At 38.7% G+C, this 144,179-nt stretch overlaps 2 protein-coding genes across 2 annotated transcripts; both read right to left on the bottom strand.

The window, feature by feature from the left end:
- Positions 1-33,267: 33,267 nt before the first annotated feature.
- On the bottom strand, positions 33,268-95,748 carry LOC306768009 (TBC1 domain family member 12; the record flags this gene model as incomplete). Its single annotated transcript, XM_079256206.1, has 14 exons — positions 33,268-33,368; positions 36,823-36,862; positions 42,290-42,459; positions 78,117-78,229; positions 80,916-81,014; positions 82,691-82,808; positions 83,400-83,514; positions 86,785-86,854; positions 87,841-87,964; positions 90,388-90,513; positions 90,847-91,039; positions 94,710-94,817; positions 94,918-95,005; positions 95,606-95,748. 14 exons carry the CDS (start codon positions 95,746-95,748, stop codon positions 33,268-33,270), a joined length of 1,608 nt encoding a protein of 535 aa, XP_079112332.1.
- A 1,054-nt stretch (positions 95,749-96,802) lies between these two features.
- Positions 96,803-106,524, bottom strand: olfml1 (olfactomedin-like 1). Its single transcript, XM_079254411.1, has 8 exons — positions 106,105-106,524; positions 104,043-104,146; positions 103,760-103,950; positions 103,547-103,650; positions 101,289-101,480; positions 99,284-99,464; positions 97,445-97,604; positions 96,803-97,324 (listed from the first exon to the last, which is right to left on the bottom strand). Exons 1-8 carry the CDS (start codon positions 106,228-106,230, stop codon positions 97,168-97,170), a joined length of 1,215 nt encoding a protein of 404 aa, XP_079110537.1. The 5' UTR covers positions 106,231-106,524; the 3' UTR covers positions 96,803-97,167.
- Between the last annotated feature and the right edge of the window lie 37,655 nt (positions 106,525-144,179).

Genomic DNA, 144,179 nt, shown 5'->3' with positions numbered 1-144,179 from the left:
GATTGAAATGAGAAGTTTAAACATCAGCAGCAGAACTTATTAGATCTGATGAGTTGTTTAAAAGCAGCTGACGCAGCAGTCATGACGCTGTTCCTGTACCCTGCATTTCTTCCAGGATTAATGTTTTCATTCATCTTCCTGCTTCCTTTTGCTTCAGGAACATCAGTGGGGGGAGTTTCTATCATTCAGCCACAGTTAAAATTATACAGCCTGATGAGTCGTGATGAAAATGAGCCAACAGGCAGAATTTTGGTATAAAAAGTGCCAAATTGTTTTTTTAATTTAATAATATAACTAAAAGGTTAAATATTAAAAGGTTAATATTCAAAAGATTTGGAAAGTTTTACTTGGGTCATTTCTTCTGCTTATGTGTTTGTATTTATTACATTGACTGGTATAAACAACACTTTTAATGCTGTTTTAACAAAGTTGTAGTGTGTCATAAGGTCTTATTGTCTGCAAATCCTATAAAAAGTCTAAAAATAATTCTAATTTTAATAGGGACCTCTGCTCCGTTAAGAAGCTTGTATCCTATTGAACAAACAAATCTTTTAATTCGAACTGAAATGAAAATATTTCTCCAAAGAAATTTATTTATAGACACTTATATTATAAGAGTTTAAAAAAACCCACCTTTGGTTAAGTTAAAAAAAGATCTTATGTAGGAAAATATAAGAGAATAAACTTTGGTCTTCAAGGGCCAGTGTCCTGTGGACATCAGGTGTTTTTCTGCTCCAACACATATGATTCAAATTAAATGGATCCAAAAGTTTTCACAAGTTCTGCACAAAGATCCATTAACTGGAATAAGATGACGCAGAAGCAGAGAAACATGTAAAACCTGCAGGACGGTGTCCCTGGAGGAGCAAAGTTTGAGATCCCTGGTGTAGTAAGTTATTTGTTCTCAGCAACCATTTTAGGAACATCTGTGCAAAAGTCCTTCATTCTTTATATCTGCTCTGAGCAGTCAAACCCTGTAGGTCATACAGGCATATTTTGTCCTGTCAGGTACAACTTCTATCTAATATTTGGTCACTATTTTAGTTTATACCCTATATGTGATAATATTTGTTATAAAGTGTTTCCCTTTCAGTTTTTCTTAAAGATGAACTGGACACCTGGAACACATTTACAGCCATTTGCATCATTAGAGAACGATAAAATCCTCATCCAACAGCTGCAGTTAAAATCTTTTAGATTGCTATTTTCACTACTTTTGTTCTCAGTGATGTGGTATAATTAAACGGGCATTTAAGGGGTTAAATTATTTTATTAATTACACATCCTCCCGTGGGCTCACCATCTGCGGGAGGAGCCGTAGGGGTCGGGTGCAGTGTGAGCTGGGCGGCAGCAAGGGGCGGGGACCCTGGTGGTCCGATCCCCGGCTGCAGAAGCTGGCTCTAGGGATGTGGAACGTCACCTCTCTGGTGGGACTCACCTCGACGCATGGCTTGGGCTCTGGAACCAGTTTCCTAGAGAGGGGCCGGACCTTCTTCCACTCTGGAGTTGCTCATGGTGAGAGGCGCTGAGCAGGTGTGGGCATTCTCATCAGCCCCCAGCTTGGTGCCTGCACGTTGGGGTTTACCCCGGTGGATGAAAGGGTAGTTTCCCTCCACCTTCAGGTGGGGGGACGGGTCCTGACTGTTGTCTGTGCTTATGCACCAAACAGCAGTTCAGAGTACCCACCCTTTCTGGAGTCCTTGGAGGGAGTGTTGGAGGGTGCTGCTTATGGGGACTCCATTGTTCTGCTGGGGGACTTCGATGCTCAGGTGGGCAATGACAGTGACACCTGGAGGGGAGTGATTGGGAGGCATGGTCATGGTACCCAATTGCAAGTTGATGCTGAGATTTATTAAATCCATCTGTCTGGTGTGGAACTGGCAAATATTAGAAAATAATGTTTTATATACAAAGGCCAATCATTATCAAACAATGCTCTCAATACAAATGAACAGGTTACATGAATTTTAATATAAAGTTAATATAAAAACATTTACAAGTTTTATTTAAAAAAAAAAAAAAAAAAAAAGGTGAACTTGAGGCATTGGGTTTGGAAAGAGTTGCTTTCCGGACAAACTTTTTTTTGTGATTAAAAAATGTGTTAAGGTAGGTAGTGAAACTACGACCCCTTACAATATTACAATTACTTAAGTATGGTTAAAAAACTGCAATGTAATGTTAAAACTCATTTATAATGTACAAAATTTCAGATAAAATGGGGCATATTGGTGCATCACCTGTTGGAAAAATGAGATAAAAGCATGTTGGAAAACTGGCAGCACACATCAGAGCAGTTTGTTTGGTGTTGCCACATCAGTCACAGCAAGGACATCCGCTCATCTATTTTAGTCATTAGTTTTCCAGCTGGGCAGGGCAGGTCAGAGTGGAACAGACTGGAACACCATCAGACCAAGACAGAAACAGATCCGTGATGTAAAACATAATCCCATAAAGCTACAGCTATAAACCAGTATTTCTGTGTCCTTTTTGGTGACTTTCTGTCCTTTAGGTCTATACGGCCTGGAAGTTTCAGTACTGCATGCTAAGTTTAGAGGTATCTGTCTTTTAACCAGCTTATATGTTGTCTGTGGGTCATCAAGCATAATTATCCACTATGTGACACCAGAGTTGGGCTAGAATTAGAGGTGTCCGATATTAACAGTTGTTATCGACATTAAAATGCAAAATGAGAAATTGTTAGTATCAGTTTTTACCTTTTTAATGACATAACTTTTACACAACATGCACATATTGTATATCAAACCCTTCAGCTATGTCTCCTCTAACTCTAAATGATAAAATAGAAGAAATATCATGTATATTTTTCTAGATATTTTTGTTTGTTTGGCACAACTCACTCCAAAAATATCAGTATCGATTGATACTGGTATCGGAAAAATTTAGAGTTGGACAAAATCGGTATATCAGATATCGGTAATAGAGCCAGTACTGAACATCTCCAGTTAGAATACAGATAAAAGTTGCAACAATTAATGGCATAAGCAGGTTTACAATAATTTCACCTATTAGCATATTTTAAAACCTTTGAGCAAAAGAAAAATAGTGTAAAAGAAAATAACAAAAGAGTAACAAACAAAACTGAAGTGTAAGGGCTGTATCTTTACAAACTCTGATATTATGCACATTGTTTATGGATATGAATATGTAAATGTATATATATATATATATATATATATATATATATATATATATATATATATATATATATATATTGAGCTTCTGGGATCACTGGGTCATGCAAACCTCTCCACTTTGAAAGAAAGGGAGTAGAACAGAAAACACTTTACCTTCTCTCACATACACACTACGCACTATAGGTTAGGTATGTTCAGCTGATACACTCATATTATATCACGAATTCAATTCAATTCAATTCGACTTTATTTGTTTAGCACCACTTCACGACAATGTTGTCACAGGGTACTTTACATACACGAATCAACATACACATCAATTCGAGCCAATTCATACATATCCTATAATAGAAACCAACTGATTGCATCGAGTCATGACTTCAGTCCAATCCCCCATCCTGAGCTGCACGAGGCGACAGTGGGAAGGAAACAGGAAGAAAACCTCCGGCAGAACCCGGCTCAGGGAGGGCAGCCATCTGCCTCGACTGGTTGGGGTGGAGACGGCAGGAAAGACAGATCAACATGTACAACTGCACTTATTCAGGAAGACCTGTGGAGTAATAAGTTAGAGACGGCAATATTGCCATATATTTATACATTAATACATTAGAGAAATAGAGCGAGGTACTTCTCAGTGCATCAGGTAACATCCCCATTGCTACATAAGTAATGGTTGGCTAGACTACCCATAATTATAAGAGCAATGAGCATAACCTGGAATGAAGGGTAATTCCCCCCTTTATCTAACAGTGCTGGCTTACCGCAACATAAAATATCAACTCATCAATAACTTGCCATGTTAGGTTTCACCGTAAGCAACCTATAGTGAAATAACGGCCAGTAATGTCACCATTTTTGCTATTTTAAATGAAATAAAACCAATAATTTAATGGCTTACCAATAATACAGATTCTTTTTTAAGCCTATAATGTAATCATTGAGCTGTACAAATTTGATAAATTATTAACTATTGACAAATTGTTATCTTTTGGCATAATAATTAGCCTTTTTACATTTATAATGGTGAAATGTTATGTCAGTGGCAGGTATTACATGATAAGTTGCTACAGTTGTTTTGATCTGATGACATCCAGCCATGAACAGTACGATGAAGAGGACTGCTTAAATAAAAGCTGAACCAGAATACTTTGTGGTCTTTTTGTTTTGTTCAAACACTTTTAAGATAGAATATCTTTAACTTTTCGTGTGTAGTGCATTTATTTATTTAATTTTTAAGTTTGCCAGTTAACAGCAACAAAAGCAGATATATTCTACGGAAATAAGACAATTTCACAACTTTTCACAGTAAACAAGCTTTGCATGCAGCTTTAAAACAAACTTTTATTATCTCCTGTTCAGCTGGTCTCTTACTGGTCAGTTCTGTGGTTTGTAATAAAACAACTGTTTTCCCAGTGAAGAGCTTCATGAACCAGTGATACGGTTATCGCTGATGAAAGATTAAAACAACTGCTGATTCCATCTATATTTGGATGTTTAGGAGGATGTTCCTGCTGTCCTGGTCAGGGTTCAGGGTCAGTGCTCCACCCGAGAGAAATGTAAACTCTGGGTTAAACAACAGCTAGGAGTCAACACACATCCACAGCCTCGAGCCAGCTTGACCTCAGGTTTCTCATCGCCGGCATTCCTTAAATAAACCTGCCAATGTCCATTTTTTGAATGAGATTTACCATCTACGCGCGTGAGAGTGAGAAAAGAGAGCGAGGCTTGTAGGGAAATCCAGCTGAGTCATTTTCTCAGCAGAATTTTAAACCCTCCCAGGAGGAAAACAGCTGACAGGTTGCAGCACTGCATGAGTCTGTAAATGTGTGTGAACGCTAAAAAGGAGCTCCCATAGGCGAGAGGAATCTGAGCCGAGTGCCAGTAACATGTCAATCATCTTCCACTGGAACTTGAGACAAATCATGTTTCAATTCTTCACATTCAATCATCCGGTTACGTCACGTTCTCCTTGTACCTGGAGCACCAGCAACGGTACTTTTCTCAAAGTAAAAATGGGGCGGAAAACTAAAATATACCACGGAAAATACGAACAAAACTTCTGTTCCATAAAACTTCAGACACGGGAAATAGTTTGAACCAGTTCTAATGACAGAGAAGACCAAGTCCGGTCTGGACCGTCTTCTCATTCAAATGGGTGTTTCCAAACTTTGTGCTGTTTTTGCTCAACTCAACTCAACTCAGATTTATTTATATAGCACATTTAAAACAGCCCCTGCTGACCAAAGTGCTTCACAAAACAAAAAACACAGATAAAATCGTTACAAGTATGATAAAAAACATAGAAAAATAAAACTTATGATTAAATGATAAAACCTACTAAGAAGATAAAATAAAATGCAAGTAAAAATAGTAAAAAATACAAAATATGAAACAGTAAAAAGCAGTTAAAAAAAGCCAAGGTGCACCCCAAAAGGTTAGTTTAAAATAAAAAAGATGAGTTTCCAGTCTGGATTGGGCTACAGACTGAGAGGACCCCCCCGAACAGTCAACAAGAGCTGTTGCAGTAGTAAGGTTGCAGTAGATCAGTAAGACATGCTGGTCCCATGGAGTTTAAGCTCTTTAAGACAATCAGTCAAACCTTAAAATTTGCTGGAAAGGCAACGGGAAGCCAATGGAGGGCGAGGAGTACTGGGGGGATGGACTCATGTCTTTGTTTTAATTAGGATACGAGCTGCAGCATTTTTGTGACTTTGTCTTTTTGTTCAATTGTGAGTCTTGTAAGAAGTTTAGGAAGAACAGGACTTTAACTCGTATCATTTGGAGAATCTGAAGAGTAAATCTAAAGGAACTTAACGCAGATTTGAAACATACGTTCTACACGTTTGGTTCATCTAGAAAAGTTACTGAACATTTATCTGGAGGACATGATGGAGATCATTTTATCCTAATATACCTAACTTTAAACATTTCAGATGTATTTTAAAATCATAAAAACAGAAGAATGTGCTTGCTTTTGCTCTGGAGGCAGTGTCTTGTGCTTTTGTCGTCTTTGGCTTGAAGCCGATCGGCGTTTTCTGGTTTTCATACAAAGCTGATCTGAGCTGGATTCAAGGCAGCAGCTTTGTTATTTCTGGACAAACATAGTGGTGAGAGAAAGAGACAACGTTCAGGATAAAATAAAACGCTGAGCTTTTCCTTTGGCTAGCGTTCTCTTTCTGGCTCAGGAATATCTGGCACTTTTCAGAAGCCGCTATCATTTCAAATGAAGCAGACAGAAATGGGAAGATGTCTCGAGGGGGGAATGACGCAAAGCATGAGTGACTTTACAGATGATGTTAAATGGAGGGGTTGCACATCTGGCCAGGAATCCTGTGTATACGACACAGAGGCCGAGTGGCAGTCAGGATTTTCACTCGGTCTGCACAACCATCATCATCCTCACAAACAGATGAATAGGAGGAAACAGATGCTGACTTTCTACTTCCTGACTGTACAGTACGTGTATATCGGAGCCGAGTTCAACACTTTTTAAACTTTCCTTCTTTGTGGGGGTGAAGAAATAAAGATGTTTTTGCTTCAGTTTGATGCTTTTTAGCTCTATTGTGGTTTTTTTTTTTTTTTTGGTTAAGAATAAAGAAATATCAATCAATCACAAAATGGCCAAAGTCGTCTGGATCCGGCCCAAATGTGGTTTCTAATTTATTCAGTGGGACAGATTCTACTCTTAAATTTAATCGCATCCCTGGTGTTTAAATGCAAAAGAAGGAATATTGTGGTGGTAAGCAAATGGTGTAATAAAAAAAAAAACAATCGATGTGAGCAGACAAACCTGATCAGAAAAGCTTCAGAAGAAAAAAATTAGGTACTGTCTTTCAAAAAATATTTTTTTTCTCCTGCAGAAATGAGGAAGATACACGAGTGTTAGCGCCATTTAGTTAACATTGTTGGTAAAATATTCCGTTGTTTAATTGTGAGATAGGTTTGGACTTTAACAAGCTCAATTGAGGACAATTAAGGCCGCTCTGAGCTCCGGTTTCTGATTGGTTCTGGCTTAACAAGCCATCCATGAAGCTTAAGTTTCCCCTCTTTCTGTTAATTGTTGAGAGCACACTCATCTTTGATCATGTCTAAGCTTATTTACTCATAAGGAGTCCCTTTATTTTTTGTATATCCTTTTCCTGTCACGCTGAAAAGATTTAGTAAAGAACATAAAAACAAGCCGTGGACTTTCAGTGGTTTTTGGAAGCACTATATGCTCGGTCTCTACAGTCGGCAGAGGGCGTTTATAGTCAGTCCCCTTCTTACAACGAGCAGCTCCAGACCGGCCTGGTTTAAAAAACCTTTACGTTAATCGCTGTAGCATGAAAGCTTAATGTTAGCATGTATTTTAGCAACAAGCCTGCGTTGTTTCTGCCTTTGCTCTAAAATGTTAACGGCATCAGTTTGTCTACGCTGAATGTACTCAGAAGAGTCAAACACTTACAGTTTGCGTGTAAAAACAAATTTAGTTTGCCTTCTTTTATTGTGTTTGTTGTTATTTGATGGTGAAGCATTTTCTTTCTTCTCTTGATAAACAACTAGATGTAACATTTTTTATCCTGGTTGGGAAAACTGCTTGCAGGTACTGGGCCAGTTTCGACAGACTCTGCTATGCTTCAGGGTTGTAAAATATTGACCAGGTGCATTTTTCAGATTTTGTAAATACGAAAAACATAGTTTATGTTTTGGGTTCTGATGTATTTACCAACAAAGATCTTAATGGATTGATGAGCTGCACACTCAAAAATAGAGGTACCAGCTTGTACCTAAAAAGGTACAAATGCTTGTCGCTGGGGGTGTACTCTTTTGAGAGACATTTCTGTACCCTTCAGTACTGGTCTATTTTTGTACCTTATCAAGTTTTGTTTTTTATGTTTTTCACAGCATTAGGCCTGGTCCATTCCACTTAGCAATATTATCTTATCTTTAATCTAGAAATAATCTTCAAAAACTCAAAATACTGACATTGTGGGCTACAGCGTCTAAACCGGTCTTAACAATACATTTCTTTTAAGGCGACTTTTAAAAAATTTTTCAAAATAAAATCATCAAATATCAGTTGTAATATGTGGTGAAGTCGTAGGAGGGTATACTGATTGCTGAAGAAAAGCTGGTAAAAGTCCCATTATGCACTATACGCTGTAAAAAATAGTCCCGGTACGCAAAAGGATGGAATTTAAAAGTGCCGGTACTGTGTACCGCTGCATACTGGCCCACTTAAAGCACTGCTGCTAACAATAGTTTTTTATCACGACAAACATTTTTCAATGCCTTATGGTTAAAATGGTACAAATTTGTACTTTAGCTCACTTTGAACCCTTTTTCGTACTCTGAAGGTGTGCTTCTGGTCTCTTAAAGACCAGTATTGTACTTTTGAGAGAACATTTCTTTAAAATGTACCTATAGGTACAGAAATGTCCTTATCTTGTACCTCCATTTTTGAGAGTGTGGCTGCTGATTAATTCACTGGAAGTGTCACATAGTTCACCTCATAAGACCTTGCTCCACATCACGCTGATCTTCTCGCTCTGCAGCCTTCATCACAGCCTTATGCAACTGTATTTGTCTGGTTTTGCCAACATTTGAACAAATTACGTAAACAGATTTAAGGTGTTTACATAATTAGCTGTTTATGCTGTTATCAGTGCAGTTGTGAAGCTGTAGAAGTGTCAAGCCAGATATCTCTACAATCAGACAACACTATGGAATAAAATGTCTGTTTAGAATAAAAAAGGTAACGGGGGGGGGCTTGCATGGCATGTGTGAAAGACATTATGTGGTGTGTTTTTAAATTAATACTTGGTGCGTGAAGTCTTTATGTTAATAAGCAGAAATTGTTTTTATATGTAAAGCACCTTGAAATGCTGGTTGCATGAAAAGTGCTTTATAAATAAAGTTTGATTTGGTTTAGATGAACATGTCAGTCGTGGTGCAGGGATGCCAGGTCCAGAGGGACACTCCTGGAATGAAGGAATGCGATTGTAGATTAGCTCCAACAGGAGGACGCTGGGAAACAGGTGGAAATGATTAACCTTCAGTTCCTGCTCGGCTACGGGTTTAAACTATCTGACATTTCCCCGCCTACTTAATCCTCCTCAGCTCTTCTTCATGCAAGATCTGTAATGTTTATCCTATTTCCTTTCATAACTATTCCCTTTAATCAAAACTTTGGACACACTTCCTGTTGAATTTAAAAACAAGAGTGTCCAAATGGTTGACATGTGTTGTGCATGCAATTACAATACAGCTAATAAAGCTATTTATTCAACTTTAAAGCCAAATTTGAACTCATAGGGCTGCACAAGACATTTGGAATACCACTGAAATATACAGTCTAATACATAACATATAATATAATAATAATATAATATATAAATATATAACATCTCAACAACTTTGCATGAATTTGTGTCAGAAAACCGCTGCAATTAACTGATGTTTGCATTTATTATCCCAAATGTATGCATATGGCCAATATTTCGTTACCCCATAACAACATACAGTAGATGCTGTCAAAACTAACACATTAACCCGCAAACAGCCTTGAACGGAGGTTTTAGATGCTCAGTTCAAGGCTGCAACACATGAAAAAAGCTTCACATGAACAAATATACAACACTATATCAATTATTTCAGCAAACTATCTGAAATATGCATGCAGTTTACAGTGTATATAAAGGATATCAGGAAGAATTGAAACTAAAACTACATGATACACCAGAGCCACCAGCAACCTTAGCCGTGATGAGCGACAGAATTGTTATTTTCTACAAGCAGGAAGGCATTTCACACCTATTCCTCCAGCTCCGTTAGACTGCTCAGTTACAATAAACTGCTGTTATTTTCTCTAAAAGCTGGTCATAATTTCTAAAACCACAAATAGATAATTAAGAGATACAAAGCGAACAAAACCTCAGCCTCCACAGTGGTGGTGGTAATGACATGTTATGTGTCCGACACCCTTCATCTCCCCAGATATCACAAACAGCAATTTTCTGCCTGGATTGCTCACCTGAAGCATGGAAAAGTCGGGACATTTTTCCTTCTGAAGCAGGAATAAAATGCACAATAATGTCACTTATTATGCTTTACGACTAATTAAATACTACAAGTATGAGTCTGAGTGTGTGTTTAGTGTTCTTTTGAAGTTTAAGCAGTTTCTAAAGCAATGACAAATGTGTTCTCCAACAGCTAACAAAGTGAGAGAAATATCAGCATTAATGATTGATATTTGAAGTGTTTTGTTTCACTTAAACCTGAACTATAAAAATGGAAATTTTCCCAAAAACTCAGAGACAAAGCAGCCAATGCAACAAACGGAAATCTCCTAGTAGCTTAATGTGTTTCACATGCCGAGTGCTGATTACACAATGACGTACTGAAACTGTGCCGTCTAAGTGAGCCCAGGTATGCGATTCCTGAGAGTCCACCCCCTCGTTTCAGCTCCGCTCTGATCCTCACTTACTGGCTCAAACCATTACAAGGTCAGAGGCTCCACTCTGCACATTCCACAGCTGTTAATAGGTCACTAGAAAGAAAAAGACATGATTTGAGCAGAACTGTAAATCATGAAGAAAAGAAAGCTGCATGAGGAGGAGGGTTAAAGATTAGAAACTGACGAGCTCTACAACGCCAGAGTCTGCTTGTTTCAGCCTAAAACCTTCCTCCAACACAACCTGGTTAAATGTGTTTTACTCCCTGGCATGACTGATTAACACTCACACTAAATCAAGCTTTTTTCTTTTTTAAACTTTTCCATGAATTGTAAAAGCAACTAATTTGATTTCCAGGTAAATACAGCCAGAGGAAGCGCCGTGAAACAGAGCAATCCATCACCAGCAATGACAGCATTTTATCTGAAGTAGAATCATCATCTATGTGTCATGATAATGATGACAACAAAGACGAGCATGTTATGTAACAAGCTGTCATTTCCACTTAATGGTACAACAGTGTGACTGGAACGATTTCTAGAACGATCCGTGATGCCTCTGAAGGTGCGTTCAGACAGAACATTAAGAAGATGCACCATTAAACACATGACAGTTACTGATGGAAACTTGGCTCACATCTGAACTGTTTGTACACATGTATACATTTTATACACATTACTGAGAAATATCTGCACAGTGAAATGAGTGATTCAGCCGTAGAGAAATGATAGAATTTATTGGCGCAGTGTTCAGTGACTTCATGGAGTCACTGAACACTGTGCCAAATAGTCTCCAAAGCCACACCCTGTTCCTGGACTAATATACATAAATTACACATAAATTCAGGAGAATTTATGTTGGGGAGTTGGGAATTGGGGAGTTGTTGGAATGGCGTTAGACCATTTTAGTTACCGTCCGGCAGGTTTCAGCAGTGTGAATCTCTTGTCTGAGGTGCAAAGTTTACCAACAAAATGATCTGTTTTATGACTTTTCTGGTGTTTGAGCTTCAAAACATCTTTCATCCAGTGGCATTGATCCAATTATGACTAACTGTGGATGTTGAGTTTCCAGCTTATCTGCCATAATGACAGAGTAGATCTCTATTTGGCCTCCAAACCCACAGTTATATCATGGAATCACTTTTAGTGTGGGTTGGAGTGTCTTCCATTAGCTAAGTCACAGAACGTGGGACTGGAGATGAAAATCACAAAAAGCTCTTTAAGACTCAGATGACAATGCCAGGACTGGTTGTGAAAGAGTGGTTCAGGGGGCAGGACACTCAATTTTCACACATGGACTGGCCACCACAGAGTCCAGACCTGAACCGCAGTGAAAATCTTTGGGACGAGGTGGCTTTGTGTAGAGGGGAGCAGGAGTGTGTGTAACTCTAGACAATAATAAATATGATACTGTAATTTGGTGGAGCTGTATCTCTTAATTTGTTCTTATGTGGTTTGCTGTGAGACTGTGTGCGTGGTGAACCAGGTGCTTTCAGTCTGTTAAGAGTAGCACGACTCTATTTAAGAAACAGGCACACAACACTCTGTGGTGATCTGTGGCATGGTGAACTGTGTCCAGGTGTGTGGAGGGAGACCTGCAGGCTTTGCCCAGGAGGAAGAACAGCAGAGGTCTGAGTCAGTGGTCCACGGTGAACAAGTCCCTGAGATATTTAAACTCCTCCACTTGATACAGGACCTCACTCCCGACCCGGAGAGGGCAATACACCCTATTCCTGCTGAGGACCATGGTCTCAGACTTGGAGGCGCTGATTCTCATTCCAGCCATTTTACCCTCGGCTGCAAATCGCTCAAGTGAGAGCTGGAGATCACGGCCGGATGAAGCCAACAGGACCACGTCATCCGCAAAAACCAGAGACCCAATCCTGAGGCCACCAAACCAGATCCCCTCAACACCTCGGCTGTGCCATATAAGTTACGAACAGAATTGGTGATAAAGGGCAGCCTTGGTGGGGTCCAACCCCCACTGAAACAAGTCCAACTTACTGCCGGCAACGGAGACCAAGCTCTGACACCTGTTGTACAGGGACTGGACAGCTCGTACAAGGGGGTCCGGCACCCCATACTGCTTCTCAATATGGCTATCCGACAGACCCTCTACTCCAGGACCCCTGAATAGGCCTTACTGGGGAAGCTGAGTAAAGTGATTCCCCTGTAATTGGAACACACCCTCCAGTCCCCCTTCTTGAAAAGGGGGACCACCACCCCAGTCTGCCAGTCCAGAGGCATTATCCCCGATGTCCACGCGATGCTGCATAGGCGTGTAAGCCAGGATAGCCCCACAACATCCAGAGCCCTGAAGAACCCCAGGCAGATCTCATCCACCCCCGGGGCCTTGCCACCAAGGAGCTTTTTAACCACCTCAGTGATTTCAGCCACAGAGATAGGAGAGTCCACCCCCAAGTTCCCCAGCTCTGATTACTCATCAGAAGACGTGTTGGCAGGATTGAGGAGGTCTTTGAAGTATTCCTTCCACCGACCCACAATGACCTGAGTTGAGGTCAGCAGCTCCCCATCTCCACTCTACGCAGTATTAGACAGAGCACTGCTTCTCCCTCCCAAGTCACCGGATAGTAGACCAGAATCGCCTCGAAGCAGTCCAGAAGTCTTTCTCCACGGCCTCATCAAACTCCTACCATGCCCGAGTTTTTGCCAAAGCCGCACGCCGCTTAGTCTGTTGGTACCTACCAGCTGCCTCCAGAGTCCCACAGGCCAAGAAGGCCCAATATGACCTCTTCAGCTTGACAGCATCCCCCACTGCTGGTGTCCACCAACGAGTTTTGGGATTACAGCTCACTTGGACTCAATGTCCCCTGCCTCACTCGGGACATGGTTGAAGCTCTGCTGAAGGTAGGAGTTGCAGCTCGCTTTGACGGGGGACTCTGCCAGACGTTCCCAGCAGACCTTCACAACATGTTTGGGCCTGTCAGATCTGACCGGCTTCCTCCCCCACCATCTGAGCCAACTCACCACCAGGTGGTGATCAGTTGACAGCGCCCCCAGGACCTGGCCCCCCACCCGAAGGCGAAGGGAAACTACCCTTTTGTCCATCCGGGTAAACCCTAACGTACAGGCACTAAGTCGGGGGGCTAATGAGAATGCCCACACCTCTTCGGTGCCTCTCAACATGAGCAACTCCAGAGTGGAAGAAGGTCCAGCCCCTCTCAAGGGTACTGGTTCCAGAGCCAAAACCAAGCGTCGAGGTGAGTCCAACTATATCTAGCGGAACAGTTAAACCTTGCGCACAAGCTCAGGCTCCTTCCCCACCAGAGAGGTTCCACGTCCCCAGAGCCAGTTTCTGCAGCAGAGGATCGGACCGCCAGGGTCCCCACCTCTTGCTGTTGCCCAGCTCACATTGCACCCAATCCCTACGGCTCCTCCTGCAGATGGTGAGTCCACGGGAGGTGGGGCCCCATGTAACCCTTTCGGGCTGAGCCCGAATGGACCCAACGGGCAAAGGCCCAGCCACCTGATGCTCGCTCTCATGCCCCAGCCCTGGCTCCAGAGGTGGTCCCCGGCGACCGGTGCCAGAGCAAGGGAACATTTCTGTCCATGGTTGTTGTCATCATAGGGGTCTTTAAGCTGCACTTAGTCTGGTCCCTCCCTTAGACACCTGTTTGCCATGGGTGATCCTACCTGACAACATAGCTGCTTGGATCTTCAGGATACACAAACCCCTCCACCACGATAAGGTGGTGGCTCAGGGAGGTTTCAGTGTTTTTTTTCCCCCCGGGAACTTTGTATGTGAATTCCTCCATGCTACATCAACATTTTATTACATTTTGTTATTAAAAATGTGTAAATTATGTTAGCGGACCTCCATATTGAGGTTGGTTGTAAATAGTGATGACTTCCTGACAGTCTCTTGACCAATAAGATGGTCAAATTTCTTCTTGTTTTGTTTTTATGACAGTGACATCCAATCCCAGTCAATCCAATCCCAGCCAAAGATCAGCGTGAGTTGTACTTTTACTGGTAGGTGCCCAGCATCTGAAAAACACATTTAAATCCATCCAGAAAAATTCCCAGAACCGAAGTGATCAGGTGTCATTACATCAGTGCTAAATGTTTGTCATTCCAGATGGGAACCATGGTCACACACTGCACATTCAACTATCTGCCCTGAACATGTATGTTACAGCGCTACAACATCCTGCTACATCTCTACTTGAAAGCAAGTTGAGTCAGTCGAAAAGGCAAGATGCTGTGGTCATCCCAAACATCTGAAGAAGCTACTGGTTTTATGTTGGAAGCCAATGGCTCCCAGACCAAACCCAACTGACCCAATTACACAAACATTTTCTCTGAACACAAACACAGCAGCGTGACGACTGACAGCGCTGCATTCCAGCTGCAAATAACTTGTCGTGATTAAAGATAATTACACGGTATGAGTCATTTAAGTCACAACACACACTTATACACACATATTTCACTCACTGCACAGACAGTCTAAGTCTACAGTAGGCCTGGAAAAAGGTACAAACACTCTGCTAAATTAATAACACAGTAATTTGTAAAAATCTGGTTTATTTGTAGAAAATATTTAAGATAACAAACCATTGCTGAGGCTTTATTGGTTAGCTGGAAAAATGAAAAACCCCAGGAGGCAAAAACAGCACATAAAAACTAAAAAAAAAAAAAAAAAAAAAAAAAAAAAAAAAAAAAAAAAAAAAAAAGAGTAGAAAACTTTTTAAAAAATCACAGTAGTTTCACACATTAGCTTTACAGCTTAACATAATTTCATAAAGCAGGTTCACCGCCATCCTATGCAAGTCAGGCTAGTTAGATCAGCTTCGACTCTCTGGCATTCCTGAAAGGCACAAAGGTTTGATGTCTGGATGACAGTTCTCTGAGAAGAAAAAATAACAGGAAAATGTGAGGAGAATGCAAAACATCAGGAAAAAAAACACACCTAAGGTATGACTAATCAAGTCCTCTACAACATTATTTAAGTATTAAAAGCTACATCCATCCTGCAGGCAAAAGTGCTTCAAATCTGACTTTTCTCTGACCAAAACCTGTTCTGTTATGATAACCTGAACTGCACAAATCTGATTTTTTTCACACGTGGTTGGTTCGAAAAACAAACATATTTGATCTTTTTCAAAACAAGCTCAGTCTGAATGATTGAGCTAGGATCAATCCATTTATTTTTCTAAAATACGACTGGGAAGCTGGAGCCTTTCCCAGCAATTAGCAGGTGAGAGACAGGTACACCCTGGACATGTCGCAAGTCCATCAAAGAGCTAACAGAAAGAGACTAACAGGTGTAGTGGTCCTTTCAAGGAGTGGGCATACTGCTGTTTTTTAAAACAGAAAAAAAGCGCAGAAAAACACTGTTTCAGAAAAAGTGACATGTAAGACTACTCTGTTTACTTTACCCCAAAACTCCATCAGTATATTTGCTAATTGTCACATAATTTCTGCTCTTCTTTTCAGGAAGGAAAAGTAATGAAATAACTTAACCAATACTGGCACACAGACTACTGAGAGACAGGCTCATTTGTATTATGTCTATGTTCAGGCTAAAGTTAACGCAGCTGATGGCTAACTGCAACAGTGTAGCATAGCTAACCTTAGCTGAGCTACTAGGCCATGTAGGTACATGTGTAGGGAACCAAGCGGCAACCTCCGGCAGTTAAAAGTGAAGCCTATGCGGAAGTGCATAAAACTGCAGTTCCCCCTTCATCCGCTAGGGGCTCCAAAACAGAGCAAATCCCCACAGACTCCCATGTTAAAAAGGCCAACTTCACGGCAGAAATAAACATGTTTACAGCCTGGTTCAAAAATCCATTTTCAGTTTATAGGTCAGGTTTACCTTCATGACATGGGAGTGAATTTTTTTCTAACTCGCCCGTTTTAAAGTAATTTAATCTCGAAGTTCGGCAAATTTAGGGGCGTGTCCTTTTGATTGACAAGTACCAATCTCTGGCTTCAAGTAAGAAGAACGTAGAACAACCGCGGTTTTTAGCCGGTTACACTTGTGACTTGGCTTTAGCCTGCTAACCTTGTGTCAGATTAAGTTAGCTGGGTAGCTCAGTTATCTCAGGGTTAGTTTGATTAGTTTTTAGCTACAGAAAGCTCGGAGTTCACTCAATGTCAATCATCCGCCATGACCCTCACGGCTGCCCTCTCAGCTCCACCTCTTTGCCCATATTTGTATTTTCCGGGCGAGACGACGTGCATGACACTGCCAACATGGCGACAGTAGGAACCACCCATCGAGCTTCAATTGAGCTCTTCAGAAACCTATGGGTGACGTTACGGAGGCTCCGTCCATCACTTTATATACAGTCTATGGTAGGGAGGTTTGTTACTGTAAAAGCAGCATCACAAGCAGTTTAAAAATGGATATGCGGAGTATACCCATTTCTAAACTGCTGGATGAAACAACTGCAAACAACCATCAACACACACTCAATCCTACTGACAATTTAGAGTGATCAATTCAACTAACATGCATGTCTTTTGGACAGTTGAAGGAAACTGGAGTACCTTGAGAGATTCCACGGAAAACAGCATGCAAACTCCACACACAAATACCACTGGTCAGTCTGAGCAGATAGGAATGGAAACAACCACTGACACAAATTGCATCTCAGTAAAATCCTGGATTGAGCCATAAGAGTGATAGTATTAAAGCGGTGAAAAATAAAACGTAAAACATTTCCAAAGACTAAAGAGGACAAGAAAGCCAATGGCATGATGACATGGTGTAATTAAAGTAGAACAAAGTAACGTAACTTCATGTCATATCCCTTTCTGTGTAAGATCCCCTTTTACTCTTCAGAGTGTATCTGGACACAGACTGGTCACATCTTCCTGGATTTGCTTCAGATAATAATCCCATTCAAACTTCACCACAGTGTTGCACCAAAACTCACATAATCAGAAGCTTAAATGACATTTAGCTGCTCTGCCAAGGCCAACTCGAGTTCTCACGTCCAAACCAGCCACAAACAATTGCGTACACACCCTAAAACTAACCATCAGTAAGAAAACATTAGTATGTGAGGGACTCACACAGAAGAATATTTCAGAGACCACCTGTGTTGCTTTTATTTATATAATTTTTTCCTCTGCATGTTTCCTTTGCCTAGACTGACACAAACCTCCTTTCTTTTTTTTGGAGGTGGGGGTCTGTCTGTTAACAGCTCATAAACCAGCCTCTACTCCACATCTGATGAAAAGGACTTCTGTTTCTTGGATTAACATATCAGGAGTGGGGGGGAGGACCTGGGACTGCCATGTTGGGATTGTCTGTGCAGATATGATTTCCTTGACTGTGTGTTTTAAAGAGCTATTGTGTGTGTTAGTCAGTGTGTGAGGGGTGAGTAGCCTGAGCACATCAGCCATGGTGGCTTTAGCTACATGTGGTTGGAGACAGATTTGACCTGATGCCAGTTGAAGCAGCCAGTCTTGGTCCAGAGTTCCAGAGATTATTCAGTTGAGGAGTCATGGTCAGTCATGTAAATGCCCCACCAGGCAACCAGTGAAGAGGGTCTCACAAGCCCAACAGAACACTGCTGCTAGGTATCCTGACTAGTGTGGAAATACAAACATATCACATCCATTTTTCACTGGCTTCCCATTTCCCTCTGGATTGGATATAATGTCTCCCTTTTCAATCAGATGTGCCTTTATGGAAACACTCCTCCCACAAACCACGATACACTCCCTCTGATCCTCTCACTTAAACTGTCTTTTGATTCCCAGGAGGAGGCTGAGCACCATGGGAGATATGGCTTTCTGCGCCGTCGCCTCACATCTGTGGAACGCCCTTCCTGGCGCTCGGATTTAATGATTCTTAAACTCCTTTCCATTTGTGTTTTATTTCCTTTGCTTTGTTTTCCACCTCGTCAGTCTGCAACACTGAGGTTTCTAAATGTAAAGTGCATTTTAAATAAAATGTACTATTATTGATATTATCAAATAAAAACTGGAAATAATACACCCTCTCATTGAACTTAACAGTAATAGAAATAATACACCGAACAAAACGCTACTCAAAGAAGACTAAACATACTCCTGTACCTTCACTAACCCTGTTTGATAGTGACCTCTACAGTGTGAGTGTTGGTTCATACATAGACTATCGGCTTGATTGTGAACATTTCTTCAACCCTGAACGGGACCCATTGATAAAAACTGTGTTCAGGACTGTATCAGTGTGTCCAACTGCAGGCTAATGTTATAGTCGGACTGCATAGCGTTGTTTAAAGCTGCCATGGCAACTGTCTTCTGCTGATTTTGCCCTGCAATCACCTCGTCAGTCTTTCCTTCAACCGGCAGTGTGAAAAGGGCTTAAACCTGAATACCTTCAACTTGCTCAAAATTTGTCACCAATTTAGAGATCAGTTTAGCCCCAGTTTACCCCTGCAGTGACTGGATAACAGGTACACGAGGCTTTGCCTCACACACACCTGTACGTTCATTCATGTAACGTCTACAGTGTGTGTGGTTAAAACAGCAGTGCTACCAGGTGAACTATGCCTAGGTGGCTTGTGTTTCTAAGAGGCTGTTTGACAGAATTTAGACCTGCAAGTAGGTTATGATCAAATTAAAAGGTACGCGTGCAGCAAACATTATACAGAATGTAACATTTGGATTTCAACTCGCAAAGACAAAAGCAACACGTTGGCTGAAACCTAAACAGATTATTACCGTCCTGCTCTAGCAGACACACTCTGAATAATTTATGTTTAATGATACTTTTAAGGGATTAAGGAAACAGGAGAGTCAGAAAGAAAGACACACACACACACACACACACCCCCCAACAGCGGTAATGTGCAGCACCAGTAAAATCATTTTCTTTGCTGTGACTCAGCGAGATGCACCAGCTACGCTCAGTTATTCAGCTCTTTCCGTCTTCGCTGATCTCTCAGGAAAGAGATGCATCAGTGACACCCAACACCAGGTGATAATTCACCTCAGAGTCGGTGTTTAAAAGCAGCGTGGGACTCTCGCAGGAGGCTTGAGCCTTTACATGCCATAACTAACATCTTTCATTAATGGTTCAGCAGCAAACTAAGTAACTTATTCTTTCATACAGTAAAACTTCCAAGAGAATTGTAGTATACCAAATACTATGTAACAGACTGTTGGCGTTGATATACAGCTGGTAATGCTGAAACAAAGTGAGCCACATCTAACTGAACCTAATAGGTCATTTCTTGCAGCAGACAATAAAATCAGAAGCTGACTTTACTCAAAACTACAGCCAAACATGAGACAATGGCTCAGGGTGGGGGCTGAACTCAGACAAGGGTGGCAGGAGGAAGGAAGATGAAGATAAGGGAAGTGCAGAGCAAGTGCTATGAGGTTTGGCTTAAACAACCTACTGATGGAACAGAGAGTGAGAAGAACACCTCGCTGAGGCTACAGATTTCTGATGGTTTGTTAAAACCCTCTTCTCGTTGCCTGTGGGCTTATTTACCCAACGTATGCCCATCTGACAGCTCAGTGACAAATTCTGCCTTTTACAAGCGGAGACAAAGCACTCAGTCATTCACCACCGACCTTTACGGCCCCATCTCCCCCATCCTGTCCTCAGCAGGTGTTCATGGTAAGATAGCAGGTATCTGATACAATCTGAGATATGGGCTATAGGAAGTTGTGGGAAGTTACTAAAGAACTCCAGCATGACAGTTTATTTTAAACAAGAGTAGATCAGGGTGAGTACAGACCCAGTGGATATCTATAACAACATCTGATGTTCTCTCTGGGGGGGTACTTTGATTTCTTACTACAGCTTTAAATGTAACAATTAATTATTAACAACCACAATCCTAAACAAGTGTGTTTTCTACCATCTGAAACTTAACCTTCATCACACTGCATAAAAAAAGACGTTTTTCCTTTAAAACTGCATTCTTTTTCACAAACAGGAAAAAAAAACATGCCTACCTGTTTCAAAAGCACATATTTTTTATTGTTTATTGCTGTAAGAAAGAATGATAAAAGATGTTCATAGTGTCTTTTTCATTGTCTTTTATATATATTGCTTGAAAAAACAAAACACACAAAAAAATTTGTTTCCAGTTTTTCTTTTTACTGGTGAAGATCAGGGGTGCATTCTACCTTGAAATTCAAAGTGAGCAACTCGACTCGATCGTCCTGCTCTGTCCCCCTTTGTATCTTTGACTTGGTTCACGTACCCATTAGTCTCGCAGACGAACAGAGCGATGATCTGTTCATTGAAGAATAGCTCAAACAGTTCCCCTTCAGACACATCATTGTCTTCTAAATGTGGCCCTGCAAGTTCACCAACAGTGGACTGTGTTACTGTATATTGGCGCATAAATGCGTCGGCAGTGTGTTGAAGGTTAATCCTACCTAATGCAACCAAACAGGCATTATTCTCATCATAGCTAACGCTCCTCTCTTCCCCCTTCTTCTCTATATTAAGACATCGTTCAGAAAAAAAGATTTACAATGGACGCCTAACAGGTTTTACTTCTCACTCTTGCTCACTACATTCATTCATTCATTTTCTTAACTGCTTAGTCCAATTAAGGCTCGTAGGGAAGCTGGAGTGTATCACAGCAGTCACTGGGCGAGCAGCAGAGTACATCCTGGACAGGTCGCCAGTCCATCACAGCACTGCTCTCTGCATATAAATCTCTGTTTATATTAGGAATAAGGCAAATTTATAACCAGCTTGAAGCATCATAAGTCCCAAAACAATTCAGTTTACTGAAATGGAAATGTATGTTTTTATTAGAGGCAGTAGAGACACAATAGACACAACATTATATGTTTAGACAAAGTAAATAAAAGCTTTTTTTTATTTAAAGTATAAAAAGATATCTTTATGTTTCACTCTTAATGGTAGTGATTACTATAAAACAACACAATAAGTAAATGTTAAAAGTAATCAGACAATGCCAAGCTGCAGTGAATTATATCTTGGGCTGCAGGGTTATGTTACAGACATGCCCCAGATTACCAGTCTATAAGCCAAAAAACTTCTGTTTGTGGTGAAACTTTCTGCTGAACTATGATAAAGATAAAGACAAAGCTGAAGATGTTTCAGAAACAGAATTTTACCACCTTTACGATGTACATGAACATGTATCCTATGATTCTACATTAAATCTCTACTTTAACCTTGTATAACATGCAACAACTTGGTCAGGTTTCAACAGGCTGCATACCCTGCCTGAGTCTTATGATGGTGCCTGAATAAGAAAGCAAAAGAGTAATTTTTTTTAAATCACTGCTAGTTGACAGGGTCATGAAATTACACAAATAGAAAAAAAACAGAAGTGAGAAACGTGATTCTGTAATAAATACATCCATCATTCCTAAATAAAAGTTTAAGCACAAAACACCCTCATTCCCTTTGCACCAGAGGGCTTAGTGTGTATTGTCCAGGCTTTATCTAGGCTCCATTTCCCCTAATATTTATAACCTCGAAGGTGTTCGCATGACAGTCATTAACTTTGACCTTTTCCATTCACTGCGGTAACTTGCATTCAAACCAAACGCTTTCATTATGATTGAGGATGGCCAACAAACTTCGACAGGTTTCTACGCCATATCTCACAGCATTTCTTCCACTTTCCAACGAGGAATGACAGATTCTTTGTTGCATAGAAAGAAAAATGACAAGTCTTCCTCATGGAGCATTTTATGCTCCATCTATCCACTTTATTTCCTCTCGTCACCACAGGATTGGGGAGGTAACCCTCTCCTTTCAGCTCTCAAAAAGAGCGGGGTGTGGTCCATTCCTATTTACAGTTCATACCTGTTAGCTTTTGTTCACCTTTCTAGATTAATAGCAAAACCTACAGTATTCTGTACTGCTGCCTTGAGGTAGACTTCCCCCCCCCTTGTATATGTATAAGTTTAACAACAATTAAGTGAAGAAATTAATGGATTTCCACAGCACTTAGATTTAGATTTAAGGAAAAAAAGTTTCATAATGGTCAAATTTACTCATATATAAACCCCACAGTGCTTCCTTCCACTCATGCAAACAACTACACAAACAGAAACATCACACACACATAGTAACACACGGCCAGCACAGAGGTTTCTTCACAGTTAGCGGAGACCAAGTTTACAACCTGTAAACCCTGTGAGGTGAAAATAAACCACAATGGAACATCGCCAAGACTTTAGGAAAAAAAAGACCTTAATCAGCCTGCTGAACAAACCCGGTTTGAAGAGGCTTACAAAACTAAAATGATCAGCAAGAACACAAAGGGAAGCTGCAAACCAGCAGGAATACACTGCAGTTCGCTTCCAGATGAGCTTAAACTTCCGTCTACAAATATGGAGCACCTTAAAGTTCATCAAAGTGAGGGGAGTTGAAGAAAAAAAATAAAGATCCAATACATTTTGTTTGCAAAGCTGCAAAACTGTGTTTGTGAAAAGGTTTAGCATGCCAAAATGGGCTTTTAAAGATACAAGTTAGTTGGACAAAATTACAAAGGGAATGTTTCTAACAAAACACTGAAACTGTGCATGGATACAACTAACTTTTTATTTTGTTTAAAACTTCTTGTTTTACTTCAAACAGCAGCTGCGTTTAGAACAAACTAGAGAAAGTCATAGTTAAACAGGTTACCTCACCGTCGCCACTGCATTTCTCTTGTAAACACTGAGGCTTGGATCTGTTTCTGTGTGTGTTCCCAAAAGGCTCGAGGCAGAGTCTTTGATCAAGCAAACATCGAGGTGTGGAATATCAGTGCCATTCTTTTCTTCTCACACATTCGTGACCTCAGAACGTGATCATTCAACGTGGCTAAAACCTGCCGGAGATCAAGCCAGCTAATAACACACCAACCAACAGCTGGGAGTCGCTGGGAACCTGGACTGATGTCATGAATCATTAAAACAAAGTGGTGAGTGCATCAAGGGAATAGCAATCATCACAAAGTGGAGAAGATGCCGGCACATTTGATCAAATCCTTCTATTAAACAAAGTGGAGCTATAATGATGTGCTGTTTACACGATTATTAAATAAATCTCATCTCAGTAAAGTGTGATATCATCACAGTTTGTTAAAGATGTTTGAAATGATGACTTTTTAAACTAACTTTTTACTGTTTAATATGCTAATGAAATGGAAATGATTACACCCATGTTTAAATGAAAACACAAATGAAAAAAAGAAGCCATAATAAATCATAGTTAGCCTTTGCAGTTAATGACTCATGCTAACTGGGCAGCTATAGGAACTATACTGATCCAAATATAAATCAACACATTTTGTTTTACATTTTGTGATGCTTTTTCATGATATACAAAGGAAATGTCTTTCAAATCATTAAATAAACCTAAACTATGACAGATAATTTGTACAAAATAAAAACTGATAGATGACAATCTGTGCAGAAGAACATGTAGCATATTAGATGGCTAAAATAAGCAGCTGGCTTGGTTAACAAGCAGATTTCCCCAAAGGTTCAGAAGATCCCAAAGGAGCTTCTGTCTCTTCTTTCTGTGGTTTCAGAGACAGCCGTGAAACTACTGATGACTAAATCTGCATTTTAGTCAGAAGCTTTATAAAGGTTGGACTCAATACCATGTGGTAGGAAATGCTGTGAAACAATGGATTGTTTGTGCAACAAACCGAATAAAAAAAAAAAAAAAAACAGAATAAAAACATATTCAGTAGCTGTCGTTGCCTTAAAAATATTACAACCTTTTTGTACAATTTCACAGTAGTACAGAAAAATCAGCTCCTGAACTTTGTTCAGAAAGACTGTAGAAGTAGTATCGATATTCTACAGAAAAAAGCAGGACTAGACAGACGCAGTACAGGTTAGAACGTGTTGTCTAAATCAATTTGGATGTTTTTATGTTTATGCATTTACGCTACTTTTGCTGTGACATGCTTGAGACTCGAGGGACTCATCTTACCCTTATCCAAAATACAAGAGGCAGGCTACACATAAAACAAAACTTTTCATTCAGTTGTATTTTAAATAACTTTTTTTCAGACATTTGTGTCGTGCTTGAGTTGTCTGATTTATACGAAGTGGTCAAACGTTAAAAGGTGTCATGTAGTTGCCAGAAGCATCAAATGTTGCAGTAATGCCTCCGATGTCCCTTTGTTTCTTTAAATAGGCTGAGTTGTAAGTGTGTGTGTGTGTTTGATCACTCATCCATCCTGTATCTTCACAGCCCTGTTATATAACACCACACTACACCTGCATTCATGCAATTCCCTTAACAAAAGCAAAGGTGGTGTGTATGTGTACATACGGCCGCCATGTTTGCCGTTTCATGAATATGAAAACCTGGGTTTTTCTTTGCATCATAGATGAAGCACAATCAACTCAAAAGCGCACGTTTATTAGCGTGCACATGGACATAAAACATGTGTACACAAACAGATTTCCCAGTGGGACCAGATGAGAGGTGAGTACAGGATGTGAGAGTGGCTCCCACACTGCTGAGCGTACAACCAACAACACTGTCGGATCAGATGACAAGCTTCAGCCCACACAAACACACACAGATGAACATACACAAGTTTAAAGAGCATGCACACACTCAAATCTCTCCCCCCCCCCCCCTCCCTGAGCATGGACCCTTCTGGCAGGCTGCAGAGTCCCATATGCTCTGCTGTTACAATGCACAAAAAACTACAGCTCTAATTGGAGGAACCTTTGCACTTCAGTCGTTGTCCTCATAAACACAAGATCATTCCCGGCATGGACACACTCTTCACTTAAATAAAATATAATTACAGCTCTGACTATTTAACCTTACACCATCTGACACTCAGGTACACAAACCCAACCTTGAATGGCAGCAGGACTCTGCTCATCATAAACCAATCACATCTGTCTTTTTAGAAATAAATCCTTCACCATACTGTGAGAGGTAAAACACATAACAGTTTTAATTGTGGATCTTCACATGGCATCTGTGTGTCGTCGTGTCTGCTCAAAGCAAATCAATTACAAATTCATGATTTTAATATACTGACAGGGACCATCTGAGGAACTGATAACATATGTTCCTGAAGCCAAACACAACTTGCATAACAACATGATGTGCTCAAAGTGTGGAACAGAGTGTTCGAGTCAAACTGCCAGAATACAGGTTCAACTAGTTACTTGGCACCTTGTCAGTCTTAATAAGATAAGTGAGTCCTGTCTGGAAAACATGTTTTCTTTCCTGCCAATCTGTCAGACGCCACGCTGTTAACACGTTCACAGTTGACAAATGCCTGTCTGGTCTGCATTTACTGTCACACTATACAGATCAAATATCGCTTTCAGGTAAAGGGGACGATTTCAGAGGGATTTGATGAATATCCTCACCCTCTTAAATATATGACCCAAGTTTTTTTTTCTTTCTTATTTTTTTTCCAAAAACACAAAAAACTGAACCAAAGCCATCCAGTTTAAAAAAAAAAAAAAACACAAACAAACAGAACTCATTCTGATGGCACTGGTGACATTCATCGTGCACATTTCTGGAACCATTACTGCTGGCGGTGAACCAGCCTGGAACATCCCATCACAGCTGTGTCAGATCCCACAAAGAAACACAAGAGAAGATTATTGGAAGAAAAGAGAGAGAAATGGGATAGTGTGAGAGAAAAGACGAGTAAACACTGGACTGACTTTTAGTCAGGCTAAAAGAGAGCTCATAGTAGTATGATATGCTTTTGTCCTGATTCAATTCCGTTTTTTTTGGGTGCTGATTCAATTTAAATTGCAATTTTCACGATTTTTTTAATATTGCTGATTTTTCTAGACTAAAAACAAAACAAAAAAAAAATATACAAAACTTTTTTTACTCGTCATTTTTCTTGATGTATAATAAGGAATAAAACAGCACCGTAGCCAGACCATCATTCTGCTGCTTTAATGCCCAAGAAGACAAGTAAAAAGATCAATAAAAAACAATAAAAATGACAAAAATCTGATAATGGATTATTTCTATTTGAAAAAATAAAATCTATTTTAAAATTGTGAAGCAAAAAAAAAAATTCAATTTTTCGATTTGATTCCCCCCCTCCCTAACAGATAGGATGCGAGATGGAGGTGTATTGTTATGGATCTGCAGACTAATCTTTGCCACTGCGTCTTTAAATGAGTAAAATATGGAAAACATTAGATCTCCTTATTTAGCCTCCTGCACGTGGGAAGTCAAAGAGAGTGGATGTATAATTTCAGACCAGGAGCTTTGGGTGCAGAGGGCGATGACTGACAAAGTCAAGACAGGGCAGCTTAGCTCATCTTCCTGCATGTCATTTCCTTTTTCCTCACACACAGAAGGAACAACTGTCCATCACTAACTCTGTCACATACAGATCTAATAATAGAATTTTGTTGTAAAATCATAAAGACATATGACATCACTGGGACCTGTCGATGCGTTTACCTCCCATGAGATTACTGGGAAGGACAATGTTCATAAGGTACGTTACCCACTGAGCAGGAAACGTCTAGGCTATTTTAGTGATTTGCTGTCCCCACCCAGCTGTACTGTGAAATACTATGGAAACTCTATAGGAGGCGTTATCTCTTACTGCAAGTCTGTCACACACACACACACACACACACACACACACACACACACACACACACACACACACACACACACACACACAATCACACACAATCACACTAATTTCACATCAGAAATACCAAGTTTTACGCTGTGATTCTTCCAGGAATGTCTGGGTGGGACGCAGCAGTCTAAAGAAACTTCTGTTATTTATCAATAACAAATGTTGACCAGAGAAAAGTATTTTCACTACAGAAACATAACAGGTTAAATAACCTCTACTAATAATAATAATCTCATTTTTCTCCAAGTGTTTCTTAAAGCACATCAGAAAAGATCCTGTTTCCCCAGAAATATTAAAGGCTGAGAAGAAAACAGTCTGAAAAGATTTTTAATGTGGATTGTCTGTGAAATAAAACGCGTCCTTAATTCCAGTCCTTAAATTAGGTCAATACAAGATTGTTTGATTTGTGTGATTTGATTGTGTGCAACCTGACATGCTGTGTGATGTGGATTGTTGTGTTGACTTTACATCCAGACGCAGCTTTCTACTATATTCGTCATCTGCCAATAAAAAGGCTTACTTGGCAATCTGGTTAATAACCAGTAGGATTCTCCCAACTTCCTCCATACTGTGCCAGTTTGGGTAATCAACAACAATGCTAATGCTAATGAAACAAATGTTCTTTGTTTTTTTTAAATGTTCAACCAAAAAAGCAAAAATCCTTTTCAGAAGGAAAGAAAAAGTAAGATTTGTGACTGATTATTCAGAGAGTAAATCTTTGTAAATGTTTAGTGTTTGTGTGTTGTGATATAACTAGAAGAAACTTATGATTGTTGCTGCCTAACAATCAGATCCCCTCCCACATGTCCCCCATATGATAAAATCCCAATTTATCTGGTCAGGCTTTAAGATGAAAGCAAACGCAGGTGAGGTCAGATCGCAGTCAGTAGGGTGTGTGTTGAGTTTATTATTTAGGACTTTATTAAACCAGAGCAACACATGTAAGCAGTGCTGCTGTACATTCATCTAAGCTGCACATAAGATGAATAATTCAGTCCCAGTGGGAGGAGGTTTAATAGCTAAATCAAATTAATATTTGAATCAAATTAAAAATTGATGTCCTCAGGCTGGGAAGTACAGAGTACGCCGTTCACTATGAAGGAACATCATATTCTAGACTCTAAATCTGTGTTATAAAATGACTTTTTCCTCCAGGGAATGATGTTTAGCCAGTTCATTTTAAGAGAGCTGTGAGAATGAGATGAGGATGTTATAAATGATGTGGTTATTTATTTTCCCGGCAAACCTTTGTACTCCACTTCAGTGACAGAAAAACCAACGGAAATGTTGAGCTGAACTGGATGCAGATTTTCCTCACTTAGAAATCTGCTTCTGCAGCTTCAATCTGAGCGGCAGGTTGCCTGATTCACATGGGAGTCTTACCTGATGAGAGCTGTGTGAGGCGTGTCACGTTGCTCTTCACTTCTAGAAGCTCTGGTGGACTGAGGACTCGACGATGGGATGGATGAAGATGGAGGAAAGGTAGAGGACCGAAGAGATGCAGGGAGAACAGAGGAAGAGGGAGGCTGGTTTGGTGGGCCCTTGCCATTTCGAAGAAGATGGAGGGACTTGGATCTGACATGATGAATGATGCTCTGGTTGCTATGACGATGATCGACTTTGCCGAAAGGTCCTGCACCCGATCTCTTCAAGGTTTGTTCACACCTGGGAGGCAAAAAGAGGCATTAAAGAGCAAAAACAAATTTAAATGATTTCCCAAAGTTTGTACATTGATTTTGAATCATCATCACTTGTTAGCAAAGAAGTTCACACCATCCAGTAGTAAATGTAATCGTGCTCACATCCACACAACTGATGGCAAATCAAACAAATAAAACTCTTGATAAAGCATAACACTTAAAACTCATTTAAACTTACCAAATATTCTTTTACAATATCATTAAATTAAACTTGTGTTAAAGCCATAAAGCACAGTCCAGTCAGGCCAGTTAGTCTGTTTTTTCCCTCTTAATGCCTTATTTAGTCTGTCCTGTTAAATACATTTGAGAAGATGAAGGAGAAAGGTTAAAAAAAAAAGCCAGAAAAAGTGTTAAGTTCTATTACTTGAAGACATAAAAATACTGGTAAAGTTTGTTTGTGGGGACGAAACAATGCCACAAAGGACTCATGGTAGATTCAGGGTCCTGACCTGCAGATAAACAGTATCAAATGCCAAACAGTGAGTGTTCAAGGTGCATATAAACTTGCTGAGACAAGTAGGAGAGCCGGGGGAACTCTGAGTGACAAATGCCACAAAGGAAAACAGAGCATTCCTACTTTTGTAAGATGGTTCTTGTCCTGTACTTTCTTTAATGTTTAGTCTACCACTAAACCCAACATGTCTGGCAATTCTTATACCTCTAAGATAAAAAAAAAGAACAAAAGCTGAGTTAAGATGCTTGGATCTAAACTCATCTCAGTGAGCGTGACATATTTTACAAGGTCATGGTTTCGTGTTCAAGCATCAGTAGAAACAAAAATTTTTATATGCATAGATATTATCAAAAGTAAAATTTACAGTATTTCATATGTATTCTGTAAACAATTAGTCCCACATCCAATTCAATAAAAGAAAAGGAGAAAAGTTAAACACTTAAGCTGGGGATCAGAATATACAGCCACATTAAATCTGGGGTAGGTAATGTTGGGGAGCTAGCATGATGTGAAAGTGGCGCCCTGTCTTGACTCCTCCCCCTCTGGTTTTGCTCCTTGTGTGATCCAAGACTTTTTTATTCGTAGCTTTTTCCACCAAAAATTTTATTCTTCTCAGCTGTTTAGCAGGAGGAGGCAAATAAACCAAGCCGGGTCGGGAAATCCTTCCTGCATGTTCTCAGCCATGTTTGCCTTCCTAGTTTCATCTTCACTACTTTGTATTTTCATCCTAACACGCTGTTTATATGGAGGGTGTGGCTATCAGGTATGTGCTGCTGGAGGGGGAGGAGGGGAGCCGGGAGAAGAAACTTACGAATATAAGAAATGATCAACTTCAATTCGGTCCGAACGTTTTGATTGGTCAGTTTTTACAGATTTACAGTAAACTGAGGGGTCTAACTATATTTCCTATTGTTCATGATTACATAATATATAGACTATTATCAGGACGAGGAACCACTTCACCCAGAGTAATAAAAAATATGAGCAACATTACTTCCCCCAGCTTTAAGCCTATCTGCTTGTATGCAGCTTATTCAGAAGACTGGTGTGTGTGTTGATCCAGTTCTGGTTCATTTTGCCTTTTACAAAAAATATAGATACCAAAATCATCTGTGAAATCCAGAATCAAGCTCAAGGTGAAGAAATCTGAAAGTAAACTCAGCAACATACTTGTGATGTGTAGCTTAGAGCAGTAAATAGCAAGTGCAGAATGGAACAAGAGGATACTAAACCACACACTGTAACCATCCCAGCAGCACTGCTGCACAAGAGCAGAGTCCAGCTGCTGAAAACACAAAACATCTGAAATATCATCAAAACTCCAGCAATGAGGGTTCAGGACTGCTGAGCAGCCAGAATCCTGCATCAGATGTGACAACATTCTTCTCATAAAACTCCCCAACTGGTCTCCTCACCTCCCAGATGTTTTCACACAGTTGTTAAAACAGGATGAGATGCTACGAAACATCGTGCTGTTCAACATTTTGGGGATGTGTTGCTGCCGTCAAATTAAAAATATTTCCCATAAAAATGTCTCTGATATGTTGTTTATATTCTACTGTACAGAAATGTGAGTTCATGAGATTTACAGATTGTTGTGTTTTTTGCAAAGCCTTCCAACTTTATGGGACCCAGGGTTATATTTTTATGTGTGTGAGTTTGTGTATTAATATGTAAAAAGTGATGCTTTTATTGTGCAAAGCTTCTTACGTATGAGATAAATAAAATTTGAACTGGATTTGAAACCATTTGGCTGTTTTGATTCCAGTTTAAGCGAACTTAAATAAGTTTTGATAAACAAACTTTGTACTTGTGTCTTGTTAAAACTGGCATCAACCAGTTCAGTCAATAATTGTCTTCTGTCTTCTGAACTCATATTTGTCCTGTCTCTCCCTCTAATGGCACATGTATCACTTGACTTTTCCTCATGGCCTCTGTAAAAAATCTCACTCCGGTGAGGATAAATAAAGTTTTAAAGACCTGACACAAAAGATTGTCCAGTTTTATCCTCGACAATTAATCTTCCTTCCCAATTACAAAAATCCCTCTGCGACTCCAAACAACCTTTGGTGACCTGCAACTTGGTTCAAACAGCTTAAACCACTTGACACGAAGAGCAAAGCTGTGAGGAATGACAAGTATGCTTGAAACATACGCACAAACACGTGCATGCATACACACGGAGGAGAGTGCACACACGAACACACAAACCACTAACACGGGAGTGACAGGCTTTTGTCATGAGCAGTGTGCCGGCTGGAGGAAGAAAACAACATTACAATGACAGGATTAGAAGACTATTGTGAAATTCTAAATGCTGCTGGAAAATGAGCTGGTTTTTATCACCAACAAACAAAAGCTGAAGACTTTGTGCAACAGGAGAAGTTTATAGCGTGTAGCAACAGAACCGGGTCTCAGAGAAGATCCAGATGGCGCACAGCGTGTTAAACGCTCCAGTGCATGTCCGCTTGTGTGTGTGAGATGACTGCTGGTCACGCTAACAGCGACAGGGGAACCGAACTGTATGTAAGAACAGGGCAACATTAAAGAAAATAGATTTCCTCTCTGCAGAAAATCACATTAACTGGAAAAATGACAGCAACATAAGATCCGGGCTGTGATAAACCGATTTCATTCATTCATTACATTTAGCCATTTATGATTAATCTAATATGATAAATCTTATTTTTTTTTCCTCTTTTATGCACACTGCAAACATTCTCCTTGGGTCTCCGTAGTTGGCAGCGGGCTCAGGCCTTAGCCTGGCAAACACCCAAAGCAAAGGTTAGCGCAGCAGCTAGCAAGGATGAGCCGGTTCAGACAGAAAGCACGGTGTTTCAGGGATTTGGAGATGGTTTGGTTTTTTGTGATCTCAGACTAACGATGTTACGCTGTTTATACAAAAGATGTCAGAACAGCCGATTTAAGTCAACGGACATGCTGCCAAGACGGAGAAATTACTGTCAGCTGAGCTGACATGAAATTTTCTCTGTTCATTCAGGAAAACTGTCGCTTATAATGCAACCTGGCAACTTTATAATCAACTTTCATGCCCAGATCTCCAAGATTTTTGGTTGAGTTGTGAGAAGTGAAGTCATCCCTCTTTCTCCTGGTTAAACTGGCCAGTTTCCCACAGGGCACACAGGGTGTGAGACTCCAGGACTAAACTGGAACCAGTGTTTACTGGTACTGGACAAACAGCCCTATCAGATATACGGTTAAGTGAGCCGATCCTTCATGACTGGAATTTAGAAAGAAAGGATTTCTCATTGCTTTGCAGTTACATCAGTCACTTTAGGAGTTGATATTAAAATATACAAGCAGTCTGTATGTTATGTTGAATTCTCGAATGTGCTGCTTATAAGAAAAGCTGCAGAAATTACTCGGCTGATTTAACATTAAGCCATGAAAATCAATTCTTTTCTGACAGCAGGATAGAAGATCAGCTGACCGACAAACGCTCCAAGGACAGATCAGAATGACTTTGTGACTGAATAACCAACAAAGGACAACTTATAACTCAAATAGCTGCAGGGGGACTGAATTGTGAAAATCAAAGACCCAATTACTTCACTGATCATAGAAGAAAAGGTCAGGATGAAGAGAGAGACTATCATATGAATTACTGTAACTGTCTGCAAAGAAGACGAAAAATGAAGAGAAGATGAATGAAATAAATACATTTTCTTCCACCTTCGAAAAAGTTTAACACCTTTTTCTTGTATTGTTATTATTATTATTATTATCATTGTTATTATTATTATTATCATGGTGCCCGCTATCAAGGTGGGAAATGAGCAGACTGGTGCCTGGATCTGCACCGTGGGGCCTGCAATGAGCCATCTATCTGCTGTTTAAATCCTGACTCCTGTGTAAATGAGACTTCTAGAGAGTTGTGGTGTTAATGTTTGCATGTTTGTCATGTTTTGCTAACAGTGTTTTTCTCTGTCCTCACCTCTCAGTTGTCCCACAGCCAGAAGCTTCTCTGCCAGCGACAGTCCCCGGTACTATGGGTTGGGGAGCGCCACCGTTCTCCTGGCCCCGCCTCTTTGACCTCACCTGATAAAAAGAAACAAGGGAAAATTAATGGAAGTGAAAAAAGAGGAGAGTCTGAGGTGGATGCAGATGAATGAGTGCTCCATCCTGAAGAAGAGACAGGACCTGATTTGTTCCATCAGACTGTGTGATTAAACAGCATCAACACGCTGATAAAAGGATTTAATCTATTCATAGTGGGCTCTGGGAGTCCTTGTTAATAATCTCTAACAATTTACTTTCTTTTTTTTAATGAAAAAATTATCCTTAAACTCCACAGAGAAGAAAAATTATAATATATATATATATATATATATATATATATATATATATATATATACACACACACACACACACACACTATTCACAAAAAGTTAGGGATATTCAGCTTTTGGGTGAAATTTCACAACAAGCCTAAAATGCATTCAAACCTGTACAGGTGAACTTAATGTGATCTTCTCTAAGCTTTTAAATGCACATGTCCAACTGTTAGATGTTTCAATAAATTTTGCACAAGTTGCTGTTCTCTAACAAGGAGCTTAACGGCAAATATAATGTAATCACGGCAGGTGTGTGATCCTTGAATTGACCAATAAATGTCCTGGTTCAATTAGAGCTGGTGTTTAAACAGTTGTCCTCATCATGCTGTTCACATTTTGACATCATGAGACCAAGACGACACCTAACAATGGAACAACAGTCCCTTGCCATTGCGATGCTTCAAACAGGACGTTCTCAGACAGAAGTGGCCACTGAGCTTGGAGTGTCACAGAGTGTCATCAGCACGTTGCAACAGAGATATGGAGAGACTGGAAGAGTCACAGAAAGGCCTAGAAGTGGACGTCCTTTGGCCACATCCCGTGCTGATGACCGCTACATTGTGAACACTGCCCTGAGAAACCGGATGATGAATGCCACTCAACTCCAGGCACGTTTAAGAGAGGTGAGAGGCACCCAAGTGTCACGTCAGACCATTCGAAACCATTTCCATCAGCGTGGTCTGCGTGCTAGACGACCTGCACGGGTACCTGACCACACCACCAGGCACAGGCATCATCGTCTTGCATGGGCCAGGGAGCATTTACGCTGGACGAGGAACCAGTGGGCCTCAGTGCTGTTCTCTGATGAAAGTCGATTCACACTGAGCAGAAATGATGGCCGGCAACGATGTTGGAGACGTCAGGGAGAGCGCTATGCATCAGCCACTGTTGTCACCAGGCCAGCTTTTGGTGGTGGCGGTGTTACAGTGTGGGCAGGGGTGTCCACTTGGCACAGAACTGCCCTACACTTTGTGAATGGTACAGTGACAAGCCCATACTACCTGAATAACATCATTAATCCAGTGATTGTGCCCCTACATGAACAGCACAGGCCTAATTTCATCTTCATGGACGACAATGCTCCTGCTCATCGAGGCCGCATCATCAGGGAACGGCTGTTGGAGACTGGTGTACCTCAAATGGAATGGCCTGCACTCTCTCCAGACCTGAATCCCATTGAAAACCTGTGGGATCAGCTGAGCCGTCGTGTAGAGGCTCGAAACCCTGCACCCCAGAACCTCAATGACCTGAGGGCTGCCCTTCAAGAAGAGTGGGATGCCATGCCTCAGCAGGCAATAAGTTGCCTTGTGAACAGCATGAGACGTCGTTGTCAAGCTGTAATTGATGCTCAAGGGCACATGACGAGATATTGAGACGTTCACATTTTTTGTTGTGGTGTAACTACCATTGTTGTTACCTTTTGTGTTGAATGAATTTTTTGAGATGAGGAAATCAGTAGTGCATCCTTCTACTTAAATGTCTTACTTTTATGATATTATATCACTGTAGCATGAACATATTGCATTTTCCATCAATTTCACCTGAAAGCCAAATATCCCTAACTTTTTGTGAGTAGTGTATATAACTCTGAGAAATGTGATCGGTAGCTTAGGTTGGGAGCGTGGCTGGTACGGATCTCCTTATGAGCTCAAACTGTGTTGATATCAGTAATTATGTAATCATCAATTATGTTGTACAGAGAAAACAAAGCCATATCCCAACAGTATTAGTGACGGTGAACGGTTAGGTGTGTCAGTTCTGTCAAAAGTAGCAGATTGTAAAGTTTAACTGGTTAAGTTCAACAAGCTGCTACAGCTGTGTGATGCTGACATGGGCCAACAAGCAGAAGAGAAAAAAAAACATAATGGTGAAAAATAAGTCTGTATCAAAGCTATTTTCTTCTTTTTTTTTTTTTTTTTTAATAAATTAAAACAACTCCATTCATTACTTCCCCCAAGAATGTTATGTTTCTGCCTACTTTTATCTGCTTCTGTAATCAACTGTATGCTAAAAGTACTGGACAGACTTGTGATTTTTTAGTCTGAGAATAAGTCTTAATCTAACTTAGATTTTGTTCATTTAAGATTGATCTGGAAGGAAATATGGACACAGGAAGGACTCTTCACAATAAGGGTGGAAATATTAGTGGAGGTCTGCACTCTAGTACTAACTGCAGGACTGACCTCTGGTTGTACAATAATGTTTGTAAACAATAAACCTCAGTCAGAAGATCTTCACCAGACTGTCTGTCTGAGGTCTTCAGACAAATAAAAAAAAAGATCCAAAAATCTTTGGTAAATGGAGGACAAAGCCTCAGCAAACACAACTGTGGCAGCCACCAATTAAATAACAAACATGTGAAAAACATGACTATTAACAATAGCTTCTCCCTTTTTTAAAGGTGTCTCCAACATGGAAGAGATCCTATGGAGGACCCTAGGATCTCCTCCAAGCTTAGGAACACTTCAGGAGGATCTGGAGACCATCTGGGCTTCCCTCCTATCCCAACCAGTTGCCTCCATGACCTGACCTCAGTATAGTGGGAGAAAATACATGAATGGATGGATCAACACAGAGATAATTGCTGCTGTAATTTTTCCTGCTACATCTTCCAGCTTTGCTACAAATGCCTTCAAAAATCAAGACGTCTATGGCAATTTCAGACACTTCCAAAGCAGAGGCAATGCCGGACATTTCCAGCAGGCAATCTCAGCGGCAGACTGGAGGCGTGTAACACACACTGGTCACATGAAACCCTGCTGTGCTGCTGTTAATCCCCTGTGTTCCAAACCGTGGTGTCATAGTGCAGCTCTATATGACTTTTCTGAGTTGGACCTCACAAAGCAGCCGCTTTGGGGGAATTGTTGGTGAGATTTCACATCTATATGAACTGGTTTACTGGACTATGCAGCGGAACATGCTGAGTTAAATAAACCAGCAATATATTTAGACACCAAGCTGGATGAAGAATCCAATGAAATGTTTATTCATTTATTATTGCTATTGACAGAGGATGATGAAGATGTTATACGAATCCAAGAAAATCTGCACAAAACACAACAAATAATAAGATTTGCTATGTAATAAAAGCAGATCTATATAAAACTTGGATGCATGGCTCTAACTTTAAAAACACTACCTTTAGTAACACTCCTTACCTCGACTCTCTGAGGTACTGAAGCTGCTACTGTGCTGGCACTTAAAACAATACAAAGAGTTGAGGTTAAACCCTCGTGAAAACCCTTGTTAACAAATATTATGAAAGCTCAACACAGTAATAACAGAGATAAGCCCTGTTGTGTCAAAAGTGATTAACATCAGATGCCAACTTTGTGAGCTTTGCTCCCTGCTCTGGCTTTGGGAGAAGGATTTGGCATGTGAGTGGAGCTGTTCAAACAGGTTGCCTGACACTGGAGCTTTGTTTGAGGCTCTTGGACTTGTAGCTCTAAAAAGATGATGGCTATTTTGAAAACTAAAATACACCCTTTGACTGTTAAGGAAAGAAATGGCTGCAGCAGAGATACAGTCTTGTGTAGGAGGAGTTTGTACCACTTTTTCTTGGATGAGGTGTCAGATAAGTTTAATCCAGTCTTGTTTTGGTGTTTTTGCGCATTAGAAGATATTAAAGCCAAGCCAATGTCCAAAAGGTACAGGAAGCTGAACGAGAGGCGATAACCTGTAAAGGTTTGTGTTCAGAACTGAATAAACTACTCTGACATTTTTAAAAGTGAACACCAGTTGTAGGCCAGTGGGTGTTGCAATCATTTTAGCTTTGAGGCCAGACACAGTGCAACTTTATCTCCAAAGGGCTGAATCAGGTAATTTGTGGCATAACTACATATAAACAATAATTATTCCACATTTCCCCCTTACTTTAATGCATAGAAGAAAGAATTCTTTATCAAGATGATTATTTTTAATAAACTATCCTTCATGACCTGACAAAGAGTAATGTCTGATATTATGAACAACCAGAAACTTTTTGAGGGAAAAAAAAAAATCAAGTTTCAACAATATTTTGCTCCGGTTATGCATTTCCATATTTTATTCATTTCTATATTTAATTTCTATAATTTTTTTTTGCATGTTTATGTATCGAAAATATTCATAGATATACAAAATATTAGACAGCATACATATTATAGAATGAATATATAAATTAAATAAAAAATCTAATTATAATTTATTTGATTAAGTTGATATTTAAAATCTACTTTATTATATAAATTCTATTTAATATTACAATTTATTTGTTAATATTTATAATATTTTATTTTTAAAACTATATACTCATTTGTATATTTACTCATTTATGTGTGTATTATGTACACAGACCATAATGGATACATAAAAAAAAAAAAAAGATTTAAAGTCATCTGAAATTTAAACATACATCATTTCACATCGAGAATAATTTCTTAAAAGATAATTATTTTCAATGTACATATGTGTACATTTCCAAAGCCCCTTAACTGACCTGCCTCATCCTTGTCATATAAGCTTAAGCTCAGATCTATGAAATAAGAAGTACATAAAACGATTTATGTAAAAAAATAAATAAATAGAGAGAAAGAAACCTTATGTGGAAAAATCAGGTTTTATAATTTAAAAAAACTTGTGTTTAAGTTCTTCATGTCATCGTCACATTTACCAAATCCATTGAAAACAAGCCCACCGATGGTGAGACAGGATCATCTGGTGGGCTTGTTTTGGCCTCTGGGCTGGATGTTTGAGACTCTTGTTGTATGCTACATATACACACAACCAACACTCAGTAAAGAATCGCATCGATACAATGAGACGAAACTTTCTACCAAAGAAAGAAAGAAAGAATCACTGCACAGGTGCGCATGCCCCCCCCATACTGCTTCATCTAAAAGTCCTCAATGTGACTTTCTGTTCCAAAGTTTCTACAAGTCAGCACTTCAGTAATCAGATTAAGACCCTTGTAGGAGTGTGCGGTGTGTCACCGAAGAAGCTGTATCCACCTCCTGGTGTCGCTGTAGGTGTAAATGTGTGCATGAGGTAGAAACCCTTCATGTTAAACCGTATCAGTCAGATATTTTAACAGTGTTGTTAATGCGCTTTTATGTCCTACAGCTCCATAAACGACATGACCAACATGCGTCAGTGTGTAACAACAACGTCTCATCATTATTATCAAGTGTATGCAACATCGTTGCATACACTTGATAATACTTGACATGCTATGTCCAAATTATTATTATCATTGGAATATAGACCCCCCCGTGATCTTTGGCACCCTCCTTTTTATGCTCCTTTGAAATATTTAAGGGATTTCCCTTTCAAACAACACTTATCACAAACTCCTGCAGAGTTCAGAGGTCACTTCAGAGTCCTGACATCACCTTCAGTACAACAAATATGGTGATGGTAGAGGATATCATGATAAAGTACATTTTCAGCAAGAGACATGAAAAGAAGTATCGCAGTAGACCAGGGGTCACCAACTCCGGTCCCTGGGAGCCACCACCCAGCAGGTTTTAGTGTTTACTGACACAAGTCGGTGGCTCATTAACAGGCAGGTGCAGAAGATGACAACAAGTTGCTGGAGAAGCTTTTCATTTGAATCCAGTGTGTTTTACCAGAGAACCACTAAAACCTGCAGGATGGTAGCCCTCGAGGAGCGGAGTTGGTGACCCCTGCAGAAGACAATGGTGGTTTGTGTAGCCATGATATTCATCACAACTTCTTCTTTGTGTCTTTCCTTAGTAAGAGATGGACTATCCTGCATGGATAGGCACACCAAGCTCACTGAATATGACTGGAACATGCACCTAAAGAAATTAAAGAAAGCTCCGCTTGTATGCGTGTTTAACACAGAACATAAATAAGCCTGGAAGGGGAAGGGACCCTACGTAGGGAACCTCTTTACCGGAGAAGTGAAGGTAAAGTAAAAAGCCCCATCACACAGTACAGATTTCATCTTGTATCATTAATAAAGTGTACACCTACATTAACAGCTTATAATGGCTATAGTGACCAAGCACCACGATACAACAGATTATATGAATAAAAACAGTTATTTTTATTTCTGGTCGTGCCATGTCGACACGTCTTCGGTTTGCTGAATATCAAATTGTGTTTGAGACTGAAACAAATGCTGTAATGCCACTGCTCAAACAAGTTTTACGGTGTGTTCACACCAGACGCGTTTTGATCGTTTAGAGCAGGGGTCGGCAACCCAAAATGTTGAAAGAGCCATATTGGACCAAAAAAACAAAAAACAAATATGTCTGGAGCCGCAAAAAAATAAAAGCCTAATATAAGCCTTATCATGAAGGCAACACATGCTTTATGTATCTATATTAGCCTACAATCAAAATGACTAAGTTGGCTACAAATACATAATGAGCCTTAATGATAAAATGTTTATTTTCCCCGCTGCGCATCCTGTAGAGAATGACGCACCACGTGACTACTCTGTATTACGATGCCGTCTCATGTTTAACTTCATTACTATATTAATGAGTTATGTTTCGTTGCTTTGATGAAATTTAAAAAATGCAATATAGAAATCCGATCTTTTATGTCATTTTTATTTTGAGGATTCGAAAAAAAACAACAAAATGGAATGTGCATAACGCGCCCCTTATCTGGGCAACAAACAGAGCGCAATAAAACGCAGCCTGCATTTATAAAAAATAAACCAATAAATCAAATTAATACAGTTTGATTACTGTGCAAATGCCAAGCAAGTCAGTGCGAGGGTAAAACGCAGCAGCATCTTCTTCTCTTTAGACACGCAACCAACGCAGCTATCCTCCGACCTGAGCACCATTACCAAGTGTCATTCCAGATATATACTGACAAAAATCAGAAATCATTTTATAAAAACATCCACTTTGTTACTCAGTCTGTGTCTATGAAGGATTATGTTCTTACCCGTTTAATGTGACTTCTGTTTTCGGACATCACTGGTCAGCTTCTCAACATCGGGCATGTAAGATGTAACTTGTGCTGAATTAATGTCCTTGATTTGCTGATCGGTGATGTTGCCTGTCATTTTAATGGTGCTTTCCTTCACTGTCTTAGCGGAGAGGGGCATGTCTTTGATTTTCTGTATTATCTCGGTTTTGTTTTTGAAGTTAGCAAATACGTGTCCTGATATGCTGATGACTGAGTCCTTCATGTAGTCACCATCTGTGAACGGTTTTCTACACTTTATTATGTCCCGGGTTGCAACAAAACTTGCAGCAGTAGTGGAGTTTGGAGATGCAATCCACTTAAATCTATTTTTGCGCTTCTCTAATTTCTCCAGAAGTAATGCAATCGCACTTTTTGTGTCACTCCCAACTGGGTACTGGCAGCAAATGTAGCATGCTTTCCCTGGAAATGTCTTTCCACATGACTCTTTTTGTTATTTGACAACTTCTCACTACAGAGCAAACATTCAGGCAATCCTTCCGCATTGACAATGAATGCAAATGATTCGGTCCAAGAAATGTTGAATCCTCTGTTCTCCTCGGTTATTTTTCTCTTTTTCCCTTTGGGATCCATGGTGCATCACACAGCCGCTGTGTGTTGTGGTGGCACCTGCCTCCTCCTGCCCTGCTGATAGGCTATGTATGTCGCAGGCTATGATGCAAATCTTCCTTGACAGAAATGTTGAAATTTAATATTTATTCTACACATTTTTACAGCATTGGAAAACGTTAAGAATGTTTGTGTCATGTTTGTCCTCCTACAGAACCAGATCAAAACAAAAATATATATCTTTTTCCATTTTTTTTAAAAACATTTTTGAAAAAGCCCCAGGGAGCCACTGGGGCAGCACTAAAGAGCCGCGGGTTGCCGATCCCTGGTCAAGAGCGTCAGGTTTACATGTAAAGTCTATCTGGAGGCGTGTCAAGGAGGCGTCAAGCTTTCTCGTGGCGCGTTTTCAGCGTTTGCTGCGGCGGCGTCATGCACCGAAAATGTAAAAAGTTTTATGAGGTTGACGCGCGTTAAAAATCCAAACTTTATTTTGATTGATGTGAGGCAGGTTATTGAAGATAACCGGAGACAGACGGACAGGCGCTCTTCAGGTGAAATTGAACGCCTGTAGTTGTCCTGAAAGGTGATTCGAGCACTAATTCGGCTCAGCAGGTTGTAAAACTGGGCTGGGGTGAGACGTAAATAGTGCTGGAAGAGAACCTTATCAGCTCCTGGAGTAAATGATGAAACTCACCAAACTCAGAACGCCTACGATTTATCTGGTGAATCCAGGCACGCGGTTGACACGCCCTACGAAGACGTTCTCTAACTTTATGTATTACATAAAGCTTCACCGTTCCCCCCTCTCTTTTTGCCGCATTTGCCACTTGCTCCCGACAAGCGGCAAACTCAACTGGAGCGTCTTGGCCGTTGGACACAAAAGTGACAGTTTAGTGACCAGCGGCGTTCAGCGTTTTTGACACTCAAAATGTGTCTGGTGTGAACACACAGTTAGACAAAGATAAAGTTCCTTCTAGACAGCAAGCTCATCACATCTTCTGATAGATGAGCGAGACTTTTGTTAGATACAAACACTCAAAGTGATAATGGTGAGTCAAAGAGTCAAAAAGATCATGAGGGGAATGAAAAGAAGAGAAGAGAAATGACCTGCGGGGAAAAAGGTCTTACCTGAGCTTGTGTTAAAGAAGCTGAGGTCCGACTCTGGAAGACGTCTCCAGGACTTTGCTGTCTGGGCATAGTCTTCTCTTCAGCATGCTGCCGGCCCATCGGGTCAAAAATGTACCGCTGTGCCATGCGCATCACCCGTGTCAACACACTCATGGCCCCTGGGACTGAGTCTGCAGGTGAAAAATATTTAAGTCAAGTACTTTGGAGTAAATTCAGTTCGTTTCAGTTCTCCACTGACAAGACGTGATGAAAGAGCTCACGTTTAAAGGCATTTAGAAAAAGTTATTGACGGTTTTATGAAAATGATCCAGAATTATATAATCACTGTCACATTTAGCAGACATCGGGGTATTGAACATCACTGAGCTACTAAATCCTGAGATGATGCAGCACTCTGAGCAGCGAGTGCTGCTTTCACAGAATAAGTTATCATTCCACTGCAGACGTTGCCTCTCTTTGTGAGTGTACTGTACATGTACTTTGGTGTGTGAATGTGTCCTTGTTATATGTGAATGAATGTTATCAGTAGCTCACCATATTTACTCAGGGGGCAGAATCTCTCTGCTTAGGCAAGCTGCGAACACAAAGACTTACTTGTACAGTGTACTGCCCATGTTTGTGTGCAAGCACCCTCATGCATAAAATCCCAGTCATGGAATCTGCAGCCGTAGTGAGGGTTTACAGAAAGCAAGGGTTTCAAACGTTGGACTTTTTTTTTTTTTTTATGAATGCAACTAATAATTAAATAAAATCTTGTGATTTATCATCTTACTGGGAAGATTGTAATGTTGTAGTGATTGTCCTGCAATCCAAGTAACCCTATCGTCTATTATTATCTCAAGTTTTATCTAGAAAACATTTTAGTGGGGAACCAGCTGCTGACTGAGTGAATGGTGCCGGCAAATTTGTGAAACTTGTCAAACAGAATTTTCCATATTAGATTTTCACAGTATAAAATCACCTGTGTATATATGTGTATGTACATATGTAAGAATGCAAGAAGTGCTATATATAAATGTGTGTGTGCAGGTGGGTTTGTAGATGAATGTTTATATGATCTCTTTCTCTTTCTCATATATATATATATATATATATATATATATATATATATATATATATATATATATATATATATATATTATTTATATATATATTGGGCCGTGACAATATGCTTTTGTCCCGATTCGATTACGATTTTTAGTGTGCCTATTTGATTTAAATTCCGATTCTCACAATTCTTTCATATTGCTGATTTTTGTAGATTATAACAACAAAAAAAAACAGTACAAAACTTTTTTTTGCTCGTCATTCTTCTTGATTGCAATTCTGAAAAAACAACACAGTAGTCAAACAATCACTTTGCTGCTACAATACCCAAGACTACAATTAAAAAGATCAATAAAAACAAAAATGACAGAAATTTTAATGGATTATTTTTACTTGAAAAAAAAAATTTTTTTTTTTTTTTTTTTTTAAAAACAAAAATCGATTTTAAAATTGTTAAGCAAAAAATCCTGACATTCAATTTTTTATTAGATTTTTCCACCCCTAATATACAGTAATATTTATATATACATATATATTTATATATACATTTATATATATATATATATATATATATATATATATATATATATATATATATATATATATATATATATATATATATATATACATAAGAAGCCCAAAGTTTTAAGGTTGGAAAGTTAATGTAGTGTTTCAAACTTGACAGACAGCTGAACAATTTATATCATTCAATCCAATGTCTCTGGTTTGGATATGAAGAGGAAAACGTGGAGGTATTCGCAGAACATCAAACTGTATGTAGAAACAGATGCCTCATGTTAAAGTTCTCATGCAGCAGCTGAATTTCGTACCAGAAAAGCCTCCTCTATATCGCTCTATTCAAATCGCTCATTTCTATCGTTTTTCTTCAGACTGCATTTTTTTAAAAAAAATAAAATGGATTCATCTTATTGGTCCTGCAGATCAACCAAACCTGACCTGTCTCATAAGAAAATTGTAAATAAACGGCACCATTAAACAGGTTTGTACATGTAAATTCTTGCACTTTGTCCTGTTGACAAGCTGAACTGATTAAGTGCTTCTTTTCTTCTATGAGCAGAGAACATCAGTCACGTAGACACATATCGATGTGAGAGGTTGAGACCTGCAGCATAAACTAAAGCTGTATGAACACACATGGGAAATCCTATGATAAATGAGATCAACATATACTGTAGTTACACATGTACAGTTACTGAACACAGTACACACACTCACTCTTTTCAGTGTTCTTTTCTCCTGATGATGATGACGACGATGACGATGGATTTTCTTTGTCTGCTCTGACTTGACTGGAAGGCATGACCTTCTGCTTCTCAGTCTGTTCTGCAACACAATACCTCATAATTAATTAACATTTTAGTACAAATACTGGACATTTATTATGTTAAAATAATAACTTAAAAATGAGCTACCTACATGGAAGTTGTTTTTTTAAAAAAAACTTTTCTGAAGGTGACACGGTTTTATGATGGTAGAAAATTTGGAACCTTTCCATTATTTTAACAAGTCAGAACACGGGGGCAAAGCACCGAAACCTTTATAATTCAGAGAAACAGTTTCACCAGTCACCTGGACCACATCTAATGGGCCGCCTGTCCAGAAGGGATCACGTGTGCATTATTACCCAGCTATTCTTTAGACTCATGACAGGATCACCACCTTCTTCCAAACAGTGTTTAATATCTCTGACTGGCAATATGGCCCTGAAGCATTACAGACATGAAGCTGAGAGCAAGGCATCATTAACCGCTTTGGCCAACACTGTGGTGAAGTGTAAGAACAAACTGCATACTTGCCACAAAGTCAAGCGAGTGCTTTAGGAATCAATAAACTGTACATTCATAAAGTTACCCCACATCAACGCACTGATATTTAGTCTCTATTATGGCTGTAGTAAGAGAAGTCTGGAGTTCAACAACATGCAAAATCCTCTCTTTAAGGCTGAGCATCAGCTGTTTCTGCAATTTGTAAAATATGGATAGAACTGAGGATCTTGCTGCTTTAAACTTTGGCAGATGCAGCTAAACTTGTATCTGTGTGGACATGTGGATGCCATCTGTTATTACCCAGTTCTTTCTCCACCAAGAGGTTTTTATGGTGACTCGATCAAATGAACATGTAAAGCCTGAAGAGAGTTGAACAAACTTTGATCACCATGTGACTTCATCTGAACAAATGGACTCAAGTCTCTCCCCCATCAAAGCTGATAATTGTCCAGAAAATCCAACAGCTGGCTCTAGAAAAAACAAAAGAGCTGCATCTGTTTCTGGGAAATCCTTAGACTGAGAATACACCTGCTTAGAAAAGGAGAGTCACCAGCCTCCATCAACCCCCTCCCCCCCATGTATCTGCGCTGATGCAGCCAAGGGCCGTTGGATGCACGGTACCCAGTCTTTCTATGACCTTCTTTCCTGTCAAACAACCGTCCAATAAAGACTGAAATGTAAATGAAACTGAAAGGTAAAGTTTGAAAAAACAAACTTTGTAGAGTTTTTTCCAATTGATCCATTGGGTGTGTGATTACAAAGGGTCCCGTACTTGTTCTACTGTTGCTGTACCATAATCATTTGTAATCTGTGTCAAATAAAACTTACTTCTCAAGTCACCAGGCTCGATCTCTTTTGGATGTTGAGGTCCAGTGCTTTTGATCCACCAAATCCATCAATTTTAAATCAACATTTTTCCTTGTTCATCATCTCTTTGCCTCGGGACAGTTGAGATGTTTGTTCTATTCTTGGTTGATGCTTTTGTGGGAGGGCAGGGGTTATGCAGACTTCTAATTTGTCAGAGCACATATCAGTGATTGTGCACAAGCTTCAGGGATAAGGTTTCTGCGTAACAGGAAGAGCAGATGATAAAGTGCAGTGCCTACTGGCCTAATGTGAGGCCTTTGCAGAATCCTGAGTTGGGTTATCTTTGATGTTAAAACAACTCAGTTTCCCAGACACACCCTCCCTCCTCTCATAGCCCATGGCTCTCTCCGTCCGTCTCTTTCCTGCCTTCCCTCCCTTCGATCTATCTCAATCACTGTCACACGCCAGTTAAGGAGAGGTTTGCTTCCACAACTAAATTCAAAACACTGACGTGCAACAGCATGTCTGCTGTTAACCACCCAAAGACTAACAAGATAAGAACATGAGACCTTAGCTCATCCATTGTCTGAAATAAACTAAGAGGGGACATAATTCAGGTGCTGTAGGCCCGACAACTTTTATCACCAAGGATTCTGTCAAAAATATAAACCTATTGAAGAATCTCCTCTCTTATAGTTACCTAGGGGTTGAAAATAGACACAAAATAGTGTAGCACCAGCAGAGTACTGTATCAAAACTATAATATAGCGACTAGTTCCCTGTTATTTGCGTTGTTTGGCTTCTTCAGTACTGTTATTAACTGATGGACTACAAAACTATTTTTGAAAACTATGAATAGCTTTGATAGAAGTGAACATTTGGATCTGTCATATACAACAAATGTTGTGAAAACATGATAGAAATACACCAAAAATAGCACTGAGGTGAACAAATATCTCTTTGTACATATATTTTCATGAGGCATATAAAAATGGGCTGTGGATGTATCAACACTGGTGAGCTCACCTGCACAGCTTTAGTATGACTCAGGCTTGTAATGAGAAGGCTGGAAAAGCTGTGTGAGTATCTACAAGTGATTTATTGCTGAAGCTAAGCCCTGTACAGGCATTTTTACCCTCAGTGGAGCTGCCACCCAGCAGACAGACATTCATCCTTACACAGCCTAAATCCAAGAAGAAAAACAGCCTTAACCTGCATGCAGCACAGGGTATACTTACTATCTATTGCTACCAACAACCAGTCCAGTTCCTTCTGTACGTTTTTGTCCGTACGAGAGCCAGAGGCACATGGATCTTATCTTAAAAGTTTGTGTACAGCTCAGAAAGGTCCAGTGTCTACCACAGGTCTAACACAGGCTCAGTTTACAAGATATTCGGCTCTACTTACTGTACACTAGAGTAACCTCGAAAAAGAAGGGGGGGGGGGGGGGGGGGGGGGGGGTCAGGACCTGAGAATGTTAATAAGAACTGGATGGGACCAAGCAGTTATATGAAAAAACAAAGAAAGTACACACATAAGATTAAAAGACAATTTGTCAGACATTTAGAGAAAAAGACTCATTTCCATCTGATCTCAGCTCAGAAGCTTTACTCTACAATCTCAGCAGATAAATGTAACTTTGACAGCATGAGCCCTTCTCAACCAACAGCAAAGAGAATAAACATAATAATAATAATAATAATAATATATATATATATATATATATATATATATATATATATATATATATATATGTTTATGTGTATATGTATACACACATTTTTTTTTAGGCCACATTCACTGATGAGTACAACTGATCCAGTCTGAAGACTGACTAGAAATATGAGTACTGAAATGAGGCAGAGGTGTTTTGTGATCTCTTCCTTCAAGGACCCAATTTTGAAACCAAAAACCCGAGTTGCTACAGCGATGATTCCATGTGGACAAAATGTCCAAAATGGAAAATAAATAATACATTTAACATAAACTTAAGCAGATGCCACTAAACCTGTTTGTCTGTAGACATGGAAAGGAGCGTCTTTTTATTTTTTTTTTTAATCCTGCCAACAGATTTCACAATTCCCTCCATGTGGGGACGAACGATCTCAACTTTTCAGCATCACAAATACAGATCTAAAGAAAATCCACATTTCAGAATGTGAAAGTGTTACAAAATTCTTTGAATAAGCCCAACAGATGTTCATATAAAATTACTTCCAAGCCCCCTTCTGCTCTTTGTCTCAGATTATTGCTTTATTCTGAGGTGTTTGACAGAAAGTCATAGAATTAGCAACAAAAGTTATTTAAACTCTTGATGGATCAGGATCAAAGAAATCCCTTCAGATGATTAAATCTCACCTTTTACTGCTGTCCCTACACACAAAGTTCTTTAAGCAGGCCTACACACCGATGCCACACTAAACCTAGTTTAGGGTGAGCATAATCACTTTAGCAAAGAAAACAAATTACAGCTTTAAACTAGAATTAAGAGCCAAATATAATGATGACATTGAAGATAAGCATCATTATATCAAATCCAATCAAGATTAGCTCATCGACCTTTCAGCATTTTTAAGTAAAGTAATACACGTGTCTTTGTTCAGTGCAATGAATTTTAAACTGTGTTGCTGTCCCAAACTATGTCAAACTCATTGGCAAAGTAAGTTTTTTTTCAAAGATCCATGATCACTCAATTTATACATGACCAGTGATGTAAAATCAAAGGGCACTGTATAAAAGTTATATCTAAACTTCGTTTAGATTGTTATAGAATGTGACTAATCATCTACATGTTCATGTACTACATAGTAAAGTGTAGAAAAGAATGTGTCTTATGTCAGACTTTTTAACCAGTAATAGCAGAATAAGAAGTTTGATTCAAGACCTGTTCAAAGTAAACCAGTATGCATATCCACACAGAAACACAAACACAGTGATGAAATGAAAACACACTGTAGTCTAAATCTCAGCTGACACACAGTCTGTGAGCTCCGCTCTGGGCTTTCTCTGTGACTCAGGGATATAATGAGAAGGTATGAATGACAGCATGTGTTTTTCTGCCCACACACTCTCTCTCTCTTCTTCCTCTCAAAGTCAGTTTCGGATGACAGATCACTCTGCTGATTCCTCAATGTCCAGGAATTAATGCTGATGGCATGCAGCCTTTTGAAGGTTGCGTTTTGGTGTGTTTGAAGCATCTAACGTCCTCTGGGAGTTGGTGGGGCAGCACACCTGTAGCAGGGACTGAATAAGCTCTGATGTCAGCTTGGGCTCAGCAGATTCTGGAGCCTGGGAGATCACTGACACTGCTCAATGGCAGCTCAGAAGTGCTGATCCTTTACAGAGAGGGGTCGAAAGTAATGGACACTGATTTATCGAGGAAAGAAAAAGTCGAGACTAAAATATTCTTCTCCTTAAATGTCACTCGGGTTATTTTAAAAAAAGGCAACTAAAACATGAGTTGCGTTAATAAAAAGTGTCACACCAACAGCTGGACTGGACAGAAAACTGATCTAAGCTAAATGTAACAGAAACAGAGGAGATAACAGATGTGAAGCTCGGGTAATGCAGGATTATAGCATAACCCGATGACACGAGCAGCGATGGTAGCTCCAAAACTACACCTTCACTTAAAAACTGTTAAGGTGTGAGAAAAGCGCTGAGAGAAAAGCAGGTAGAAGTCAACTGGAGAGAAAGTTGTGTTTAAAAATCTCAAAAATATACCACAATGTAAATAAATGTATTGACTTATTGTTAATTTGTTTAAAGCGTTACAGTGGAAATATGAGAGATGCTAAAACAACCATCTAACAGCTACTCTCAGCTGTGAATTCATGTCGCATTTTCACACCTCATCACGGACTAACTTTCCAGAATGACAGGAAAAAAAAGTTCAACTTCTGAAATATAAAAAAATCTTTGTAGAAACTTCAAAGAATACTGGATCAATTCAGAGTCGTGATGTGTTTCAGTAGCTGCTACAGTGATGTACATTCAGTGACATGACATTCGACAGCAACTCCGCCTGCTCCTCTTTGACAGTGTTGTCATTTCAATTCCCTGGAAGAGTAAAAGAAAAAAAAAAAAAAAAGGATAAAGTATTGATATTTTAATCTGATTATCAGGTGGCTGACAAATTTTTATATGAGCACACACTGTGTCTGTGGGCATGCACAGATGTGTGTTTGTACACCAGGGCAAACCTCCAATATAAGTCATATATATATATATATATATATAAAAAACCAAACATTATCAAACTCTTAGAGCAGTTTCCTAGAAAAGGTGACAGAACTTTTCTCCATGATGTGCTCCCTACTAGCTGTTAATATACTCTCCCCCCCTGCATCACCTGCACTGTGAGCTCTCTCCAACCAGTCTTATCTTGACTTTTTGTTCTTTTCCTTTCTTCATCTTGTTGTGTCTTCTTGTGTGTGACGCATGCACAACGTAGCATCCTGGATAAAGGGTTGTATTGTGTGGTGTTTCATTTAGTATCATTATGAAAATGCTCCAAAAATGCTCACAATAGATGTCATTGTGCCATCAAACAAGTCAGGAAGGTGGAGTTTGATGTCAGAAAGTTATGTAGTGCAGCTTTAAATCACTTCTGTTGTGATATGCCATTGCGTAACAGCAAATAATGTCATCTATTTTAATAACAAGGTTAAAATAAATAAACTTTACTTTGTGGTGGGGACAGTGGGTCTTGTTATATAACCATAGGGGAAACACTGAATTAGACTAGCATAAAAACTTCAGCAATAATGGTCTTTAGAGGCAAATCTATAAAAAGATTCAGACCCTCGCAGAGGACATCTTATAACATCGATGTGAGGGGCCAGATCGTAATAAAAATGTCAAACTAAAAGATTGAGCCCAGTTAGAAACCTATGAAAGAGCTTCACATCTAAGTGTGTGTCAGGATCTGGCTGACTCAGCAAAAAGAGGTACAAACTGATTAATCATATCATTAACATTAATTACAGTGAGAACAGGAAGTGTTTCAGGTTGTAAAAGTGACATTTCATCGAGTCATAATTAAACAAATATGAAGGGAAAAGTTCATGTGAACCAAGGTCTACTGCTACCACTATCTTAATTTGTATCATTTATAACTGCAAGCTTTTAATTACAAATCACTCTTTTATCAGAAATTAACTGATTTTTTTTAAAGTCCTTGTTAAGTATAAACTGAACCGTGGAAAAGCCTTTGTTTTCATCATTAACCAGACTGATGGTGGACTGAATGATTCTGACACTTCATAAACTTATTGTGTTTGTTAAACTTGTGACCAAAGTCTCTTTATGACCTTATCACAGGATAAGGCGGTAAGAGCAAGTCTCGCTGAAGGTGTTATTTTGGCCTCCTAGAAGTGACTCAGTCTCCAGCCATCCCATCCCGGTGCAGCACATTGTTAAGACAACAAGCAATGTTGAAGCTTTAACTGCTAAAAAGCTAAAACGTTGACAAAATTACCTGAAGGCCACAAAGAAAGAAAACCGCTTATATAAGGAAAAAAAATAGAACATGGGCAAAATTCCCAGATGTTTTTTGTTTGTATTTAGATTTAAGCTTACAACATGATAAAAAAGAAAGCTTTGTGTGAGACACTGAAGCCAGTGAACTCAAACTTCAAACACACTTTAACCTTTACAGGTGAACTTAATTTGACTTTCTTTAAACATCTGAATGCAAAAGAACAATTGTCGAATGTTTAAGTTTGTACAACATGCTTTTCTCTGTGGAGGCAACCGACCAATTAGGGCTGGGCGATATGAGCTTTTAGTAATATCCCAATATTTTTATGGCATGTCACGATATACGATATATATCTCGATATTTACCTTAGCTGTGAATTAATGCTTTGGTGCATACAATCACATCAGTAAGATGAATTTGTGTATCCATTAAAACATAATTGTTCATACTGCATCAAGATATGTTGATTTTAAACATTCATGCCAAAAGGATAAAATTCTAATGAAGCAAACTGATCAAAACCGTATTTATTGAACAGTTAAAGCAGTGGCAGAAACATGTCATTTTAAAACAAAATAAACTGCCTTTGCATGATGTCATCAATGCAACGTATGAAAATAGGTGCTCTGGGGGGGGACTTTTCAAATGATGAACTATTATAAGGCTTTGCTTTATGGATATGTTTTTGAGTTGTCGTGTATTTTTTTTTTTTCAATTGCAGAGTTTAGCGTAGAAATGAGTCTTATAATACAGGCAGAATGTCCTCGTATTGTCTCCAATAAACGGCTTCAGACTGTTTTTAATTCAGGATTTGATTCCCACTGCTTTCTGTACTTTCTAGAGGCATGACGAGCTAGATAAACACGTCACACACACAGTGGATGAGGTGAGTAAGTGACAGAGGCTGTGAATGTAATCAAATTGAATTATTTTAGCGTGATGTGAAAAACTTTGTAATTTACGTCCAACTCTGTAATCCAGGGCGGGATCAGTGGCGGATTTGGCTGTTCATTGTGACTGTAGGTGGAGTCGTGCAGGTGTCCTCTCTGCTCCTCTGACTGGCTGCAGCTGCAGCCGGAGCCGACTGAGTGCTTTAGGACGGGGAGAGACTCTCGTTCGTGAGAATAACTTTACAATATGCGCTTTAAAGTCAGTCGCCAAAACACCAGGAAAGTCTCCAATAACTCCAGTAAAAGTCGCTAGATTTGTCGCTAGTCGCTTTTCACAAAAAAAGTCGCCAGATTTAGCGAGAAAGTCGCCAAGTTGGCAACAGTGGCTACACGCTGCCTCTCATGACGTAGCACGTAGCTCAAGTTATGTACGTAACTAGGTGCGCTTGCTTTAACTCTCTGTGCAAAGCGGTGCAGAGTCGAGGAGGAGGGAGAAAACCCCGCCCACAGCTAAAAACAACTGCGTGACAACAGGATACTCGAATATGACAAATATAGGCATTTTCTATATCGCACAGAGGACTAGCCACGATATCTCGAGTATATTTGATATATCGCCCAGCCCTACGACCAATACGAGACGGTTCATGCCTCCATGTCGTCCATTAAATTCTGATAATGGACACCTCGCCGGACATTATCCCGCTTATACCATGGTCACTCACAAAGCTGCTTTCTGCACATGTGCAATAAAACGGTTGCTGAAGTCACATCTCCTTGCATGCAAGCTGGTATCCTGCTTCACGTTGCTCTGGTCCAGGCTCTGGCTCACCATCACAACTCAGTCATACAACAAAAGAAAAAAAACAAGCAGAGATTGGTTTTCTCACAAAACAAAATGCCACAGAGATGGCTGGTATAATTTATTTATGATGATAAACAATGTTGTTAAAGTGAAAATTCAAGCTGATATCTGGGTTTGTACAGTTGCATCATGCAGAGCAGAGCGCTGTTGCTGCTCGAGAACAGGGATTCATGCAAGACAAATCCGCTTCTGATGCATTTGGTCTGCAGCAGCAGTGGAAGCAGAATGACAACAAGGCACAACAGAAGTATTTAGCAAAAGTCTAGCCAAGCTAAGCTCAGACATTATGGTAACCGATGGTTATTATCTGAGCTTTCACAGAGTTGCTAGCAAACCTGCACATTTAAAATGATGCCTCCAGCTTACGTGACAGTAATGTCAAAGTAATCCTATCTGATTTCATTAGGATAATGTGATAAAAGGATGTGGAGCTTACTTTTATTTGGTTGACAGAACACAGAGGGAGAGAGGAAGACTGAGAGCAGGATGCAATATTCATTAAACTGCACCACATAACCAGACTTATCTACAGTAGTCACCGTCAGATGTAGCCTGGAAAGGTGGTCTTTTTATCTGTCTGCCTTTTATCACCAACATTGAAGTTGTTTGGAATATTACAGCACCCAGCAGCTTTCTTCCAATCCACCCAAATTCCCATTGCATTGAAAAACCAAAGGACATAGTACTATGGAGACCCAACAACCATGAGTCATTAACTGATCGCAGTGATAAATTTTGTTTTTCTGTATAAAAATAATAAATTCTGCTTCAGTAAATCAGAAGATTATTTTTTCTGCTTTATCAGACTGGACAGTAAAACACAAAGCAATCACCTACAAGTGATTTATTTGGCCTGTAGTAATTCAGAAAGGAAGGAGGAGTAAAGAGTGAACAAACAGAAGGAAGTATGAAGACCAATGAAAACAGAGATAAACCTAAGTCTGAGATTATGAGTGAGAGGAAGGGGATTTCCACAGGGAATTCATGGTCCATTTAAAGAGAAAAACACAGTCCTCTAATCCCCTTACACAAAGGAAACTGTTTTCCTCTTGTCATTGTTTTACTCCACCTTTGACTCTTCCTGGTCTTACTACGACTCATATCTAGTCCAGTTATTAAGGTGCACAAACAGGATCCATCCTGATTATTAAAATATTATGTTTATAAACTTGAAACAGTTTCCTTTTGGCTGCTTGAGTTTTTCCATACAACTATATTTCCCTTCGTGTTTCCATGTATCTGCATGTGTACAAGACAACATGATAAAAACGAATCATTATTAAACCAGACCAAAAGTAAAAATGCCAATTGCATGAGAATCATCGATCAATGGGTTAAAAAAAAAAAAAAAAAAAGCATTCAGTAAATGCAGCATGAATGGTTAGGGATAATAAGTGTGTGAGAAAAAAGCACAAAACAGAAAAACAGCTGGAAAAGGCCTTTATCAGGCAAACTGCTAACTGTTCAGACATTAGGTATCAAAGGGAAAATGAACTCTGTCTGATATTCGTAATGAAACCAAATAATAATAATATGCTATGCTACATTATAGAGCTGGGCAATATGGCCTAAAAATAAAATCTTTGATTTTTTTTTTTTTCAACAACATCCAATTTCAGATTTTAATCAATTTCCTGTTAAAATCACTGATTTACTGTTAAAGAATAAAAAATAAATTAAAAACGTCAAAAATTATTATTTTTCAAAAATGCTTTTATTGCGGTCAACCAAGAAGTTTAAGTGCAACTAAACAAGCTGTTATACAAGCTTGTAAAAAGAGATGGCAGGTGCTGTCGCTGTAAACAATGGACATATGAACACACAACATGTTTGCTTTTCACAGTGAGCTAGTTTTTATATTATGAGCAGACATTGAAGAATAGGCCTTGTAACTTCTTTCTAACGCACACACAAAAAAAAAAAAATTTAAACAAAAGTGCCTCCTCTTGGAAGACAAATAGTTACTCCTATTAGAGTACAGGTATATCTCAGAAAATTAGAATATTATAAAAAAGTAATATTTTTCATCAATCATTTCAGAATGTGAAACCCATATATTTTCTAGATTCATTACACAAAGAGTGAAACCTTTCTAAAATTTGAAACTTTGATGATTGTGGCTTATAGATAATGAAAATGCAGTGTCTCGGAAAATTAGAATATTACATAAAATCAATGAAAAAAGGACATTTTAAACAGAAATGTCAGGCTTCTGAGAAGTATGTTCATTTCCATGCACTCAGTACTTGGTTGGGCCTCCTTTTGCATGAATTACTGCATCAATGTGATGTGGCAATGGAAGCGATCAGCATGTGGCGCTGCTCAGGTGTAATGGAAGCCCAGGTTGCTTTGATAGCAGCCTTCAGGTCATCTACATAGTTGGTCTGGTGTTTCATCTTCCTCTTGACAATACCCTACAGATTCTCTATGGGGTTTAGATCAGGTGAGTTTGTTGGCCAATCCAGCACACTAACACCATGGTCGCTGAAGCAGCTTTTGGTACCTTCGGCAGTGTGGGAAGGTGCCAAGTCATGCTGGGTATTCTGCATCTCCATAACGCTTGTCAACAGAAGGAAGCATGAAGTGCTCTAAAATGTCCTGGTAGATGGCTGTGTTGACTGTGCACTTCAGAAAACACTGTGGAGCAACACCAGCAGATGACATGGCTCACCAAATCATCACTGACTGTGGAAACTTCACACAGGACTTCAAGCAACATGGATTCTGTGCCTCTTCACTCTTCCTCCAGACTCTGGGACCTTGATTTCCAAATAAAATGCAGAATCTGCTTCCATCTGAGAAACCGTCCAGTCCTTTTTCTCCTTAGCCCAGATGAGACGCTTCTGTCGACGTCTCTGGTTCAGGTGTGGCTCGACACGAGGAATGGGACATTTGCAGCCCATGTCTAGGATTCGTCTGTGTGTAGCGGGTCTTGATGCGCTGAGTCCAGCTTCAGTCCAGTCCTTGTGAAGCTCCCCAAAGTCTTGAATGGATGATGCTTGACAATCCTCTCAAGGCTGCAGTTATGGCTTTTGCTGGTGCACCTTTTCCTTCCACTCAACTTCCCATTAATATGCTTGGATCCAGCACTCTGAACAAGCAGCTTCTTTGGAAATGACCTTTTATGGCTTTCCCTCCATGTGGAGGGTCAATGATCGTCTTCTGGACATCTGTCAAGTCAGCAGTCTTCCCATGATTGTGTAGCCATCTGACCCAGACTGAGACCATTTAAAGATTTAGGATACCTTTGCAGGTGTTTTGAATTAATTGTTGATTAGGGTGTAATACCATGACTTTAAGATTGAAGTTTTTCCCAACATTTAATTTTCTGTGACACTGCGTTTTGGGTTTTCATTTATCTATAAGCCACAATCTTCTCTCCCTACACAAACCAGCTTCCTGTCCTCTTTCACTATAAATCCCTTTGGTCTTCCAACCTTGGCATCTTTCTACTGATATATTCACTTTGCAGAGACGATCCAACTCCCTCTGACCTTGTCGGTCCGTCACTCGTCTGATGTGTTCCTTCTTTTTGGCATGAAATCAAATCACAAAGGCTAAGATCTGTCCTTGATCTGTTTCCAAAACTTTCTTTTAACGTCACTGTACGGCTCATCAACTTTATTTCTCTGTAGCTGACACAACTCTGCATGACTCCCTTGTTCTTTTTTCTTATTTTATTTTTTTAATCGACACTGATGACTGTTAACAGTAAGCAGATGTTTTCATCCAGTCAGTTGTAACATACACATAAATGTCTAATACTTTGAGCTTCCATATACTCACAAAATATGAGGCATATTCAGGTTTTCATGTCAGAATTAATCTAAAATACTTTATAAACTTTACAGATTACCTTAATTTGAACTTTTCAATGCACATGTAAAACTATTGGATACCTAAACCACAAAAAAAGAATACCATAAACTTCCAAGTGTAGTTCTAGTTCAATACCAGCATGCATTAAACAATCCTCTTCATCACACTCTTCACATTTTCACATCATCTGACCAAGACGGCATGTGATAAGTTATTGAGACATTTTATGTTTTCGTCTACCTGCTACTGTTCTTAGCTTTTGTTTTAATAAATTGTTTGTGCTGAAGGAATTCTAACTGTATGATGCTACTTAGTTTTCCAACATCTGTGATATAAAAATCAGTGTAGCATCAACTTTTTACTTTTTCTGCTAATTTCAACCAAACGTGTAATATCTCTGACTTTGTGAGCAGTGTACAGTTTATTTAAAGTGGACCTATTATGTGCATTTCAGGCTAATTTATTTTTATTTCTGAGCCCAGATGGGCTAGGATTGATCGCGTTATTGTCACAAATCGCTTTATTTACTTCAGACCGACCCTCTCCGTAGGCTGTCAGATCAGCCTGTGGGCAAAACGAGTGGATTGAGACTCTTCTGCATTAAGCCCCGCCTCCCGCCACTGCACTACATCAGAATCAGACCCTAAAAACGAAGTGGAAAACAGCAACGAATGCAGCAGGATGTCTCTCTTTGGTAAACTCACCAGCCATCGTTGGAAATAACTTTATCCCACGTTTTCCACCCGCCTGATGTATTTGTACATGCCCTTGTTAACCAGTAGAAGGTAACCAATCACCGAACCTTATCCCCCGGGACGTCACAAGGATTTGCAAGTAGAAAAAACTCTCTAAAACGACACGTTTTTCGTCGCCATGGAAACTGAATGGAGAGAGTGCTGGAACGCAAACTCAAACTCGCGTTTAGGTGATAAAAAACAGCGCCGTTCACATGTCTGATGAGGATTCAACACAGAAAACTCCAAATACCATAATAGCACCCCTTTAAAGCAACACTATTACACTGTTGAGTTGTCTTATTTTTGCTCATCCCTTTCTTGCTCTTATCTTCGCTTCTTCCGATAAAGGCCTCTTGCGTTTGTTTTCTGAATCAGCCACAGTGCACGTTAAAACAGCTGGTGTGTTCATGTGATGAACGCACCAGCTGAACAGGCAGGGAAAGGAAAAATAAAAGTTGTGATGAGTGGTTTCTGAACTGCAATGCAACATTGAATTTTGAGAATGTGCATAATGAAAATTAGTGTGTCAGACTGATCAGATTAATCAAATAGACTAAAACTAATCAGTAAACAGCGAGCTCCAGCACTGGCATCGTCACACCTGAAACTCACCTATAGATATCGGGACAGGATAATGACAGGCCTGAACTAATGTGTTTCATTATCATCCCTGTGACCAAGCTACATCCATCAAGCACAATACCATAAAAAAAGTCTTTAAAACAGTTAAATAGGTTAAACTCTGATTAAAATGAAGGGCAGGACGATAATCACCATAAGCAGAGGGAACTGTGCAGTAAAATGTTTCAAATGTAAAGGATTAAATCTAATTCAAAAGCATCAAAACGACCATATTTCTCCAGCTTAATGTAAACACAGAGGTTCAGAGGAGATTAAAAAAAGGCAGTGTCTGAACCTGTGTAATTCCTATTAGTTACCAGTAACTCGATTTCCACAGCTGTTGACAATCTCAAATATAAGCTAAAAAAAAAATCACTTAGCTGTTACTATTTATCAAGTCAAAACCATTTTGTTCCAACTGCTTTAACAGCATTTTCATGTTCTCATTTGGTCCCTTAAGTCAAACACAAAAGAGCTTTGATCAAGCACTTACACCCACACTCATACTTGTCCCAACAGTCTGGATTAGTAATAATACCTTGGACTCCAAGGTGATCAACATCTCATCTCACAGCCAGTGTTTCCTCAATCAAAGAGCAGACAGCAGTTAAATTATTCTCACGGTTTGTTTTTGTGTGCTTGCATGAAACTGACAGACAGGAAAAGCTTCCTGAGGAGTTTGGTATTAAATCATGATTAGGAATACAAACAGCAGGCAATATGTTCATAATGACTGTCAAAGAATTTAAGTATTATTCTTCATTTTAACCAAACCTGTCATAGTCTTGCAGCCAATCACGTTACTTTGTTTTACAATATTAATGGAGTTTAAGTTTTACTTCTACCAGAAAACATTGAATTGTGAATAAAATTCATAAAAGTTACAAGTTTGAGTGAATTATCTTTATTTTTCTCTTTAAACACCCCTTTATTCCTTATATGCATGTGCAGATAGTGTCCAATGTAAGTTTTTATTTATATATTTCAAAATCCTTCATTGGAAAATTTACAGCAAGCAGTTTTCTTCTGTTTTATTTTTTAACAGTACATATTACAGCAAAGTTAAGCAGCTTTATGTTGTTTATATGTATGTAACTGATTGAAGTTAGTGTGATGAGGAAAAAAAGTAAAAGAAATAAGCGTGTGGATAGAGGATGGAAGAGAGAAGCAGATGCAGAAGGAAGAGATCTGCTGACGGCTGATCCGCAGTGACCTGCAGGATTTAACAGCTAACACAGCCCGTCATTCAAAGCCTGCTTTCTAATGCGCTTTAAGGCCTGCTGCAATGTTAGAGGTTACTTCAAGAGCCCAAAAGTTCAGTGAGACCACAGGAGTACATGGCAAGATGTGGCAAGATGATGCAAATGGTTGCAACCCTTTGAATCGTTAAAGCTGAACTTTGTTCCCATTTTTTGATGGTACAAAAAAAAGTTGTTTTTTTAACAAGGTGCACATGAGAAACTGCCAATATGTCGACCATCTGTATGGGTTTGTTACTTTGTCTGTGAAATCATAGGTTCATTAAAACTCCTGAACAGATTGGAACCAACCTGAAGCCGTCTTCATCACAACAATTTAATAAGATATTAGCACTCTATAACCCATCACCTCAGTCTTTTCCACCTGTCACTCAACTTGTAGGCCACCAGAGTCATATTGTTGGTGGAGATGTGGACCCAAATGCAGGAGATGGGAGTCAGGAATGCAGGGTGAAGAGGGTTTTCATCCAGGACGCAAATGAAGCAGAACTGACACAGGGCAACTTGAATTAACACAATCTAACACAGAAAACTACGGACCAAACATGAAACTAGACATAAAGGAACTAAGAAAACTACAAACTAAAACAACAGGAAACTAAAGCTCAGAAACAAAACAACAAACCAAGACCAAAAACACTGAACATGACAACCAGCTACTTATTCATTAATGCTTTAAGAGAAGATTTTTGAGGATCCCTGAACAGGTGCTACATTGGAAACATAAGCTGCGTTTTCATTACATTTTTTTTGCAAAATAAAAGCGATATTTGTAGGTTTCAACAAACAGTTGAGATTTCCGGGTGTTTCCATTGGACAGCGTTTAGCGCATTAGCCTCTAGTCTCGTAAAATTTTGTTATTCTTGAAAATGTAGTTTATGCAAAGTCACCACGTTGCATTATTTGGAGGTTTTCTACTTGCTGCGGAGAATTTACGGCAACTTGTCGAAGCTTTTCTCCCTCATTTTCTCTTCTAAAACTCTGAAATTTATTGTTTGTTCCACACCGCGCCTTTATCAGAGATGAACTGGTCATGAACCACCACGTTGCATCCGGGGACACGTAAATGAGGAAAAAAAAGCATTTCTATTACACTTTTGCAATATATTTCTATATTGAAACATCTTAAAAAACCACCTCACAAGAGTGTAAAATCTTTTTAGTGATATTTAAGATTTTTTTTTTTTTAACATAGGTGTTTCAATTAGCGTTCGTTTTTGCACAATTCTAGGCATAATGGACACGCACCAATTTTGTGACTGGTTACTGCAACATTTTCATAAGCTCCAGAACTAACTGTGCCATAATTGTGATTTATGTACAGTGAATTCACTGGAATGATGAAGTAGTTGCCAGTCTTAGTGTTGCCAACTCTTCAGTAAGATAAGTCACTATTGGCTGTTCCTAAAGAGGCTGAATGACATCACCTAATTTGCATATTGAAACCGGTAACGGACGATGCTGCGCAGAGGAATCTTCTGAGAGACGCCAAATTGATAATGTGACACCCTAAATCTGTTTAGAACATATTTAACTTATGTCAATATTTGTTTCTATTTCAGTTTTATTAAGTATAGTTTGGATTTTAATTAGGAGTCTACAACATGTTACAGTACTTCTTTTTTAAAATGTTTTTGTTCAGACTCATCATTAGGAGACATTAACATCTGACAGCAAGCCAGGATGGGATCAGCAAGTAGCAGTTCTGAGGGTTTCGTTTTCAGTCTGGCCGTGGAGCAGAGGTGATGGCCTCCTGGTCTGACTGCAGCTGGGAGGTGAGACTGCTGCTGCGTGAGGTCAAGCCTCTACTGACCGCGTTTGGATGCACGAGGGGCATTCCCAGCACGGCTGATTACTGGAAATAAATAAAAGATACCTGCTTTCATGTCAGTATGAAAAAGTCATGGCAGGAAAAAAGTTGCTAGAGTTGTCTGAAAACTCAATCTAGTCATTAAATTGACAACACTGGCCAGTCTGAAACAGTGTTTCTGCTCTGAGGTCATGACAAAACTCTGATGTGCGGGCTATTCCCAATAAATGTGGCTGACTGAATGCAGAAGAGACTGCTGTGTGTTGAAGAAAAATGACCTGGCAAGCTGGTTTCAGCAAAACATGTCTAGTAATTAGAGGCAAGTACCCCTAAACTGGACAACCACATTTTGCTTTCTGCTCAGAAATAGAATATAAATCTGACACAGAAGCCTTATTATTTATCTGCAGTTTACACAAAAGCTGAAAATGTCAGAGCTCTCATCAGGGTTAGAAGAATTTCATGCCTTTGTTAACCGAGTGGGGAAGATACGGATATGGTCTACAGCTAAGTGCTTATAAGCGTTAATAAGTTGTCAAGTGACATGCTATTAACTTAATTTTTAACTCTGAAAAACAGCTGTCCTGGAAACCAAAGATAACCAGTTTTAGAAGCTATATGGTTATTATTTTTAATCATGTGGAGATGATGGCACATAACAATAAGCGTTACTGGACTTCCAGGCTTGTTTGTGTTGTTATATGACAGATATGGTCAGAGAGCTACAGCAGGAACTGTGAAGTTTAGTAGAAGGAGCTCAACCACTGTTAACAACACAATCAAAACATACCAGAGGTTAGTAAATTAAAAAAACAACCGATGAAGAGACAGTGTTTGACTTTGACTTTATTTAAACATGTTGCAAAAGTGTATAGACAGCATGAAATGCTGCTATAGCAGACATCTTTAAGAAACTCATAACCAGCAAATGAGTCTGGTGTTAATGTTTAACACTGGTGCTGATTTAAAGAAAACTGTTGGGAAGTATGAGTATTGATGAGAGGTAAAGGAATTGATATGAATTGAAACACTGATGATATCCTTAGGATTTATATCTTTGCCAGAAATACCAAAGTTGCAAATTTCTGACAAAGAGGAGGATTCATGTGGAGGTAAGGCGAAGACCAAAAGCTTAAAGAATTAAATGCAACAATCTTCAGGTATTATTGCATATGGATATCTCTTAGAAAAGAAATAATTTGCTTGCTTGACGACACATTTTTAAACCAAAAGAAAGAGCAAGATAAGATAGATGCTGTACATGTTCACATGTCCACCTGCAGCGCTTCTAAACACTAAATGCTTTGTGTTTTTCAGCCAACTGCATGACTGGTTTTAGTACTTTACATACAATTTACTGAAATACCAAACTGCTGTTCTTATAAAGACACACTAAACTTTTGTCATTTTTCCCGTCACCGCCTCCTATTGACGCCTAATTCAGCATCCATCCTGACCTGTTAGCTCTCTCCAGCCAGGAAAAGATGATCTTACGATGACTTGTTTTGTCCCTTTTTCTCTTCATTCTTTTTGCGTTTCTTTGCTGAATTAGCAACGTTGCATGTTCAAATCAGCAAATACACATAACAGGTGTCACTGTGTCATCAAACAAGACTGGGACGCAGAGTTTTAAGGTCATAATGTGTCTTTAAACAAAAGAAATTTAGCAAGTCCTGCTTTGCTGTTTGGAAAATGGGAAACTTGCTCTGCTTTTAATCTCAGAATAGCAGTTAAGACTAAAAACTGCAGGTCATTTCAACCGCACAGAGCTACTAATATTAAACTTTTTACTTTGGGAAATCCATTCTACTTCCAAAGAAATGCCTGTAGCCCTGGGTTAGAGTAAATGTTGACTCAGACAGTGTTGAATGTGCTGCAGAGAGTGAGAGGAGAAATACAAACGATGGCATGAAGAAAGATGGAAAGTTGGATTTACTTGACGGTGCGCTCTCTTGTGCACATTTTGTAAGAAATCTATGCAGAGTTAAAAGTTGAAACCAGAACCTTTATCGTTTAATGTGTCACTGATGATTATTACCAAATACAGTAAAGATTAGTCTTCACTTCGGTCAACACCCACCCAGGTGCTCTGCTGTATTAGCTGGACAAAAGTTGAATATATTCAACACAATATATATATATATATATATATATATATATATATTTTTTTTTTTTTTAATTAGCATTTTCTATAGAAACTCCTGCAAGAAAAAGCTCTTCTTACCTCATTTAACAAGGAAAATATGACCTGAATTACGTGCATGCAAATCAACATAACCTCTTTAACAAATTATGCCCTAGATTTTAATGAGAAACATAATTAAGACGATCCATTAATCATTAAGACAGCACATCCCCTCTTGGAAGTCTGAAAGCTCAGTTTCAGTTCACAATATAAACAAAAAATGCTTTATTCACATGCACAAAACAATGCAATTTTCCTTCCTCTGCTTTCTTACTAACAGGCATACTCAGCTTACACGCAGACTTTTACGTCCTCGAAGCACACATAGCTTTACATAACTTACATGCCAACGCTCCAGGACAGCCACAGGGGCTCCACAGGATGTCACAGCAGAGTAGGAAGAAAGACGGAGAAAGTTATTCTGGTGTTCATAAAGCTAGAGCTACAAACAAACACCTGCACTCACACACATGCATGGAAGTCAGCAGGAAAGCCTTCAGGGTCTAAGCTGGAGGAAAGTTTTCAGGGGTTTTGAACACTCTGAACCAACACAGTTTTCCTTTTGTCTTTTTATGCTCTCGTCTCATCTCATCTCATCCCCCCCAGCAGCTTCCAAATCCCTCATCTAACACATTAATACACAAACCACAAATAATTAATACTGCTCATTGTTCTAATTAGGGACCATATGCAAGCAATGGCAGAATCCCCATCCAGCTGCCTGCTTCTAATGAAACCGGGGAAGGAAAGGACAAACAAACTGTTGCACTTTCATGTTTTTGTTTAACTTAAAAATTAAACTAGGTCCATGTTTTTCCCTGCTTTATAATTATGAAGAATAAAACTGTTGCAATAAATTTTAATACAGAATTGACTTTTTTTTTTTTTTTTTTTTTTTAAATAGCAAATACATGAATAAATTATTAAATAGATTTATTTTATTTAAAAATAATTCAATTTGATGTTAAAACTATGGGTGAGACTGTAATATTACATTTAATCACAGAAATTAACGCTGTTCATATTCCAAATAACATTCATGATTTCACAAATTCCTGGTACGATTATATTGATGCACATGTCAAAGCTGGACCTACAGAGCTACAAACCTAGCTGCTCTGGTGCTATATTTAGCAAGTTTTCAAACCACACCATCAACTTTTTAACAAAAAAAAACAAAAAAAAACAAAAAACAGACCTTTTCTGGGGTTATTGGAGACTTTTGGAGACTGACGTAAGAGCATGCATAGTTTACTGTTCTCAAGGATCCACAAATGTTGCCATGGGCCCCTCCTTAGTACGAAAGCAACTACTAGAGCCTCTGTCCTCACGTTGCAGCAGCAGCAGCAGCAGCAGCAGCAGCAGCCAGCTCCCAGCTCCCAGCTGCATTCACATCTCCATGATCAGACTAAAAATATAACATGCAAGTTCGCCACTGGCTGATGCCGTCATGACTTACTATCAGATATTAATGCCTCTTAGTGAAGAGTGTGGACAAAAATATTTAAAAAGTTTAAAGTACTGTAACATGTTGTGCACTCTTAATGACTATTTGCAACTCAAACATTAAAGGGTCAATCAGTAAAAATTAATCATTTCTAGATTAAAGGAATTATGGTGCGTTCCCAATTGTCCTGGACGTTCCAGTCGTACAGGCTCAGAAAAAATGGTCGCCTTCAATATATCAAACTCGTGAGCATTTACTAATTGTGTATAAAAGATTACGATCACAAAACCATTGTAAAAATGTTCACTATGCGAAAGCCAGTTTTAGCCACACACTGATGGAACGTAATATTCAATAACACTGACTGCTGTTTAAACTAGATACTTACAGACACAATTTATTATACATATTTTTAGTAAAGACAACAATGGACTACAGTACAGTAGTCCATCTTGAAATCTCAGAATCCTCTGAAACCTCATGGTTGCCATTCTGAAAACAACATTACTTTGTCACTTTGGGCAAAAATTCAGGGTTCCAAAGACAGCGGTACTGCACCATTCACCAGAGGTGAAACAAAAACACATTTTATTGGATTTTATCAAACTTTGTCATCAGCTGGTAAACAGCAAACCACAAAACGACTCGTGTGTAACTCCCTGGCTGCCAGCATTTTTACAGCAGAGAGCCCCGTACTGCCAGCGAGTTGGAGCATTTTGGTCCATCTTTTAGGACCCACAGAATATTTAATGTCAGGGCATCTTTAAGGGTTCACACTTGGAGTGTCAAAAGACGTCTTTCACAGCCAATGAGTTAATCACCTAAAAAGCTGTCACCCTAGCAACTATGCATGAAGCTTCATCGCGTCAGTTTTGACAGCCAACCCCATATCAAAAATGTTCAAAGCAAAAAAATACAACCAAAAAAAAAAAACAAACAAACAAAAAAAAAAAAACAACAGTATCAAACTCTTCACATAGAACTTTTACATCTGGGACATGGCGTTTGCTCCATGGTAAAACAAAGAACTATCTGTTTTTAAACACACGATGTCGCTGATTCAGCAAAGAAACACAAGAAGATTAAAAGAGAGAGAGACAAAACAAGAGTCATCGTAAGATCATCTTTTACTGGCTGGAGAGAGCTGACAGGTCAGGTAGGATGCAGGATGGATGCTGAATTAGCCGTCGATCGGGGCGGTGACGGGAAAAATGGCAAAAGTTTAGTAGTGTGTCTTTAAAGTGGAACTTCATTGGTTTAATCCTGTGGTTTTTGTACATATACTTTTGAAATGAATATCATTTTTAAAAAAAATGTATACCAGGATCAAAAGCGAGCTGATAAATAATAGTTTCAGGAAATAACATTGTGATCATATTTTTTGCCATATTACCCTGCACAGGACCAGAGATCACTTTACTCAAAGAAAGCCCACTGATAAAAGGTATTTCGTTTCACAGTGAATCACTTGAGACAGAGCAGCTGAAGAGATAAGCAAGCAGCAGCTCAAATGATTGTTTCAGCAACAGAAAAGATCAATTAAGTCAACTAGTTGCAATGTTTACCGTACAATGCCAAAACCGGGACAGGCCATCCTTTTAAATAAACGCCCACGCAGCTATATTCTGGCAACCTAATCATGTATATTTAGTATCTTCATGTAATTCAGAGCAGCCTGCAATACAGCAGTTCTGCCCTTAAACACTGACACACCACATCAGCACCTCCCAGCTGCTGACACACACAACGAATCAATGCACGATCATTATCAGGTTTGTAGGATTATACTGCTGTCAAATGAGATTTTTAATTGCTACATTTCTGGGCGCTAAAAAAGGATGTCTGTACAGATTTATCACACTCTGAACAGAGTAATCTGATCATTTTTATTGTTTTTATTTACCTGTCCAGCATCCTGACAGCAGAATGATGCTCTGGCTGCTGTGTTGTCCTGAACAAATTTACTCTTTCAAGAGGAGCCTTTGGAAATGAGGCTCCTCTTGATTCTTAAACTTTATTCTTTATTTTATTACTTATAAATATGTTATTTCTGTTATAACTGCTGGACTGGACCAGTGGAAAAGAGACAGAGGAGGAAAAGGATGAGAAAGAATATAAGAGAAAAGAGAGATAATGGATAGATTAAAAAAAAAAAAACAAGAAAAGGGAGTTACCTGATAATGAACAAAACACTGAGTTTTAGCATTTCACAGCATAATTTGAAACACTATATTAGAAAATATTGAATATCTTACTTTGGAAACAAAAAGAAAGACTTTTTATTTGTGTTAAGGTGGGTTTAGCCAGCGTGGACACAGAGTTCATCTACCAACTGGAACTTGAAACAGTTTTTACATTAAAAATGTAATTACATCAGTGTGTTGGTCACTGCATTAAATAAAAATTGTTACAGATCCTACACACACTTAGTGCTGGATTTCTCCATCAGCGGGGAGGTAAAGTATCAATACTATGCAGGCGATGCATCAAAGTAGAGCCTGCACACTACTGAAGCAGTCCGTCAACAACTAAACTACCATCATAGCATTATAAAACTATTCTACTGGACATCAAATTTCCTACAAACTGCTCGTCTACTCAGTAAGAAAAAGATCTTAGAAAGATATCAACATGACTGTCATTTACACGTGCTTTAGTAATAATAACGTCATCATAAAGGCTCTTTTCTAATCATAAATCTCCATAAATACCCTGACTCTTTCCTCCTACTGGATGATTTATCAGGCAGTTTCAGCTTATTCAGGAAAAAATGTCTGCTTGTTGAACTGTGTGTGAGCTTGTGCATGAAAGTCGTTATGAAACCAAATTAAAGGGCAAATGTCCTGCTCACAAGATAGGTGTCTAATGATGGGAGTAGCTCTGCCCCGGGGCGGCCTGAGCAGGTGGCATTCCACCTTAACTAGCAGAAACAAATAAGAGAGGGAGGGGGATTACAGCAAGGCTTATTAGAAAGCTGGTCCAATCTAAAGGGTCAGATGTAGGGTAAGCGCTAACAAAGGTTAGAGGTGACATTCTTGTGGGACTAATAGATACAATCCAACTGAAAGTGGCTTAGAACTAGAAGATCAATAAAGATGACCCAGATATTTTGCTACCACCTCCATCGGAATTACTACCTAAACAAAATTTTTCCACCTATACAGCCGTCCCATGCAGCGGCTCTGTGGTTAGAGGTGCAATGGGCATAAGCACAGTGCAAAACGACTTCTCGTTCAGGACATTTTCTCATTGGTTCGGTACCTGTAGCTACTGGGGATGCCCGCTTTAAGCTGCTAACAACACTGCTGCAATGACAACACCTTTAGGTTTCTGTTGACCCTTGAAACGTCCCAAATCAAAAATCTGGTGCTTAACCTGTTTAATAGTTTGTTTGGTCGCAGCTATCTAAAAACTAAAGCAATTCATTTAATTACTTATATTTTAACCTTTCTTCCTCCAACACAGGTTCTCTTTCAATCCTTCCACAAAGATCTCTTTGCTGTCTCACACTCACAAAAGGGTGAAACAGGCATACAGTTTAACATGCCTTTTGTTACTCTTGTAAGAAATAAAAGTACAAAGGACATGCAGTGTGAATCATTTATCATGAAGCAGAGAGGGCAAACTGTGCCACCACTAAATGATTTAAGAAGGGGTGCGCCTGCCATACTTATGTGGAAACACACATACAAACACTAATATACATAAAGTACTGCAGTGAGCCTGAGGGAGCAACTAACAGATGGACAGAGGTCAAACGGGTGTGAGATAAACTCTAGAGATGTGAAGAATAGAAGAAGCTGATTTCACTGAATCACATGCAACACACTGCACAGACTGGTAAGCCATAAGAAAGTTTTAACTCTCCTGGAAATGAGGACGTTTCATTTGAACCTTGAAAAGGTTTATATACATCTCGCATTCACCTGTATAGTTCATATATTTCAACTCACCAACAACCTGAGAAGATGCCACTCTACCTGAAAACTCTCCATTACTGCCCCTTTTTCCAGGAGAGAGGATATTTCTTCGTCTACTGCTGCTCCATTTATGGCAGTTTAGAGGAGAGCATTGCTCAGAGCGCTACTGAAAGATGGAGGCTAAACCAGGACACAGTAACCCATTCTCAATGACTGCAGCTCCATGTGGAGTTGAGTCAAGCTACAGCAGTGTTTCTCAGTTCCGGTCCTCAGGTCCCCCTACCCTGCATGTTTTATAGGCAACCCTACTTTAACACACCGGAATGAAATAAAGGTTCGTTAACAGGCTGTGAAAAACTTGATGAGGAAGGTCAATAATCTGACTCAGGTGCTTTGGAGGAGGATCATCTCTAATACATGCTGAGGGGGCTGAGGACTGGACTTGAGAAACACTGAGCTACAGTATCAGCTCAACCTGTCCATTCAAGCAGACTGCCGTTCTCGTCTCAGTTTACATGCAAGCAGTGTTGGGATCATTACTTAAAAACAGTAATTAGTTACTCGTTACTTCTGTAATGAGATTACTTTTTATTACATTTGAAAAGAAATGTCCCTACTTATTACTTTGATTCACTGTGTGGATACATGGATCATACACCGTCTGCAGGATGACATCCAGTATGGTTCTCTGGAAATCCACTAACAGGATAAAGGAAGCTATGATGTGGTCGCGCTGTGATGACACATGCTTACTAGAAGCTAAGGACATTTTCATAAGGCTGAAGTCCCCTACTGCTCATCAACTACGTCTTCTCAATTAAACTGGAGCTATTAATGGTTTAGCCAGCTAAAACGATACAATGATAATCTGCAAATCATACAATGTGAGTACTGCTTATAAGCATACAGTAGTGTAGATGATGAAACACAGTCACCCTAATGCATGATGCACTTTGCTTAGTCATTGTGGATTTATACATTAGTACAAATTTCCAAGAAATTTTATATAATTCACCCTTATAATTAAATTTATAAGGGTGAATGAGGGCATTTTCACAAAAACTACACTTTTGTAATTCTAAATTCTGACTGAATTCACAGATGTAAAAAAGATTAAAAAATAAAATCACCTACAAAAGATTTGATAATGAGCCTTGATGAACAGATGTCCTGTGCCCACAGCATCCTGGATAATTACTGGTACTCATGTTGCAGAGAGGAGAATGAAAATGAGAGAAAATAAGCAGCAAGAATACTCACTCTCAAACCTTTCTTTGATTTAACATTAAACCTCATCAAGACCAGCTAACCTACCTGCATGCTAAACTGCTAAAACCAGCTGTCTGGCCACCACGTCCGTTTTCTGTAAATAAAATAACACTGCAGATTTCTATAAAAAGCTAAATCATGCAGAATTGCCTAATATAGGTGAAATTTATGCAAGTTATGCAGCACTGGCTAAAGAAGGTTGCACAGGGCAGTGAATGAAATGAATGCTGAGTCACTGCACCGAGGCTCAAGCAGCAGGCGGACAGGAAGAAAATAGTGCGGTATCATGGGAGCCTGCTGAGGAGAACAAGACTCTGACATCTGCTCCTATACATGGAGAGTAATGGAAAAAAGAGCAGGCCAGCAAAAGGAGGAACAGCATGTGAAGAAGGGGAAAAACAAAGTAAGAAAATAGGTTTAAACAGTACTGAAGGAAGAGTATAATGTAGCAGTGGGGAAGGACGAAGGCTGAGAGATGGAGGTAAAGAATAAGGTAGAAAGAGATGAGGGGTACAGAAAACATGAGGAATACAATCGGTAAGTGGCCTGTAGAGGACAGAAGTACACATCTTTGTGTTCTCAGCCTGACTAAGCATAATTTAAAGTCACTTCACCTTAGAGCTAAAACGCTGACTCGGAATACTGCTAGACAGGCTCCAGAGACTATTGTCCCAGTATCAACACGATAACATCATTCTGCGTCTCCACCCAGGCAATACTGAACAAACGGGGGAGTCGAAGTTAACTGACAAGCTTTTGGGTTTGTTCTTCTTCCCTTGGACTGGATATAAACAAATGACGACAAACCAAAGGAAGTTCAGCTGCCATCATCAGCAACAGATAATGCAACAAGCACTGTGGAGAAAATGAAGAGGAGCAGCTTGTTGTTATCAGAAAGAAGTGATCTTTTCTAACCTACAAGTGAGATTAGTAACAGAGTACTGAACAATAAGGATTATCAGTCACCATTTAGAGCCAAAGAAGCTGAAAATTGTCAAACTGTTTGCTGGTTAAAGGATCAGTGCTCATCTAGTGACAAAACTGGAAATTAGAGTATGTTTTTTCAAAAGTAATGATGCTTCTTCTCAGTGGGAAGTGAATGAACAAGAGAATTTCACTAACTTTTAATAATAAATTATTTGTTTAGATCCTTTTAACTTCTTAAGTGGATCCACATAGCCTCTAAATACTTAAACGTTCACATTGTGAACTATTAGAAGGCCAAAATGACTACATTTTAAAATTCTAAATTCACATGTTGAGCACTGAACACTGGTAAGAGTCACTAATTTTAGGAGAATCTTCTGTCATGCTCCCTGCTTTTGACTTACGACCATAGGGTTTGGTTGCAATGTGAATTGGGTGACGGTTGAAGGTTGGGACCCTGGCAGTCTGGTCCTCTGCAGCAGAAACTAGCTTTCGGGACGTAGAACGTCACCTCTCTCACAGGAAAGAAACCTGTTGTAAATTCCTTTATGTAGTTCATATTGTTCAGGTTTCATTATGTCACGCAATCAAACGCACACTAACGGATTTATATTTAGTCAGGCGCATCCATGGACAAACTGGGGTCACTTTCTGGTTAGTGAAGACCAGTGAAGCATGTTCTGAAGTTTGAGTGAGCTTTCAGTGAATGAGAATGTGTTTATGAGCAAAGTAAGGGCTGAAGGGCTCAACTATGTATCAACTATGCAGTTGTATCATCAGACTTGTGGTTGCATGTCCTGGACACTGGTGAATAGAGGGGCAGAGCTGTTAACTGATCATCACCTGGTGGTGAGTTGGCCCAGATGGTGGAATAGCTTCAAGTGTCCTGAGTGGGGCAGGGAGACATTGAATCTGATTAGACTATGTTCCCCACACCTCCATTGGAGAGGCAGCCAGTCGGAGCTGGTTGTAAGGTTGTCGGTGCCTGTAGTGACGGTAATCCTAGAACTTGTTGGTGGACACCAACAGTAAGGGATGCTATCAAGCTGTAGAAGAAGCCTTATCGGGGATTTTTGGCCTGTGGGATTCTGGAGTCAGCTGATGGGTACCAGTAGGCTAAGCAGAATGTAGCTTTGGTAGTTGTGGAGGTAAAGCCCTAGGGCATGGGAACAGTTCAGAAAGGCCATGAAGAATGACTTTCAGACGGCGTCGAGGAGATTCTGCTCCATCATACTCAAGAGTTCATAATAGTTTCAACATGAGTAGTGGAACTAACATGATGTATTAAGAAATACTAATTGCTGATTTACAACTCTTGTCTCTTGTGCTAAAAATATAAAACACAGTTTTATCTTTTTTATCTACATTACAGGAACACTGCAGAAATCCAGGAATATTCAAGGAACTTCATCCATAATCCAGCCAAACATATGCAGAGGTTTGGATCTGGACTATTCATTATTGGTGAATGATTAATCATTATTAAGTCAAACTTGCAATATAACATAGCATTTAGGAAAAAACAAAGGTTGTGATTAATTTTCATGTTACTTAGCATGCCAGATCCAGGTTTCATACCTGCAGAGGTTTTTGTGACATTTAAATGTGCATCTGATAAATCCCTCATATCATGTAGCCAGTTAGCCATGAGTAGCACAGGCATAATGACCACACAATGGTAAAATGTTTAGACTCATTCAGTTATGGAATGTCTGATTCAACTGTGATACCTTATTTTTCAAAGCCACAGCGTGCTACTCATAGATGCCATTCCTTATTACCACTTCACACTCCTATAGCACAATGCCAGTTCAAACATGAAAACTAGCATGAGGCGCGTCCCTTAGACTTTTCTGGCTTTGAGGCATATCAAAAAGGGGCTAAATCAGATGCACCAAATTTTAAACTAGTCCTTTCACAAATTACACCAATTCACAGAGAGGACACATCAGTCCCAACCTGAAACAGTTTGTTAATGGGATATATATGGGACTATATATAGAAATTCTTATCCAAAACTTTTTTAAATTGAGAACAGATTTCTTGTGTAAGGCGCTATGATTTCCAAAATGCCAACAACAGATACGGAATCAAAGATTTCATAGTAAAAAAAAGAGGAATCTGCTAAAGCTTGAAAAAAATTGTGATTTTTGTCAAAAGGCTGGATCTCAATTCAGGGTCTGCACACTTCCAATTGTGAAGACTGCATTGGATACAAAGTGTTAAATGTCATCTGCACACACCAAAGTGCCTTTACTTGCCAGTAAAATGAGATGGTCCTCCGTTACCAAGCAATTTTATATGCAAAGTTTATCTAATTACTGAAGAATTACCCATTCTTCCACAAAAAAACACGAAAATATTTTTCAAGTGACAGAATATGGTGCCGGTAATTTTAATTTTCATTATTTTCATTTTCCTTTGTGATTAAATGACCAACATGAGGAGGAGGCGGACGAGACGAGCTCTCCTCTGGTCGACAGCTCATCCTGTCAAACTGACGTTAACTTCAGTGAAGAAAAAAAAAATCCTTGTTAGACAAATAGACAGTCATCCTCATATGTATTCATACCCTCCCATTAAAGAAGGAGTAAAACAGCTGCCTGGGAAATAAGCTGAAACTGACAAAGGTAATAATAAATCATAAATTTTATGAAAATATTACACTATTCTCTTATTCTGGTTCAATAGAAATATTTTTTATAAAGCAAATGTTGGAGTCAAATTTATTATTTCACATATTATAATTGAATGTAAAGGAAGATAAAAATATCCAAAAGGATTTTGAGCTCTGAAAGTTTATATTCGCTAAAATGCATAATTTTACGTTTCTTAAGTTATCATACGTCACTGGGAAGTTGCTGATTTGTCAGATTGAAGCCAGAGACGTTAGAAGCAACATAGTTTTTTGACCGTGTAATCCTGTCTTGTTCTTATTAAAAACTAAAAGAAAGAAGAACTGGTCTACTCGCGTTTTAAATACAAAGTTGCTAGACTGACTTCAAAGTGGTGGTAAAGAAGAGAAACAAAGTGCCACTACAGCAAATATGATAAATTATGTTACATCACTCAAGCTAAAAAAAAATTAGAAAAAAATTTACTCTCCCCCCCCCCCCCACAGTTGTCATGAAGGTAAACCTGACCTATTAAACCTAAAATGGATTTTTGAACCAGGCTGTAAACATGTTTATTTCTGCTGTGAAGTTGGTCTTTCTAACATGGGAGTCTATGGAGATTTGCTCTGTTTTGCAGCCCCTAGTGGATGAAGGGGAAACTGCAATTTTATGCACTTCAGCATAGGCTTCACTTTTAACCACCGGAAGCTCCGTCCATCTTTTATATACGATCTATGGGGCAGACCCTGAATTGAGACATGGCATAAGAGCTTTTCACACAAAATCGAGCATATGTTGAACGCTGCAGCTTCCTGTCTGCGTTACATTGCCTGCCCTGGTAGGACTCAAGTTCCCCCCTTTTCAAGTTAAAAGAATGAGTTTGGTTAATAAAATGTTTTGGTCAGCAGCATGAAATGTCATTTTTTTAATCTAAAAACACATAACTTCCACAGATGTCCAAGTAAAAGAAAGAGGACCCTTTAGAGTGGGAACCCAGAAAACAATAAGGAGAATAAACATTTGGATCTATGCTTTGTATAGCTCGGACACTCATCAGATTATTCATTCATTTATGGACTGAAAGTGTCACAAATGCACAGAGTAAGTAAAAGTGCGAGAGAGTAGAGTAATAAAAAAGCATGGGCAGACAGCAAATGAATCAGTTCATTTTCCCCTGCTTGCTTCAGGGCTAGACAGTCTGACAAGCCAGCAAAAGAGGATGACTCATCCTGACACTGACACTGACACACACACTGACACACACACTGACACACACACACACACACACACACACACTGACACACACACACACACACACACACACAGGTGGGCTTACACACAAGCTCAGGTTGATGGATTATTCTCACCATACGACACGCTTCTGAGGTTACCATATGCCCTGAAAGGAAACATGTTGTGCTTCTTCTGATTCTTCGGCTCATTTTCAAATATTCACTCATTTACTCAACTAATTCTTTTAACCTTTAATCTCTCTCTCTCTCTGACACACATAGTTAATAACTCTTTTCTTATGCAAATTCTAATCTTAAAAACAAAGAAAACTCCTTATTAGTTTTAATCACTTGAAAATTGTTTAGTCCAACATTTTGGACTTCACAGAAAAATGGGCTTCAGTTTAATTGACAACACACTACACTGGTTTCTTCCGCCCTGCAGCTACCAACATGTGAGTCATCCCCTTGCCTTTGAGTCTGTCAAGATGCAATCACTGACACAAGCGTATATGCTCGTATGTGCACAAATGTGTATTCACAAGAGGCTTGCATTCCAATCTGTCTTTTGTGAGGATCAGACACCAGTGTGAGGGGCTTCCAGATCTTGTGGGGGTGATATCTGAACAACCTTCAAAAGACAAAAGCTCCTTTCATCTTTTTACCTCCACAAGGCACACACAGACAGCAGCAGCCTGGAACAACTACTTACTTATCTATCTACTGAAGATTCTGCTCTCACAATACAGTTTCTTTATCCTTCAACACAAAAGTAGGTGAGAAATTTAATTCATGTGCAACAAATAACATAATTGAGTTGTACAGTAATGCCACCTGAGAGGTAATCATTGTGGTTTTCTTTAAACATGGTTATACCTCCATAAACATTTATTGGATTATCTAAAGTTGGTGTGAGCAGAGATGTCACTATTACCTCTTTTTACAATTAGCCACAGTATCAAATAGCATGATTATTAAACGTAAAAGATCCCTGACATTGTTCCTTTCCTGATTAGGTGGTATTCAGTATTATTTATGTGAAAAACAGCAGAAAGTCAAGCAGGAAGTCAAAGTTATGTCCTTTCTCCCGCAGTTCTAAACTCTAAGCTTAGTTTTAGTTACTTTCTAAAAAAAAAAAAAAAACTTTGAAAAACATTTTATAATGTAGATCTCAATAAGAAGGGTGTTAAAACTAGGTAGAGGTCCTGAAACCCTTTCTATCCGTTTTCTCTGATTGAACACAGACTTAATATGTTTAATATATTTACTGTTTACAGAGAAGAGGTGATTCTGTGGAATGGGACTTTTGTTTTATATTACTTTGATTTAGTTTTTGTTATGTTGGCATGAAAAATTATGAATAAATCAAACTTAAAAGACCCATAATGAATATTAAATACAATCATTTATGCATAATAATTGGTGTAATGATAATAATGACAACTATCATTGGTAGAAGTCTGTAATCACAGCATCTATTAGGTGTGAGAATGAAGTGTATGAAACAGAGGTGCATTTGACCAGTAAGTACGGGTTTCATGGAACTGGAGAAAACTAAAGAATGCCTCCACAACTCTGCACAAACAGCTGACAGGTTTGTTTGCACTGAGAGCCCAAACACATCAGTCAAACTGGGAGCCACAAAAACTCCCAGGGCAGATGAAACGCTGTGTGACTTTATGGCCCAATTTACTCTCCGTATGGAGATGCTTGGAAGGAAACTCAGACTTGCTTTATCAATGTTGACAAAAGGAAAACCTGAATGTCAGACATCTACATTTCCAGCCTCGAGGCTTCTGATTTAATGTCAAAGAGATATTTCCAAGAAAACACATAAAGTAAACTTTGGATTGTCAAAAGACGCCGCTGCAGCCAGAGAGGCAAAACAAGCAGATTCAGGTTATCATCCTGGTCACTACCCGGTTCCTGTCAGAGACTTTGGCAACATTGTAACAATACACACAACAGATAGACGGCTGCAGAGCAGTCGGCTTGCAACTGGAAAGTTGGGAGTTGGATTTCCCCTGACTTTGTGCTAAAGTGTCTTTGGGCAAGACACTGAACCCTAAGTTGCCCCCTGATGTGTGCCTATCGGGCCATGAGTGTGTAAGCAAGTCCTTTTGGATAAAAGCGTCTGCTAAATGACTATAATAGAATAGAATATCATGATCTGTCAAACATCATACGTCAACTCGTTCATGGCCAGAGGTGTGTTCAGTGTGACCAGTAGTGATTTATGAGGAGGAAAAAACTAAACAAAACACAACTCAGTTTTAGGAAGAGGTGCCAATTTAGTTTTGTTGATTATTCTTTCAGGCTGTGCTTATGTACACCCTTTAAAGGTTTATTGGTGGTGGGGTTGGTTAAAGCATGTTTTTATTGTTTGTTTGTTTTTTAAATTGAGGATTGATGAGCTCTTCGGTAAATACAAGTGAGGAGGCATGCAGGAAAAAAGACTAAGGATAAATCCACTATGCTTTATATATAATAATAGACATTATACTTAAACCAAAAGGTTTTTTAAATGTGTTTAATAAAGTATCTAAAGTAACATTTCTTCTGACAAAGTCATTTGTTCAGACAGATAATGAAACTGGATGGATTTAACTCAGATCTGTGTCGGAAAAAAAACTTTCTAAAATGTTCTTTGTGTTTCTTTTATGGAAGAAAATTGTGTCACTTTGTGCTCAGCAGCAAAAGACTTGAGCTACAATTAAAAGGCAACAGAAAGAGATACAAATAACATTTCAAAGGGCCAAAACTAAATCAATCATGGACCCATAACAATAAGAACCTTAACCCTTAACATCAAGCTGTACTTGAGAAACTTGGAGTTGCAGGTGAACAAGGAGACACCATCAGTTTAGTAAACTTGTTTTGAGGAACAAACCGTAGAGGTCTTACCGAAGACTCAAACCAACATCCACATTACAGTTTGGTTCAGAGAAACAAAAGTGGGTGTGTGTATGGATGTAACAGAATCAGCATGCGTTTAAATGAAGGCTAAGTGATGTAGCTTGAGTGAGTTACAGAGTGGTCCCTCAAGTCCTGATCTTTCAAATATCAGTTGTGTGTGTGTGTGTGTGTGTGTGTGTGTGTGTGTTGTACCTGCTTTAGGTCCATGCTGACTGTCATCCAGTACCAGGCTGTTCATACATTTAAGCTCCCAGTCTTGGACGTCAGTCTTCCACAGGGCAGGAACAAACACGGTGTACTGGGCTCTGCAGATGGAAGAGTGGTGGGGAAACAAAGACACTAAATCTACCGGCAGGGCTGTTTGAACATACTGTATTATTTCATGGCAAACAATCAGGAGTACAATCATATGTTCCCAAGAAATAACAAATGTATGTATGTTTGCATAACAAGCCAATTTTATAAAATAATATTTATAAAAGTTACCAGAAGTTTTTCTCTTTTGAAAACTTTTTGTAGACTTAATGTAACAACAAAGCAGAAATGTAAAACAAAAGAAATCTGATATTTTAATACCAAACGTCAAAGTTTCTGTAACGACACTGAACAAAGCACTTTGTACCACGATGACACTGAATGCGGCACATCTGTCTCTTTCACAGGAGAATGCCACAGTATCACCTCTTTACCACTGATTAATTGATCTTGGTGAGTTGCATGTTTTAGACATGTAAATACGGGACATCATTGTTGTTGACCTTCAACAACAATGACTAATAGTTATATTCCATTTACAATACATTAAAATGGTTTCCATGAAAATCAACATAACAGACTGGAGAGTTGGCATGCTCAATGACCCTGATGAGAAACAAAATACACAAAATGATTGATCAGGACACCAATCAGATACTTGGGATCCGACTGGGATTTTCCTACTAAAGTTAGTTGGATGAAAAAAAAAAAAAAAGTTTGGCATTCAGGGAGACTGCTACTGTCTAAATGGCTACGGTTACATGATGTTTTTTAATTTGGAATTAATAATTAAGAATTAAATAATTCGGAATTAACATGTCCTCCTACGAGTTTACATGAAAGTAATAATTCAGAATGAAGGTTTACATGAAACACGTCCTCACTTAATTCCTCTTTATAGCGTAGGTTGGGAAGGGTTCTGATTGGACAGAGGGTGCACGTGACGTATACCGGAAATGAATGAAAATACTTAATTTATCACCAAAGGGAAAAATAAAAACATGTTGGCGCCCTGCCTCTCATCTTTTCAGTTGTAACTTGTAAAAACTACATAACAAGTACCAGTTTCGCCGCTATTTTTATTACAAATTTCAAGTAGCAGCTCAACATGAGGATACTACTTTACTTTATGCAGCAATTGAGAAGAAGAAGAAAGATAGACCACCGAACACGGGAGGCAAAACAACGCGCGTCATTGGGACAAGACAAGGTAGCGAGCATGCTCAGAACGACCGGAATTAACTTAGAGCGGAATGAAGGTTTACATGACAGAGGAATTAAATAGTTCTGAATTAAAATGCGAATAAACCAGACACTTACATCGGAATTAAGTTTAATTTCGAATAGAAATTTGCATTAGGAATTAAGTGTTTACATGGTCGTTTCTCATTAGTTTAGAGCGAAATTAACTTTTATTCAGAACAGAAATGAAAACTCCAATGTAAACGTAGCAAATGAGAAAAATAAATCAGCCTTAACTGAGGCTGGTCTACTCAGTGAGAAGTAAACAAATGATGTCAATCCTTTTAGCTGAATGATGGCGTCACCAGACGCCAGGAAGAAAGGAGGTGCAGAAAAGAAAATGAGAACCCATGAGAGAAGGGACAGCCCAAGGTGGTTTATGAGAATGAAGTATTACAAAGGAAGGACAATCATTACAAATAAAAGAAGATATTAGTGGAGGATCCACAAAGAACAGTGTGTATGAAGAGCGAGAAGTGAAGTAAAAAGCAGGGAAAGAGAGAGGACTGCTGGGAAAATGAGAACAAAGGCAATGACAAGTAAAAGTGAAAGGAGGAGCTAAATGAATCAGATGGATACTGAAAGTTAACCGTATAGGAGATCAGTGTTTACCATTCAGCAGTAATTCCAGATAACATGCACTGCAAGTTTAAACAACATGTTAAATCTGTCATATTCTGGTCAATTCATGCAGAAACCAGAAGACCTTGTGGATTTATGATTTTACTGATCAACTGCTTCAGTTACATAAAGGCCATCTCAAGGAAAAAGATGCAACAGTGTGTTAAAACCAAACGTGAAGATGCTGGCATTAAACTATGAACAGCTATGAAATTATTAAAAACATAAGCTTTAGTTTCAATCCTCTTTTATTCAAACTTTTAAAATAATAATTGATTAAAAGATTAGTTGTTCTATTGCACTGCTAGCAAAAAAAAAAAAAAAAAAACTGACTGAACTACAGTTGCCTTTTGTACACTGACTATTTAAAAAAAAAAAGAAAAAGTATAATCATATACTGAAGTATTTTATTGAGCTGTAGAAAAAAATAATCAGCATATTATTGAATTGCTCGTAGAAAAGGAGCTGATTAATACTCAGATAAACCAATATTTTAAGTTAAGTTCAGAAAGCATTAAGAGAGTAGGAAAGAGAAGAGAAAGTGGTTTTAAATACACAATGCAGGAAAAAAAAATGCGTGGAAAATGTTCAGCATGATCGTGCTAATTCCATCCGCCGTGTTGGGAGTATCTGTTGCAGCAGGATTTGTGATGACAGGAGACGGTTGTGTGAGAAAGATGAGCCTCTCAACCAACCATTAATCAAAATTGTGTGTGTGGCTTCATGACATCACACACATGTACCATTCACAAAGAGTTAATAAAAGAAAAGATAACTTCTATCCCCTCCTTCATCTTTCTCCTTCTTCCTCTCCAACCCGCCCGTCTGCAACAATTAATGAACCGTCTTATTTTAGCCTGTACCCTCTCTGACCCTCTATCCATCCGTTTAATCCCCTTCTCCCCCGTTTTGCCCTGCTCGCTCCCGTCACCTTTCTTCAGCAGGATCTTTTCAGTGTAAGGAGATCCTGCCCTGAGAGACAGTCGCACCACTTAGCCTTGACTTGTGACCAAGCTTTCGTAAACGATGCCAAGCAGGCAACAAGAACTTCTCAATGTGACGTGATGGCAGACTGCCCACTGAACACCAGAGCTGCAAACAAAACGGGTCTGTTTTTACACACAAACAATGAAAATGATGATTCGTGGACCAAACCGAGACTCTTTTTGACACAAAACACAAGCATTGTGTGTTTTCAGTGTTGATGAAAAGCTGCACATAAAGATAATAATGATCATAAATGACATTCATTCAAACTAATTAAGGTGTTTCCCACAATAATTCTACATAATATGTATTTATTGTCCTCCTAGAAGGCTCTGCTGTGTGTTTAAGCACTCCTTTCCTCTCTGGCTCATGATAAAGTACTTTATCACTGCCTGTGGCACAGCTACGTTTATGGAAACTACATGTCTGTGTCTGTGTAGCCCTCATTTGTCCATGGTCTGCTCCACAGATCTTTGTCCAAGGTAAACAACCTACTGTTGGAACTTAATACAATAAGAAGGCCTCATTGGGTCCAAAGTGGAGTAGCTAAAGGAAGTGTATCCATTAAAACAAATACAGGAACTTCAGAATCACTGTGTACCAGTCCATCATTCACACATACACAGACTGCATATACAAACCCAGTGAACCAGCCGAGTTGCCATAACTACTGCCCCATGTTAACAAAATGTGTCTGCTAGCATGTGACACTGATATTCACCACGGTAAAAGAGACACAAGGCTGAGACTGAAAGCGGTGTGGGCTGCCGTCAGATGGAAGTCATTTAGCAAAAAGAATGTTTATTCCAAGCGTGAATAAAAACATCCACGGAAAAACAAGGACACCCGACTTTTCCTGGAATCCACAATGTCAAAACACATCAAGTCCTGATGAGACTATTCATATTCATGAGTTGTCTGGATGAGGGTTTTATTTTGAGTCGAGCCTTTAAGCTCAGCTCTCAGAACTCTGCTTCAATAAGGCCCAGTGTTCCCAGAATGGCCATCAGGGTGGTCTGGGAAAATGTTTATGAATCTGATGTTTCTCTTTAGTAAACAAAATGTGGATAAACTAACAGCCAAAGACACGGTCATGTAGACCTTAACATTTCTTATGGCATCGTGAGAGGTGCTAAAACAGCTGCCTGTTCAGACACTTCAGCTCATATGCTAATCATTGCACAGAAAATTAAACTAAGCCACAGCGGTAAGATGAAAGTTTAAAGTCTTTTCTTGGCCTTCAAATTATCTGATGCCTTCTTCCTGTTAGCGCTATGAAAGATTTTGGACTTTCAGTCCTGCATTCTGCAGAGCATCTCACTTTGTCATCCTGTTGATGAGAGATGACAAAGTCAGAGAATATGCAGGTCCTGTGAAGGAACCACAATGGAAGGTTGGACTGAGAAAGGAAGACCTGCTGAGCTGCTGGTTGTTATGGTGATTCTTGCCATTTTTAGGCAGCAGGGGGGGAAGGGAGTGCACGCCACCACCCTGACTACAGGAGACAGGCTAAAAAGGAAAGCTAAAACACATGATGCACAAGCTTTATGTCAACTGGAAAAACAAGCTAAAGAGTCTGGTACTGATCCCAGATGCTGTGTAACAGAAGTTTTTACGGCAGGTTAGAAAGATTACAATGCTGCAGCGTAAGCCACACTTACACATCCACAGGCACTCTTAACAGGAGGGGTAAGACTGCTGCTTCGTCATGCACGCCCAACAGTCGAGGCTCCAGCAGCTCAATGATGGTCAGAGCTGTACGAAACACAGCTGGAAGGCCTGAGGAGGGGAGAGGGGGAGGAAGGGGGGGTTAAAAACATACATCTGCAACATGAAGGGAAAAAAATCGGCTTTTAGAAAACAAAAACAAACTTTCTGAGAGAATTTGTTTTCTTTTCCTGAGTTACAGGAAGTCAGCTTGATAGTCATAACACATTTCATAGTTCAGGTGCAAAGTCAGCATGTTTACAAACTGATCACATAACACCAGGCACAGATGGGAAAAAAATATTACATATATAAAACAGAGAGACACACCAACACAGAGAAAACTGGAAAGTAAAATAATAAAGATTAAAACACCTTCAGCTCTATGAGGATGTACAGGTATGGTTAGGAGACTTGTTGATCTTTGGGGGTTCTCAGAGGAAATATTAGCTTACAGAAGGAAACCAAGTCATTCATAACTTTAAACAAAATGATGTTTTTCTAAAGGAATGTTTTGTTTAACTGGAACAAATAATGCTCCAATGAAACAAATAATGATATGCTCACCCCCTCGGTTTGGAGTAGGTTACTAAAAGACCGTTTACACAACAGACTTGGCATTTATGAATGTATGTGTGTGTGTGTGTGTGTGTGTGTACCAACCATGCAGAAAGATGAGATCCCAGACAGCTAGAACAGAGTCCCAGCAGGGCAGGGAAGTGAAGAGCGTGAGGAACCATGGCATCACAAAGTGGACTGATAAGACCCCCACTGATTCCTAGAAGGACGTTGACAAAACAGGAAGAGTTTCTTGGACGTGACCAAAAATGTATTCAGCACTCATTTCACAGCCAATTGGGACCAAACAAGCTTTCGCTGAGCCCTAATGGAGGTCCCCTTCCACACATAACTCATACTTCTGTAAAATCCATGAATGGAAGGAGGTTGTCTTCAACCAGTCTTTCTGCGGCAGCGTAACACGCTAATGGGTATTAACGGTTGTTTCAGATACTAATAGGCAGAAAGAACCTTTACAAAGTGTTTCTGATACTTATTTTACTTACCTCTCACTGTTCTGAGAGATGTAGTGTGTAAAGCAAACAGTGATCATCATAAAGTGTTTACAGCTTGCTTGCCTTAACGCTGCTTAACAGCTTCATTACAAGCAAATGCTAACCTCTGGTCTCTAACGGGTTATTTCCATATGAGGGAGGGACAAACCATTGTGGTTACAATAAACCCTAATGCTGTGTGGGTGGTGGGTATGTGTGCGAGTGGGCAGCTTTTCCATCAGGCCTGCCGAGTCATGTGACCTATAGAAATCCTGACAAAGACACTTGTGCAACAGGAATAGTGCAGGAATGAGTGTGTGGATGTGTTTGTAAAGTTGTCGACAGTTCAGGAATGGACAACTGCAGATGTTGACAACATCTGCAGTTGTCCCATCATACTTACAAAGATTTTATTATTGTAAGGTGTATTTTAAGCCCACTTAATGGATGTACTTTGGTTTTTAACTGGGTGAAAAATGGAAGGGAAAAGGTTTTGCAAACACAAGACATGGTAAGATGGTGGGGATGAAGATATGACCAGGTTCCACACTCCGTCAGGCAGGCAAACTCACTGCTTGCTTTTAGGTTCAAATCAAGTCACTGTGTTCTGCTCCCCTCAGGTCCAGCACACACACACGCACGCACGCACGCACGCACACACGCACACACACACACACACACACACACCTGTAGGGCTGTGACGATATGCTTTTATCCCGATCCGATCAAATTCCGATTTTTTGGGTGCCGATTTGATTTAAATTGTGATTCTCACAATTCTTTGTTATTGGAGATTTTTGTGGATTAAAAACACAAAAAATGTGTCAAACTTTTTTTTTTTTTTTTTGCTCGTCATTTTAAAAAAAAAAATTTTAATTACGAAAAAACAACCCAGTGGTCAGACCTTCATTCTGCTGCTATAGTGCCCAAGAAGACAAGTAAAAAGATCACTAAAAATAATTTAAAAAATGACACAAATTTATAGTGAATTAATTTGATTTATTTGAGATTTTTTTTTTTTTTTTTTTTAACTAAAAAATCTATTCTAAAATTGTGAAGCAAACAATCTAGATTTTCAATGCAGATTTTCGATTCGATTTTCCCACCCGTACACCTCTGTATGTTAGAGAAATAAGTGCTGCTCCCGGCTGTTAGAGATGCTGCTAGTTTGTTGTGGAAAAGGGAGTGGAAATATCTGCCTGTGATGGGAGTTAAATCAAGTGTTATATAATGATGACTATCCATGCAGCTGTTGTCTGAGACATTCTACTGTGATTCTTTCCTAATTATCATATTTGGCACTTCGTCCTTCATCACAAAATTACTTGTTGTCAGCCCAAGCCAACTTTCAGCCAATCAGCAGGCTGCCAGCTCCCCAGGTCATACACAGGAAAACAGAGAATGTCTGCAGATCCGCACTGGGTAAAAAGTCTGTTTGCTGGGATGACAGTGCAGCAGACAGATACTTCTCTGAGCGTAAAACACAGCTTTAAATATTTAAATTTGGGAAAGAAAAGGTATTTTCTGCATGTTAAATCAGTGCTCTGTAAAAGCTGAGGAGCTCTCACAAGATGAACATTAATATTTCACCAGTACTTTACCTCTTATTCATTCATTTTCTAGACCACTTAACCCAGTTCAAGGTGCAGGGAAGCTGGAGCCTATCCCAGTTATCATGGGGCAAGAGGCAGGGAACACCCTGGACAGGCCACCAGTCCATCCCAGACCCCACCTCTTACTAATAATGTATTTGAATCCAAAACTCCACAAGATTTTTTCCTCACTCATATCCGTTGTTTTAGGCAGTAAAATCATGTTAAAGTACATCGTTTCCTTAAAAAAATTGATGCAGGACATTTTTTCTGACTCCATTTTTCTGGGTGACGTTTTAAGAGAGCGGTTTTTAACCTTTTTGTATACCCCTTGTAAAATATTTTTTCAGCCAAGTACCCCCAAACCACAGCAAAGTATTTTTGGTTAAAAACATGAAATACATCACTTTGTCATCTGTGTTTGTTTTAATAAACTTTAACCATGCACAACAATGGAAATTGTTTTTCACATCTCTACTACGCTTCAACCAGGACTCCATTGTCTGCGTTGTCAAGGCGACAGTGACTGACGGATGTGATTTGGCGTGTTACGTGTGGGGTTCACGTCAGAATGTGGGTTTTTGGGAGGAATGAAAGGGTGTAAATCTAAATAAATCTAAATAAAAGTAAATTCATTTCATGAATGTATACTTACATTTATTGAAATATATTAAATATTTATACATTAGATTTCTTATTTAAGGATGTTTTAAAGAAAACATAAAAAGATTTTTGTTTTCAAAAAATTTCATGTACCCCCTGGAATACCTTGAAGAACCCCCAGGGGTACGCGTACCCCCATTTGAGAAACAGTGTTCTAAGAGATCACACTTTATATCACGGCTTGTTTCAGTCAGTCAGAGAAAGGCTGAAATTAAAACTGGTTTCTCTGCAGACCAAACCCCCAGTTCTCACCGTTCTGAGACACTCATACCAAAACCACGTTTCGGATTCAGCTCAGCACTGGGAAATTCTGGCAAAATGCTGAATCACTAAAACTTTCCTCTAGCTGATGATGTAGGGTTTCTAGAAAAACCCATTTGGCACAGGCAGGGATAAACTATTCTTTTCTAGAATGTGATTAAAAGTCACCTGACGTTTCCACGGTGTGTTCAATGATATTTCAGCTTTACATGGGAAAGACCTGCTGCACTTGCCTCAAAGAGCCCCATCAGATAAAGTTTTCTGCTGTGTTACTGTCACTGAGAACAGCGTTTCAGCCAGTCTGCTTCTGTTTAGAGTTCAACCACTGGCTTTGTCCCAGTATACATGCAGGAGAACTGAGTTACTGATCAGAGTGCCGTAGTTCCAGTTGGCAAAACGCCACTTTCAGCTTGTTCTCCTCCAAACACCGTGGTATTTAATAATTTATCCCAGTGCACTGTTTAATACTTGGTGACTCACCATGTGCTCAAAGAGCTGAGGCTTCCGGTGTTTCAGGAACTGATTAAAAACTTTCACCTGATGTTGGACTCTAATCAGGAGCACAAAAATATCACTTTAGGAGAAAATAAATCAATTAAAACAAACAAATACACAAAACATTTGGAAATACACAAACATTTCAGATGAGAGAGTACGCAAAGTTAACATGACTAAGCACAAACTAAGGTATTTGTACATATTTATTGTGATAATAGAATTAATATCAGAGCTGAAGCTCAGACTAACGATGCGGGAGATGTGAGGTAACATTTCACTTCTGCAACCTGTCAAACATTTCGTCTTTGTTTTCTTCACAAAAAACGGTTTTATTAAGTGTGAATGTTTAGAGAAAACCCTCACGTTTTAGAGGGATTATTTAAATAAAGCCTTCAAACATAGAAAACTCATTGTGCATTATTTACACGATTTGAGCCATTCGGGTGTTTGTACAGCAGCACGTTGCGACAAACGAAAACTTGCCTTCAGAGCGGATGAAAGGAGCTGATCTCGATAAATATCACACAGCTTAGCAACATTTATTTATTCCTGCCGTCAGCAAAGAGTCAGCAAACCTCTGCTGATGCCTTGTATCTGCTGTACAAACACCCTGAATGCCACAACACGGTTGTTCTTTGGTTCTAATAATAACATCTGGAGCTAAATCACAGGCAACTAGTTACCTTGTTTCCTACAGATCAAACTGATCATCTCTCCTGGTAAGATAAAATCCATATTAACGCATACAGGCTGCCTCATAAAGGGTCAAGTGAATAGTTTGCTCACGCTGAAAGACCTAACGTTTATTTGGTTTATTAACATATTTTCTTCCATTGACTTTGTTTTGATGTAAAGACACCATGTTTGAACATCTTACAAAACAAAGTTCAATACTATGGTGGCAACTCTTTTACATAATTCTCTGGATTTCATATAAGTAACTATTTACTGCATATCCTCCTGACATGTGTAAAATCCTGACTTTGTAAAGTTGTTCATCTGAAAACCACATTCTGTTCAGTCTAAAGCCACTCTTACTTGCTGACACTGAGGTCAAAGAGTTCAGCCAGATATCTGGATTTATCCAACAAGGCCGTCAGAGCCCAGAAGGCCTCCTCCTCTCCCAACTGCATCAGCAGCACCGCAGCTATGTAGGACATCCCTGTGAAACACACAATCACAAAATACAACACAGCAGTCTGGAAGTCCTGCTATAGGGAGCAACGTGGAATGCAACTCTGACCATACAGAGACTGAAAGTTGGGATTATCTTGTCCTGGTTCTGGACTCATAAAGACACATCTTGTTCAGGCTCCAACGAGACCAGGACCTTCTGTAAAACTGCTCTGATAAATCCCGACTCTGGACTTCTGCTCTTTGAATGAATATTTTCAAGTGTTTCAGACTGAGGGGAAATTAGGTTTAGGGTTTTTTTTTTTTATGGTGGGACTTTAGAAGGTGAACTGCAGAAAAAATGAATGTGTGAAGAACAATCTATGTGTTTAACTGAAGAACACAATGTTTATCAGTGTCAGTTTTCTGGTACACCGATGACACTGATTCACACGGTAGACTTCCGCTAATAATTATGCGACTTTGGTTATATATGGCTGAAGAATGGCTATATTTAGCCATTCTTCAGATCCCTCCTCCAACTCCATTTAAAGACAAAACGGTGATCAAAAAGTATAGCAACTTTTTAGGGTGATATTGGAGACTTTTGGTGAGTAACATCTAAGCATGTGTATTTTACTCTTGTCTGTGAGCAGCAGTGGCTGCTGCATAAGCCCCTCCTTCTTCCAGAAGAACATACCAGTCCTCATGCAGCATCCAGCTTCAAGCTGGAGTGGGTAGTCTGTGTTTGTATTGGAAGTTACTGGACAGTGTGCACAAACTTACAAACTTGAGTCTGCAAGTTAAAAATGAAAATGGCACAATTTAAAAGGAGAAGAATCACTGTATTCTTTCTTGGTCGCCACTGCTTAGACCATGTGTGTTAGAGTGAACCATGTCTGTTATTTTACATATCAGCCAAAAAAAGGATTAAGCAGGACAGTAAAATGAAGTTTGTTTAACTATTTTAATGATATATTCTTTGTGTTTATCTGATTTTACACTGCATTTATTTTCTTTAATTAAGATAAATATTTTTTTTTAAATACAGACAGCGAGAAGTCACCCTGTAAATAAATGGTGCAATACTTCCATCAACTGGTTATTCTGTGTGCTGCAGCTTTCTCCTTCAAATAACTGAGAAGGTTTGTGATGACAACTTGATGAATCCCTGCTGCCTGAGGAAACATCATTTTCAGCTAATAAATCAAATATATGTACATGAACGACAACTTATTATTAACATCTTCCTTATAAGTTGCTAAGAAATATCTGGTTCCCCTTACATATTTTCTATTTAGTCATTTTTATTCTCTAAAATATTGATTTCGGCTTTCTGAGGTGATACAGAGCTGGCATTAGTCTGAGTCCATGGTGATCAGAACATAAATAAACACCTTCAGAGAAAAGAATTGTTCATGTGTTGAAACAAAAACCAACCTGCCATTTGAACAACCATGTCTTTGGTCAAATGTTTACATGATCAACAAACAGAGCTTGAGCAGAAACATACAGAGGTTTCTGGAAAGTTGGTATATTATCTTTCAGTCATTAGAATCAATATTTTTTTTTGTTTGTTTTTTTTTTTTTTTTACAAACAATTTACCATGTTAAGTTATGCTACAGATACTATGTGAGATGGAAGGACAAGAGGAGTTTATTTACTGTGATGCTGCTAATGCCAGTGTTCACCCACCAATGCTGAGGAGAAAAACAAACTAAAGTTTTCTTTGCTGTTGTTTTCTTATTGTCATCATGTCTAGAAAACGGACTGACAGCATTAGTTTGACATGTTCTACAACTTGACTTATATCCATAGGCTGTGTATTATTTGTAACACAAAATCACATGCATCCCGCTTGCTCTGATGCTCCATGTTGACTTTAACTGGGTAATACTACAAGGCCAGTTTAGAGCAGCAAAAGTATTTGCAGCAAAGTTCTAAACATTTGAAGAAGGCGTCTACAAATGACTCTAGAGCCAGAGCTTTGGCATTGTGACCAACCAACCGTGTTTTATGACTATTTGTCTTTACAGTAGTTCTGTTTTGTCTAATGCCTCATCCTGAGCTGCATGAGGAGACAGTGGAAAGGAAAAACGGAAGGACAACCCCGGCGTTACCCAGCTCAGGGATGGCAGCTATGTACTGGTTGGGGTTCATGTATATTCTTGTTGACACCGACCTCCTCACAAGAATCTAAGATCAACTTATAATATTTACACGTGTATTTAGCAACACCTACCTGTTATTACCCAAGATGCATATCAGCAACAGATCTAACCAACAACCAACTTTCTCATCCAGAAGATCGTGTGCAGGAGGAAGACTTCATGAATTAAACTGGTTTAATTGGAGGTTATTGTAGCTACATTATAAAAATATTGTGTGAACACATAAATTTAGTTTGATTGAAACTAATCAACCTGTGCAGAATGAAAACAAAGGAATAAAGGAATGAAGCAGAGCGTTACCTTGGCTGTAGCCAACCTGAGGGTTGTATCTGGCGTAAGCGATGAGAACTCGGAACAGTTTAGCCTGCCCCTCGATGGCTTCTGGGCTCTCTCCCATCAGAGAGCGGTGGGTTGGGAAGGACCGCTCTACAGATCCAGACAAGTGAAAGTCATCTGTGTTTATTATTGTTTCTACACTGATCATTACATAACTTTGACCTTAATCCCACACACCATGCATTCATGACAAGCAAAAACACAACTATGTGCAACTATTTCCAAAAAGTCAGCTTTCTACCATTTTATTTCAAACTTGTAAACAAATACTTATTAGATTTTTATGGCTAAATCAATATTACGATGAACACTATGAACACACACACACACACACAAAGACTTTTTAATGTCCCCACTATGAACGGAAAAACCATTTTCTCTTTTCCCTCCACTTTCTGAGCTTCTAAAGCTGTTTGAACTCACGCAGGTCCAGGGCGATCTGTCTGAACAGACTGATGTCGTCTACAGAGTAGCGGTGCTCAGACGAGCTGGAGGAACGATGCCGGTTTAAACCCAGATCGTTCTGGGTTTCACTCAGAGTGGTGATGGCAGACAAGATGCCGTACTCACTGACACCCAAGTCCACAAGGGGCCCCCGCACTTCAGATAAGCATGTCTGTTTAAAAAACGACACAAACAGGTATTGATGAGAACATAAAGCTTTCTACAACAAAGACCTGCGGAGCACTGGAGGGAGGGGATAAATACGTGAAGTTGGCTAAATCCAGTTCCTGGACTTGCATTTATTTGGAGGGATGAAATCAAAGGCTAATAAACCTGAAGCAGATTTTTAAAAAAAAGTCTCTTTTGCTTTGGTTTCTGATGTCTAAATAACATGTTTAAATAAAATACATTGTTCCCCTTCTGGGTGAAATTTACAGAAAATGCCAAAGTGCACGCTGCTCTGCCATTACATAATGATTAATATGTATTTAAGTAGAATAATGTTGGGATAATTCTTCATCTTAAAGCATTAATGGAAACAAAAGCAGGTAGGGGCTCGACAGAACATTTCTGTTCATGCTTTTTTCTCTCTTGCTGAGATTTTTTCTTTTCTTTGTACTGAATGGGAGCTCCTGTCCTGTCAGCTTAGTTTTTCTTGAAGATGTTGCAGGTGGTTGTCTGTTTCCTTCCATGTAAAGCAGCTGCTGGTCTGGTCTTTCCAGTATAGACTGAACGGCTTACGCTTTCTGCCTGGTGCATCCTTGTCTCTTTCTTCTCTTCACACTCTTTTCTACTTAATTTCTCCTTTCTTTTGCCCCCAAACCCATCATCAAGTCAAGTATCAATATGTAAATTTAACAACAGACTCATTTAATTTAATAATATTTAAATAATATTTAATATCATATATAGGTATTAAGAGGAGCCTTGTACTCATAAAACTGATCTTGGCAAGGCAAACTCGTTCAGCACAACATATATATATATATATATATATATATATATATATATATATATATATATATATATACATACACATATATATATACATATATATATACACATATATAGATACATATATATATACACATATATAGATACATATATATATACACATATATAGATACACATATATATACACATATATATATACATATATATATACACATATATATATACACATATATATACACATATATATATACATATATATATACACATATATATATACATATATATATATATATATACACACACATATATATATATATACACATATACATATATATATATATATATATATATATATATATATATATATATATGTAGAGTTTGTTCCACTCGTTTGCAGCAGATGGTTGTTTTTATTTTATTATCGCTCTCCGCGCACCCCCCCCCCCCCCCCCCGCCATGCCGTAATGCTGCATGTAAACCACTTAACCACTTTCGATCATCTTGTACATGAAATGTGCTGCACAAATAAACTTGCCTTGCATATCAGCTAAATGCTGCTTTTCCATGTTTAATCTGGACTAGATGACATGAGTGTTTGGATGAAAACCTGAGATCATAAGGAATATTAAAGGTTGTTGGATATTTTTGTCATTTTGTAGATATGGGTGTAAGTATGTGGATGTCTGTAGTGTATTTGTGTGTATATGCATGTATGTATATGGAAATGTGTGTGTATGTGTATATATGTGAATGTAAATATGTATAGTAAATTGAATAAGTATGGTGTGACGTGAAGCAACAGAATATAATGAGTAGAAAGGGGTGGGAATACCTAATAAGTGTACACTTCTTCCCACTCCTTTTTTTCAAACTGCTTTTCTTTACTGAATTTGTTCATTATTGAATTGATGAGGAATTATCATGGTAATATTATTATGAATATTATTATCTTCTTCCTTAGTATTTATATGTATGTATAACTGTGTGTACATGCACATATGTATGTATAGGTATGTGCATATATTTTTTTCTTTTCTTCTTTCATTCATTCGTTAAAAAAATAAATATTTAAACTTTAAGCTTTTAAAATGTAACAGCTCTGCTTGTTTCATACTCTCTGAACATCACTGATGTGTTCTGGACCTAAAAACATTCTGGGATTTGTAAACAATCAGTAAAATACTGTAATTTCCAGGCAATACACTCCTGCATCCTGGGACTTAAACAATGATCCGGCTAGTTTATGGATTATACTGGCCAACAGCTCATTCTGCGCTTCATGCACACACCCGCATCATGGAAAGCACACAAAGAAATGCCTACGATGCAGCCTTCAAGCTAAAGGCGATGGATGTGGCTGAAGAAGAAGGAGCTAGAGCTGCTGCACGCCTGGTGATCATGTGCAGCTTTTATTCAGGTTCGCTCTGCTATATTCTGTGACTGGCTATTCAGATCTGTTCATCCTTGTTAAAGCTGCAGCATCTGGATGAGCTGCAGATGTTTATGCCCTTTTAGTAGTGATCTAGTCTACCAGAGATGAATGCATGTACATTTCTGTCTTAGCTTTTCAGCAGAATCAATGTGTATACAGTTGTGCTCATATGTATTCATCCCCTTTCATTAAAGAAAAGGCTGAATTTACAACAGTCACTCAAATAACTGGAGACTTAAAAAAAGGAACAATAACTAAAAATTTGCAAAAATGTAATTTAGTAATATAAGACACTGTTTTTTTTTCATTTAATTGAGTTTGAGAAAGAAAAAACCAAACAAATTGGTCCTGGACAAATTAGAGCACTTTTCTGTTGAACAGTGGGACAAAATACCTGTCAACAGGTGCAGAAGTCTGACTGAGAGGAACAGAAAACACCTGACTGGAGCGGAAACATTAAAGGATTGTTCAACTAAATATTAGTTTATGAGTGATGTAATATGTAAGATGTAATATGTTTTTGCTTTTAAAAAAAATACTTCTATTGAACCAGAATTAGAAAATAATGTAATGATTTTCATTAAATTTTTATTTATTATTACCTTGGTCAATTTCAGCTTATTTTACTTGCAGCTGTTTTTTTCCTTCTTTAATGAAAGGGTATGAATAAATATGAGCACAACTGCATATAGGCAGCTTTTTCCACAAAAATAACATATTTATGGAATATTAAAACTTCTGATGGCATATTTAATGACAAATGGAAAACTAGGATACCTATAACCTGATAGATGAAAAAAACAAAACAAAAAGACACTTAATAGAAGCCTGATGTCCTTGTAGATGAGCAAAGCAGCCACTTTAGAAGTATTTTCTCTAAAGCAAATATAAAGTTATTTTTGCTGTACCATTTAATGTCTTAATCCACAAATTCTATCTTTATATAAATTTCCGGATAAAACTATTTACCCAGTAAATTTGGGGAAATAGGGAGGCTTTCTGCAATCCAAGCAAATTTGTGCTGAAAATTTAGGATGTCACGTGTCTGTCAGAACACAAAATATCTTTTGGTCCCTTATCAAAATTAAAATGGCTCAAAACTTCAGCATTTGTGAAGACACATAAAGTCAACTGGATTGTGCCACAAGTCATGGTTTCCTTTAACTGCATGAAGGGGTCTTTCCAACACATCTAATCCTCATCACAGCTTATTACTTTTCTGATAAAAATTGAGAATAAAAATCTCTCACAATGTACTGTTTTACAACCTCACAGATAAAATGAGCAAATAAATCTTACATCAGTCCTCAGATCTGAAAATAAAAAGGTGAAAGAAATGACAGGAAATGCACTTTGTTGGTTGACTAAAACCACTGGTTTTATAACAAATGTTTCCACCTGTGAACTCATTAAGTGAAGGTAAATAATTACAAGGACAACTGAATTCTTTCCTCACCTGGTAGTTAAAGTCACTGGTTAACCTCAGACCGTTGATGTTGAGAAGGCACTTCCACACTCTTCCTCGGAGGCTTGGAGGAATACCCATCCGAAGGAAACGCTCAATCTGAAAAAGAAGTTAGAAATTAGCTGCATGTTCAAATACAGACTGCATTTTACAGATATAATGGTTTATTAGCAACACTGTATAGTTTAAGTCATCTCACCTGACTCTTGCAGATGAAACTGGCTCCATTCCAGTAACTGAGCAGCTCACACAGCTCTTTCACCCTCGCCGAGCTCAGCTTGGGGTAGCTGATGCAGAAAACAACATGGTGAGCTCAGATTGAGACATCTTTCTTAGATTTAGATCTAATAAATTATTTTCTGTCAAACCCAACCCTGGGTTTCAGCTAAATTATTACAAGATAAAGATCAGGGATTTCAGACAGTTTTCTATGCTGGTTTTATTTATTTAAGTGTGCACAAAAGATTTTTTGCTGATGCTTTTATTATTTTACATGACAGTTCATAGTCTTTAGTTACAAAACAGGAATGATCGGCTTTTCTTAGTGAAAAGATAAGTCTTGTTTCTTCAGCAACATAGTCTCTTAACCAGGCTAAACATTGATCATCCTAATATTGATGCATAGAAGAACTTGTGTCAGTCGTTTCCACAACTATAGGTTTACACATTTTTTTCTGAAATAAACTGAAATAAAATTATAAATAATTTAAAAATAAATTTAATTTAAAAAGAAATTTTTAAAATTACCTGAATTAAAATTTAGGTTTAACTTTTTTTCATTAAAAAAACAAACAAAAAACATATCCATCTAAAAAGGAATTTCATTGTGTTGCGACAATAACTATTTACGTTAGTTTTATGCAGCTGCTTGCCAACCTGTCCCGCACCTGTAGTCATGACTTCTGTGATGAAGTTTTTGCTCCTTTCTTTTACTGACAGCAAAGCCAAATTCATCAAAACGCACGTTCTCACTCCGTCTTCTAATTGTTGAGCTTCTTCTGCTGGCGTTGCTGCTGCTTCTTTTCTTCATGGTTATTAACAAACACTTATTCTTTTAGTTTTTGTCTGCTCTGAAGCGTAGTGAAGTGCGCCTGCTTGGTTTTCTGCAGCTGTCAATCTCAACGGTCGTCTTGGACACGCCCGTTTTTGCGTCATCGACAACTGAAAATGGGCGGGATCAAACAAAAGTCAGTTGAAAACGTGAGTTACGTCATACGTACAACCACTATCAATCTATCTATCTATCTATCTGTCTGTCTATTCTTTTGTGCTGTCATTAAAATAAAAGTGTTAGACGTTTAAAGACACTGGTGTGACACAGTATTAAAGGTAGATCAAAAGTATCTCAGATCTTTAAATCGTTATCATATTTTTGCTTTTATTCAATCTAATATTTCATATTATATGTAAGCATCAGTTACTGCAAAAGGGAATCAAGGAATGTCACCAGAAAAACTATTCATTGCGCACATTGTTGAAAGTGTGCTGTATTGTTTAAAACAACCAGCAGGGGGCGCTATTGTTTCACTTGCAGTTGGTTCATTGATATTTCGTCTCAATCAGAAATATATCTTCCTGAATAAAATCTGTTTGTATTTTCAGAATTTAACTTATAATAAATAATTTAACAAATAGATAAATGAACAAAATAATTCATTATTACCTTTTAAATCCTACTATTCTTTTTTTTATTAATTTTTTTTTTTTTTTTATTAAAACAAACATAAAACTGATCCATGTTTTGTTTGGAGAATCTCAAACCTCAGTCAGACAATGAAAAGACTATATAAATGCTGACCACTGATAATATTTAGACATAAACGTTTAGACTTAAAAATACAAATGAATATATAATTCACTGTTTTTGTTGTCATAAATTAGATGTATGATGGGATATTATATAAACATGTTCCATTATACTTCCATTTATTGAATCACATGGAGCTGAATTAATATTCCATTTATTGTTTTTTGATTGGAGAAAATGTGTGTGTCATGATTTTCCAAAACTGACATTCTAGGAATAAAAGTGTATAAAAACAGTTTAGACACAACATATTGCAGAAAATAAAACAGATGGATGAGTGAGCATGAAGGTGTACTGTGACTTACCATATATGTGGAATTTCTCCTAACCAAACGTCACATAACATTAACATTTTGTTGAACATTTTTATTCATATTTACTGCGTGTCAATAATATTACGTCAAAGCCAAAAGCTTTTTTTCAGTGATTCCATTAAAATGCACAAACTTTAATGATCTTTATTGCATTCATATGAGGCTTAGAAAATGCATTAAATGCTTCTTTGTTCTGCTTTTTCCACTTGCAATAACAAAGACACCATCCACTGCTAGCAAAGGACCACTGCTGCAAACAAAACTGAGTTGTACCATATGGGATTATTTCAGAAAATTGGATACATGAAGAAAATGAGAGATATGGGCATTATTGAGCAATGATCTGGTCATTTCTGCGTGTTTCCACTTTGTATATTGTCTGGTAGCCATCATCCCAGGCATACAGCTGTTTCTCTCCAGGGTGATAGTGGATGCTGCTATGGCTGGTGTAGCGCTTTGGGAAGAACATCACAGGACTCTCGTTGCTGCACAACAACAACAAAAAGACGTCACTTTTAAATTAGTTGCAGTGCTACTGTGTGTGTGGATGCTGACGTAAGGGAGCTAATGCAGTCTTGTGTCTGCGGGTTTATATGTGGTCATACCTGTGAATGGTGTCGTGGATGTCGTACAGACACTGTATGGTGGAGCGTCCACCGTAGCGTGTGTTGTAGACCACATAGAGGGTCCCACAGATCAAGAAGGCTCCTTCAGCATCACGGTTTCTGCACTGCGTATCCCAGGTGAACTCTACTGCCAGAGTTCCTGATAATGAGAAAAACAAATATTATAGGAATGCACCAATCCCCGATACCAGTATGTGGCCTACTATACCGACCCATGTGAGTGTACTTGTACTTGGTATTCATAAAAGTTCTCCTATAGTACAGAACCTGATGCCAATGTGACAAAAAATTAACATTAAAATGTCAAAATGAACATTTAAAAAGACTGTGGAGTTAACTTGTTATTTTTTTAACGTTATCTTTATTTTATTTAACCCTTATTTATATATTTAGTCCCACATCTACATGTCGGTACAACAGAGACCTGAAAGGTCATTTGGAATCAAAAAGTACATTACATCCAAAACAAAAAAAGGGTAAAAAAAAATATTAATCGCCATATTAAAAAGAGAATTTTGCCATTATTCTGGTGAGAGGTGCTTTTGTTGGGCATGTTGGTGCTTTGTTAGAGAAGTAAACTTCATCCACATAAAAACACTTCATCCTTCATTTTTAAGAAGTTTTTTTTATATATTTAAAAAGAATTACATTTAGATTTTATATCTCTGGATGTCGAGAGGCAAAGTTATTATAGGGACTTGTCTGGCATTGATGAGAGGACCTTGTTTTGGGTTTCCTCCCAGTAGAGAACCAAATCTACCAAATACGAAGCCTGTCCTACATCAAGTTACATATAATTTATTTTTTACATTTGGCCTTAATCTTTTAGAATATTACAAAAGTCATTAAGTCATTTAAATTATTAATGTCAGTAATAGAAACATTTATAATGTCTGAGAACTTAAGAGTGAAAATGCAGAATTTTCAGCAGCTTTTTTCTTATATGCAGCGTGTTTTTTTTTGTTTTTTTTAATATATGAAGCGCGTTTGTGCCTGTTGGCCACAAAAATCCACTTCATCCTCCTTATTTATGAATATTCTGATACTTTTTCAAGCCTGACATTTAAAGTTATTACTGCTGCTGTTTTAAAGATCTGAATTTGGCATCAACTGAGTTAGACAAGCTGACTTTGGGGATGATGTCCCAACTGTGAGCATAAATCCACCAAACGCCACTTTATACTCCATGTAAGAGTCTGATTGTTTTCAAGCCTTTACGTTAGAGGATGACCCACATGATTTATCACACGATGAACCACTCAGTCATCACATCAAGCATTGGAGTCCACGCTCCTTACCAGTGAACTGGAATGGAACCAGACTCATACTGGTGTCAGTGCATCCCTATCAGGTAAAGCCTCGCTGTCACACTTCTTATATAATGATCATCATGCATCAGACAAAATTCAGTAAACCACACTGCAAAAGCTGAAGTCTAAGTAAGATTAAAAATCTTAAATTGAGTACACATATGCTTATTTTTTTTAAAGGTAAGATAATTTTTAGCTTTTATGCCAGAGAATTCCTCCTGTTTTAAGAGTATTTTTACTTGTTTTGGGAAGTCTTGACAAGCCAAATTTTCTTGTTCAGATAATAGCAGATTATTTATCCAATTTTAAGCAACATGTACCTAATTTTTGTATATTTTTTTCCTGTTTTTAAGACTGAATTTTTGAAGTGCAGTGTTTGAGAATGTTTTAGGCACTTGGGGTCAATCTTTAGAAAGGATGCTTGAAAATTTCCCACAATTCTCAGGTCTTCTTGTCACTTTTAGTAGAAAACATGCAGACAACTGTGACAGTAGATGGTTATCTCTACCTTTATCCAGTTTAGTGAGGACCAGGTTTCCTCCGTACTCGGGATCAGCGTGCATAACCCAGAGGCCGAGTTCATCCACAGCCATGTCCATGTAGGTGTTCGGATTCAGGCTGTAGACCGGAAGGCGGCCCGCTCCTGGGAGAAGTGTGCTGTCCACCACTGTGCCATTCAGCAAATCCACCTTTATGTGACAGGGAAATAAAAAAAAATTGTATTTTGAGGTCAGCGCAGAGCCCACCGGTCAATGCCAACAGGAGCTTTAAATGTACGTTTAAAACACATTTCTCATTTTGCAGCTATGTCCTGTAGGGTGTATGAAGGAGCTGCGTGAAAACGCTAACATGCTTTTAACAATGTGGTTATAATCGGAATTTATTTATCACTAATTAAAGATGATGTGAAGTTTCAGCTGATCTGAATGTTGTTGTGATGAACAGAACACATTTTACTCTGATTTTAAAGTCTTCATACTGGCTTCATGTTAGTTTAGAATTGATTTTAAGTATATCTTACTGGTCTATGAAGCTCTTACTGGTCTTTATCTTGAATGTTTATCGGAAATACCTTTACATTATGAGCATTGTATGACACCTTTCAGGTGTTTCTGTCCAGAGGAAGAACCATCTGGTGAGAAGGCTTTTAGCCATCCTTTCTAAACACCTGAGATGAGCAGAGTCTTGGTGTTTTTAACCCTTTATTTGGCAAATGACCATATTTAATCACCTCACTGAATATAAAACCTCTGCATGCCAGTCCATGAAATCATAAAACCATGCCGAGTTCTTCACACCAATAATCAAAGAAGATCCCAGCTTCTTCAGCAGGCTGTTTTCCTTTCAGCGTTTCCCCCTGAAGGGGTCGCCACAGCAAGCTATTGGCTTCAAACCACTGAGCAGTCTACAGAAGCCCTGCTCACATGGTTGGATCATGTTTTACACCAGATGCCCTTCCAGACGCAACCTTCCGCGTTTAGCCTACAGCCTGAGTCACTGCCACCCCAGATTATTTCCAGGTTATTTTAAACCACTAACTACAATACAATTTTTATTATTTTAGAAAAATGTATCAACATTAAAGTAACATAATATATTCCAATATACCATTCTTTTCTATGGATGAAAAAGTTCATTTCCAAGTATGTAAATGAGTGCCCATAATAAAAGACTGAAAGCACCTATTCAGACTGAATTTTACTTTATCCATTCATTTACATTCATTTACTTTATTTAATTTAAAATCCTTTTATTCATTAATTTTCTGGTGTTTTAACGTTTATGCTTTAGATGGTTTTTTAATTGACTCTATTCATTTTCATATTTAATGTATTTGACTTATTCCTTGTGTTTATAATTGTTTGCTTTTGGTTTTATTGTGTAATATCATTTTTAGGTCCCTGGTTTTACCTCCCCATTGCCCTTCCTTACTGGTTTGGTGGGTGGGGGTGACCTGTTAACATAACAATCTGTTTAGGTTTTATTTTTGTGCAGCACTTTGAGCCACACAATGTATGAAACCTGCTATATGAATAAAGATTGATTGATGAATAAATCTAAATAAATGTGGTGAATTTACTCTCCTCTACTTTTTCGGTCAGCTTGCTGGAAATACAGTCAATCCGCCTGAAAACACACAGTTTTGAAAAAAAGGAACTTTTCTGGAACAAAATAGTTTCTTTTGGCACTCTGGTCTCTCTGACCTCAACTTGCAAAGGAAGGAGGACAGAGCCCAGTCCTGGATGACTAAGCTCCCTCTAAGTGATGAGACCAGCCAAAGCCTGCACTGCAGTTCACCACAGCACTCTTATGAAACCAGTCTCAGATTAGTAAACTGTGCACAAAGTCCCTCTTCTTTGTAGCTTCTGCCAGGCAACATAACTGCTGCTGAGTAAACAAGCATATTTTCCATCCTTTTTTGTACTTTATAAACACAATGCACATAAAGAAAGAAATGCGGTGATGGCATGTAGATACAGAACTGCTTTATTTCCATTGCTTCAGTCACGAACCTTTAGGATCTGGTTGGGTGTATCAGCTCTGTGGTAGTAGAGGAATCCGTTGTAAACCACATGACCCGTGCCCTGCCAGCGGAAAGGGAGCTGCAGCTCTTTCGCAGGAGAAGCAGAAGTTTTGTCTATGAAGCTTTCCAGAGACGCATACTCCAACACTGTGTTGTTCCGAATTCCACTCAGCAGGTAGACCTGAACGGACAGATTTGTTTCATTTTGTCATGATTTCATCTTGTATTTACATCTTACAAAGACTGAATGCAATGATCAGCAAATGATGAAAATCCGACCTTATTTCTGGCTAAAAATGTGTGTGATCCATTTTGCCGTGACAAGTTTTGAAACTGAGCCAAACAGCTGAACATGCACATTTACACAGACGTTCAGCATCAACATTAACGTCAACATATATTTAGATTGGTTACATTAATTAAAAAGAGTATAAAGACAACATATATATATATATATATATATATATATATATATACATATATATATATATATATATATATATATATATATATATATATATATATGTATATATTTATGTATATATATATATATATATATATATATATATATGTATATATATATGTATATATATATATATATATTTATGTATATATATATGTATATATATATATATATGTATATATATATGTATATATATATATATATATATATATTTATGTATATATATATGTATATATTTATGTATATATATATATATATACATTCCACCACAACACTACCATTATGTAGCATATTAATCAAAACTAAATGTATGTTATGAAAAGGAGGTTAAATAAATAATTACATATGACAGCTTTACAAAGTTAATGTTTTGCACAGGGCCAAAAAGGCTAAAGAAAAATGACCGTAATAAAGCTTGTGTTTGCATGTGATTATATGAGAATCGTGCCAAGTAAAGAACTGCTGATCAAAAATAAAAATGGCTGCTTGCTTTTACAAAGTTTGCCTTACTTTTTGCATTGGATAAACACATAAGTTGTAATTATCTGTTTATTCCTTCCTAAAATTTACATCCTTTTTAAAAAGGGTCTCATTTGCAGGTCCCATCCTTTTCCTGGTCTGGGCCTCTGGCTGGCCCCCTCCTAAACCATGCTCCGCTCACTGGTGGAGTTTGTACAAGATGAACCTGCCAACTTCATCTTGTGTATATATTTCACCCGCTTAGTCTGAGTACGGGTTGCGGGGAAGTTGGAGCCTATCCCAGCGGTCTGTGGGCAAGAGGCAGGGTATACCCTGGACAAGCCACCAGTTCATCACAGGGCCAGACAGAGAGACGAACAACCGTTCACACACACACTCACGCCTAGGGACAATCTCAGATTAACCAATCAACCTAACATGCATGTCGGTGGGAGGAAGCCAAAGTACCCAGAGAGAACACACGCATACACGGGAAGAACATGCTAACTCCACACAGAAAGGCCACTGCTTTGAGCCTCCGTCCGAGCCGAGGATCGAACCTTCTTGCTGTGAGGCCACAGCACTAACCACCACGCCACCGTGCAGCCTGAACCTGCCAACTTGTTCAATGAATACATAAACCATGAAAAACGGGATTTAAGTATATCTTTACAATGTTTGTTCGGCGATTTACTAGATCAGCAAAATTTGCTCTATAAAACCGTGTATTCACATGCTAATGTTGCTTTTTACTGTAATCATTTCATTTCCTGTTGTCACGGACCTTTCAGGGGCAGCAGAACATGCTGGGACAGGGGGGGACGACTCTGGTCCTCGAAGGCTGCAGTCCTGCAAGTGTAAGGAGTTTCCCTGCTGCAACACACTTGACTCAAATTAATGGATAAATTAGCAGACTATAGTGCAGAGTTTCATATCAAGTCCTGGACAACTCTGTTAATTATGTCTGATGTGTGTTCTTTGTCAGGTGCAAAGAAACTTCAAACATTGGCAGGACTGCGGCCCTTGAGGACTGAAGCTGCCCACCCCTGCCCCAGGAACATATTATCAACCCCTAATGTTAAACTAATAAGCTGATACATTTTATAAAATAAAATATTGGATCAACACTGTCATCGTTTTGGAGCTGCAATTTATTCTGTTAAGCTTTATTTTTCATCACCACAATCGGCTCCTTAAGCTACAAACTGCTGTAAAAGACTGAAGTAAAAGAGTAAAACTGAGCCATAAATAAACCATCTTGCTATTAAAATACTAAACAACTTAAAATAAATAACTGCTACAGCAAACATGCAGACAGTACAGACCTTTGCTGAACCTTCAGACGGGTCCTTGAACCAGGATCCATATATGTCTCCGGCCTTATTCACAATCTTGAGCGACTTGACTTGGCTTAGAGCTGTGCTGCAGTCTGGAGATGTTGGAGAAAACTCTTTAAAATCCTGCATACTATTGTACATCTGTTTCTGTTTGTCTGGCTTGGATTATTGGTTCCTTTGACCACAACACACACTTCCTACCATTCTCCATCCTGACTGCAGCCTTCTTTTTCAGCTGCTCCAGCTCTGCAGCCTTTATCTGTTGTTCCAGTAGTGCTTCTTCCATCTCAATATCAGACTGATTGGGAATATTATTTTCCAGATATTCCAGCTCTCTCTCCACACGGTCCACACGTGAAGACACACTGTCCATCTGACTCTTCACCTCTGATCTTGGAAGCAAAAACAAAACTATTCAACATGCTTTGTAGTGATTATTTAGTGATTAATTCAGTGTTATTAGCAGAACTTTATACATGGCTACCTCAGCACTGTGAGTGTGGACAGATAACCTCTGACTTCCGAGGACAAGTCATAGTTCTTCTGGGTGATGCTCACTGTGTTTTGCTCACACTGATTCAGGCGCTCCTGGTTTCATTGAAAAAAAAAAAAAAAAAGGTAACATGAAAGCAAAAATATGTATATACATTAAAATTATAATTAAAACTAATAACAGTCTTTTTAAATTAAGTTTTGCAATTAAAAACTACTTGTCATTTATTCATTCAGTCGACATTTGTCTATTATCATACTGGAAAGACAGACGACCTCTAGTGGACATGACAGAAACTGCATGTAAAGTGTGAAAATAGCATCCATTAATGAGAAAATGGCATCGTAAAAAGAATGTATTTTACTCCTCACTGTAACAATGTCTTCGTTTAAAAGCACACAAAGTAGTTTTGATTTCCAACCCAAACAAACTGACATCACTGCCTGATTTGTGCTTTAAGGTTTTGTGTAAACATGTCACCAAGGCAACCATCAAAATAACCTCCATTAAATGAATAGGGTTACAGTATTTTAGTCTGTTATCGCTTTGAAAAATCAACCAATAAATGTTCCTGCCTAACCAGAAAGTAAAATGTTCTTGTCATTTAATAAGTCTCATCCAGTTGTTAAAACTCACATCCTGTGGTTGAAAATGCTCCACATACTCATTCTCAAAGATATGTACATATTATTTTAGGATCTGATTAGTTACCCTTTTATCACTGGACTTGCAATCGTTTTGTTTTTTTTTTTTTTTTTAAAAAGGCATGGCAGGAAAGAGGTGGATCAGTCTGAGAACCTGATTACATGATTCAAGTCCACGAAATTGCAACTTGTTTGTCACAAGTGGCAAAAACTTGAATCATGCTTGTATCAGCATGTAACTGGAATGTGAACATCATGGTTAAAAACGTATTAAAACTAGCAACTAAGTTAAATTAACCAGAAATTTTTTTTTTCATACACCTGAATACAAGCTAAGTTATTTCTTCAACCGGAGGCATCGCTCCCTGCTGGCCAGATATTTGTATGTACACAACAGTTTCTTCTCTCTTCTACATTCAACTTTTTTTCCCCCTCTTTTACAATCTATGTTGAACAAAAGTCATAAAATATGTTTTTTTTTTGTTTGTTTTTAAAAAAAAAAAAAAAAGAACTTAACAGCAACGCTACATTACTTTAACCCTTAAAACTTTGTGTTCTGACTACTTTCAATAGTACAATGTTTCATATGAAGAGTCCTGAAGTCATCACTGCTCTGCAGTGTCCTGAGGCTGTGAAACTGTACTCCGTCTTTTTTTCCAGACTGGAGCATCCAGTTACAGTTGCATTTTGCTTCATTTTAAACATGCCCCACAGCTGATTCAAAAAAGAGAAGCAAAAGGACATTAATTGGAGGAAGAGCGGAAAAGAGAAAATGACAGAAGATGAGATGATAAAGTGACAAATCACCATCAGACTGACTTTTACTGGCTGGACAGAACTCAAGAGAAGAAACATGATGTGAGATGGATTATTAGCAGCTGTTAGGGACAGCATAGTGTGGAAATCTGCCAAAAATCCATAGTAGTGTTGCTTAAAAGTGTCAGAACTTTATATTACAAGAAACATGGTCACTTTAATGTTGACTGGTAGCATATTGTGGCTGTTAGCAGTTATTAGCTGGATACCACTTTCACCTACATATTCTATGTCTGTACATCCACTAAACTTTGACCATATCTAAGTCTCATCAAGACTTTCCAGTCTCTAAGGTTTTTGGCATTCACCTGACAAAGCTCAGTTATTGCACAGGACTGCATTTTTACATTTAATATGTGAGGATCATATTGATCCGTCCAAAATTCCCATAACAGGAAGACTTAATACAAAACAGCCAGACTGCAGAGAAGATGCCAAAAACATTGCAACCAGATGATCTGATTTTGGGTGCAGATATCTGGGTGGATGCAGCCTTGTGTGGCATATTTCCTTTCAAACTGATATAAAAAAAAACATGTTGAGAGAAGTTAAAGAAAATTACGAAGAAAAGTGAAAAAGCAGTAGAAACCCACCTCTATCTGAGTCAGTCTTCTCTCTAGGTACTGGATTATGAAGTTATCCTGAGAGGAACTTTGACTCTGGACTGAACCAACAATCAGGCACAGCGATAAGACGAGAGGAATCCTTCTTCCACACATGATTTTTCTTAGTATATTAAGTCTCGCAAGTTTGCAGCTGCAGCGACGTCTTTAATATTCCTGCATCTAAAATGTCTAAAACGCCCTGTTGCAAGAACAAGATCTTCTTCTGTGTTCCAGTACCACTCAAATAAAAGTCTTTTATGACTTCCTAAAGCGAACAGGACAGACTTTTCTAACAGTCTGGCTGTGCTGAAAGCTGCTCTTCACTCATTTGGATGAATTTGTCCTGATCGCTGCAAAGCTTTTAACCCTGATTAGCGGTTTAGCCCCTAAACTTTTTGCCTTGCTTCTCTAAATCAGTTGTTTGACAAGTAGGTTTTGGATCCAAGATACCCTCAACCCCAGCCCCTCCCAGTTTCTCTCTTTCTCTCTCTCTCTTTCCCAGTCTCTGTTTGTCTCTCTCCCCCTCTTCTCCTCTCCGGGTTTTGTTGCATTTGTGGTATGAGAGAGGAAGCCAAAAGAGGAGGGGATGAAATACAGAAATGGAGCGCTAGAAATAACCATGTCAGTAATGCTTACTGGTCCATCCAGATGCTTTAATGATTCTGTCCAGATGTCTTGTGGGCACGTCCTCAGCTCCTTTACAGAACAGAACCTGATCCACACAGGTTGTCGGCTGTATGGGAACCTGATCCCAGTCATCCTGAGTGAAAATGACACTGTCCACAAACATGTGGCATTTTCTTATTTGGTTTTATGTTTTTAGTAGGCACGGCAAGCTTCATTGTGGTGTAATACTATGAAGCTACAAAGCAATAATTAATTAAATGTTGCTTTTTTTATTTTTTGTCAACTTCAAACCATATCAAATATGATCGAGTTAGCATGCCACCTATCATTACTGTGATCCTTTAGTAATATATTCTTTAATCTTTTAAGCTTCTGTAAGACATTTTAAAAGGCTTATAACTGACTGCTTGTAGTTAATTAAACACAAAAGAGAGAACTCAAATGGTACTCTGTAAATCCAAGTGAAAGAAATGTTGGCAGCTTTGGTCTCCCTCTTGCTGATCCAGATGATATTGTGTCTGATTCTGGTCCAAAAGCTGTCACTGCCTTTGTGAAAATTTCCTCCTGCTCTTTTTGGACTACTTTTATCTCCATCTGGTGCTTTGTAGAGCTACCTGGGACTGTTTCCTGGGTTCTTTGTAATGACAGACAACATCTGTTTGGTTTCTCTGGTGGCCATGAAGCACAGAGCTCTGTTTAGAGCATATGGGAACAAGAAGAGGACAGAAGAAGCTATGACACTTACACACTCACAAAGCAACATGCTTTATCCTATCATCTTGCACAAAAAGTCTCAAACTCTTCATCTTTCCTTGATGTACTACAGATATCTGCCATGAGATGGCGCCACATAAACAAAGAATTACCATCACACGCTTCATCAAGGTTCGGCCAAACAAAGGAAGCTGCAACACTCCTATAATAACCGCCCACCCACCACTTTACCTGCAGTGTGTAATTACAGTCTAAACTACAACCCTAAATATAATAACAAGGGCTCTTGATGATCAGACATGCCCTCCAGTGTATTTCTGAAACAAAGTTGCTCACCACATTGTATTGTAGAACTGAAAACAATCTTCAGAACATCAGAGCGATAAAAATGCTAATATATGCATGTTTAAATCCCCCGCAGTTAAATGATCATGAAGGGATGCTTTATAGTCATAAGCGCTGCTGTGTCTATAATCAGAACTGCAGTATATTGATATAAATAAAAGAGATGGAACGTTTTTTTCTTTGTTTTTTAAATTTTGAGCAAATTTAAAGCAACTGTTTGGGAAGTGAGAAGACAGAAAATAGGCATTTGGGATGTTTCAGCTAGTTTAGAACAAACAGTGCAGCATAGCGGGCTGCACGGTGGCATGGTGGCACTGTGGCAAGCAGGTTGCTGTTTCAATCTTTGGCTGGGTTGAGGTTTGGACAGTGGCCTTTCTGCGTGGAGTTTGCATGTTCTTCCCATGTATGCTTGGGTTCTCTCCAGTTTCCTCCCACTGTCCAATTACATGCATGTTAGTTTATTGGTTCCTCTAAATTGCCCATAGAGGTGAGTGTGTGTGTGAGTGGTTGTTTGTCTCTGTGTGGCCCTGCGATGGACTGGCGAGCTGTCCAGGGTGTACCCTGCCTTTTGTCTAAAGACTGCTGGGATAGGCTCCAGCTTCCCCGTGATTAAGCGGTTAGGATAATGACTGAAAGAGTCCGGACTAGCAGGACTTAAAGTCTGAGACAATAAACCTCCCTTTATATCCTAATTACTCATTCTCTGTGATTAACTTTGCTAAATGGTTGGATGTTTACAGGATCATGAGTTTGTCTTTTCATCCCATAAACACGTTCAGCTAGAAAGACTAAATTCAGAGTCCACTAAACACATGAATCATCCATCCTGAGGTATTTTTTTCTCAAATTCCTCCATAATGAATGTATTAGATCTCTTCAATCAAATCACAAACAACGAACTTATTTCACAGATAACTAAAATCATATTTCCTCCACTTTCATCCATCAAGCCTTTCCTGTGAGCATTTTAAATGACCGGTTGTGGTTGGATGCATTTGTAGTCATTTCATGCGTGTTGTAAAACAAATTTCCCCTCAGGGATAATAAAGATTTTTGAAAGCCCCACAGAGAGTAAAACTTTTAAACCCTCTGGTCTATATTTGTCCTCAGTTAGTTAGAAGGCTACGTTCCACATGGCTATAATAAGGACACATGTAAACAACATCTTGATTGCGAAAGGGTCACAAAACCAGCTCCATTTTTCACATAACAAACCAAACGTGGCTGATCTTTTCTTTTCTCATCCCTTAATAAGTTGTGCCCCCCCCCCCCCCCCCCCCTTCAAGTATCTGGCTGATTGTTCAGTCTGTTCAGAATCAAAGCCACCATGATATCCTTTTGCGCAGGCTCTATGGTATAGGCCTTTCCAAGAGTTGCATTAACTGGTTTGCCAGCAATCTCAAAATTTATGTCCAGAAAGTAAAGTCAGAAACTGTAGTGTCTGATCTGCTCAACATCTCCACAGATCACCTGTACTGATGGTTCCGAACTGAAGTTCATCAGCTCTTATCAATACTTTGTTTTCTGATTGGACCCCTCTCTTTCATTCAAGCTTCTTATTCATAATCTACGGGTCAAAATTAGGACCAGACTTGCATTTCTTTATCATCAGCAGGTGTCCTTTACACACTGCTAAACACACCCTAGTGAAAATGACCATACTGTTGGATTGTAACATCATCTACAAAATGGTTCCCAAATGTGCCCTTAACTGGCTGGATGCTCTTTACCACTCATCCATTCGCTTTGCCACAGGTGCACCATATTCCATATTTATACAGTTCATCATTGTGAACTGTATAAATTAATAGGCTGGCCGTCCCTCCACGCTAGCTGCCTTCATTACTGGCTCCTGTTCATCCTTGGGAAAATGCCCTAAAACTCTCCACCCTTTTGCACCTTTCCCAAAGCAACTATCATCTGAGATCCAACGACTCCATTATTCTATCTGTACTGTACTGTCTTAGGTCAGAATTCCTTTCGCGTTGCTGCAGCAAAGGATTGGAACTCGCTCCAAATCTCCTTCAAACTCTCAGTTCTCCCATCAATTGCTTCATTTAAAGTGAAACTAAAACATTTCATAGCATTCTGTTGTATTTGTTGACCCCGCTTAGTTCAATTAAGAGTCGCGGCGAAGCTGGAGCCTATCCCAGTAATCGTTGAGCGAGAGGCAGGTACAACTTGGACAGATCGCAGTCCATCACAGGGCCAACGCAGAGAGCCACACAACCATTCACACTCACACTCACTCTTAGGGTCAATCTGAAATATCGTAGAAGACCGTAATCAAATAACCTAGTATGGATGTCTTTAGATGGTGGAAGGTAGCCGGAGAGAACGCATGCATACACAGCCACAGTGCTAACCTCTACGCCACCATGGAGCTCCAATATCACATTTTGATATTTTGAAATGCAAATGAAGACTATAAACCTGAGTTTATTATGGTAATTTGCACATTTCCATTTCATATCCTAGAGACTCTGAAAGAAAGAAGCTCAAGAGGTAAAAACGTGGTTGTGTAAGCTTTTTCTGTAACCTGCCCTGAGTCAAGACAATGGAGGCATCCTCTTCAGGTCAGTAGTGTCTCAAACTCGATTTTTCTCGTAAAATTTAAATAGGAGTGTTAAAACTTTACACAAACACACACACACACACACACACACACACACACACACACACACACACACACACACACACACACACACATCTGTCATATAAAGTGGGAACAGGGTTCACTTTTGGAGATGTAGCCTATTTCATTCAGTTATATTGCTTGTTACAACATCACTCCTCTGCCACTGAGGGGGTTAACAAACATGAGGAGCTAATTTGACTCATTGTGAGACTTGTTCCAATAATGGCTCAAGAAGCCTTATTAATACTCTTTCTTATTTTATTATGGTGAAGATGAATGAAAAATGAAACTTTTACATACCATACATTAAAAAGCGATAACCGCACATGGGTAATTACTCTACTCATTGTCGTTGATGCTCAGACTCATCAGATATTCTGCACATTTGCACAAGACAGGGGAAAAAAAAAGAAATATGATACATTCTGCTCCTTCAGGGAGCACATTGTTTCCTGCAACACTTTTAAATGACTGTCATGAAAAAGATTCAGAAATCCTTCACAGAAAATCCCACAGCCAAACACGACACCGCTAACACTAAAATACAAAATCCAACACAACTGAATAGCTTTGCATTTCATTTGTTTTGTCACTTTGCCTTCGGTAAGCTCTCTGGAAAAGATCATCACTTGCCTTGATTTAAATGCTCTCAAAAATCCAGTCACCCACATGTTAAACATCTCAATTTTCCATCTGAATCCCACAGAAAGCATCCAGCAGAAACCTCCCACTGAAACAAACTGTTTTTCACTTCGTGTCTATGAAGATTCACCGAGACCAGAAACTGCAAGATTTCTCCAGTTTGACATAACTGACATGAACATTGTCAGTCATATCCTAAAAAAACATGCAAACACATGTAAACAACATTAATTATAAATTCTACACTAAATCAGACCCAGTAGACATGACACACTTTAAATGCCACTGAGCGTGGGGTGTCACAGTGAGAGACAACCCCCATGATGCTCAGGAAAGTCTTGTTGACAACCTCTGTGATGTTTATTTATCACTCTGTGCTCAATAAGAAGTCATAAAGAATGTGCAGCTGTAATTGAATATTTGCAAGTAATGTCGGAGTTTGTATTCTTAAGTCAAGTTTATCCACCGTGCAAAAGAAAATCTGCCAAATAAAAATAATATTTTGTGAACATCCTGTCTACAAAAATATGAAAGATCTGCAACAATGGATGCAGTATAAATAACAGACTAGACAGAGGACTCAACACGATTGCCATGTATTTACCCACAATGCAATACTACGTCAAACGCAAAGTTCACTTCTTTGGTCCAAATCAGAATTTGTTTGGCGCATTTACAGCTCCTCAAATGAAGCAGACTTTCCGAGCAAACAGACTCTGATGTGAATTTGCCCTTAAATGCATCCAAAGTAGACATGTAGTCTTACTGGTAAAATTTTCTGGATCCACTTTGGTGTTCAAAGCTTTTTTTCCTGCCTAAACGATCCGCTCTGCTCCAGAATGAAGTGGTTTCAAAGAGGCAAAATAGAGCTGACGTATTCAGGGCCGCCTTTACCTACTGTTGGGTCCCTGGGCTGAAAAGATCTGTCGGCCCTGTCCCGTCCTCCAAATGTACCAAGTCTCATTACAGTAAAAAGCATCCAGGTTTACACTGAGGTTTTCTTTATTTAGTTGTATTGACAACAACAGCTACAACATGCAGCTACTGTCCTTACTAAAAGCACTTTCTTCTGCTCTCTTTTATACAGAAAGCTTCATTATGTCCTTAAAATCCAAATGATAAAGAATGTCATTGATCAGAAGTGTAAGAGTTACGAAAAATGTTACCCAGTTTGAGACTGAAATATAATCTTGAAAGACAGTTTCTGTTGTTTGTGTGCTCAGATGCATTCCTATCATTTTTATTTTTGACAAGCCATCAGTCCCATTTCTGCCCAGTAAGTCCATACTGGACCAGTCTAAGTCATCCCACCCATTCTAATGAAAATTAACATATGATTGAAAACTATCATAATGTAGCAGTGGGCCACTGGGATCCTGCAGAAGCTGCAGACCAATAGGGGAGGAGCTAGAGGAGGGTCTGATTGGCAGCAGGTGTGACTGCAGGACTCCAGTCTTTAAAAACCCTGTGTGTGCTCTCTCCTGACTTTTGATCCTCTGTACCTCTGGTACAACACTGGCCGCCGTTTTGTTTTAGTTAGTTGTGATATATTTTTAGGTTATTGATCTTATTTCATTTTAGAGTTTTAACATCTTCCCTTGTTTCTAATGCTGAGGCTGGTGTGGTCCGCCATCCACCGGCCTGGTTTGGACGCTGGGAGTTCACTTTAGAGGGTGATGTGTTGTATATAGTTATTGGTGTGGTGTTTTTCATTTGAGTTGTGTTTATGTAGACCCCTTTGTTTGAGTAGTATACTCCCAGCTCCCCTCGTGGTGAGTGGTTGGCCTCCCAGTGTCAGCATGACATTCTGTCATCTTGTTGCTTCTTATCTGCTTTTATCTGAGTTTTAGTTATAAAATAAAACAGACGTGGTACGACCCAAGTTGACTGTTGTGACCTCTTCATTGAAGCCCCTGCTTAGTAGCCTCTCCAGCTACAATAAACTAGATGTTTTAAGTGTCAACATGACAAGATATAGCTGACTTGATGTGACACCATGCACAGATTGCCCCCCCCCTCCTCACTTTCTATTATAAAATGAATATGAAAGTCATACAGCTGATAACGACGACTGATTTTTCTACTTGTAAAAACACAGTGGAACTCTTTGACCCGGATCTACTAAAGGTTTGCACATACTAAAACGTGAGCAAAATAATTGCAGACACAATAAAAAAATTACAAGCAGTTTTATTAACAGCAGAGTTTGAGGATTGTGTCTTAATTGGTGCAAAAACAGCGCGACTGTTGGTACGTCCAATGTAATGTTTAATATGGGGCGTTCACGGCCTATTCTGTGTGTGTTGGGAGGAGAAAATGTAAATATATTAATTTAACACCCACAATGTAATTTTTTAAACCTGAGAGCAATGTTGCTGATAGAAACTGTGTCTATATTTAATAATTTCTTGAAAGAAGTGCAGAAAGTCTGTGTGTTATTGCGCACATGGCTGCAGTTATTGTCCAAAGGAGACATAGGAACAAAGCAAGGAGACACAAAGAACGCGTTCTTCACCCTTGTCTGAAAATTTGTGGGATAAACGAGGAAACAATTGTGAAAACATATGTCTTATTCAGCATTTTGGAGTTTTTAGAGGAACTCATGATGGATGTGAAGAAGAATTACGCACATCTGCGGAAGACAGATATTGCGTGTCGCTACTTGGATCCTCTAGATATGCTGTCCAAGTCTTAAATGTCATGTGTCGCTGGATGGTTACGGTTGTTAGGTTGCCACGCAACTGAAACCAAAAAGGTTTTTTCCAAGCTGGATTTCTTAGGCTGTTTTTCTTTTATTCACCTTCCAATGTCTTTATTCCGTCTTTTTCCCCTTTTCGCATTCAACCGACAGCATCAACTTTTTCATAAATTTGCTCCCATGCAGCGTTTATTTGTGTCAGATTTCTTTGCTAGGTTATGTTTTCTCTCCAAACTTGCCATGCTGCCAACGTCACACGCAAACCCTTTTTTAAACAGAGTCAAACAATCACTAAATCACCCTCAAACTGTGGTTCAGCCCCACAGAAAATTCTAGATTGCACACACAGACTGGAAACGTAACAGATCCAGGTTTGGCTGCGCCATGTCAAAGAGCTGTGCTTCACATTTTGAGTTTGCACACATGGGGTGGGATTTTTCATGGTGGCAACGGGTTCATTAGGATCAATCAGCTCTCTCAAATGTGCACAAGATGCTGACTGAAATATTGCTTTTATTGTATTTACTTTGAGACAGTCATAACACCATCTATCTGTAAGATGTATCTACTACCCCTTAAGAGTAGATACATCAGTAGGACAGTTTAATTCGTCACCATCCAATCTGACAGGACAGGGACAAATTTCACATCCACAACTCCAGTAGCTTTTCAATTTGCACAAACCATTCAAAGTCCTTTCCTGCACATTTACAAACTGGAGTTTTTTGGGGAAATTTTTTTTTGCAGCATGTTTTGATTAAAAAATAACATTTCATTTACAACTGCAAAGTCTTTATGACTTCACTTCATTGCTCCGGTGTCGTGACCATATTCCTGCAGGGGTGTCCTCAAAGCCTGCTGTACTGTTGATGCTGTACTTTTGATGTATCCCTGCATGAAGACGCCTGACTCAAATTGAGCAGGGATTTAAAACCTGCAGGATTTTGACCCTCAAAGAAGACAAATCTAAACACAAATAAAAAACCTAAAATTAATTTATCAAGTTTATCACTTAACTTGAAAAAATAAATACAAATGTTCATAATTATTTATAAATATTGCGTCTATAATTAAATAGATGCTGCATCCCAGAGAGACAGCCCATCCTCACCTCTGAGTGGCAAAAAATGGCATTAGGCTGACATTGTTTTCATGAACTTGACTTTTCTCAACAACAAAAACAACCTCACCAACCTGTAACACCAATCTGCTCCCACTTTTATCATTAAGTGACCAAACCAGCCTTCATCTCTCATGTATTCTGTATTAGCCGTAAAGTAGGGTAGAGATTCTTCCCTTGTTCTGAGGGATCAGTTACATTTATCTACTGCTTCATCATCATCCAGCTTTGCAGTACGCACACATGTGGGAACACACACTACACAGGAACACACAATGAGATGTAGCCTCATGAAAGTTTCATGATGATTTGCAGGGGGCCTATAAAATATCCATAGAGTCTCAACAAGACATCAGACTTGGCTCATATTCAGGAATCCAAACAGCAGTGTGTGTATCTGTGTGTATGAATTTGCTTTTATGTAAGACACAGGTATGATGTGGATGTGACTCCTTTTTGGTAAAGGTGTGTTTCCACATGCACATTTAAAAGTGTGTATTCATGGGTTTATGTGTATGTCATGTCTTCATGTTTGTGTGTGTGTGTGCTGATGCTTGCTCGTTTGCCTGTGTGCTTGAATGTGTGTGTGTCTGGGTGATTGAGTGAGGGATGCCAGCTTCCTGCCACCCTCTGTCTCTTGACCTTTCCCACTACTCTTTGTGTTTGGCAGATGATGAGTTTTTAATGGCAGCCTGTGGAGACCGGCTCCACCTGGATACCGCAGACTCTGAAATGTGTGGCGGACAAAAAGAGCAAAGAAAAGATATGATGTTTTAAAAAGTGTTTTAGGTCATTTATCTTCAGATAAAAGAAAAAAACAAAGGATCAAATTTCTTTTCTTAACTTTGGTCTGAAGTTGCAATTATAAAACCCAGAACAGAGCGGAAACTTAAAGGTGCAGTGTGTGATAAAATTAATGTTCAATAACAGAAAATATTCATGTTACAATAAAAGCTGGGTTTCTATTGTATGCAGTCTTTTTACTAAAGTAGCTGTGATGTTTTTATTCTCCTAGAATGAGCCATTTACTCTACTAGCTGTGATGCAGCTGCCATATTTGTGCCACCATTTTTATAACAGTGTCATTGAATGGACAAACATCTCTGAGCATTAAAGGAGTGATACTGCCTTTGTCTGATAGGTAGCAAACTGTTTGGGATGAGTGATGCCTTAACCCTTTAAGGTCCTGGTGTACCATTTTGTTCAGTTAAATTTGCAGAGATGTCAATAAATGTCTTTTAGAAAGATAAATTGTGGGAATAAACCTGCCGTAGCGTCTCTACCAACTGGTTTGGGTATGTAAAACACAAACTAAGTGTTTGTTATAATACTACTGTTTCAGTTTGAACCATTTCCGTGTTGTTACATTATAATTAACTCCTTTTTTTAACATTTCAACCATGTGATAAAAACATTTGTGCTGTTTATTCTTATCCAGAAAAGACAGAAAAGCACTGGGAAACACGTTTCTCTGGTCTTTTTGTTAGTGTGAAAGTTAAAGAGTTAAAACACACTAAAAGTAGTTACCTGTAGTCAGAATTGTAGATGCACAACAAATTTGTAAACAAAGAATGTGAACTTTTTTTGGATAATGTAAGGACCTGTAACATTCACTACTTACATCTTCACCAGCTCTTTACATTATGTTAACCATCATGCATTGCAGACTCAAGCATAACAAACTGGCAACTAAACATCAGTCCTGTTCTGAAGTGGAAAGTGGAGGTAAAAGAACAGAAGCTGCAGATGCAGCATGTTCATTATATGCTAATACTTCACACGGTCTGCAAAAGATCCCCACAGAAAAAATCCAATATTTCTTTGTAGGTTATGTCGTCCTGCACTGCAAAAGCAAGTTAAAATGTCAGCTTCATCGACTTCTAATTTGAAAAGATGTGGAGTTGTAACATATGTCCATTTTGAGAAGATATCTTCGAATCCTCACCATTAAAATAAAGCCATTAGGAAAGGGCAAGACCCTTCCCAATGGCCTCAAACACAGCTGCACTGCCTGCAGCTATCAGGTGTGTGACTTCCCAGCAACATGTGTGGTTACTTACAGATTTCTCAAGTTAACTCAATCATTCTCACTTTAAGTATTTTTAAAAAAACCTTTTAAAGTTGTGAAACCATACTGTAAATGAGAAAAAGTAAACTATTGGACTAAGAACAATAGTTTATGATGGCAGTAAAAAAACTCATCTAACTACTTTACATTGTGTCATTTTGTGGCCTCACATGTTGGCAGCCATGTGACATTTTTACCTATGAACTATGGATATTATATCTATCTATCTATCTATCTATCTATCTATCTATCTATCTATCAATCTATCTATCTATCTATCTATCTATCTATCTATCTATCTATCTATCTATCTATCTATCTATCTATCTATCTATCTATCTATCTATCTATCTATCTATCTATCTATCTATCTATCTATATATATATATATGTGTTCTTAATTACTGCTTCCTTCATGTAATCACGTCAGCTGGGCCGACTGCCCTTCGGAAAGATTTTCCTGGTGGTTTAAACCTATTTCTAGTCATATCAGCAGGAAGAATTAACAATGTAGAGGTTATGTGCTGGCACCACTGCAAAACGGTGGCAGCAAAAAAGAACAGGATGGATAGGAACATATTAATGATCAAAAGGTAACAGTGAAAGACTAAACTTCTTGGAAATGTATTACTTGATTTCAATTGGAAAAATTAAATATTTGTCCATGTAATGTGTTGCTAAGAAAGGCAGGGATTGGTTTAACCAATATTTGAAAGGATCCTGAGATCTTGGAAGATTGGTCTTTGCCAGGCCTGTTTGAAGCTCAGTCATCGAAGTGGCTGTGGCATTGGTGGTCTGTGTACTTCCTCATCCAGCTGCTGCTGCAGATGATTTTAAACAAAACAAATGGAAATTTTAGTTTAGTCATCAATTAGAAATCAGTATATTATTTGCAAGAAAAATGAACAAACTCATTTGAAAACCAAAGTCAACAACTATTCAAAACAGCAGAGGGAATTCAACAGATTATATTAAGAAAAGATGGGAGAAATAAATAAATATGGATATATCAACAGAACAATGGGACAATATGTGTGAGAATGCATGCTCTACTTCCTGCTCAGCCATTTGGCGAGAATTCAGTTAGAAAAATTTAGTACGTTATTTCATAACTCCTAAACAGCAAGAAAGCCTAAACACCGGCAGCTCTTCATGTTGGAGGGGCTGTGGTGTGGACGGAGCACATCACACACACAGTTTTTGGTCGTGTGTAAAAATAAGATCCTTTTGGTTACAGGTAGGAAGCAAAATAGACCAGATATTAGGTTTTAAAATTCCCCAAACATTCATGACACTTTACCTTGGAGATCTCCCCACAGACTTAGTTGAAAATGATAAATATCTATTAAAAATTCTTCTTGCCATAACAAAAAAAAACAATCACACGAAAATGGCTTCAAGCGGACCCACCATGTATCAAGGACTGGTTGGACCTAGTTGAAGAAACTCATAACCTGGAAAGACTAACATTTATGCTGAGACTACAACCTGGACTCTATTTCTCAAGATGGGGCGAATGGACAACTCAAATTCAAAGTGAATAGGGGGAAAAACAAACCAAGTAAACACACACACACACACACACAAAAAAAGGATATTGTTCCCCAACTTTCTTTTGTAATAATATTTGTATTATGACATTTATTTTTTTTTGTTGCCAAGCTTATATTGTGCAAATTGTACCGACTGTAACTGTTATTGTTTATGTAAAAAAAAAAAAAAAAAAAAAAAAGCTTCAATAAAAATTAAGTATTAAAAAAAAAAAACCCAAAGTCAACACTTAAAGAACATAAAAACCAAACAATAAATAAAAACCTGACAGTGGCAGAGTGGTCAAACAGTGCTTCTCTGAATCTCCCAGTTAATCTTTCGTCTGGAATTCATTGAGGCCTCGTAGCTAAAGATAAACAGCTACTTCAGTTCCAAACTATCTCTAAGCTGCTCTAAAGGTTCTCATCACACTGTCATGTAAAAGCAACCGAGACCCAGTGGTATCAGTATGTAAATGATACAAAAAACATGAACTTCTCAACCCTTTCCAATATACTTTAAGTCATAACCCTTTACTTTCACCAGTAGGTGAAAAGCATTAAAGGAAACAAGAGAAGAAGGAAGCGAAAATGTGCCAAAACTGTGGAGCTTGTATCTGTTGCATGAAATCAGTGGATGGGATTATTCCTTTAAAAATCATCACAACTCCCTTGTTTTACATCGTGTCAAACTGATGCAATGGATGGCTGCTGATAAAAATCCATGAACAAGAGTCAAACTATTATTTTTCTTTTATCAGAAACACCAGATTGTTAGGGAAGCAGACTGAGGAATTATGCAAAAGATCAGAATTTGGCTGATAGCTGATACGCATTTAGTTTCCATTTAATGACAGGTATGAAATATGCTCTACATGAGAAAAAATAAGAAATTCAATTAAATTACATCCCCTGGTGGTACAGCAAATATAAATCAGTTCTGTCCTGGTTGGCTTGCTCTGACTTTATTCTATCATAGAGTTTCATTGAACACCGAAAAATAAAATGAAATGAAATGTAACTGTGTAAAAGACTACAGATGGAAATTAGCATCATGCTAAATCTGGTGCAACCATCTTATCATCTTTTGTAAAAAATCAATGCAACTAAACTTCATTCTCCATAAAATAAGTGTTAAAATGAAAATATAATTAAATAAAAATGTCAATAAATTTGGTTAGTGACAGAATAAACTTAAAGTCAAGTTATATTGGAATTGGAAAGCTGAATATTGGCTGATACCGATGTTAGCTTAATATTTCTGAACATTTCTTTAATGATAGTTTTTTATACATTTTGCATCATTTTACAGTAAAAACTTTACTCAAAATCCTGTTGAACGCAAGTATTCCTGTCTTCTGCCCCTTATAAATACCAGGAAGATGAAAACAGCTCTTTAAACTTGCTGATGTCATAGTTCCCATTACTGCCCTGCCATTTCTGTGCTCATCAGCCCACCCTAGCGAATCGCTTCCTGGTTTTATCTGCTTACAGCACTTCTTGAACTCTCCATTCTTTTCCTCTCTTCCAGATGATAAACAGCTCTTTGCTCAGCTGTAGGTTTGGGTGGGTGTGTTTTTGGTTTTGCCAATATTTTAAAGGATCCTGAGATCTTGGACGATTGGACTATGCCATGCCTCTTTGAAGCTCAGTCATTGAAGTGGCTGTGGCATTGGTGGTCTGCCTGCCACTTCCTCATCCAGCTTCTGCAGCAGGTTATTTAAAAAACAACAAATGGACATTTTAGGTTTAGTCATCAATTAGAAATGTGTATATTATTTGCAATCAAATAAATGCACAAATAAACTGATAAAACCAAATGACATGAATGAAGTTGGTGCTGATGTCTGACGTGAAGAAGGTCCATGCTGTGGTTCAGTAGATGTATGTGTGTGTGTGTGTGTGTGTGTGTGTGTGTGTGTGTGTGGTGCTGCACACTCCAATTTTAGTCAACTGACTGCTTCAGTGTATTTGGAGGAACTAAGAGCCCAATCGACTTAAATTTGGGGTCCATAAATGCTGAAAGGGTTGACACTTAATGACTCCAAAGCAGTGTCCATCACTTGTCGCTTAATGTATTCATTGAGGTGTGTTGCTGTCTGGGTGCGCAAATCTTAAGCATTGTGCTGAAGTGCATAATATAACCCTTTCATCATTGGGATGACCTTTGAACCTGGGACTCTCTTCTCTTCAGACAGCTCCACTGCAGTTTGATGGAACAGAGTAAGTGTTTCTCCTATGACGGTAAACTCATCAGCCGTCGCGATCCATCCCATCTGTTGCTGCACTTAAACAAGCTTCTCTAAAGTATGTTGCAATTTGCCTGGATTTGTGTCTGATTGCGATAAATGTAGGGATTGGTCATAATTTCTTTACTATTAAATTTATAGTGTGTGCAATGCAAATCGAATGTCAAATTTGGAGACTTTTTATAGGTGAAATTATGTTTGGTGCTGTTCACAAGAATCAGCAGTGTGACTTTGTAGAAAGTGTTGTACTCCCAACACCTATGTACAAACTGCAAATTTGCATTAATGTAGTGACAGGTAAGAGCCAGTTAAGCCGCCATGCTCACAGATGTCCACGTCAGCTGTCATACTCTCTGCCACAGCTTGCTGTTCTTCCATTTTTACTTGTTCTTGTTTGTTCCATCTTAACCACTTATTCCAATAAAGGGTCACGGGGAGGCTAGAGTCCATCCCAGCCATCAATGGGCGAGAAACAGGGTGCGCCCGACAGGTCATCAGTCCATCATAGGGCTGAGACCAGAATATTTAACTGAAAATCTGTAAAATAAGCCTTTCTGTTTTAAATATCTGTTGATTTTGTTCATTAGTTCACCTGGTTTTGTTTAGCTTATCCATTCCACCTGTGTATTATATATATATATATATATATATATATATATATATATATATATATATATATATATATATATATATATATATATATATATATATATATATATATACACACCTCTTGGTTTGAGCTCGTAAGAGCTCATTGTTCCTCTAGTCTTGTTTTCTCAAACCCTAGTGTCTTTGTTTTTCCAATGCCAGGCCAACGTTTTATTAAACATTGTTTTCCTGCATCCTGCTTGCCTCCTTGAGCCTTCACCTGGGTTAACAACTCCACCGTGTATTAAGATGGAGGTCCTGATGCAGTTTCCTGAACCTCTCACTCTCAACACTGCTGAGGGATTGGCGGTCCCAAATAATGAAATTTCCCAATTGCCTGGTGAAACGCTTGCTTTCTGGAAGCTTGATGGTCAAAAATGAAATATTAAAAAGTATGTACTCATCAGTAATAAAACGACTATGAAGACGCTGTAAAATATCTGTACACCTGTGTTTATTCCAGGTGTATCTGTGACCTCATTTTTATGCCTTGTTCTATAATGTCTTAACAGTGAGGAGGCGCTTTTGTTTGTCTATGATAGCTCTGTCACACACATGCAACATTAAACCAGAAGAAAAATAGAATAATTGTCAATTTGACATGGTATTAGATCAAAATGGTCACGCACCTGAACAATAGTCTTTCTTGCTTCATATCACAGTTGCTGAACAACAGAATTGTGCTAAGAAGGACCTGTGATTCTTAGATGCATCTTGTTGACAGATGCTACTTTTTTACACACAGTTTGGCACATTGATGACAGCTGATGTTTCAGCCGTATCGGTCATGTGACATTGGAGGTTTTGCTGCATAAGTGCATAAATTCTGCCTGCCTATGTATTGACCATTGCAATTTTTTTTTTTTTTTTAATTTTACACTACTTGACTCTTTTTTTTTTTCAGTTATCCAAAGATCAGGTCATTATTCTGAAGCCCCCTCACAACCCTCAACAATAAAACAAGTTTTCTTTTGAATAATTCATTTGCGTGGCCGAGTTTCTGGGTCCTCTCCGTTGCTTATTACATCTGATGTATCACATATTATAAAATTGTAAAGATCCTTCCCCATACATTACAATTTGTTAGAGCCAAAAATAAAGATAAAAGTTTTCTCATGGGGTGGGCCTTAAAGGGTTAATGCCATCTGCCCTAAAAATCCATACTATTATGTCATCATGTTGATATCTCCACAATATCAGAAAATCTTCAAGTCATCAGACCCAATAAAAGCATTATTTCCATGGAAAGAATTGTAAATTTAGGCTAGTCTTTTGGTTTTATGGCACTGCTTCCAGATAAGAATAGAACATTTCCAATTTCTCTTGAGAGAAACTTAAAAAAACAGCACTTTCATCGTCTCATATGGCTCTGCTTCATTTGTGAACTCAGTATTCAGTCCTTATTCATGCCTTCTGTAATCTTTTTGTCTCCATATACCAGCTCACCTTTCAGTGTTAAATGCTTCGTCTTGTTCCTTACGGTTCCCTGACCTTTTCTCAATCCTTTCACTTGGTCCGTTTGTCTCTCGCTCTGTGGGAAATTCCACTTCCTGTAGTTCCACTGTTAAACATTTAATTACCAGGGTTCTCCCTGGTGCAGCAGGCTGAGATGAATGCTGTGTCGACCCAGGTATTGAAATTAATTGGGCTTAATTCAAGTGCATTTCATTGTTCGTTCACGCGTACATTGTTAGAAACTTTCTCCCATCTTTTCTATTTGCTACATTTCACAGCTTGTTAGCAACAATTACTTTTCAGCTTGGGAGTCAAGATGTTTTGCAGACAAATTATAAGACATGAAAATGAAAAACACTGAGAAGATATAATTTAAAGCAATCATAGGAACGTAACGAGGCTAAACTAATTCCTAGCAACACATGCTAATATGCAAAACTTAATTTTAAAATGCAAGATTTAAAATCTGTCTTGAGTCTATTCTTCTCTGTCTGGATGTACTTTTAATGTTAAATCAAGTTAAAATCCCAGAAGAAACTGAAAAAGGTTCCATAGTTTTACATTTACAGCATGAAAAACACTTCAGCATCTGCTCTCAACAACCCTACGGGTTCCTGCCGCTTGATGGGCGAACACTATGGTCCAAATTTTTCTAGCACCATTTCATCTGACAGGCTCAAAGTACTTTGCAGTTTTTTGTTACATAAATCAAAAAAGTACAACTTAGCCAGTTACTCCTAATTAAATTCACTTGTTTCACTTTTCATCAGTATAAACACCTCTACAATTGATGAAATTTGGCAGCACCTGCTGCTCATGAATCTTGGAAATGTCTAAATGTCCTTTCTAAACAATTAGGAATCCAATATTCTGCAGTGTTTATCATCAGTTATCATCATGATGGAAAAATTAAACAAACTTACCAGTCTTCCCAGATGTAAGTAAGGTGACTTTGACAACTTCAAAAATGTCACAAGAGCCACATCTCTGGCGCCATCTTGCCAAAAGAAAACCCTGAACAAGTATGACTTGTTTGGAACAACTTCAGGAGAAAGCCTCTTGGCACAACTTTGCAATGTTGCATGTGATCAAAGACAAGGCCGATGCAACAATGTTGTTTAGGTGGAGATTTAAAAACGCAACGCTACTGCCTCATTAGAAACTTGTCTTCAACATCTGGCAATGTGGTCTGTTCTGATTTTAAATGTTTTCTCTCGGCCTCCGTGGGTTTTCTCCAGATGCTTGCTGTGGGTTCCTCTCATAGTTCAATGGCATATAAGTCAATTTGTGTTTTTAAATTGGCCCAGGTGTAAGTGTGTGCATGCCTGTGTGTTACCTCGGTGATACGCAGACCTTTGTATCTATGTTGACATGGTGGTGAAATATTTCTGTGGACAAATGTGCTAATCAGTTGTTGCTAGCCGACTTCTGGTCAGACAATGATATTGAAGGTTTTCTGTTACACTGACTGAAAGTGCTCAATGAAATAATTAAGTTTTATACTTAAAAAAAACATAAGAAACTTAGAAGACAATGAGTTTTAAGGTGCCAAATGCTACAAAAATCCCCAATTTCCAGAATACTTAGTGTCTTAGACTTACACAGATATTTTAGTCCCTCATAACATCCACTTACAGGATTTAATGAATCAGTTGTGACAACAAGCCACTAATGCAACCATTTCTCATTGAAGCTTAATATTTCCGAGCAATTATTAATTTTGTCACCAAGAGAGAAGAATAATAGTAAACCAAGCCCAGGACATTTATTCATATTTTAATATACTGAAATGAAATGAAATGATTTGAATTGAAATGAAAAATACTTTATTAATCCCAAAGGGAAGTTCAATATTGTAGTATATACTAATTAATTTGAGGAGGTCTTGTTTCGGAGGCTGATGGCAGGAATGATCTTCTGTATCTTTCAGTCTTACATCGGACCTGAAGAAGCCTCTGACTGAACACACTTTGTTTTTTCATCACTGTGTTGTGGAGAGGGTGTGAAGAATCCTCCATCATCTTCATCAGCTTGTGCAGCATTCTTCTTTGGACAAGCAGCTCCAGCGGCTCCAGAGTTACTCCAAGCACAGAACCAGCTTTCTTGATCAGTTAGTTGATTCTCTTCAAGTCTCTGGTTCTGATGCTACTACCCCAGCAGATGCTGCAAAGCTGACTGCACTCTCCACAACAGACTTATGCAACATCTTGGTGCAGACGATAAACCATCTCAGCTTCCTTAAGAAGTACAGTCTGCTCTGACCTTTCTTGTAGATGTAGTATAGCAGTGTTGCATTTCCAGTCGAGTTTGTTGTCCAGCTGAACTCCAAGATACTTGTATTCCTCCACCACCTCCACCTCCTCTCCCAGGATGGAAACAGTGCTTTGTTTATTCTTGTTCCTCCTGAAGTCAACAATCATCTCTTTTGTTTTGCTGCTATTTAATATGAGATGATTGTCACCGCACCATTTAACAAACTGACTGACCAGTTCTCTGTACTCTGCTTTTTGTCCATCCCTGATACACCCCACAACTGCAGAGTCATCAGAGTATTTCTGCAGATGACAGGACTCAGAGTTGTACTGGAAGTCTGAGGTGTACAGTGTGAAGAGGAATGGTGAGAGTACAGTTCCTTGTGGTGCACCAGTGCTGCTGACCTCCATCTCAGACACACAACCTTTCAGTCTCACAAACTGTGGTCTGTTTGTGAGGTAGTCATAGATCCAGGTGGTTGTGGAGGTATCCACCAGGAATTTATGTTATTGTTACTGTTATTGTTTAAGTTCTTCTGATAAAAAACCAATGTAACCCCTTAAAAATCTTTCACCAGCCATTTTCACTTACCTGTGTGCTCGACCCGTTGACTTCTTGGATAATTCTCACCACAATCTGCAAATTTTTCACTTGCCCCTCCTCCACTTGCTCCCTCCCAGAACAGTCAGATCATCTTTACAATTCACCCCTGGAACAAACTCACCTCTCTTTCTAGAGGGAATTCACCAGGCGGTATTTCCATGGACTCACACCTGCCTTCATAAAAAAAAACAACGTTATTTTCATTCCACCTCGTGGCATTAACTTGCTTTTGGGTTCCTCAACCCTGTGTGCCGGCCTTTAAAGCTGTGACTAAATCAGCCTTAAACCATCTTTTTCTGTTATTGATAGTGTAATTATTGCCATTTCTAAGGTCCATAAATGATATTTTCCTCTCCTTTTTTTTTATTTTGACCTTCAAACTCAAGTCATAGTTCATTTTATGATTCCAAAACACAGGAAAGAAGTAATTATGCTTGTGCAACAACGTATAAGGTTCATTGATGACTGATGGGCTCATCTAAAGGACGCATCAAAAGTAATGTTCGTCTTCAGGTGTTTTGGCCTTTTACACTATACACCCTCACCAGAAGCGGCTGGCTACAGGGTGATCAGCCCTAAGCCTGCATCCCATTCCAAATTATAGTTGTATAAAAGACTGTTATTTACCTGTTCAGCTCTCCCTTCATAGTATATTTTAGTTCAGTGTGTTTATTTCTTAATATGTTCCGCTGCTAGGCGGCCACCCGAAAGCACAAATGTGTAACTTTCTGTAAATGATGTGGCTCTGAGAAGTATCGTCATGACATATCAGTCAAATTAATAGTCTGCGTATATAAAAGGAAACCACACTCATACTGATGCATTTATACCTTCAACTTACCCCCCCCCTCTCATCATAATGTCCATCTGTAAATAAAGGACAAGTTTAACGTTAAATCCTGGACCTGGACATTCTCTTATTCATCTTAACTCACCTGAACATAACAATTGCTGTCCTGACCCGACACCCTGGAGTGATTGCTAATCCACATACAAACTGTTACAGTCCTCATTAGTTATAGCTAAAAGACATACTGCTTAACTTTCCATTTCTGGGCCCAGCAAGGATCCTTCCTCGCCATCCAGAGCCACTGGCTGGACTTTGCTTTTCCAGCCGTGTTGTCGTGCTTCAGCAGCTAGTGCTGACATTATCTCTCCCGTAACTCCTGTAAAAGCCCTCCACAACCAGGCACCACTATGTATCAAAGACCTCATTGTTCCTTATATACCAAGTAGAGTACTTCCTTCGCAGACTGCAGGCTTACTTGTGGTTCCTAGAGTCTCAAAGAGCCGAGCAGGAGGCAGAGCCTTTGGTTATCAGGCCCCTCTCTTATGGAATAAGCTCCCAGTTAGTGTTAGGGAAGCAGACACCCTCCCCACCTTTAAGACTAGGCTGAAGACTTATCTTTTTGACAAGTCCTATAGCTAGGGATGGTTAGCATCCGTTAGTTATGCTGCTATAGGTTTAGACTGCTGAGGGACACACTGTCCCTCACTGTTCCTGATACACTGAGCTTCTTTCTCTCTATCTGTCTCTTTTATTCCCCCCCCAATAACAGTGTTGCATTCTTAACATGTATGTCTCCTGTCTCAGCAGGTCTCCCTGGCCGGGAGTAGCAGTTCCTGTTGTCTGTTGTCTTTCTGTCCTCTTCCCCCCACACAGCAGAGGCAGATGGCTGCCTGTCCTGAGCCGGGTTCTGCCGGAGGTTTCCTTCCTGTTAAAAGGGAGTTTTTTCCTTCCCACTGTTGCCAGTGTGCTTGCTCAGGATAGGAGATTGAGTTGGACCCTCCAACTCAATCTCTTGGTTTCCTTATATAGGCTATAATGAACTGGCTTTCGTTATGTTTTCTTCTCTGTCTGTAAAGCGTCTTGAGATGGCATTGCTGTGATTTGACACTATAAATAAAGTTGAATTGAATTGAATTGAAAATTGAACTGTTACATCTTACTAAAAGGTGGATATGACTTTATGACAGTGCAGTTCATGTATTTGGGTCCTATTTGAAAGATGGGGTCTATTTTGTATCCATAGGTAACTATAAATCTGAGGAAACTAAAATAACCCGGGGAATTCTCCAATGCTCTGTTTTTGGGCTCCTGCTGTTAATCTAAATGCTTGCACTTGCTCAGATGATTAAAAACAAAATGTTTCACCATAGTTACACTGATGACACACAGATCTGCACAAATATCTCACCTGGACACTATAGTCCAATCCAAACTGATACAATTAAAGATTGGATGCAGCAGAACCTCCTTCAGTTAAATGCCAACAAAAGTGAAAAAAATAGGTTTTGGAGCCAAGATTCAAAGACAGCTGTGGTAAAAAATAATGACAAAGCCAGAAATCTTGGTGTAGTCCTGGACTCAGACCTGACTTTTAGTAGTTATATTACAGTAGTTGTGAAGTTGCCTTGTTAACTTTAGCAGACTAGTCTAGTGTGGTTCCCCCTAAACCGTCCATGGGACAGCTGCAGTTAGTCTTTAATGCTGCTGATCTAGTCCTCACTAAGACCAAGAAAGTTGTTAGTTTATAAAGAACTGATAAAACACAATCCATTCAGGATTTTCTGGTTTAAAATGAACCAACCAGATCTTTCAGGTCACCAGGGTCAAATCTACTTTCTGTTACCAGTCAGAACTAAACATGGAACAGCGTTTATTTTTATGCTCCTGACATGCAGAAAAAACTCCCAGAAACCTGCTGAAGCTTTGGGTTACAAACTTTTCTATCAGATCCCCTCTATGGAACGACTGGTAATTCATCACACTAAAACTTTCATTTCATGCATTTTATCTACTTTATTTGAGCTTTTTCTGTGTCCCAGTTCATGAGTGTCTGTACTGTGTTTTAGTTGAAATTCCATCGAGACATTATATTCAAGTATTGTGCTGATAAATGTCAGAAATCATTCTTTAATTAATGATATTATTATTATCTACTTTTGGCTTTCTTTAGCAACACAGCTGCTTTAAAGCTTTAGCAGAAGGGTAAATAAAAATGTTTTTTCAGCTCCATAGCCGTCCAAAGAGACAAAAGGAAATGACCTATTCTCAACATTCAAAAGCCATTAATCATGTTGCTATTGTCCTGACCTGTTATTTGCATACAAGCGTCCCACCTCACATGAACCTTGGCATTTTCCTCATTAGTAAGCCCCCTGAAGACAGCCTCTGACTGGAAGTGTGTTTTGTTTACTGCACCATTTTTATGAATGTGCAGCACTGTGGTGCTAAAATCAGAGCAGCTTCTGCAGCTTTACAAACACAGCCGGGGATCTGGCACCAGAACTCACTACATTTTCAGTGCTAAATCATGTGTTTAATCCATTTAGTCAAGCCTTTAAACACTTTTTTTTCCCTTTAATTGGTCAGTGGATCAAAGAGCTTGTGTAAAAGAAAAGTTGTGCGAAAATGCGAAAGGGGTGTTGCAATTCGATTCCCTTCATGTCTGGCTTCCATGAGCAGTCTCTGCTCGCATTATCCCCTTTTAAGAGACGTTTACTACATCTCACCCTGTTTTATTTCTTTCTCATCTCACACTTTCCTAAATGTGAGAAGCTCTGAAGCAACACCTCCAGTTGTGAACTCTGTAGAGAGCAGGCTCTAACAGTGCAGGTGACATCAGACATGCATTAGGACTGGACAAGAAGTTGTCATATGGCTATTAATACAGTGTGACGAGTGAACAGAACCAGTAGTATTAATGAAAAAGACGTCCGAACATTACTCCACACTCTGTATAATTAGAGAAAAATGGATTCTGTAACCTAAAGATAACTGACGGCATCACAACAGAACAGAGAAGCTCAGCTCACTGATGGCAAGGATAGAAATTTGCATGAGTGGTGTTTGAAATTGATGTTTGAAAAAAGATGGAGACTACTCTACCTGATGAAAGACCCAAGTTTCCATAGAAACTACTCCATGAAGGTTTATGGTTGTTATGGGTGAGGAAACGTAATGTTAAGGTCACAGCACACAGCAACCACAAGTATGAACAGCAACGCACAACCTGGAGCTTTATTGGCTGACCTTTTCAGCTTTTTAGCAGAACTACAAATCACAATGTGAGCAGAATAATACCTTCTTTTGCAAAGAGAAAAAATGTCTTTTATGGCTTGACATCTAATTGGGAAGTGAAATCTACTTTTCCTACAGTGTTCCTGAGAACAGACTTATTCTATTTAAATCGTTTTGTTCTTTAATCCAGTTCCACTCTGCTAGGGATGGTTTCAGAGAGATAAGAGATAATTCTGTTATTTTAACTGTCTTATTCTCAGTTTCTCCTCTGAGAAATAACATTGTTCTCATCATCATTATGACAATTAAAGATTTATGAGATGTTACGTGACATAGCTCCTCATAAAACTTCAAAAAGGCTCTGCCAGTATGAAGCACTCGGAGGCTTTATATTAGCACAACTAAATGATAAACTAAACCTAACAAGCTTGTAACAATGTAAACTATGTTGACAGTTTCTCCAGCTGTAACTTCCAGTCTACCAGATAATCAGACTACCGGATTGTTTGAAAGGCAGTCAGAATACTGAACATTAAAGCTCCAGTGTGTGAGAATTACTCTCATCTAATGTTGTGCTAACTGAATGTAATAAACCAAGTAGCGCTCTCTGGCACTTTGCCATTTAACCACATCATGACCACCACAGAAGCCGCAGAGTCATGCATGTAAAATGTCAACATTTGGCACAAGTTGTAGTGTCCCATCAGGTGATGAGGTACAAAACGACACATAATTCTGTATAGTTATTGATGCATACCAGTATGTCCTCCATGTATTAGCTACTGCTAATAGCTAATGTCACCATGTGAAATCGTGTGACTCGAAGGATGGCATTAACCTCCACCCCGCTTGACAAATCAGCTACAATAAATGATAAAATATGAGGTAAATCTCTTGGAAAATACAGCTAAAAGAACACGGTGACCTATGGTGTGACTTCTGTGAAGACTAACAGCAACTGAAACTGTTGCAATGCATCTTTTCCATTGTATGCTAACTACCAAACTCTGCTGTTTTATACAGCAAGTAACAGTAAATGATCTGACGGGTGGATACAGTAGTTGATGGACTACCTGCCCTGTTTTTAACATAACACTAAAATAAACATTAATTTTAGATGGAATTAACTTACCTTTCCAGCAGAAAGCTGTAACCTCTGTTGCGTGTTTCCGTTTCCCTGGAAACACGTGTGGTGTTCATGCTGTTTGCAGCATGTCTGCATCTGTAGTTGTTGTACATGTACTACACATGTTGTGAAATTGACATCCTATGTTGCAGTATGGCTGTTGGTTTGCGAACTCATTGAATCACTTTACCCCTGCCCTGAACTGGTTGCGCGATAATTCATGACTGTGATGAATTATCAGCATACTACTTCACTTTTTGCAGCAACTGAGAAGAATGGCCACTGAACACGGGAGGCAAAACAACGTGCGTCATTGGGAAAGGACAAGGTAATGAGCATGCGCAAAACGACCGCAATTAACTTAGAGCGGAATGAAGGTTTACATGACAGAGGAATTCAATAGTTCAGAATTAAAATGCAAATAAACCAGCAACTTACATTGGAATTAAGTTTAATTCCGAATAGAAATTAGCATCAGGAAGTAAGCGTTTACATGGTCATTTTTCATCAGTTTAAAGCGGAATTAACTTTTATGCGGAATTAAACAGGAGTTAAAACTCCCATATAAACATAAATATTGTGAAAAACTACTGCAGATTTTTAAAAACCCTTTCTAAGTTTGCGTCAATAGGATAAAAACTTCTTTTTTTAGCACATTATTTATTCTGAAGTATTATTGTTGCTCTTATTTCTTCTTACTGTTTCTTAATTTTATTTAACTTTTGTTTTAACTCCACTGTTTAACAAAAGCGTGGGGGATCCCCCACGCTGGGGGGCCTGCCTGTTTGATCTGGGGGCTGTTGCCATGGCAATTGCTCCTGTTTGGGTGGCATGGGGTCCAGCACTGCAACTTTATGGCTGTGGTGTGGACAATTCCTGCCCGGAGCTGGGTGGTTGCCATAGTGACGGCCCCTATGAGCATGCAGGAACTGGCTTCTGGTGCGAATGAATCCCACAAATATTGTTTCCCCACACAGATGTTTATAACTTAATTTTATATTTTATGTTGTTTATTTCTTATACTATCTACAGTTAAGGTGACAGAAGTTATGGAGTCATCTTATTGGGAGGGGGAAGGGTGGGGGTAGGGTATGGGGTTGCTGGCTGTCCTTGTGTGTGAACGAGTGTGTGGAAGAGAACTTGTGTCTGTTTTTAGTTTTAAATGCCTTGTTATCAACTTTTTTTGTGTGAATGTTTATTTTATTTTTAATCTTTATGACTTGGTTTTTATCTTGTAAAGCACTCTGTGACATGAAAATGCTTAAGAAATAAAGTTTGATTTGATTTAATGACAAATCAAGAGATGATTCCTCTGAATTTACTTCAGTAATACTTTTTATACATTAGGCTGATGTATGGAGTGTGTTTGTCTCCTTGGAGTCAGTATATGCGCTGTCACATATTAAGGTAATAATGCAGAAACAATCTATCAGTAATTGTATATTTTATGGAATAATCATGCATTTTTTTCATGTATTTCAGGTATTCACTCTGTACGGATGCTGCCCTTATAATTGCCTCCACTTCATTTAAGAGTAATTCTTTTTAAGCGCCGATAAGGACACACTGTGGAGTCTCTGTAATTGAGGAATTATGCAGCTCCTCTGCCTGACCACTTATCTTTATTGGCAGATCAGTACATGAATAGCCATACCAAAGCAAATAGAAATACGGCCATAAGTTGGCATTTGCTGAAAGAGCTGGAAGAGGATGATACTGTATCTTCATCATCGCAGCACTCCCAGTAAAGTGCTGCACATAAAAAGTTAATTCCCACAGTGGACATGCAGGAAACCACACCCTTATGATAAACAAACACTCTTGTTCATCCCAGGACGAACAAACACTCAGTGTGCGGGGATGCTGCTCACAGTGTGTTGTGCATTCAGGTGGGAAACATTGTAACAATTATGAGTTAATAAAAGATATGGATAAATCTTGCAATTTCAGAAAAGAACGCATGTAGAAACATGGAACTGCAGGATTTGTTGAGCTCATTTCTGATATTCAGTGATATCCTAAATGGAAATTTAGAATGTGGTTTATTCATTTCCTCAATTCTAATTCATTGTCATTATTTCTTTCAGTTCACATTTCCACTGCAGTCTCGCCATCTGCTTTGTTGGGTCTTTATCTTAGGGTTAGGTTTCACAATTTCTGGACACATTTATGGATAAATTTAGACCAAAGTCCTGAACCTTGACCTGGCTTCTCTGTTTAACACTGATGATAATGGTTGCAACACCTAAATATTACTGGTTATTATCTTACACATAATTTTAAATCAGAGATCAGCTCTGAAGAATTTGCAAGTGACTTTTTTTTATTTTTTATTTTATTTTTAAAAAGCCACAATTAAAATGAAATGGTCAGAGTTTTCCCTTTTAGTAGGTCATAAACTTTAAACTGGAACTATTATGTGCATTTCAGGCTAATTTATTTTTATTTCTGAGCCCAGAAGGGCTGGGATTGATGGAGTTATTGTCACAAATGGCTTTATTTACTTCAGACCGACCCTCTCTGTAGGCTGTCAGATCAGCCTGTGGGCAAAACGAGTGGATTAAGACTCTTCCGCATTAAGCCCCGCCTCCGCCTCCCGCCACTGCACTACATCGGGAGCGCGCACCGCACCTGCTTTCGCCGTCATTGTAACATCTCATAAACAGAAGGATTAGGCTCATATGAACTCAATAAAAAAACAAAATACAATGTCAACACATAGCATACAGCCCTACATGTTGGAACCTGAATCAGACCCTGAAAACGAAGTGGAAAACAGCAACCCACAGCAACGAATGCAGCAGGATGTCTCTCTTTGGTAAACTCACCAGCCATCGTTGGAAATAACTTTATCCCACGTTTTCCACCCGCCTGATGTATTTGTACATGCCCGTGTTAACCAGTAGAAGGTAACCAATCACCGAACCTTATCCCCCGGGACGTCACAAGGATTTCCACGTAGAAAAAAAACTCTCTAAAACGACGCGTTTTTCGTTGCCACGGAAACCAAATGGAGAGCGTGCTGGAACGCAAACTCAAACTCAAACATGCGTTTCGGTGATAAAAAACAGTGTCGTTCAAATGTCTGATGCTCAGAAAACTTGAAATACCATAATAGCATCCCTTTAACAGTATCTAAAAGGTCAAAATCATGTTCATCTGCTTTAAAATAAGCATGAATCTGCCTGTAGTGCATACAAAGCTATACATGAAAAATGTGAACCATTACTTTTTTTTTTCCCGATTTCTCTTCTCATCAGTCCTTTTCAGAAAAATGGGAAATGAAAGCATATTGAGAGGAATAAAATTAGAAAGTGACATGCAGCCCTTTTTGAATCAGAAGGACACAAGCACAAACTAGCATTATTTTATGGTTTTCTACTTGCTGACGAGAATATGAAGCTTTTCTTTTCTTTTTTCTTTCTAAAACTGAAATTTACTGCTGTTTTTTCCGCACCGCACCATCTTTACTGGAAATGAACTGGTCACAACGCCCAATGTCACGTTCGGGGACATGTAAATGCAAAACCTGTTTCCATTACACTTTTTAATATATTTCTATATCAAAACATAGAAAAAAACCACCTCATGAAAGCATAAAAACTTTAAAGCAACATTTGAGACTTTTTTCAAAATGTAGATTTTAGTATTATTTATTATAGTATTAGTTAGTATTATTTATTCTTATTTATGTTTCGTATTTATCTTTTTCCAATATTAAGTTTTTGCCCAGTTCAAGGTGTAATGGAAATGCAGCTACTGAGAAGTTAAGCTGCTCACAAGGAACGGTACCTGAGTTTAAATCACTATGATGAAGCTTATTTTGACAAAACTGATTATAGGGTAGATATATTTATAAACTATGCCTGATTTGAAAGCATTTAAATTATTTGAAGGCCATTGAGGTGGCTTTACAGGATGAAAGCAGGATAATTAGTGGTAGAGAATAAGCATCCGTTTTCTTCATAATGAAGTAAGCTATACATGTCAAGGGAGTAGAAAAAAACACTTCTGACTCTTAGATAATTTATAGATGCATGCATTTTATGGACCAAGGACTTCATTTCTGTAGGACATGAGGTGGAGACAGGAAGAGAACAAAGACTTAGCATGTACAGTCTTCAAGGGATAAAATGTACCAGATAAATAATAAAAATTGTGTTTTCTAAATATTCATATTTTACTAAATGTTTAGAAGTATTTAAAACAAAACAGGTGAATGTTAAAGTCACCGCACTCAGTCAACAGCTGAAGGTAAGCAATAAATTCAGGAAAGAGAAGAAGAATATCCAGACACGGAGCTTTTCTTGAGAGAAATCTAGGGCAGGAAGACATTGCCTGAACCAACTCACAGCTGATTCTATTGTATTTGTCCAGATTCAAAGCAGATGTCTTGGTTGAGTCAGAGAATAGCTAATAGGAAAATCTAATTCAAGTCCTGCCCAGATTACATTATGAATTTACTTCAAGCTATAAAAAAAGAAGCTTTCAATTCACTGGGTGTGTCAGGCGTCGGATATAATCTCCAGATGGATGGAAGCTTTTCCCAGAAACACTCAAATTATTACTTAAATTAGCATCAGCAGTGTTTGATTGATACAATAGTCTTAATATAGAAAGTGGCTGTGTTGTTACTTCTTACATGTACTCAAAAGGACAAACCTGGGAATAAATTAATTTCAGGCTGAACTTTATGTTACTCACACCCACATAGCTGCAGTTATACGGTGGCCCATATCTGCCAGCAGGTGGAGAGGATAAGAGAAGATATTGATGGATTCTGATCTGACAGAAGGCCATTGCACATGGAGGGAATCTGAGAGGAACGGCCAATGGTTGCACAGCTTTGTCCGGTGGAGATAGTTAAACTAAAAAACCTGTCACATACAGAGTCTCACAAATTAATCGAGTCAGCTCGTCTGACTGCTTCTGAAGATGTAAATCAGGAAAGAGAGAAGAAGAAAAATCTAATCTACCTTCAATAACATCAGTTTTAAAATGTAAAGGACCTAAAGCCACGCCGTTTCCATGTGAGAAATGTGTTAAATGATAACAGTAAATGGAAAAGGAGCCACTGATGTGGTCAAGAGAGTGCAGAGGCTGAAATAGAAGCTGTTTACTGAACAGTCAATCTGCATCCTACAAGGAAGAGTTTCCAAATACATCTAGAGGACATGATTTGTTTAAAGCCTTCTTACACTCTTTTTTTTTTTTTTTTTTTTTACAAAAAATGTGACATTGACCAAAATCATTGTATCTTGGATTTGTTCTTAGGAAGGAACAAATCCTACCACACAACAGTAGAAGATATGTGTGCTAAGTAATGATAATTTATTTTACAGTGTACCACTTTCCTCTTTTAGCCACGACACCGCAAGGACGTGCACCCTGATGAACTCATGGGACCAGACTGCTTTCAAGTTCAGGAGGAATAATGATATAAATGATATGATATAAATAAAACTGTTTTTATATTGTTTGAAGCTCATCATGTGGTTATTTATAACTAATTTAACTCTTAAAAAATTAGGAAAATCCAGCTTCAGTGTTTTATTCTCTTTTGTTTTAATTCACCTTTTTGTCATTATGCTAGTTTTTGCTACTTTTTTTTATCAATCCAGTTTTTCCATCAGTTTAAGAAGAAAGATATGAACAATTTTACAGTCTACAAACTTGTTCAGGAATCTGATGAAGGATTTTTGTAAAAGAAATTTAAGAAGATTCGTCAGAGGAAGCTGGTAAAGCCTTGGAGGTGCCAGACATCCAGATATTTACATCCAGAATCAGAGATGGCAAATAAAAAGTAATCCATCATAGCGAACAAGTGTTTTAGTGTTGCATCCTTTCTCTGATATCCGTTCTGCATCATCGACTATAAGCGTACATCAAACTCAGTTTCCTGACTGACTTTAAATTTGACACCCACTGCCATCTAACATGTGCCAGAGGGTGCAAATTAAGTCAATCTAATGTGATTCACTTCTTGGTTCAAAGCAGGAAGACAGAGAAAAAAGAAAAGATTGAAAAAAAACAAGAGACTCTTAAGTCTCCACGTATTACTTCTCTCTCATTCATGTCATCGCAGATGAGTTGCCAGTAACAGCCAATGAAATGACAGAAAACACAGAATCCTTCGAAAGATACTCGAGATAAATGCAACTGTTTTCTCCATTATGTTATTTTCTGTTTATGCTTTAATAATTTAATGCTCTATGGCTGATGCATTAATGTGCTACGCAGCACTTTACTGTAATAGTAGTCCAGGAACTGAAGGGGAGATTGCCACATAACAGCAGTGTGTTTGTAACAGACTCCATGTATTGACTCTGCTTACTGAGGGAACAAGTGATTTCTGATCTAGGAAGTGTTTGACTGCTGACCTGTGGAGGTGATACTTTGGTTTGCAGGAGCGGGTGGACGTTATCTGCAAGAAGATCCGTCTGCTGGGGCTGACAACTGGACAGTTTTAGGAGCCACAAAGCCGAAACAGCCTCTTGATTCAACTTTGCTTTGAAAGGTGAAAAGTTAGTCCAGGTAAAAAGTTAGAGTTGAGGCAAAGTACATCAAGGTTCTCCCAATATGCTTAATGTTTAGAGAACGTATGGTACTAGAAGAGCATTGTGGGGGCAGCTGGTTTATCAGGGAAGCATGGACTTCTTCCATCCTCTCCACTTCTTCCAGCTCATCTGATGCGAGAGACATAGTACCTCCACCATGTCCTGGGTCTTTCCTGGGGCCTCCTTCCAGTGAGATATGCCCCAAAACGCCCTAACAGAAGTGTCCAGGAAGCTTCCTAACCAGATCTCAAAGCGATTTCTCTTGGTTCCCCTCATAGTGGAAAAGCAGCTCTACTCTGGGCCCCTTCTGAATAGCCGAGCTTTTCACCCCAGCTCTAAAGGAGAGTCCAAAGACCGTACAGAGGAAAGTCGTTTTGACCTCTTGTATCCACAACCTTGTTCTTTCTGTTACTACTCACTGCTGGTGACCATAGGTGAAGGTCGGAGCTTAGATCAACTGGTAAAGAGTTTCAACTTGCTCTTCACCATAATAGATTGATGCAGATCCCACATCGCTGCTGATGCTGCACCGATCCGTCTGTCAAGCAGCCGGTAAAGTTATGCTATTTCTAGTTTTCATCAGACATATGAGCAGCCCTATTTTTTAATCACCTAAACGCATGTTTGAGTTTTCCAGCACCCTCTACATTTGGTTTCCATGGCGATGGAAACGATTGGTTTTAGAGAGTGTTTTCTGCTTCGAGGGACTCAGTGATTGGTCATCTTCTCCAGGTTGTGCACATTCACAAGAAAAAAGCCACGCCCACATCAACTACTCCTAGCAGTTGACCAATCAGATGCAGCCTACAGGCAGCACATGGCTTTCTCTGTTCGCTTGTTTCTGGCAGAGGCTGATCTGAGAGGATCAATACAAAATGAATGAAGAGGTTTGTTAGAAATGCTTAATTATTTATTGTCCTTCTGGACTTGATTATTGAAATAAATTAGAGACACCTTAAGATATCTGAACTCTTGCACTTGAGACCTGGAGTTGGCATGTGACGCTTCTTCATATTTGGCTGTGAATGGCTCCAATGACAGCTGACTATTGCAGCCAAATGAAGCAAACAGAACTAGGTATAGAAGAAGAAGAAACACATTCCTGAGTCCACCAAATCAGACCTCCTTAGTGGGTAGTGCCTTGAAGTTTTGTCTAATTTAGCATAATTTCTTGCTGTTCAATGGTTACACATCATTATATCCCTATCTTTTCTCTCCACTACAAGTACAAGAAAACCAGTATGTCAAGGTGTTGTTATTAAAGATAAATTGAAATGGCAGATTTTCTCCCCTAATGACAACATAATCTTACATCCTATCTGTACTCTGAACTCTCTCCAGTCAATAAAAGTCCAATGTAGACTGTTGTTTTATGTCTATTGCTCTTTCTTTTGATTCCCCTCTGCCTTCTATTCATCCTTCTGTGCTTTTTTGATGAAATGCAGTTTCTCAGCCTTGACACTCTGATGGGCCACAATGGCTCCAGGAAAGCATTATGAATGTTACCATCCATCCATCCATTAATCCATCCATCTTCTACCACTTATAAATGCAACTGTGAAACAAAACTAGTCAGAAACACTCATTTCAGAAAGTTACATTGTGCTACTTTAAATGTTAAAAATCAACATTTTTGCCAAAGTGGTGAAAATAAAAGCTTCTAGTATCATGAGTGGTTTCTAATATATCCTATTCTGGTCATGTATTCTAGCTGTTTTTCCTGTTACAATCGGCAACATTTCATTGCTCTATATGGCTGATCAGTCCCACGCATCTGCCAGCCAATAACTGCCGACAATTACCTGCTTAAAGGTAATCTGTTCTGTAGAATAAGTGGGTAATTGACAAAGGGGGCAGGTGGAAAATAGATGGTTGTAACACTCTAGGACGTCTTCCCACGCAGGATTTAAATTAAGCCAGGAGCCTAAATAGACCTTATTCTATTATTAATCACATTTCAGTGAATGGCTTTTTGAAACTCATACCTGGAGTATGATCTCTTAATGCAAAGTAAAATCACCTCACTTGGTCTGAATTTGCTGGAAGATCATCCTAAACAAATAATATTAATTTAAGAACACACTCACCTTTACTGGATGCAAGAAAATTCAATGGTTTGCAATAAAAAAGGAGCTCTTCAAACAGAAGAAAGAGGACGTATCCTCCATTTTTAGAATGTTTTAGCAGGTTTCCTCTGAAGCTCTTGTTGAGTGGTGCTTCCCAGCCATGTGTGAATGCACAGGGTTGTCACTGTGAAATCATCAGGTGCATGGAGCTCTGATGCACGCTGTGATTCTGTGCATTTGCATTTGCTTTACTGTCTGACTCACTCACCGTCTTTCTTCCATCAAAATTTGCACAAACTAGTGGAGCTGGTGCAAAAAGCTGACGCATTCATTCTGACAGCATCGGTTTGTAGTTTTTAATTGCACATTTACAGTTTTTCGCCAGTATTTCTGTTAAATGTCAACATTTTGTTTCGTTGTATATGTAAGTGTTGTCCCATTACTCCTTTTTACATATAATTTAAGGCCTTGTTAAACCACAAATAAAATCGCTGCAGCTGGAATGTCAGACCAGTCAGTGGAGGTTTGGGGATTATTTAGAATAGAAACTAAGATTAGACCACTACTACTAAAATACATGCATGCTCTTTCTTAAGACTTAGGTGAGATAACAAAACAGAAATAAATGAATATTCATCACAAATACTAAAATGTATTTCCTATTGACAGGTGGCTGTGCACAAGTAATGCATCTGTTTATCTGCTGGAGGTTGGAGAACTTGACGAGGAGGGCTGAAACTAAAATCAACAAAGCGTTATGAGTGCATAACCAGCATTCTTTATTTTTTGTCATGTTCGAACGTAACATGATACAGAGGCTTATAATCCAGGTGCCATAAAGTAAAAGTCCTGTCTGGCAGCTGTTCCAACCAATCACTAAATCAGTTGAATGTAATTAGCTCACCTCCACTGCAGGTAGATGAGCCTGTTAGTAAAAACCCATGTTCTAAAAGCAGAGATAGATCCACAAAAAACTTTATGGCACCTGGATTCTACACCTCTGAACATTAAACACTTTTTTTTTAAAAAATCACATACATAAAGATATAATAAGGTGATAAGAAATTATTCCTAAATATCTTCCTCTAAATTTCTTAATGCATAAGTCAGTATGCGCAATAATTAAAAATGATCTTTTTATTGTAGATCATGAAACTAAATATAAACTTTTGATCACTGTGACTCATGATTCCCTCCTTTTGGTGCACCCTATTTCATAACCCCTCATTTACTACATAGGGCCACAATATATAGCACACTACATAGTGCACTCACATTGTTGACGATTTGGACATAAAGCTGTTTTTTTGTTTTTTTTCTCCTCGTTGCAAATCACGTAACTACTGGCTGTCACCACAGTAAACCAGCACGCTTCATTCCAAATCCAATCCAAACTCGTGTATTTTATTTTCTTATTTTGTATTTCATTCTTTGTTGAGCACAAGACACAAGTTGTATACACAAATGACAAACTTCCATCTTAGTGTGTAACCATAGTAACCAAGGCTGTCATATTGTGACATTTTAGTATGAATATAAATTGACAGTTTGTCATTTAAATAACCAGCAGTAATATTTCCTATGTTAAATTTTATGTCACCATAACAGTGTAAACACCAAGAAGAGTAACAATTATTACAGACAAGAGGACTCAAGCATGAATAAACTTTTTTTAAAGCCTCAGTGTGTGCATTATTTGACTGTAAACAACTGACTTCTACCTTCTGGTGGCTTGCCGTTTAAGCTAATTATTACCATTACTAAAGTCGCAGAGAGTCACACGTGTGAAAATGTCAGCATCTTGCAGAAGTTGGAGTGTCCCGTCAGGTGATGAGGTACAGAATGACACATAATTCTGTTCAGTAAATAATCCGACTCAAACAGGAGGAGAAAGTAGCTGCTGGACTACCTGTTCTGTTTCTAACATAACGCAAAATAAACGTTACTGTTAGATTGAATCAACTTACCTGTCCAGCAGAAAGGTGAAACCTCAATGTCAGTTTGAAAGTCCCTCTCCCTCATGAAGTGCCTCCATCTGGTAAATACCCACTCTATAAATACCGTACTCTAATTTTCTCCTGGTTATTATTTCTTTTCTATTTTTGGCTTGACACGGTCCTGCCATTTCAATGGATAATGGCAAGTTTGAGCCACAGTTGCCTTTAGCCCCCACCCTACAGACAACACATGGGGATTCACAGCTAAAACATGTAAGACTAACAAGTTTGTTCCCTTTTGGCAACAATACTGAAAGATGGCAATGCAACATGGCAGCACGGTGTTGGGTGCGCCACCACATATGTAATTATAAATAACTTATTCTAAGGTACAAGAACACTTTCAATTGGATCCAGTTGTGATTAGACTTTGGGAAATAAATATTAATAAAGGCAATACTAGATTTACCTTGAAGTTGTTGAACCTAGCCTAAATGTTTCTGAAAGCTAAGTAGAAGTTGGTTTGTACCAAATAATTTAAATTTTCTTCCATCTTTTTGTTGTATAGTTTGGTATAAGTAGGTTTGCAGAAGTATATTTTTATGGTAATTCATATTGCTTAATAACCTTCAACACACTGCCGGTGCATGAATGCGCCGAAATACAGTAACACAGTTCACTATTGGTGAACTTGCAGGGCCACATTTAGAAGACAATGATGTGTCTGAAGGGGAACTGTTTGAGCTATTCTTCAATGAACAGATCATCGCTCTGTTCGTCTGCGAGACTAATGGGTACGTGGACCAAGTAAACGATGCAAAGGGGGACAGAGCAGGACGATGAAGTTGTGTTACTCACTTTGATTTTCAAGGTAGAATGCACCCCTGATCTTCACCAGTAAAAAAGTCCAAAGAAAAACTGTAAATAAATTTTTTGTTTGTGTGTTGTTTTTCAAGAAATATATGCAAAAGACAATGAAAAAGACACTGTGAACATATTTTTTCATTCTTTATTACAACAATAAACAAGAAAGATACGTGCTTTTGAAACAGGTAGGCATGTTTTTTTTCTGTTCGTGGAAAAGAAAGCAGTTTTATAAGGAAAAAACATTTTTAATGCAGTGTGATGAAGGTTAAAGTTATGCCGCAGTTCTTTAAATTCTACTTTAAAACTGTATTGAGTGACTGCATTTCCTGGGTTAGGAACCGTTTTGTTGTCAAAAAACAGATCAGATACAGAGAAGAACACATTTGCAGAATGCAAAAATGATTTTTCAGATATGTGATATAACTTCTGTGTCATGGTTTGTGGAGGATGTGGACCCAAATGGAGCACTGAGAGGCGGGAGGATGACTGGTGCAGGAATTAAAGGTTTTAATTACACAAACTGCAGACCTACACAGATGAATCAAAGAACACACAGCAGAAACAACGGTAATGTGAAAATGAACTGGCCGAGTTCAGAGGAATCCAAGGTGTATATAGACAAACACGCAGGTGGAACAGGTAAAGTGAATGAGCATATCGAACCAGTTGTGCTGATGAGCAGGAGATTTAAACAGTGGCCTTTCTGTGCACAGTTTGCATGTTATTCCCATGTGTGTGTTGGTTCTCTCCAGCTTCCTCTCACTGTCCAAAGAAATGCATGTTAGGTTAATTTGTCCTTCCAAAGCACAGGTGTCAAACTCCAGTCCCCGAGGGCCAGTATATCCTGCAGGTTTTGGTTGCCTCCATGCTCCAACACACCTGACCAAAATTAATTAAAAGGCTGACAAGAAGCTGTTGGATCCATTTGATTTGAATGAGTTGTTTTGCTGCAGGGACACAACAAATACTTTCTGGAAACTGGCTGTTGAGGACTGGAGTTGACACTCCTGCTGTAAGTTAAAAAAAATGCTTGAGAGTTGCTTTCCATCTCACTTCACAGAGGCCCATGGATCATAACACCATGTCTACTACCATGTTATGATACATAACCAATTTCTGCCTATTATACATTATGTTTGATAATAACAAAACAGAGTAGGACTTTAAGACCCTCTATAACTCATGTGTGTTGTCCATTCTGAACCATCAAAGACAATAACACTCATGAAGGTCTTTAAACTTGGAGAGGTCCTATGATTCTGAGTTGCCTCATCAATTTTTTATTTTTTATTTGTGCTTAAGAGCTCATATCAAATAGCTTTCATGAAGATGTTAAAGTGGCTTTGTTATGCACATTTCAGGGAAATTTATTTTAACATGCAAGTCCAGAAGGACAGGAAATAATCAAGTATTTTTCATAAACCCATTCATTTATTTTGTATTGATCCCCTCAGATCATCCTCTGCCAGAAACAAGCGGACAGCGAAAGCTCCGCCCTCTGTCCTGCCTGCAGGCTGCGTCTGATTGGTCATCTGCTAGGAGTAGTTATACTAAGCAGTGAAGGTGTGCGTGGCTTGCTTCTCGTGAACGTGCACAACCTAGAGGAGATGACCAATCACTCAGTCCCTCTACCGGGATGTCACTAAAACTTTGAAGTTGAAAAAAACTCTAAAATCGATCGTTTCCATCACCATGGAAACCGAACATAGAGATTACTTGAAAACCCAAACGTGTTTAGATGAAATAAAAAGGTGCCGCTCATATGTCTGATGAGTATTCAACACTGTAAAACGATAGAAAGCTCAGAAAACTATAAAAAGCATAATAGAACCCCTTTAAGTATATTTCTATTCAACCTGTGTTGTAGTCACAAGAATAAACGACGTCTGTGTTGTGT

The sequence above is a fragment of the Telmatherina bonti genome (assembly GCF_933228915.1).
Source record: "Telmatherina bonti genome assembly, chromosome: 2".
In the NCBI taxonomy this organism is placed as follows: domain Eukaryota; kingdom Metazoa; phylum Chordata; class Actinopteri; order Atheriniformes; family Telmatherinidae; genus Telmatherina; species Telmatherina bonti.
The sequence above is the reverse complement of the archived record's forward strand: the minus strand, read 5'-3'. Positions and strand labels throughout refer to the sequence as shown.

What these genes read in the sequence shown, in the direction of transcription:
- olfml1 (XM_079254411.1), bottom strand. Translation starts at nt 106,230, where the DNA reads ATGTGTGGAAGAAGGATTCCTCTCGTCTTATCGCTGTGCCTGATTGTT. An exon ending in CGTCTGAAGGTTCAGCAAAG is followed by an intron (nt 101,481 to 103,546) that starts GTCTGTACTGTC and finishes CTGTCCGTTCAG; the next exon opens with GTCTACCTGCTGAGTGGAAT. An exon ending in ATCCACGACACCATTCACAG is followed by an intron (nt 97,325 to 97,444) that starts GTATGACCACAT and finishes GTTGTTGTGCAG; the next exon opens with CAACGAGAGTCCTGTGATGT.